The following is a 112,059-nucleotide window of genomic DNA, read 5'->3' as shown; positions in this document are numbered from 1 at the left end:
TGTCCAAGAGAACTTTCTTCAGTGATGGGAATGTTTTATGTCTTTTAAAACAGAAATTCTTTAAGATTCAATACAAGTTGCTTGGTAGCTCCAGCCACATTTCAAGTGCTCAGCAGCCACACATGGTTAGTGGTGACTTGGGTAAGACATGGGTGTCTTAGAAGGGCAGCCACGTGGAGCCCAGAGAGGCCATCCTAGTTGGGAGGTGACCCCTGGAGTATCAGAGCCAAAAGGGACCTTATCACAAGATTCGTTCACTGAAGCAGGCACCGCGATGACGTTTACTGCAGAATGGGCCCTGGCCTCGGTTGGGGTCACAGACCCCCCCGGGCTGCCAATCCCCCCGCCCCTGTCTCCCTCATTACATAGCAGTTCCCTGTGAACTTCATATCCAAGGGCCACCAGCACAGACGTGCACAAAGCCTCAATGTGTCACAGTTCTGGTAACTTAGAGCAATAACCTAACCAGGGCAGTGGATGGGGCAGTGTGAGTCTAGGAAAATGTTCACAGTGAAAAAGACAGAAAAGACCCTCGTGGACGGAAAGCCTGCCCCTCAGATGTACAGCGTTTGCCCACGCTGGACACGGTTGTGTGTGTCAAGTGTCTAGTTGTCTGAAAGTGGACCTCTCCTCCTCCTTAGCTTCCCTTTAACGGATTTATTTTACTTTCCCATGCTGCCTATCTGACCACGTTTCAGAGTTCGTTCCATATCCGAGCGTGTGGAGCTGCCTCTTTTTTGGGACCACTTCATCTTTATCCATTGCACCAGGAGTGTCGCATTGATTCAAACAGTAGAAAACTCAAAATTTACATTTGGCCTGTGGTGAAAAGTCGAGTCCCCTCCCTCAGGACCACTGTAGACAAGCCATGGCATTAGAAAATTTTTCCTTTTTTAAAAAATGGTTTTTGTGCATCCTCCCAGAGAGAGTCTGCTTATATAAGCATAAGCATAATTTCTAAATTTTCAGTTTCAATTTTTGGCTGTGTAATCGCAGTACCAAATTTACAAGGGCACATAGAGTTAAAAATTCTCCCTCCCACCCTGCTTTTGAGTCCACCCCCAGTGAATGTTCCCAGTGTCTCCTGTGCATTTCCTTCTGAGATGCTGTGCGAATATATTTTTCTTTTTTTGTACAAGTGGTACATACTGTATGCTATGTGTGTTTTTTCTTTTTCTTCCTCACATGTCATGGAAGTAGCTTCCTCACTTCTGTCTTTCTACACATTGATTCTGCCAGGCCTGCTCAGGTGGGTGTGAAGATCTAGTTCAATGTTTGATGGGCCCTACCTCTCCTCTATCATTGCTCCCGCCTCTAGGTTTGAATCTCAGCTCAATCACTTTCTAGCTGTGTGACCTTGAGCAAGTGACCTAACCTCTCTGTGCCTCAAGTGTAAAATAGGCATAATAATAGTACTTCTAGGGTTGTAAGGGTTTTCAGGTATAGATATATAAGCACACAATGGGGCCTGGCAGAGAACAAGCACTGTGTGTCAGTTATCTTTGTATCCCAATGTGAAAGTTTCTCAGCCCACAACTGGTAACTCCAAAGACTGAGGTGAGCCCAAGGTCTTCTGGATCAGTGCTCTCGGCTCAGGTCCAGGAACCAAATCCCCAGGCAAGCCCCTGAGACCCACAGCTCCACCCCAGTCCTCACCCAATTTGAGGAAACTGTACCTAAAGTAGGCTCACTCCCATGCTGTCTTGTCACCACCCGCTCACTTGACAGCAGCAGCGGGGCACCAGGCTCTAGGACTGAGCAGCCCTGGGTTTGATTCCCAGCTCTGCCACTCTGCAGCTGTGTGTTCTTGGGCAAGTGACTTCACTTCTCTGAGTCTCAGTGGCCTCCTTTAAAAACAGGGCTAATGAAGGTACAGACTTGATAGAGGTGTGAAAACTGGGCAAGGTAGGGCATTGGGGAGGCAAAAGAACGTGGTATTAAGAACTTGGCTTCTGGAGAGTGTGCTGAGTTCAAATTCTGATCACTGCATTCCCCTGGACAAATTACAAACCTCTCAGAGCCTCAGTTTCCTCCCATGTGAAACAGGACTAATCATAGCCACTCCCAACTTTCTCACTCCCCCAGAGCCAGAACTCAGACAGCTAACCCCTGAGAAGAACTTCACACAGGCCTGGCGTGGAGCAAGTGTGCAATTAACACAAACATATTTCTAAGGCAGTTAGGGTAAACCTGCCCCGGGTCTCCGTAAATATTAGTTATTCTCATTAGTTGTTAATCATCGAAGGACCCACCATAGTGCCTGATCCATAATAAGCATTGTCCATACAGTAAATATTTATTGAATACCTACAGTGTGCCCAGTCCTGTTCTTGATGCTGGGGACACAGCAGTGAACAAAACTTGCAAAAACTCCTGCCTTTGCAGACCTGACAGTCTGGTGAGTAGAGTGAGAAAGAAAAAAATTAAGGATAAAAAATTAATCATATAATATGCTAGATTGTGATGAGAGTGATGGAGAAATATAAAACAAGTGGGTAGAGAGTGTCGGGTGCAGTTTTAAGTAACATGGTCAGTGAATGCCTCACGGGGAAGGTGTCATTTGAACAAAGAGTTGAAGGAGGTAAGGGGAGAGCCATGTAAATACTGAGGGAAGGAGCTTCCAGGCCGAAGGAACAGCCTGTGAAAAGGCCCTGAAACAGGAGCGTGCTTGAGTTTAAGGAACAGCCAGGAGAGCAAGGGGTGAGTGGGAGGTGACGGCTGGGCAGATGGTGCAGGGCCTGCTGGGCCACTGGAGAACTTTGGCTTTTCCTGAGTGAGGCAGGAGCTTGCAAAGGTTTTGGTTTTTGCTTTGTCTTAATTTTCCTTTGTTTAGGGGGTGGGTGGGGAAGGGGGAGACTGTCATTTGATTGTATAACTTCAAGTACCTGAGCTATATCATCAGTCTCTTGAAATTTCCACGCACCAAGCTTCCATTTCCAAATAGCACAAAGCAAACAATAAGCATCTATTTTCTATTAAAATCTAGTCCTTAAAGTACAGAAATTCATGCTCCCTCCCACGAACCTGAGAATGCTTTCACGGCCTGCTGATTCCATGCTTGGTTTGCGGAGGGGGACGTGGTGGTGTCTGATTTCTTCTGAGTTCTCAAACTCTATGATTATCCAGTGAGGCGACTCCCCTCTTTGTGATGAAGAGAGGAGCGATAGCCTTGGGAACACTCCAGAAGGCCCTCCTTCTGAGCAACCTGAGTTTCCATGAGCTCACCAACCCTGCCTTAATAATCTCTGCATCACCGACAGCCAGGGCTGCCCTTGGCCCAGAACTGACACTCTGAGGGTTTGCTGAATGAGTAATTGTGTGACAAAGTGATTCAGACAAGAGGACCTGCAACACTTGCCGTATCACTGCTCATGTCAGGGAGTGTGCAGAGGAACACACCCAGCCCTGAGGTCTGCTGGTGGGTACCCCCAGCAAGGGGTCCCCCATACCCTACTGCTTCCAGTTCCCACCTGGAAGAAGTGGATATTCTGTCTGTCTCCAGGAAAGCCCCTATTTCCTAGGATCCTGTTTCTACTTCAGGATTCATGTATTAGTCATTGGGCACAGTTCCTGAAGGCCAGCTCAACACTAGGCCCCAGGGGACCCAGTGAGAGGCAAACAAAGCCATCAGGGAGGCGGGGAGTGGGGGATGGCTGGGTGGGGGGGGAGGGGAGATCGTGGAGCTCACAGTCTTCCAGGAAACACAGACCTCTGTTTTAGTTTCCTGCGGCTGCTGTAACAAAGTACAACAAACTGGGTGGCCTGAAGCAGCAGGAATTTATTCTCTTGCAGTTCAGGCAGCCAGAAGGCCAAAACTAGGATTTCAACAGGATTGGTTCCTTCTGGAGGCTCCAAAGGAGAATCTGTTCCATGCACCTCTCCTGGCTTCTGGTGGTTGCTATCAATCCTTGGCTAATTACTCCAAACCTCTGTCTTCACGAGGCCATCTCCCCTTCCTGTCTCTGTGTCTTCTTTTCTGTCTCTTATAAGGACACGTTGGATTCAGGGCCCATTTAAATCCAGGATGATCTCACCTTGAGATCCTTAATTTAATTACTTCTGCAAGACCCTCATGCCAAATAAGGTCACATTCACAGGTTCAGGAACACTGGCATGTATCTTCTGGGGGTCCACCATTCAGCCTGTGATAGCAGGCAAAGTAAATACTTCCCATGACCGGAGAGCTTGGAGAGAGGATGCACGGTGGGCCCCGGGCACACAGACCAAGGGATAGGAGCTTGTCAGGGTGCAGAGATGGGCCATTGGAACTGCGGCCCTGTGGATGAGGCTCTTAGATAGACCCGGGGCGTGGACCAAGCAAGGCTGAGCTGAGAAGCACGAGGTCCTTGAGGCCTGGTGTGGGCGAAGCAGAGAGAGCAGGAGAGAGTAAAGTGGGGCGTGCCCAGGACTGAGACAGGCCCAGAGTCAGGGCCCTTCTGAGACTGGCCCCCATGCTTGAGGTAGAGGAGAAGCCAGTTGAAAGAGCTTGAGTCAGGAGGGACACGGCATGATTTGCTTTTGCCTGGAAGTTGGAGTTGACGTCTGGGTGGTTTGTCTCAATGGGGGCTCAACTTTCCTTGGGAGGATTATGCTGGACATCAATGTGGCCAGGCCCGACTCCAGATGTAATAGTTCATCAAAGTATTTTAAGGGCACATGGCTTTTTTGTGGGGGTCATCGGCAGAGGAAGGATGGGAACTGACTTAGGTGCTCACAGGTGCCTTCTGGGTGCTGTGGGGCTGGGGGTGAGGGGGAATGGACCTGGGGATGATCCAGGGTGGAGCTGGGAGATCAGGGAGAAATTGGCTGTGGGAGGTGATAGGGCTGGACCAGGTGGTGACCAAGGAGGTGGTAGGAAATGACTGGAGATGTATTTTGAAAGGAGATCTACCCATTGGCCCTTCAGAAAGCAGCAGCACTATTGTTGGGTTTTATGGTGACTTCCTGAAATCCAGCAGCCAAAGGCAGCTGCTGGCACCGGGGCTGAGACTTGGGGCCACAGGACCTAGCCCGGTCAAGCCCACCTCCTCTGCTTCCCCTCAAGGCCCATCCCGCTGAGTCAGTCCAAGCCTGCCAAGCTAATAGGGGGAGTCAAACCACAGGCCACAGAGAGCCAGGCAATCAAACTCTGAGATCACTCTGGCCAAGGCAACGTCCCTCAGCAATGTCCCTCCTGGGTCTAACCTGTCCCTCACATCTCGGAAGCAGGCCTCACATGCAACCTACACCTCCAGAGGAATGTCACAAGTGCTGGGGGAGGAGCTAAATCATCACACCCATGAGTTGCTGTGCAACTCTGAACCCAGTGGCTCCCCTTCTTTGAGCCTCAGTCACCTCCTCTGTAGAATGGGGGAGATATCCAGTGGAAATACTCCCGAAAAGCAGCCAGCACGTGGTCTGGCACACGGTAAGGGATTAATAAATGTATCTATCTCTATCATGTTTCTGTTATGAATACTGTGTTATTCACCACAACAGTTTAATAATAGCAGCTGATGTTCACTGAGCACTTACTATCCGCCCAGCACCATTGTAGGTATTTGACACAGAATAGTTCATTTATCCTAGTATAATCGTAATGACTTTAGGAAGTGGGTCCTGTTATGATCACCATTTTACAGATGAGGCGACTGGGTATACGGGGGAAGGGGCTCACCCTGGGTCACACAGCTGGTGAGCAGTGCAGGTTATGGAGAAATATGTACCCCACAACCTGAGATGAACTAGAGGTGGAAAAAAGACAAAGGAAAAGAAATACCATAGAATGGGTTAAAAAAAAAACTTTGTGATTTAAGGGTGCAAAAGTCCTCCTTAATGAAATGTAGCAGGCACAAACCACAAAATGTATATACTCTATTATAGTGAAATTTAAAATTTCTTTCCAACGGGACTTCCCTTTTGGTCCAGTGGCTAAGACTCCCCGCTCCCAATGCAGGGGGCCTGGGTTCGATCCCTGGTCAGGGAACTAGATCTCACATGCTGCGGCTAAAAGATCCCTCATGCCACTGCTGAAGATCCCGCACGCTGCAACGAAGATCCCAGATGCGGCAACGAAAATCCCGCGTGCCGCAACTAAGACTCAGCACAGCCAAATAAATAAATGAATATTTTTTTAAAAAATTTCTTTCCAACGGAGGATAACATGGACAAAGTGAATTGTCACATGACACAGTGGTACACCACATCTGCAATGTCTAACACTGTATCCACCTCACATGGTTGTTAGGAGACTTAAATGGTTTAATAAATATGAAGTTCTTAGATCAGTGCCTGGCACAGAGGAAGCTCTGCCTAAACAGTATCTATCATTATTGAAACTGACAAGGGTTCAATAACCCAGTGCTATCCAACAGAACTATGCAAGCCCATATGTGACTTTAAATTTTCTAGTAGCCACATTAACATAGTGAAAAGAAACAGGTAAAAATAATTTTAATAATACTCTTTATTTATCCCAGTATACCCCAATTATTGTCATCTTGACATGTAATCGGTACAGAAACTAATTAACGAGATGCACTATTTTTTTACATCCTCTTTTCATTCTACTAAGTCTTAGAAATCCAGAGTGCATTTTACACTTACATCACATCTCCATTGGTATTAACCGTATTTCAAGTGCTCAATAACCACATGTGGAGAGCAGAGTGTCACATTAGACAGATCATTTTGGACAGTGCAGATCTAGACTCTGTGAGGAACACGTGCAAATCAACAAGAAAAAGATAGCAACCCAAAGTGCAAAATGGGCAAAGAGTATGAACAGGCAATTTACAGAAGAGGAGAACCTGAAGGCCATCATGCAAATAAGACGCTCGAAGTGATTAGAAATCAGAGAAATGTAAAATAAAGCAATGGTGATGTCACTTGACAGTGAGTCAGAGTGGCAAGAATTAGAAGTTGAGTAATGCCAACGGCTGGTGGAGATGTGGGGACATGGGACGCTCCTGCAAAGCCAGTGGATGTGATGGGGCTACCTCGTCCAGAAGGCCACGTAGAAAAACTGAGTATGCCCGGAGACCCAGTATCTCTGCATCCAGTACTCTCCCCTAGGGAGATTCTCACCAGGTCCCTGAGGGGGCGTGTCCAAGGCTGTTCATTGTGGTGTGGGGAGATGGGGGCTGCCTGGTTTCCATTCTTGGGGGACAGAGGAGTAAGATGTGAGGGATGCACCCCCTGAGACACCAAGCAGAAGTTAGAAGAAAAGAGATTCAAGAGATTAGCAATACAGATGGATCTTCAAGGCAGAATGCAAAACAAACAAACAAGCAGTACAGTACTGAGTGGGTGAAAAAAGTAAAGAAACAAATATAATAGAACACCCATATAAAACAATGCACATTTCCAAGGAAAGACACAAGAAAGGGTGCCTATTAAACCTACTGGAGGGTTGCCGCTGGGGATGGGAGGGGAATAGGGGTATTTTTTTTCAGGTGTTTATTTTAAAAACTTCAAAGCTATAGAAAACTTAAAAGAATAGTAAAATGAGAGACTTCCCTGGTGGTCCAGTGGGTAAGACTCTGAGCTCCCAATGCAGGGGGCCAGGGTTCGATCCCTGGTCAGGGAACTAGATCCCCACATGCATGCCGCAACTAAGAAGTCCTCAAACCGCAACTAAAGATTCCCACAGGCTGCAATGAAGATCCCACATGCAGCAACTAAGACCAGGTGCAACCTAAATAAATATTTTTTTTAAAAAAAGAATAGTAAAATGAATACCCATATACCACTCTCCTGGATTCAGTGGCAGTTGTTACTGTTTTGCCGTATTTGCTTTCTCTATCTCCCTATATGTTAATAGGAATGTATACCATCTAATAATATTGTATCTAAAATGTATATATAATTTTTCTCTGAAACATGTGACAGTTGCAGGCATCATGAATTTAACACTAAATAATTCAGTGAGTATGTGCTAAGAATAAGAACATTCTCTTATCTAACCACAGCACAACACTCACACTCAGGAAATTTTTTTTTTTTCTTTTTTTTTTTTGCGGTACGCGGGCCTCTCACTGTTGTGGCCTCTCCCGTTGCGGAGCACAGGCTCCGGATGCGCAGGCTCAGCGGCCATGGCTCACGGGCCCAGCCGCTCCACGGCATGTGGGATCTTCCCGGATCGGAGCACGAAGCCGTGTCCCCTGCATCGGCAGGCAGACTCTCAACCACTGCGCCACCAGGGAAGCCCACACTCAGGAAATTTAACATGGATATGATATTATCTATTGGGTTTGCCAAAAATTTCGTTCGGTTTTTTCCGTAAGATGGCTCTAGTAGCACTTAGTTGTCTTTAACTTCATTCGAAACAATTTTTTCAGATCGTATTGTGACAGCTGTCATATCAGCGTGCATTAAAAAAAAACCATGAAAATTGGTGAATTTTTGTTTAGTAGCCATTTTAATCTTGAAGATGGAAGGAAAAAAAGCAACATTTTCAGCATATTATGCTTCGTTATTTCAAGAAAGGTAAAAATGCAACTGAAATGCAAAAAAAAAGATTTGTGCTGTGTATGGAGAAGATGCTGTGACTGATCGAATGTGTCAAAAGTGGTTTGAGAAGTTTCGTGCAAGAGATTTCTCGCTGGACGTTGCTCCATGGTTGGGTAGACCAGTTGAAGTTGACAGAGGTCAAATCGAGACATTAATTGAGAGCAATCAACGTTATACCAGATAGCAGGCATACTCAAAATATTCAAATCAAGCACTGAAAATCATTTGCACCAGCTTGATGTTTGGGTTCCATGTAAGTTAAGCGAAAAAAACCTTCTTGACCCTATTTCTGCATGTGATTCTCTACTGAAAAGTAACAAAAACATTCCACTTTTAAAACAAATTGTGACGGGTGATGAAAAGTGGATACTGTACATTAACGTGGAACAGAAGAGATCCTGGGGCAAGCAAAATGAACCACCACAAACCACACCAAAGGCCGGTCTTCATCCAAAGAAGGTGATGTTGTGTATATTGTGGGATTAGAAGGGAGTCCTCTATTATGAGCTCCTTCCAGAAAACCAAATGATTAATTCCAACAAGTACCACTCCCAAGTAGACCAACTGAAAGCAGCACTAGACAAAAGAGCGTCTGGAATTAGTCAACAGAAAACACATAATCTTCCATCAGGATAATGCAAGACTGCATGTTTCTTTGATGACCAGGCAAAAACTGTTACACCTTGGCTGGGAAGTTCTGATTCATCTGCTGTATTCACCAGACATTGCACCTTCAGATTTCCATTTATTTCGGTCTTCACAAAATTCTCTTAATGAGAAAATTTCCATTCCCTTGAAGACTGTAAAAGGTACCTGTTATCAGTTCTTTGCTCAAAAAGATAAAAAGTTTTGAGAAGATGGAATTATGAAGTTGCCTGAAAAATGGCAGAAGGTAGTGGAACAAAACTGTGAATACGTTGTTCAATAAAGTTCTTGGTGAAAATGAAAAATGTGTATTTTTAACTTAAAAGCCGAAGGAACTTTTTGGCCAACCCAATAATGTCCAGTTAACATTCAAATATCCTAGGTTATCCCTAGAATATCCTTCATTGCTGTTTTACCTTTTTTTTGAAATTTTTATCAAGGACCCAACCAAGGATCAAACATTGATTTTGGTTGTCTACTCTCTCTCTCTCACTTTTTTAAAAAAATATTTATTTATTTGGCTGCATTGAGACTTAGTTGCGGCACGTAGGATCTTCGGTGCAGCATGAAGGATCTTTCACTGCAGCACACAGGCTTCTTTCTCTAGTTGTGGCACGCGGGCTCTAGAGAACATGGGCTCAGTTAGTTGAGGCGCTCGGGCTTAGGTGTCCCACAGCATGCAGGATCTTAATTCCCCGACCAGGGATCGAACCCACGTCCCCTGCATTGGAAGGCAGATTCTTAACCACGGGACCACCAGGGAAGTCCCTGTCTTCTCTCTTTTGTCTCCTTCAATCTAGAACTGTTTCCCAGTCATTCATTTGTTTAATTAATGGATTGATTTTGCATTTCATGACATAGATCTGTTTGAAGAGTCCAGACCATTTTGTTTTTGTTTGTGTTTTTGTTTTTTGAAGAATGGCCCTCCATCAGGATGTGTCTGGGTTTTTCCTAGTTATTAGATTCAGGTTAAACACTTTGGGCAGGACCAAGTTCTTTGAAAGTGATGTTGTGCCCTTCTCAGTAATACATCACAGCAGGGAACACAGTGAGGACAGCCTGTTCCACATGGTGAAGTTTTTTGATCACTTGGTTGAGGTGGTGACTGCCAGCTTTCTCTGCTGTGCCTTTTCCAAGGTACCTTTTTGCCATTGAAATTAACAAGTAATCTGTGGGCTGGTTCTTTGAGACTGAATATCCACTTCCCCATTGACAAAGCACTGCCTGAATCAATCATTCATCTGGTGGCTGCATAATGGTGCTTTTCTAACTCACACTTTCCTTCTGTATGTATTAGTTGGCATTCCAGAACTCTCTCCCTCCATCCCCCAAAAGGGACAGAGGTAGCACTAAAATCTGAGCTCCTCACCAGCTGAGGCTTCCATCCTCTTGAGCTATAAAATCAAGTAGGAAGGAGACGTCCGGTGTTGCTCTGTGCTCTTGGGCAACCCCTCCCCCTCCCTGGGCACTTCCTCATCAGTCAACAGGTGGATTCAGGTGGATTCTGCTCAGGACTCTTCTGTCCCCATGTCCCACATACTGTCCTCTTCAGGTGTGTAGGAGGCAGCTCAGACGCCAGGCACAAGCAGGGCAGTGGACACAGTCCCACAGAGGGCACTGGCCTAGCCAGAGGCAACCGATCACTCAGTGGGGGTGGCAGAGGTCAGCAGAACAGGAAGAGAAGGACAATAGCTGTGCCTGTTGCCACAGCAGTTTCACTATTTGCCAGCTGGGTGGGGCCGGCTGGGCAGCCCTCAGCAACTAAGCCCAGGGCCCACTCTCTCCTCTCACTTTGTCCCTCTGCAAGCCCTAGCGAGGCCTGGAAAACGCAGCAGCTCACCCAGAGAACTGCAAAGACCCAATCGTTCATTGAGGTTTGAACAGTTAGAGGTCTCCAAGAACTACAATTCCCAGAACACACAGCGAACTCCTGGTCCGGCCCCAGCTGTCTGAGTGGCTGGCTTGTTCCTAGAACAAGGAAATCTCACCTGTCCTAGGAACTGAGCCTCCCCGCCTGGGCAAGGTGCATCTGGGTCTTTGTTTCCTGGACCTCCTCCTGCCGGAGAAATCCTGGTTTCAAGCCAAACCTGGAGATGGTGAGATTACCTAGTTCTTTCATTCACACATGTGTACTGAGACCCTGCTCTGTGCCAGTCTCGGAAGTGGGACGGGAGAAGGGAGGTTGCGGGAAGCGGGAACAGAGATGTAGTAGACAGACTCATGAAAGTCGGCTCCGTGAGGGCAGAGGCTTGGGTTGGCTGAGTACCCTTTGTAATCTAGCACTTAGTATGTGCTCAATAAATATTCGCTGGTCAGCCAGCAAACGAACAGGCTATCTTGCCCTTGTTTTCCGTTCCATTGCACCCGAAAGGTGCTTTGCTAGTTCCTACGATATTGTACTCTCCTAAAGTGTGCTGTATTTCTCTGTTCGACCTCCAAGCCTTTAAACGCCCTGTTCCCTTTACCAGGAGCACATTTATTCAGCTTATTCGTCGATGTGTCTGTAGAGATAGGACAGAGCCTGGCACGGAGCAGGGGCACATTAAATATTTGATGAGCGAATGAATGAATGAATGTCCTTGTCCATTGTCCATCCAGGACGCAGGGACACTCGGGACCCTCCCTATTCATCTCAGTCCCCCGCCCGCCCAGAATGAATGCATCTTTTTACCCGCCCCGAGGACGGCCAGACTGGGGCATGTGCAGGCCAGGCAGAGGACTGGATTGTGGGCTGCCCTTGGCCCCCTCCAGGGTCTCCTAAAGGGTCCGTTTTTCTGGACTTTGGGAGTTTGCATACTCTCCCCGAAACTCAGCCTCGGTCAGCTGACTCCCACGACCAGCCCCCCGCCCTCTTACTACCCAGGGCACCCCACACAGACACTCAGCCAACAGCACGTGGTCAAGGGGCCCCAGCTTCCCATTGGCCGCTGGCCTGCTTCCTTCCCCGAGATTGGCCCGGCCCCAGCCGCAGCTCCCCCCTCCGCTGCCTTGCGGTGGTACAGCCCGCCGCGGCTTAGGAGGGGCGGGAAGGTCCAACGCCCCGCGGCGCGGGGGAGGTGTCGCGAAAAGCAGGGATCCCTCTGGAATGTTTCCTTCGGGTCCCCCGGGGCGGGGCGGCGCGGCGTGGAGCGGATTGGCCGCGAGCGCCGGGCGGCCGCTCCTGATTGACCGGACGCGAGCCCTGGCCCCGCCCCCCTGGTCGTGGCTGAGGGAGAGGCCCCGGCCTGAGTTTGCTGAGGGCCGAACCCGGCGCGCACAGGGCGGCAGCGGCGGCGCCGCAGGTGAGTGTCACCCGCGGGCGGGGCGCATCGCGGCCGCTTGGGGGATCCTGGCGCAGACCCGCGGGATCGCGGACCCGCGGGGATCCGGCCGATTCTGCAGTATGGGGGACGCGGCTGGACGTCTAGGCTGAGCGGGGGGGATGCCCGAGTCCCCTTCCCAGAGGACCGCCTGCCTTCCCGCTGGGGGCAGGGGTAAACGCCTCCCGCCACCGGGATGGGGTTTTCAGCCGCACCCCAGCTCCCCGCTCCTGGGATGGGGTCTCCAGCCGCACCCTAGCCCCCTGCACCTCTGGACAGTTCCCATCCCGACGGGGACAGGCGCAGGATCGGTATTTCTGAGCCCTGCCCGGGCAGCTCCCCGAAGCTGGCCCAGTCCCAATAATCCAGGGCCTAGGGGGACCTTGGGAGGACCGAGGTTCTGAAGATAATAATGAAAAAAATCACCCCGGCTAGCATTTACTGAACACTTCCGTGTCAGGTATTTACCACATATTTCTCATTGATTCTCAATACCTCATGGAAGGTGCTGTTACTTCTTTCAGAGCTGAAGCAGCAGACCCAGAGAGGTGGAGTGACTTGTCCAAGGTCCCACAGCGAGTAAGTGGCAGATCTGGGACTCAAACCCATGCCTCAGAGTCCAGAACTGGAGTCTCCACCACTATACGAGATACCCGGTGGCTCCAAAGCTCAGGTGTTTCTAACCAGCTCCTTCCACCCCACTCGCTCCAGCCAGACACACCATCTGGGGGCACACCTGCTGGTCTTTGCTTTCACCAGCTGCTCAAACAGGAAGCTGTCGCATGGCCCTTGTCCTCTGAGCTGGAAAGGCAAGGCCAGAATACCTGGATCCTGAGAAGAGAGTGACATCTGCGGGAGAGATAGGCAGGGGTCCAGCACCGCTGGGGTTCTGTGTCTGTTGGGCCCCCCTGGTAAGCCTGGGCCCAGGACGGTAGGCGTTCTCCCTGGAAACACCCAGGAGCCGGTTTTTCAAGACTGATTCAGAGGCCCTCACACCCTCCTCTCTCAAGAAATACCCTGCTGAAAATACCCTGGGTGTGGTGTCTGCCCCCCCCCCCAGCTTTTGTGTGCTCCCAGGAACCCCCTTCTCCACTTTCTGCTCCCCTCACTGCAACTCTGTGTGGCTGTGAGCTTGTTGAGTTTCAGGCCCTTCCCAGGGAAGAGAGGGTGGGGATGCTGGGATTGCAGCCAACCTGCTCGATGCCCGGGGTTGGAACTCCTTTTCTCCGTACCTGTGTTCAGGTTTGAGGGGAGACTGGGAATGTGGTGGGGAGGTGGCAGTTAGCAGGTCTACAGTGGGCATGTTCTGAGGATAGGGGAACTCAGAGAGTAGTCAGAATGAGGGCATAAGACACATTCATTCATTCTACACATATTTATTAAGCACCAACTGTGTGTCAGGTACTGTTCTTGGCACAGAGGATGCAATAGTGAACACAACAAAAATCGCTGCTCTTGGGGGAGCTGCCATTCTAATGGGGGGGAAAACAGGCAACAAACAAGTTAACAAGTAAATAAAGAAAATACTTGCAGAGCGTGATAAATGTTATGAATAAAATATGAGGGAGTGGCATGGTAGAATCTGTGGGCAAAGGGGGAATCTCAGAGGAGGTAACTTTGGAGCCGAGGTCTGAATGACAAAAAGAAGCCAGCCTTGTAAAGATCAGGCAGGGGGCACAGCCAGGGCAAAGGCTCTGAAGCTGGACCAATCTTGGCATGGTGTGCCTGGGGCAGGAGAGGACCCAAAGCGGTGATTCTGCAGGGGTCTGGGGGTCACATTAAGGAATTTAGAGCTTTTCCTCCATCAGGTGGGAAACCGTTGTAAGATTTGAGGCTGGGGAGTGATGCCAACTGGTTTATGTTTTAAAATAGAGACATGAAGTTAAATAACAACCTAAGACTGGAGGACAAGAGTTCTGCCAGGGCAACATGTAATTAAGTTCATGGGCCTGAGTAGTTTGGACCACAGGGCTGGTTCCAACAGGCTGGGGCAAGCTGGGGAGGCTTCCTGGTTGAGGTGGCCTGGAGTAGGCCTTGGCAGGCAGAGAGGACTGGGATGTTCCTGGGCAGGGCAAGGGAAGAAGCAATAATGACAATAATAATAACAACTTCCTTAGATTGATGTCAGGCAAAGTGATAATTGAGTTACTTGCATAATCTCTTTGGATTCGCATAAGCACTCTGAGAGACAGGAATTCTGCCCGTTTTTCAGATGAGGAAACTGAGGCCCCATCAAGTGAAGTGACTTTCCCACAGCCACACAGCTGGTAAGTAACAGGGGTGGGAGTTGAACCCACACCACTGTGCCTCTTCTGGCCTGGAAAGCAAATTCATTAATCACCCACTTTCTTCACCACCATTATTACCCTCTCCCGGGTGAGGACACGAAGCCAGCCTGAACCAGGGCATCAAGTGTAGGCAGAGTAAGGATGTTGGGAATTGGTGATCAGGATGTAGGGACCCTGGGAAAAGGAGGGAGTTTGAATCTGGGCAACTGACTGAAAGATGATACAGATGGAAATAGTAGTAATTGTCACCAGCATTTATGGAATTCCTATTGTGTGCCAGGAACTGTTCCAAGCACATGTATGATTTCCTTGGAACTCAGAGAGGTTAAGACACTAGCCCAAGGTCACACAGCTAGTAAGTGGCGAATCCAGGTTTCAGATTTATGTTCTTAGCATTCTGCTAAGATGTATGGGGGGTGGTTGGAGGGGAACCAGGGGAGGTGCTGATGTGGGGGAGTTTTTTTGTGTGTTTTTGTTTTCGTTTTGGTAGCGTCATTGAGTGTAGAGCAGTACTGGTTTATTCATTCAGAATTTGTTTTATTTCTAGTATCTAGAACATATAGATTTGATTGCAATTAAAAACAATTCAGTCCCTGATCGGAGAACTAAGATTCCACAAGCCATGCAACGTGGCAAAACAAAACAAAACAAAACAAAAACAAAAACAAATAAAACCGCAGTTTTAAAAAATGAGCAAAGACTTAAACAGGCAGTTCACAAAACAGCAAATCCAAATGGCTAATAAATGTATTAAAAGTCATTTAGCATCGTTGATTAGGAGGGGAGTGAAAAACAAAATGACAATATCTTCGTTGCTAAATGAAGCACTTATTCTGTCCAGAATTATGCTGGGAAGCAAAGGATAAGGAACCACAGAGGTAGGACTCATACTTTTGCCAGGGAGACAAGACCCTACTGAGGGCAGGTGCTACAGCCTGTGCTTCTCTGGCTCCCCAGAGCTTCAGAGAAGCTGGGCACAGAGACTGGTGGGCTGGTGAATATTAGGATCATTCATTCATTCATTCCACAAATATTTATTAAGCAGCTGCTATATGCCAAGCACTGTTCTCTGCACTAAGAGAGGAATGAATAAGACAGGCAAAGTTCCCTGCCCTTTCAGAAAACAGACAATGAACAGCTAAATGAATGAAATATGTTTTCCACCTGAAAGAGGTGAGAGAGTGAGTTGTGTGGATACCAGAGGGCACAGCCAGTGCAAAGGCTCTGAGGCTGAACTTCGCCTAGTGTGTTGAAGGAACAGGGAGGAGGCCCATGTGGCTGGAGGGAATGAGCTAGGGGGAAAGTGGGAGGAGATGAGGGCACGCAGGTAATGTGGGCAGGTCATTTGGGGCCTGTGGGACAAGGGGAGGACATTGACTTTTACTCCAGGTGAGGTAGGAGCCCTGGGAAGTGTTGGAGCAGAGGACAGATGTGATATGAGTTATGTTTTACAGTATCACTCTGGCTGCTGGATTGACAAGAGACTGTTGGGGGCGAGGGTGGAAGCTGGGAGACACAGAGAAGGCAACTGCACTGATCTAGGTGAGTGCTGATGGGGCTGGACCAGTGATATTAGAGGAGGTGTTGGAGAACAGATGAATGAATGAATAAATGAATGAGGATGGTGCAGCCCAGGGGCTCAACTGAATCCAGGACGGCCCCCTGGAAGAGGAGCAGAAAGTCCCCTTTACACAGAAAAATATAATTTGGCATAATTTGATCCTCACCACAACCAGGCAGATGGAACGTCCCCATTTGCAGACCAGGCATCTGACGCCCAGAGAGATTGAGTCACTTAGGGGACAGTATCACAGTGATGGACTTGGGCTTGGGAATCAGACCTGAGGGTGCAGCCAGCTTCTGTGACTTTGGACATGTGACTTAAAAATTGAATCTGAACTCTGTCCCAGCCTACAAGGCCCCCCGCCCAGTCACCTCTTTCACCTGCCGTCTTTGTGTTCTCCCATTGCTCACTTCACTCCAATCAACCATACTGGTCTCCAGCTGATCTGTGAGTCTGCTCAGAACGCCCACTGACTGCCACCTCACTCAGACCAAAAGCCCAAGTTCTCCCTCTGGCCTACAGGGCCCTGCACAGTCTGCCTGTTACTTCTCTGCCCTCACCTTTTCCTGTTATCCCCCTTACTCTGATCCAACCACATATGCCTCCTTGCTGTTCCTCAAACATGCCAAGCACATCCCCACCTCAGGGCCTTTGCACTGGCTGTTCTCTCTGCCCTAATGTTCTTGCCTCCTATCCTCCTATGGATATTTCTTCCTGTCTTTCAAGTCTCAGATTCAGCCTCACCTTCTCAGGGAGGCCCTCCCTGACCTTGTCTGTAGAACTTGTCTTGTTTTATTGTCTTCATAGCGTTCTTAGAAATTATATTAGATATTTACACGTTTGCTTGCTCACTGTATATCTTCTCCTCTGGACTATGCTTCTGGACAGCATGGAGAGAGCCCCAGCTAGCTAGCCTTCTGCAGCACCTTAGGCATGAATTAGAAAAATGCAACCCTTCCTCCCATCAGACACATCACCAGACCAGGGTCTGGTGCTTTTGCACAGTCAACAACCAGTGTAACTTCTCATGGTGGCCCTAGTCAGGGACCTTGTTGCTTGTCTTTTTTCTTTTTCTTTTTTTAGATAATAGAAGTTGTTTTAATATTGCCAGCATACATTTTGTGCAGTGGTTCAGTAATGAGCTCGAGTTATTCACAGAGATTTTTTTCTCACCTTCATAGGTACATTTTGTAGCAAACTTTTATGAAATTATTAGTTACAGCTTTGAATTATAATTTTTTTAATTAATTGATTATTTATTTTTGGCTGTGTTGGGTCTTCATTGCTGCGCGTGGGCTTTCTCTAGCTGTGGCAAGCAGGGCCTACTCTTCGTTACAGTGTGCAGGCTTCTCATTGTGGTGGCTTCTCTTTTTGTGGAGCATGGGCTCTAGGTGTGCAGGCTTCAGTAGTTGTAGCTCATGGGCTCTAGAGTACAGGCTTAGTAGTTGTGGTGCACGGGCTTAGCTGCTCCGCAGGATGTGGGATCTTCCCAGCCCAGGGCTCGAATCCATGATGTCCCCTGCATTGGCAGGCAGATTCTTAACCACTGTGCCATCAGGGAAGTCTGAATTATAATTAATTAAAGATTTTTTGGCTGTGCCATGCAGCTTGCAGGATCTTAGTTCCCCAACCAGGGATTAAACCCAGGCCTGGCAGTGAAAGGGCTGAGTCCTAACCACTGGACAGCCAGGGAATTCCCTAATTAAAGCTTTTTAAAACATATACACATACGTGTATGTATCTCCTTAAACACATTCACATATTATATATATATACACATACGTATGTATGTGTATTTGTAAACTCTCAGGATTTATCCATATAGGGTTTTCCTCATCCATTAACCGTTCATCAGAGGCTCCTTATTTACTCCGGGTAAGGAAATGTGGAACCTTGCTTGTCTTATTGAAGGCAATATCCACATTGGTTCATGGAATATAGTAAAGTGCCCAAAACATTTGTTTGAAGGGAGGGGGAGGGAGAAAGAGAAAAAGTAGAGGGAGAGGAAAGAGAAAAGTGTGTCAGTCAGGACAGGTTTTGCTGCAATAACAAACATCTCCAAAATCTTAATGGCCAAACTCAACAAAGGTTTATTTTTTGTTCCTGCTACATGTCCATTGCAGCTCGGTGGGGGGTTCCATTCTTTGTCGTCACTCAGAGCCTGGCCTGATGGGGCCACCACCACATTAAATGAGGCTGGTCACCCTACCAGGAGAAAGGGACTTCTGGAGGCTCTTGCTCCAGTGATTAAATGCTTCAGCCCAGAAATGTCATGTGTCACTTCCTCTCACAACTCACTGGCCAGTACTGGTCACATGCCTGTCCAGTCACAAGGAGGCCAGTAAGTGCTATCTGCCTACATGCTTTGAAGGGGGGAGTCAGAAATTTTTAGCGCACAGCATTAATGACTGTGACCAGTAGAAAAAAAAAGAGAAAATGTAGGCTGTGAGTTTCCATTTTCTCATCTGTTAAATGGGCATAATCACATATTATGGTATATCACATAATCACATCGTGGGGGTGATAATATGGTCCCCATGATGTGGTGTGAGGGTTAAGATACAGAGCAGTTAGCATGGGGTTATGATAGATGTTAGCTGATATTATTACTTCTGTGCAAGTGTGTACATGCTGGGACCAGATTTTTTTTTTTTTTTTTTTTTTTTTGTGGTACACGGGCCTCTCACTGCTGTGGCCTCTCCCGCCGCGGAGCACAGGCTCCGGACGCGCAGGCGCAGCGGCCATGGCTCACGGGCCCAGCCGCTCCGCGGCACGTGGGATCCTCCCGGACCCGGGCACGAACCCGTGTCTCCTGCATCGGCAGGCGAACTCTCAACCACTGCGCCACCAGGGAAGCCCCAGATTTTTTTTTTTTAAGTGAAACAAGTAAAGTGTTTATTAGGAGGAAAAAGAGTACATGTAAATAGGCACACACGGGCGGACTCAGAGAGTCGTGCCTTCGTGGTAGTTTGAGTCGCTTATATGGGGCATTCCTTCCGGGTTTCCTTTGGCCAATCATCTTGCTTTGCCTGGCTCTGAGCTGGGACCGGATTTCGAACTGAGGCCAGTCTGTTCTCTAAATAGTTCATTGGACCTGTAGGGGCGAGGCAGCCCGAGGCCACTGCCCAGGCCCTGAGCCCCTTTCCCTGTCCTGCAGATCTCCTGGGCGTGCCCCCTCTTCTCGCTGCTCATGCCGCTGGGACTGGGGCGGCGGAAAAAGGCGCCACCTCTGGTGGAAAATGAGGAGGCGGAGCCAGGCCGTGGTGGGCTGGGTGTGGGGGAGCCGGGGCCCCTGGGCGGAGGTGGGGCAGGGGCCCCCCAAATGGGCTTGCCCCCCCCTCCCCCTGCCCTGCGGCCCCGCCTTGTGTTCCACACCCAGCTGGCCCATGGCAGTCCCACTGGCCGCATCGAGGGCTTCACCAACGTCAAGGAGCTGTACGGCAAGATTGCTGAGGCCTTCCGCCTGCCAGCTGCTGAGGTACCCACTGGGGAGCCGGGCACCAGGGTCCCTGATGGTGAGCTAGAGAGAGGCCTGAGCGTGCATCCTGTTTGTGAGCTGTGGCTCAGGTGGTGAAGCTGCAGATACTGAGGCCTTACCCCAGTGAATTATGGGGAACTGGAGGCCAGGGCTGGATGCTGAATGTCATCAGGCATTGGGAGGCCTGCACCCCATTAGTTTGTGGCAAACTGGAGGCCACAGGCGGAGGCGGCATTCCCATCAGGCATTGAGAGGCCTGTGCCTCAGGGGATTGTGGGGGCGGGTGGCCACAGCTGGATGCTGAGTTCCTATCAGGCATTAGGAGACCTGCATCCCAATGTATTGTGGGGAACTGGAGATCAGGACTGGGTGCTGAGTCCCCATCAGGCACTGGGAGGCCTCTGCCCCAGTGGATTGTGAGACTGGATGGCCAGGGCTGGATGCTACATTCCCATCATACATTGAGAGGTTTGCAGCCCAGCGGATTGTGGGGACTGGAGGTCAGATGCAACATTTACTTCTCCATGATTCACTGGGAGGTCCCACCCCAAGGACTTTGGGATCCAAAGGAAGGGAAGCAAGGAAGGTGACAGTGGGACTGAGCAGGAAGTAGATGCAGGGGTCTCAGTAGGCAGGATGGGTATCTGTGCCCCTTCATTCATTCCACAAGCATTTTCTGAGCGCCCACTGTGTGCCAGGCTCTGTACCCCGGAAACAGCAGGGAGTTTTTTCTAGGACAGAAACCCAGCCCTAGTGGGGCCCAGCCCTGGCTCTGGGGGTGGTCAGGCACTGTGATGGGGACCCCCAGGCCTTTCCCAACTCTCCTTGCTTCCCTCTCAGGTGGCGATTAGCAAAGGGCACAGGAAGGAGGTGAGGGTTGAATATCTCCCACCCCTGTAGGTGATGTTCTGCACCCTCAACACCCACAAAGTGGACATGGACAAGCTCCTGGGGGGCCAGATCGGGCTGGAGGACTTCATCTTTGCCCACGTCAAGGGGCAGCGCAAGGAAGTGGAGGTGTTCAAGTCGGAGGAAGCGTTGGGGCTCACCATCACTGACAACGGGGCTGGCTATGCCTTCATCAAGGTGCCTGGGGGTGGGGCACCCAGAGTCCTGAGGGTAAAGCCTACCCATAGGACCCAACGGCAGAGCCACAGGGGCTGACAGCTCCTTTCCCCACAGCGCATTAAGGAGGGCAGCGTGATTGACCACATCCAGCTCATCAGCGTGGGTGACATGATCGAGGCCATCAACGGACAGAGCCTGCTGGGCTGCCGGCACTACGAGGTGGCCCGGCTGCTCAAGGAGCTGCCCCGAGGCCGCACCTTCACGCTGAAGCTCACAGAGCCCCGAAAGGCCTTTGGTGAGGGGCTGCCTCTTGCAGCCTGGATGGTCCCCTTCACTTGGGCCCTGGCTGCAGTGCCAAGGGCCACCAGCAGGTGGTGCCCAAGCCCAGCAGGTCACAGTGGAAAGTGGGTGGGGGCAGCTCCACCCTGCCCTGGGGAGGGGCTGCTGGCTCTCCGCCCGGCCTGGGAGGAGGATGGAGGCAAGGAGGAAGCTGCCCCCACACCCAGCTTCCAGGAGCCATTAGCCCAGCCAAGCGCCCCCAACCCTGGCCAGTTCCCCATCCCCCAAGAAGCCAGGCTTGGCTGCCCCGTGCCAGCACCCCCACTTTTTTGTCTGGCTTCATTAACTCTCAGGAATGGGCCCAAGGCCCCTGGGGTGGGGGTGGGGCACTCTGACACACTTCCCCAGGCAGGTAGGGCTGGTCTGTAGCCCAGCAGCTATACCCCCTTGGCCTTGGGGAAAGCAGCTGGGGACCCAGGACCCACCCCATCCCTGTCCCTCGGGCCCTGGGAACAGAAGTGGCCCCCTCCAGTCTCCCCTCCAGCGTTTTCCATTCCTAGCCCCTGGCTGCACCTCCTACACCCATGCCAAGCCTGAGTCAGGAGTCCTGCCCTCCTGGGGTCACCTCAGCCTCCAATTCCCCCAAAGCCTACAGAAGCTTGGAGAAGGTGGAGGGTTGTCTGAGGCCGGGATGCCTGGGTTCCTGCCCAGAACATGCTGGAATTGGGCTTCTCCAGCCCTCACCCCTTCCCTGTCTCCCACAGACATGATCAGTGTGCGTTCAGGGGGTGGCCGCCCAGGCTCCGGTCCCCAGCTGGGCACTGGCCGAGGGACCCTCCGGCTCCGATCCCGGGGTCCTGCTACAGTAGAGGATCTGGTGAGTGTTCCAGCCGGGCCCCAGCCCCCCTTCCCTGTGAAATTCATAGGCGGCAGCATCACCTCTTAGTTGAGGGGCTCTGGGCACTGGATGCAAACCCACCTCTGCCACCTCCCAGCTCTGGGACCTTTCTTGGGCAAGTGGACCTCAGTTTCCTAATCTGTAAAATGGGGATAATGATACTGACACTTTCACGGCTGTCATGAGGATGAACTGTGTGTTTCTATACCGAAAGTGGTAAAAATTGTACACGGCACTTAGTAAGTACAATTACAATTACATTCACATTACTATGATGTTGTTGTCCCTCTTCCTGCCCCCCAGCCTTCAGCCTTTGAGGAGAAGGCCATTGAGAAGGTGGATGACCTGCTGGAGAGCTACATGGGCATCAGGGACACAGAGCTGGGTGAGTGGGGGGCGCCTGGGTCTGGGGATGGGTGGGAGTTTAGGGGAAGGAGCTTCTAGGTGCTATGGGGCTGGGTCCACCCTGAGCACCTCTGTCATCTGTGCCTCCATTCTGCTGCACCACCCCCGCCCCCCCCCCCCACAACAGCGGCCACCATGGTAGAGCTTGGAAAGGACAAAAGGAACCCGGATGAGCTGGCTGAGGCCCTGGATGAACGGCTTGGTGACTTCGCCTTCCCGGATGAGTTTGTCTTTGACGTCTGGGGAGCCATTGGGGATGCCAAGGTTGGCCGTTACTAGGCCTCCCGCCGGACCTTGAGATGACTTGGGCCAGGCCTGCTGGGAGCCTCTGGGGTGGAGACACCATGGGCTGGACCCCAGCGTCCAGCTCAGGCCCAGCTCAGTAGCCCGAAGATGATGCGGAGCGGAAGTGGGGCCCGGCCTCTGCCCGCCTCCAATCGGTACCACCCCCTCAACAGTTCCCAGCCTGGCTGGGGTCCCCAGCCCCCCACCCCACCCCCACCCTGTTCCCCACCTACCTCAGCCGGGTCAGGCGCAGGAAGGGACCAGCCAGATTGGGCGGCCATCCCCGCCCCCAGTACTTTCCGCCTCAGCTGCCAAACTGGTCCCTCTATCTCCCTGGGGCCTTGGGTTCTGTTTGGGGGTCGTGACCTCCCTAGTTTCCTGACGCAGGGCATGCAGAAGGGGGTGTTCCCCTCAGCAAATGCAATAATACCCTCCCCCTGCGCCACCTCCATCCCCCCAGAGGAGCCCCCACTGTGGAGTCCGTTACCTCTGCATTTGAAACATGAGTCTGCTGTGAAGCCCCCAGACGCCTTCCCTCTCCTGCCCCCCTGTGTCTCCCTCAACTCAGCCCCAGACAGAGGGGCAGGAGGAATGATGGTGGTGGATTTTCATATCTGAATTTGCCAGCTGGAAGATAAAGAATCTGCTGTTGGACCTGTGTGGCAGCTTCGGGGTGGGAGAGGAGGGTGGGCTGGGGCTGGGAAAGAATGCAACAGCTGAAATCCATCCTCTTCGGGCTCCAAATTGAATTAGGAGCTGGCCCCAGCCGCCCGCCCCCTCCAACCCGTTCCGCCTGAGGAAGCTCTTGGCTGCAAGCCACCAGGCTTCCAGGCAAGGCCGGAGCTTCTCGGCCTACTGAGTGTGCAAAGCTTGCTCCCTCTCGAACAAGGCTCTTGCCACCCCTGGCCTGATGCGAACGGCGGGCAGGAGGCTGTGGGTCCTTGCCAACTCCAACCCAGGGCCATGGAGAGCCCCAGGGCCAGGAGGCATGGAGAAAGAAAGATGGGATGGCCTTAAGATGGAGTCTCAGGCCTGCCCCACTGAGTGCTGATGGAGAGGAACCCCACCCCAAGGCTGGGGCGGGGAGAGTCATGATGCACCCCGACCTCAGCTGACTCTGGACCTGTGGGGTCTGCCAGCGTCCACGGAGTGCCATACTTTAAGCTGGATGTGCTTGTTTTGACAACCCACTTCATCCTTAAGGATTGAGGCGCGGATCAGGGAAGGGCGGCGGGTAGCGTCCTGGCCAGGCCTGGACGGAAGAGCAAGGACTGAAGTGGGGGAACCAGGCCAGAGGTCCCTGCAGGAATGTTTGGGGGCAAGTTGAGAGGGGAGGTCTAAGCCCGCCTGCTCCGCATTTCCAACATGCAGGCGATAGGCCCTGGGAGGGGGCAGTGGGGAGGACCAGCTGGACGGGGGCGGGGACGGGTTACTCTGGGCATCGCTGGGCACCTGTGGGCACTTTGTGTGTCTGTGCTAATATTACAGCTCCGGTTGTGCAGGGGTGAGGCTGTGTGGGTCTGGGTGTTGAGCAGGTAGGACTGTCTCTCAGAGTGTTGGTGGCTTGTGACTGTTGAGGGAACAGGGTGTGATGACTGTCTTCGCGTTCCAGGGTGTTTGTGGATGTCACTGGCAGGGCTTGTGTGTGGAGTGTGGCCGTGTGGCAGCATGTGTGTCTCTGGGTGTTGCTGTTGGCTAGGGTGGGGGGGCGACCGGCTAGATCTTGGGGTGCCCAGGGGGTGCCCCTGCTTGTGTCTTGGGTGTATGTGGTGTGTACCTGTGGGGCCTGTCTTGGACCGTTAGGGGGCGTCTCTGGGTGATACTGGGGTGTGGCTGGGGGCTGTGTCAGTGCTAACAGTTGTGTGCACTGCGCAAGGTGCTGAGGCTACGTTTGGCAGCACTAAGGGGTGTGATGGTCTCTTCCACAGGGGGCTGTACTTCCGGGTGTTAGCGTCGGTAACTGTGGGCCCATCTCCGGTGCTAGAGGCGAGACTGCCAGTGTGATGATGGCCCGTGACGGTGGGGGGTCTCAGGGTGTTAAGGGATACGATTGTGTATCTTCGAGTGTGTGACCGTGTGTGCACGCGCGCGCGTCCCTCGGGGATGTGATCCTGCTTCTCAGGCCAGGAGGTGAGGATGCAGCTGTGTGCCCACAGGTGTGGCTGTCCGTGGCTTGGGACGATCTAGGAGATAGTCCACGGGTCACCGATCTTCCTGGTTCCCCTGCGCGCCTTCAGCCTCCTCTCTCTTCCCTCCCAGAGTCTGACTTGCTGCAGCCCTTGCCTAGGCTTTAAGCCCCTGTGTAAATAACGGGCGTGTCTCCTGGTCAGGCTGGGCATGACCCAAGCTGGTCCACCCAGGGCACTGCCCACCGCCACCCACCCAACACCCATGAAGGCTCTGGCAGGGCAAGGGGGTGCTGCTGTCCCCACGCAGGGCTAGCCCTCCAACCTTGCAGCCCCGGTGGGGGTAGTGGCACCACGAAGCCGCCCCAGCCTGCCCTGGGCGACACTCAAGTTTTCCAGTGTTTAGATTTTATCCGCTTTATTAATGAGGCAGGCGAGAGGCCCACGCCCGGGAGGGAATGGGGCTGCTCCCGCCCCACCAGGGGGAGCGGGTCACGGGGGGCAGGCCAGCTTCCCAGAGCCCCCCTGACTCATGAGGGGAGCTGGGGCCTGGAGCGGCCCATGACCATTGCCAGGAGTACAAAAAGGGGGTCTCTGTCACCGCAGGTCCCCTGAAGGCGTGTGCTGGGTGGAACGGCCCCTGGAGGCTGGAGCGGGCAACGGGAGGAGGCTGGGAGCGCGGAGCCGCCCGGGGAGGGAGGGAGGGAGGGAGGGAGCGGCCTGTCGGAGAGCTCAGGCGCAGCAGGCTAGGGCGCAGCAAGGCAGCCGGTGCAGCGGGGCAGCAGGGACCAAGCGGCAGGCGATGGGGACCCTGCGTCCCAGGCAGCTCCGGGTAAGAAGGCTGGGGCACGAGGATCCCCAGTGGGGGAAAAAGGCATGAAAGGATGGGGTCATGGTTCCCCCAGCCTGTCCTTCCTGTGTTCCTTGACTCTCAGCCCATCTCTCTGTCCCTGTTGATCTTACTGTCTGTCCAGCCTCCCTTCCCATCTGACCTAGCAGGCAGTTCTGACCTCTCAGCCCTCACCAGGGGCTATCAAGGAATGGGCGGTGACGGGTCAGCCTTGAGGCCTCTGGGGCAGGGACATGGAGCTGGCAGAAGCGGAACTGTAGGCATCCAGGGTGAGGCAGCAGTGGGCAGAGGTAGGGCGTGGGTGAGAGACAGCGATGGGGCTCAGAGATGGGAGTGTGGGGGGCAAGGATGGGGCTCTGGAGACAGGGACAGGGCTGTGTGGACAGACATGTGGCCAAGGGGACAGAGATGGGTTTATGGGAACAGGGATGGAGCTGTGGGGACAGGGATGTGGCCCTGGGGAAAGAGACAGTGTGGTGGCAAGAGATGTGCCCAAGGTGGCAGAGGTGGGGCTGAGAACATCGAGGGTGGGGCTGGAGTAAAGGTGACATAGTGATGGTCAAAGATGGGGCAGTGGGGTCAGATGGTGCCCTGGGATCGGAAATGGGTCAGTGGTTATCAGATGGGGCCGGGGGCCAGAAACTGGCTGTCAAAATGGGAGGTGGGTGTCAGAAGTGGGTGGGTAAGGCCCAGAGGTGGGGTCACAGACAGGTGAGGCTGAAGCCAGGTGACCCTGGTGGACAGGGCAATGAGGGCACACTGAGGCCTGGAGCAAGAGATGGGCTGGGAAGAGGGAGAGGAGAAGGAGTGGATCAGGAATGGGGCAGCCAGAGTCATTTGGAGTTGCCCTGGACAGAGGATCCATAGAAGAACTCCATGGGGTCAAATGGGTCCTGATGATCTGAGATGGGACCACCAGCTGGTCCCAGGCTAATGGTGGAACCTCACCTTCCCCTCCTCTACTCTCCCCAGCCCCACCCCCGGCACCTGGCATGAGCCCTTTCGGGCACCTCAACCTGAGCCTGGTGGGCGAGGCGACCACGTGTACAGCACCCGGGGCCTCCAACGCGTCCGCCGGACCGCTGTCGGACCTGGCGGGCGCGTCGCCCGCGCTGCCCATCTTCTCCATGACGCTGGGCGCCGTGTCCAACGTGCTGGCGCTGGCACTGCTGGCGCAGGCCGCGGGCCGTCTGCGGCGCCGCCGCTCGGCAGCCACCTTCCTGCTGTTCGTCGCCAGCCTGCTGGTCACCGACCTGGCGGGCCACGTGATCCCGGGTGCGCTGGTGCTGCGCCTGTACGCGGCGGGGCGCCCGCCGGCCGGCGGCGCCTGCCACTTCCTGGGCGGATGCATGGTCTTTTTCGGCCTGTGCCCGCTGTTGCTGGGCTGCGGCATGGCAGTGGAGCGCTGCGTGGGCGTCACGCGGCCGCTGCTGCACGCAGCCGGCGTCTCGGTGGCCCGCGCGCGGTTGGCATTGGCCGCGCTGGCCGCCGTGGCCTTGACCGTGGCGCTGCTGCCAGTGGCGCGCGTGGGCCGCTACGAGCTGCAGTACCCGGGTACGTGGTGCTTCATAGGTCTGGGCCCGGCGGGAGGCTGGCGCCAGTCGTTGCTCGCCGGCCTTTTCGCCGGCCTCGGCTTGGCCTCGCTGCTCGCCGCGCTCGTGTGCAACACTCTCAGCGGCCTTGCCCTGCTGCGCGCCCGCTGGCGCCGAAGCTCTCGACGGCACTTCCCGGCTGGAGGCCCCGACAGCCGCCGTCACTGGGGAAGGCGCGGACCCCGCCCGGCCTCCGCCTCGTCCGCCTCGTCCGCCTCGTCCGTCGCTTCGGCCTCCGCCGCCCCTGGCGGCTCCCTGGGCCGTGGCTCTGCGCGGCGAGCCCGTGCCCACGATGTGGAGATGGTGGGCCAGCTCGTAGGCATCATGGTGGTGTCGTGCATCTGCTGGAGCCCCCTGCTGGTGAGGGGCGCACATGCCCCTCCAACCCTGCTCCTTCCCACGCCCTCTGTGACCTCTCCCACCCTTCTCCATCCTGGGATACCTGGGTCCTCTCTCCCTGACCCAGCCAGGGCACTGCCCCCTCGATGCCCCACCTGCCAGAGTCCACCCTTTGCCCTCTCCCTCTGACGTCCCACTCCTCCTCCCAGTCCCCTTATCTTACTCCTTCCTGGGGTCTTTGTAGTTCACCCGACCCAGGCAAGGTTCCCCTCCAACCCCACCCACCTAAGTGCTTTCATTCCCTAGCTTCCTTCCACCATCACCACCCCTTTTCTCTTCTCCCTTTCAGTCCCCTGTCCTTTGGGATACCTGGGACTTCTTTCTTGCCCAAGCACACACCCACTGAAGGCCTTTGCTTCTGCCACGCTCTCTAAGGCCCCCACATCTTCTCCCCTCTCTCCACAGCTCCTTCCCAATTAGATTCCCATTTACCCTCCCCGTGACGTTCCGTCCATCCTCACAGCCTCCTTACCTTCCAGACACTCTCCCATCCATCTCGGCCCTACCCTTCGCCGGTTCCCTTTTCTTAGACCACCCACCGCTCACACTGTCTTCTCCCACAGGTGTTGGTGGTGCTGGCCATCGCAGGCTGGGGCTCCAGCTCCCTGCAGCAGCCGCTGTTTTTGGCCGTGCGCCTCGCCTCGTGGAACCAGATTCTGGACCCCTGGGTGTACATCTTGCTGCGCCGGGCTGTGCTTCACCAACTGCTTCGCCTCCTGCCTTCAAGGGCAGATGCCAAGGGCAGCCCCAGGGAGCTGGGCCTAATGAGGAGCGCTTGGGAGGCCAACTCGCTGCGCAGCTCCCGGCAGAGTGGCCTCAGTCACTTCTAGGCGCGCCCGGCGGCTAAGCCAGACCACCCGGGGCCGGCCTCTGGTCCGCAGCTCGGAGACTTCGGGGAATAAAACTTTTTTGCGGACCAGCCCAGGGCGGTGCGTCCCGTCGGGGCTGCAGCACCCTCGCGGCCGCGCGGGGGCGGCAGAGGTGCTGTGTACGCTTCCGGGGTGTGCAGTTCCGGGACTAGCCACGCGGGGGCGCAGAGACGCACAACCGGAGTCGCAAGAGCATGCGCACAACGCCGCGGCCGCGGTCTTGGGGCGGGGACGGAGCAGGGTGGGAGGGTTGGGGGCCGCTTTTCGCCCCTGCTGCCGTTATGAGTGACACCGGCAACCATTTGCTCACTGTGGCCCTGAGCTCCCCCATACAACCCCAAGTCCCTACCCCCCAAACTACGCCCCATCACCAGCCTCTAACCCCTGAAGTCCCTCAACACAGCTCCGAGCCCCCTCCCATGGCGGCCTGCCCATGCTCCCCACCATAACAGCCCCGAGCCTCCACCATCCCTTGGCCCCCTTCAAACGATCCCCTACCATAATCCAGGGTCTCTCCCCATCACTCCCTACGCCGCCGGCCACCCATCACATCCCCTCCCAAATCTCCCCACCTCCAAGCACGCCCCCCAACCCCATTACTGTGCACAAGAACGAACAACGGAGGATGCACGGATAGAGCAAATCCCAAAGGCCTTTTTAAAAACTGACAGCTCGATGGGGGCAGAAGTGGGGGAGGGGGCTAGCAGCCCCCGGCCACAAAGTCGAAGTCCCGGAAAGCCGCCTGCTCTGTGGCCGTGAGGGGCCGAGCGTCGCGGGGAGGGCTCAGCGTGGGGGCCTCCCCTGTGAATTCCTCGTCGAAGTTGCTGACATCAGTGCGGCCGGCCAGCGTGGGTACGAAAGGCGGCGGTAGGCGCCGGGCCAGCAGGGCATCCCAGCCCAGTGTCTGCAGGGCAGAGAAGGGAGAGGTCAGCAGGGGAGGCTCAGAGCAGAGCGCAGGAGGGGTTTGCTCCTTGCACCCTGTCTGGCCTTGGATCTGTGGGGATCAACACAGAGTCACAAGATAGAGGGAGGGAAAGTGGCGGGCCTGGGGGCTCAGGAAGGATCACCGTATGAGTGGGGGGAAGGGCCTGGGCTCATACACAGGGCAGTGCTCCCCTCCAGGCCAGCCTGGAGTGGATATGGGTGTAGGAGGGCCAGTGAGGGTAAGGGAGGGGGAAGGAAAGGAAGGCAGGTGTCAAGGGGAGGTGACAGTGTTGGAGGTGAAGCCACTAGGTCTTGGGTGGGGGGGGGATGACTGGGTCCTGGGAGTGGGGGACTTCACCCTGAAGAAAGGCTGTTTTTTCACATCCTCTGCATCCCTCTCGCTGGATCCCAGCCTCCGCTCTGGATTCCTCCGCAGCAGCTGGGGGGAGGGAGTTCTGTGTCAGTGTTCCCCTTCCTAGTCCCAGAGCCACTCCCCTGGCCCACCCTAAGTTGGGGGGGGTCCTCACCCTGCGCATGATGCCGATGGCTTCAGCTGACAGGAAGCGGGGGTAGCGAACCTCATCGTTGACGATGCTGTCAAATACCTCCTCCTCGTCGTCCCCTGGGAACGGGGACTGGGGACAAGAAGAGCCAGGGTGAATTAGGCCCCTCTGGCCACACCACACCCAGCTCCACCCTGGGCTCCCCTTGCACTTTTACAAGGCTCACTTGGGAGGGTAAGTACCCCAATTTACAGATGCAGAAACCGAGGCTAGGGAGGCAAAGCCACCTGTCCTCAATCAGACAGCACATAGTGGAGGCCAATTCTGACCCCCCTCTCCGCCACCGGGCATACACAGGTTACCAGGGACAGGCAGGGCAGAGCGGCCTGGGGCCTCACCTCACCAACCAGCATCTCATACAGCAGCACGCCCAGCCCCCACCAGTCCACCGCCCGAGTGTACGATGTGTCTGTCAGCACCTCAGGTGCCAGGAACTCCGGGGTCCCGCAGAAAGTGCTGGTCCGGTCCCCATAGCCCATCCCTGGGGGCAGCAGGGCCATGTGAGGTTATGGGGGAGGTCACAGCTCTAGCCCAGCCCAGCATGGGGTGGTCCAGACAGCCAGCCCTGTCCCAGGACCAGGGTCGGGGATAACCCAGGTAGGGCTGAGGACTCCACTCCCTCCCCTCTCTGTCTAAACCCCAGAGGCCAGCCCCTCAGACCCCAGTCCCGCCCCTCATCACCCTCCTTGCAGAGGCCAAAGTCTGCAATCTTGACATAGCCCTCGGTGTCCAGGAGCAAATTGTCCAACTTCAGGTCCCTGTGGCGGAGGGGATGGGAGGACGTAAAGAGGGATGAGTGGGACTCCGGGTCCTGCCTGAAGCCTCAGGGTCCCCCAGTGGGCAGAGCACGCATGCACGGGTATACGCGCGCGCGCGCACACACACACCTGTAGACAATCTTGTGTTCATGGAGAAACTGCAGCCCCAGCACCACACAGGCCGAATAAAAGCTGCAGAGAGAGGCTGGTGTGAGGGAGCTGGGCTTCCAGGAAAGGTAAAGGGTCACATAAGGCTCCCACATCCTCAAAAGCCCCCCATTACCCCATAACTCCAGGAGCTGGGGGGAGGCAGGGCCTGTGGGTGGAGGTGTGGGGAGGGGCACTAGGCTCACACAGCGCGGGGCTCCGAGAACACATCACTGTGGATGTGCAGCATCAGGTCCCCGCCAGCCGAGTACTCCATCACGAAGCACACGTGCTCTGGCGTCTGGAAACAGCCAAACAGGTTCACCAGAAAGGGGTGTCCCGCGCTGGTCACAGCCGCCAAGATCCGCTTCTCACACATCAGGCTGGGCAGGATGGGGGTGGGGCAGGGGTCAGAGACCACAGCAGCTCCCTACCACCGACTCACCCACCCCCTAGAGTCCTCAATCATCAGATGTTTGTCAAGGGCCTTGCACGGCTGTGCACACTTGGGCAGGTTGCTTGATGCTTCGGAACATGCTAACCAGGCACCCAGCATCCATCCACGGTCCTAGTAACAACTTCCCTTTGGGAAACCACCAGAGGGACTGTTACTTCCCTTTGGAGCACGCCATCTCCCTGGCCAGGAATTGGCTCACAAAAGGGCAAGCCAAGCCAACGGGGCTCAATCTCAGGAGTTCTGCTGGAATTATTAAGGAAGAAGAGGGCTTCCCTGGTGGCGCAGTGGTTGAGAATCTGCCTGCCGATGCAGGGGACACGGGTTCGTGCCCTGGTCCGGGAAGATCCCACATGCCGCGGAGCAACTAAGCCCGTGAGCCATGGCCGCTGAGCCTGCGCGTCCGGAGCCTGTGCTCCGCAACGGGAGAGGCCACAACAGTGAGAGGCCCGCATACCGCAAAACAAAAAATGGAAGAAGAGCTGAAGTTTGCAGATGAGCCTTAAACCGCTAGGGTTGGGGGCAGCTCTGTCCCTGTGAGGGGACTGCAAGCAAAGCCCACACAGACAGAAACAGAAGTGAGAGATATCAATTGAGCACCTATGCCTGAAGGTAGGCCACCCCTGGACTCTTCTGATGCAGAGCAATAAACTCCTGTATTTGCTTAAGCCTAAATTGGGTTCCCGGTTAATGAAAGGATGTCAAGAAGATTGGGGACAATCTCAGGTATCTACAGGGGGCCAGGCACGGTGCAGAATGCTCTAGTCCTCCTCTCACTCGTTCCACCCGGCAACCCTGCAAGAAAGGCATCATTACTCCCCTTTTCTAGCAGGGGAGCCTGAGGTTCAGAAGGGGGAAATGAACTCCCTAAGGTTTCTAGGCACACCTGTAGCAGAGGTAGGATCTGAACTCAGGGTCCTGACCCCAAAGCAGAGGCAGTACAATGGCACCAATAATAGCACAGGCTTCAGAACTCGAGTCCCGAAGTTCAAATCCCAGACCTGCTGCTTACTGGCTATGTGACCCGGGGCAATTTGCTCAACCTCTCTGTGCCATCAGCAGAACGGGGACAGTAACAGTACTTACCTCTTAGAGCTGTTGTGAGGAATTCGTTACTAAATGTAAAGCACGCGGTGGGCGCCTTCCAGGCGTCGTTACTATTGTAAGTATTGGGGTGGCCCAAAAGTTCGTTCGGGTTTCTCTGTATTACAGAAAAGCCCGAACGAACTTTTTGGCCGGTCCAATACTAGTTCAATAAGTACAAGTGACTGTTATGAATCACTCTCACAGCAGCTCCAAGGAGGGGACTGCCCTGTCTCCCATTTTCCAGAAGACCAAAGTTCTCAGAGGGCCTGAGCAGGGTCCCCACCTCTCCACCTCGTCTCGGGCCACAATGTCCCCTTTCTTCAAAGCCTTGATGGCAAACAGCTCCCCGCTGGGCCGGAATTCGGAGAGCAGCACCTGGAACCACAGTGGGTAGGGGTGGCCTTAGTGGCCAGTCCAAGGACCTGGAGGTCTGGACCCCCCCCCAGACCCCCAACTCCTTGCCCCCCGCCTCACCTTCCCAAAGTGACCCCGGCCCAGCACCGCCAGGAACTGGAAATCCTCGAGGGTCAGGGGTGACTTCCTCAGAGGGCTGTGGAAAGAGAAGGCTGGTGGGGAAGGGACAGTGGGCAGGGGTGGTGGGTGGTGGCCAGGGGAGGGGTGTCACCTGCACAGGGTGGGGCCTGGGATCTCCTGGGTCTCCGAAGGCAGCTCAGGAGCAGTGGTGGTTTCCTGGATCAGAGACGTCTGTGGCAGACAGAGGAGGTCAGAGTACAATAACCCATAACCACAATAGCCACCAAGGTTCCCGTCACCAATCTGACCTCACCTCTCCCCCCCCTCCCCTCCTCACTCAATCCCCCTTCAGCCACACTGTTCCGTTCACTGTGCCCTGAACACACCAGGCCTGTTTCCACCCCAGGACCTTTGCACGGGGCTGTTCTCTCCACCAGGAACTCTCTTTTCCCAGCACCTGCACTGTTCCTCCCCTCACCTGCTTCAGGCCTTTATTCAAATGTCACCTCCGAAGGTGGCCAGCTGACCGCCATATTAAATAACTTAACAGAAGCTCCAACACTCCCTGTCCGCTTTCTCTGCTTTATTTTTCTTCCCAGCACATTCTATGCTGTATTTTATCATTTATCTACCTATTCCCTTTATTGGCATTAGTCCCATGGAGTGGCCTAATGCTTTACATCATATGCATACATAACTTTGAGAAGAATCAAAATTAATAACTTAAGTGGGAAAAGTTAACCTACTGGTCCATCATTCTCCACTATAGAGACAGTTCTAACGATTCAATCAGTGCAAACAGGTGCACAATAGGAAACACAGTCCTCTCCTGCCCCAGCTGCCCTCCCCAGAGCCAGCTGCTGTTAACGATTTCACGGGTACCTTTCTAGATGTGTTTTATGCCATTCAAGCATTTTGGTGGACGTGTGTGAATGTCCATCATAGATGTCCAGGAGTGGAACTTCTAGGTCAAGATAATGCCCATTTTTTAAACTCAGCCAGCTGTGCCCTCCAAAGGAGATGTAGTGATTCACGTGCTGTTTTCCTGCATCCTCCCCAGCATTCAATGTTATTCAACTTTTGTATTTTTTTTTTGACAAACTCATCTAATTTAATGAGGCATCTCGTTTTAATTTAATGCCATGAAGCATATATTATTGTTTCCATTTTTTTTAGAAAATGAGGTATAAAATGCACGCAACAAGGTGGGCAATGAAAAGAGCCCTTGCATACGTATCTACCCAGATGCCCGTCGCCTAGACCAAGGGCTGGTAAACTCGTTTTGTACAGTCTGTAAACTAAGAATGATTTTTACGTTTTTAAAGGGTTGGGGGGAAAAAAATCAAAAGAAGAATAACAGTTCATGATCCATGAAAGTGACAGACGTTCAGTAAGGCTTCCTGGCGCACAGAAACACCCCTTCACGTCTGCCTGTTATCAGGTGTGGCTGCTTTCTACGAGAGCTGTATTGACTAGTCATCACTGTGACCTTCTGGCCCACAAAGCTGAAAATACTGACTATATGGCCCTTTCCGGAAAAAGCGTGCTGACCTCTGACCTAGATCAAGATGCAGAACATTTTTATCCTCTTTGCCGGGCTCTCCTGTGTCCCCCCCTCCTATCAATAACCCCCCGCCCACAGAAAACCACTAACTGGACTTCTGTCATTGACATGAGTTTTAAATGTGATCGTTTTACAGGGCAGTGGACTAAACACAGAGAGGTGAAGCTGCTTGGCGTGAGTCACACAGGAGGCTGCCTAGGAGGCAGCAGGGCAGGGATGGGACCCAGGTGGCCTGGCTCCCAAGCTCATGTTTTTATCCGGGATAGAGAACAGGACCCCGGTTCTGGCAGAGGTGTGCTATGTGACCAGGGAAGCTCCTGGCGATCTCTGGGCCTTGAGTGGCAGTAGAGGTCCCCTAACACTGCCCACGCCAGGGGGGAAGCTCACCAGACTTGATGGGCTGGAGGGAGGACCCAGAGGGCTCTTCTGGGGTGAGCTGTCCAAGTCAACCCCGAGGTTCAGCTTCTCCACAGATATGTCGCTGCAGCAAAGGGAAGAGGGTGCATCTAAGACCTAGCATTCCGGGAAGCAACCAGAGGCAGCCGGAACCCCGGGGCCCTCCCTCCTTACCCTGTGGACCGAGCCTCGGGTCCTGGAGAAGCCCCGGGGCTGAAGGTGCCTGTGGCAGTGGCATTGGGGATGAGCCTGCGAAGCAGCCGCACCCAGGTGGCGACGTCGATGTTCATCTGCCTAGCGCGCTGAAATGCCTTCCCTGGGGAGACGGGGGCAGGTGTCACCCTCTGTGACACTCCTGGGACCCCTGGTCTCTCCCCTGCCCCAGCCCATCCCCTCACCTTGCTGCTTGGAGAAGATCTTCTTCTGCCGTCGGAGCCGCGGTATCCTCTCAATGACAGGGTTGCGGAAGGTGACCTGAGGGAGGGGCTGGCGTGAGGACCCTCACCCACCTCCAGGCAGCTTGGTGGGGAAGCCCTTAGGATCAGAGGTGTGCACGCCCATGTTTCGGGGGTTCTGATCGCTGTGGCATTGCGTCCAACCACAGAGTACTATGCATCGTATTAAGGGGTCATAAAGCCAATCCATCCTTCAACAGGACCACCTCCTGAAGTGCCATCTTGGAAAAGCAAGAAGGAGGCAAGCAGGCCCTCCTCCAGGGGCGCGGAGTGGGTCTGATCCAATGAGATGTACATACAACTCCAGCAAACAGGTCCCACACTTCACCTAGTGTCCCGATTCCCCAAGTGTGGTCCCAGACCAGCAGCAGAAGCGTCATCTGGGAACCTGCTGGAAATGCAGATTCTCAGCACCGCCACCCCAGCCTGGACCCACTGAATCAGAAACCCCGGTGGTGGAGCCCAGAAGTCTGTGTTTCAGCAAGCCCTCCAGGTGATGCTGGCACCCACCCATGTGGGGAAACCACTGGTCTAGTTGAATTCTCCCGACTCCAACGCATCTTCTAGAAGGTGCTGAAGTCACAGGACTGTGTGACTTTATGGGTTTCCAATCTGGTCACCTCTAGCCACATGTGGCTATTTCAATTAAGTAAAATGAAAATGTCAGTTCCTCAGTCACACTAGCCACACTTCAACTGGCTAGCGGCTACTCTATTGGATGACACAGATATAGAACATTTCTACCTACAACAGAACTCAACTATTGCAGGCTCACTGACAACAAAGCTGCAGAAAGTCCTACAGGCTGGTGCTTTGGGGAGAACAAAAGAGAATGTTGTAAGTAAACCTTGAAGGCAAGAAGCACTGCCTCAGAACTTGTCCCCGGGGCCAGCCACCTCTACTGTCCACTTGGGTTTTGGACAGTCTTCCTAATAGAAGAATAATTTCGTGGCCCTACCATCTGAAGTCTGCCCTTCTCTGCTCCTTTCCTTCAGGAGTCCTCGATTATGAGATCACATAAGAATTTCCACCTGGATAGTAAAATAGCCCTTGAATATTCTAAGAATTTTTCTAGATACTTTTTCAAGAAAAAACATGTTGCGAATTAGTGAAAATTTACTAATGTTTTTTAATTTTGAAAGCACTTTTTAGTGAAAACTTAGAGTAATATATATTTGGTCTCTGGCAACCAAGGAAAAGCTTCTTTCAGGTTAATCTTTAAACTCACTTGAACCCAATGACTCACTTGATATTTATCCCACTCCCGAAAACAGAATTAATTATACAGCGGTTTTTTATACTGTGCATTGTGAACTCTGTTTCTCTTTCACATTTCTGATCTCTTTCACATGGTCTGATCTTGCAAAGAGAAGTGGTATTTAAAAATCTAAGCAAGTAGCAAAAAAAACCCAAATTTCCTCCTGGGCTTAAGGACATGGGGAGACACACACATACACACACACGTATACATATATACAAAAAACAGGACACACGTGTATGTTAGGGGGCAAATTTAAAGAATTTTTGAGGATGATTCTGGTTAAATGAGGGCGCCAGTGACTTTCTTTCTCTGTGCCTCATTTCCTCCTCTATCAGATGTGACTAATAATGGTCCTGTTTGCATTGGGTTATTGTGAGGATTAACAAGTCAATGCCAGCACAGCCCTTTGAACAGGGCCCAGCCATACTACAAGGGATCAGCTAGGAATGTTATTTAGACTATGGGCTCTTAATCAGGGGACCCTGGCCATGTCTGGAGACACTTTTGGTTGTCACAACCTGCAGCGGGGGGTTGCTACCGGCATCCTGTGGGTGGAGGCAGGGGGTGTTGCTCAGCACCCTACAGTGCACAGGACGGCCCCTGCAACCAAGAACGATCCAGCCCAAATGCCCGCCGTGCCAAGGGTGGGCTACCCTGATTTGGACCCTAACCCTGACATCACTGCGGAAGGAATCTCTCTGCTCAGCTGTGGCTCTGATAGCAATCTCCGTAGTATGTTGCCAGGTTTTGCTTTTCTTTTCTAGCTTGACAAAATTTTGGTGTGGTTTTTTTTTTTTTCCTTTTTTGAATATCTTGTTTCAGAACAAAACCAATCCCAGCTTAAGTCATGCGTTGATGTGACTAATTATATGTACTTTTCTAACGAGATTCAGAGACCAATGGAAAACACGTCTTCCCCTTCCAGAAAACCGAGAGCAGGAGATGCCAAAGCATTTTCTCAGGGTCGGGGTCAGGCTGTACCTCAGCCACCAGGCAGCCCTGAGGTTCCATGTCCAGCTGCACTTCATGCCTCTCGTTGTCCAAGAAATCCTCCAGCTTCAGGAATTTGAGGGCACACAGGCCCCGCTGGTCCCGCCAGAACACAGCCAACTCCAGCTCCCGTGCCTCAAGGGAGAGAAAGAGGGCCGTCATTTGGGGTGCCCGAGGCCTCAAACTCCTCCTCCTCCAAGCCCTGTCATCCCCTAACCGAACTCACCCTCTCCAGCTCCAGGGTGAAGCTCTGGTCCCAGGCATTGGGACCACACGGCTTCCAGGACGTCTGTCCCACCACTGTGTTATCCAGCTTGAGCACGGTGCTCACCTCACCTGGAACAGGGGTTGGGGTTAGGGTGGCGGGAGATTCCTGCAGGGGGAGGGGGTTCTCTAGTATCTTATTAAGGAAACCCTCTCCTCCCCCCACAATACTCTGCTGTGCTATCTGACAAAGCTTTACAGTTCTGCCTTTCACATTAAGGCCTTTAATCCATCTCCAGTTGATTTTTGCGTGTGGTGTGAGGCGGGGATCCAAATTCACTCTTAGGCTGTGTACAAGCTCCAGCAATATATTCCTAAGTATTGACTCTAGAAAAATGCAAGCCAAGTATACATCGGGAGATGCACAAATATAATGCTTATATAACAGCCCTAAATTAGAAACATCTCACCGTCCATGAATTAATATATAAATTGTAATATAGTCTTATTAGCTAAACCAGGAAATGGCTGATAGTCAACTATTTTTTTTACCTAAAAAAAGACAGCAATTTGACATGCCTCAGTCTAAGACAATTAAACAGGGGTAAAATGAATGAACTATAGTTGCATGAAACGATAGGGATAAGTCTCCCAAACAATGTTGACTAAAAGAAGCCATTACCATGAAATACATTCTGTATGATTCCACATATGTGAAGTTCAAACATAGGCAAATTAAACTACATTGTTTTGAGATGGTACATGGGGGCTAAAACTACAAAGCGAAACAAGGAAATGATAACCACGAGAGAGTCTGGAGAGTAGCTACCTCTAGGACAGAGGAAGGGGCTGGAATTGAGGATGGGGCATGAAGGGGCTCAGAGAATTCTACTTCTTGACCTGGGTGGTGGTAACACAGGTGGTTACTCTATTGTTATTCTTCTTTTATTCATACTTTTAAACATGTACGTATTCGGTGTTTTGGGTTTTTTTTTTTTTTTTTTTATGCGGTACGCGGGCCTCTCACCGCTGTGGCCTCTCCCGTTGCGGAGCACAGGCTCCAGACGCGCAGGCCTAGCGGCCATGGCTCACGGGCCCAGCCGCTCCGCGGCACGTGGGATCTTCCCGGACCGGGGCACGAACCCGTGTCCCCTGCATCGGCAGGCGGACTCTCAACCACTGCGCCACCAGGGAAGCCCATACGTATTCATTTATTTCACATTGTGGTAAAATTCACATAACATAAAATTTACCACCATAATCATTTTTAAGTGTACGGCTCAGGGGTATCAAGTACGTCCACACTGCTGTGCAACCTTCACCACCATCCATCTCCAGAACTCGTTTCATCTTCCCAGACTGAAACTCTGTCCCCACTAAACAATAACTCTCCGTTCCCCCCTCACCCTCAACCATTCTCCCTATGAATCTGACCACCCTAGATCATATAAGTGGAATCCTAAACCACTTGTCTTTTTATAACTGGCTTATTTCACTTAGCGTAATGTCCTCAAGTTCATCCATGTTGCAGTATGTTTCAGAATGTCCTTCCTTTTCAAGGCAGAAAAATATTCCATTGCATGGATGGACCACATTTTGTTTACCCATCCATCCATCAACAGACACTGGGTTGCTTCTACCTTTGACCGTTGTGAATAATGCTGCTATGAACATGGGTATACCAATATGTCTTCGAGACCCTGCTTTCAACTCGTTTGTGTATTTACTCAGAAGCGGGATTGCTGGATCATATTATAATTCCATGTTTAATCATCTGAGGACCTGCCACACTGTTTTCCACAGTGGCTGCACCATCTTACATTTCCAGCAACAGTGCAGAAGGGTTCCGATTTCTCCACATCCTCCTTAACAGCTGTTGTTTGTTTTGTTTTGTTTTGCGGTATCCATCCTAACGGGTGTGATGTACTAGTTTTTAAGAATGTTACAAATGTGGGAAATCCAGGACCCCCCACCCCACCTCATCCCTCCAGACCCTCAATGCCCACTCACTGGTGTTCTCGGATTCCGCTTTGAGACTGCTCCGGCCACTGAGGCTTCCACTTCGGCTGTAAAGGCCCCGGGCTGGGCGGCTCAGGAAGGGGGTGCGGCTCTCAGGGGTCCCAGGCACCCCCACTGAAGGTGAGGGGTTCCAAGGGATGGTCTCTGGAAGGTCTCTGCAGCCCACTACACGCACCTCCAGGGTCCCTGAGAGAGGGGCAGGCTCATGACGGGGGAAGGGGGGGGGTCACATCTGGGGCAGGACGAGGGGAAGGGCCTGCAGGTAAAGTGGGCATGTGCAGAAGTGGCCAGCATGCAAGTGGGAGGTGGCGAGGGACAATCAGGGTGAGGCAGGGGGTCTGATGCAGGGATGGCTGTGTCAGGAAGTGAGAAACATGGGACAAGGGGAGGGGTGGGTCAATCTGGGAAGGGGGTCTGGATGCCGGGGTTTAGTGACAGAAGAGAGGTTCAGGGTGTAGGCTGAAGGTCCAGGGGGTGATGAGCCAAGTAGGACTAGGAGTCCGGGCTTAGATTCGGCAGGCTGATCTGAGGTCTGACACTAGGGCTGGGGTCTATGGTAGGGCTACTCTGGGGAGGTAGTGGCTGAGGGATCTAAGGAGGGAGGGGCTGGCTAGCCTGGGGGTGGGGGGACAGAGGTTCAGGGCTGAGGGTTCTGAGAGCAAGGGACTGTGAGTCTGGACTGGGGGACTCTGGCTGGAGAAAAAAGGCAGGGCCATTCGGGGAGGGGTGGCAAAAGTGAGGATGGGGATGGGGGCAAAGGTCCCTCAGAGGGCAAGGCAGGGTGGGAAGTCCAGGGTGCATGCGGCTGTCTGACATGGGAAATGGGGTCCAGGTCTAGAGGGTTGGGGTGAATGGAGAAGGGAGGGAACAGTGGGATGGGAGTCCAGGGTTGGGGAGAGTGGAGATCCCGGTTGGGGGTCTCGGGGCTGGGGGACTCGGAGGGGTCAGGAGTCCAGGGCTGCAGGAGGTAGGGTCCGGATTGCGCGGGGACGTCGGGACGCACCTGTGAGCGGCGCGGGCTTGCACAGGGTGCTATAATGCATGGCGGGGAAGGGCCCGGCCAGTCGGGCACTGAAGGTTGAGGATGAGGCCGCAGCAAGCTCCTCGCGCAGCAGCCGCCCCTTCGGGTGGTCAGCGGGCAGCTCCCCGAGGCGCCGCTCCAGCGCCTCCCGAAGCAACCCCAGCTTCTGGTTGGACTCGGTCAGCTTCTCCTGCGCCTGCGGTGGGAGGAGCCTGGCCGGGCTGGGGGCGGGATCTGGCATGCCCCTCCCCAAGTGCAGACCCAGGCCCCTCCCCCAGACTGGCTAAGTCCTACCTGGAGCTCCTCCCTGGACTCCCAAGCCCTCAGCCATTTGGGTCCTACCCCTAGGCTCCCTGAAAATGAGGTCCCACCCCTCGCTGAAGCCCCACCCCTCTGTGTCGACACCGCGTCCCTCACCTCGCTGACGGCCTTGCGGTCTGGGGCTTTGGCAGCGCTGAGGAGGCGCAGCACGTTCTTGGCGCCCTCCGCCACCGCGTGCTCGACTCGGAAGTGGTGCCGCAGCTCCTCGATGCGCAGCTCCACGGCCCCCAGGTCCGGACTCCCTGTGGGTGTGGGACACGAGGCACTGAGGCTAGCCTGGGCCCAGGTCCAACCAGCCCGGTCCCAGACACGCAGCCATCTGCAGGAACAAGCACTGGCCACAGACAGACGGCCATCAATATGCATCACTTTCTCCCAAGGTGGGGGGTCATGGTGACACAGTCACACTGTCACCCACAGGCAGACGGCCACACTTCCACCCAGATGCTGTCCCTCTTTTATCCAGACACTGTCACACCCACATGGACGGTCCCAGGGATGTAGTTAAGCTGTCACCCGGGGACAGTCATATATACAGGCACACCATTAACAAAGTCTTAGGAACAGATACATTGTCAGGGTCCCACTTCATCCCCAGGGACTGTCGCAGGGATACCATGGCAACTGGATAGGATATAGTCACATAGACACAGGGACACTTAAAAAAAAAATAGTAACTTTTATTCATTGCTTATGGGAATACAAGTGGCTTTCCAATGGAGGCAGTTTGGCCATTTCTATCAGAATCACAAATGTATTTACCCTTTGATTCAGCAATCCCAGTTCGGGACTTTATCCCATAAAAAACACCTCTGCAGTGACTTCCCTGGAGGTGCAGTGGTTAAGAATCCGCCTGCCAATGCAGGAGACACGGGTTCGAGCCCTGGTGCGGGAAGATCCCACACGCCGCAGAGCAATTAAGCCCGTGCGCCACAACTACTGAGCCTGCGCTCTAGAGCCCACGAGCCACAACTGCTGAAGCCCGCGTGCCTAGAGCCCATGCTCCGCAAAAAGAGAAGCCACCGCAATGAGAAGCCCGCACACCACAATGGAGAGTAGCCCCCGCTCACCACAACTAGAGAAAGCCCATGCGCAGCAACGAAGACCCAATGCAGCCAAAAATAAATAAATAAATAAATTTATTAAAAAAAAAAAAAAAAAAAAAAAAAACACCTCTACACGGTTATTCACAGCCTTCCTTCTAAGAGCAAAAGATTGGAAACAACCTCATTTCCTCCAGCAGGGGTCTGGATAAATGCATAGTGACCACCCACCCCACGAAATACAATGTAGTTGGGAGAACAGGAACAGTGTCACACAGACATCGTCACACCGTCACTCACAGGGTGACAGTGGCATTATCACTTTGTCACCAGTGTAGGCACTGGAACACACACACCCACACGCTGAGGAACACACACTCTCACAAAGATGCCATCACACCGCCACAGAGGGACATTGTCACAGCGGTGAGGCTATTACATAGATATATGCCTTGTCAACCCCCAGCAAAGGGACACAGTCACAGGGGCAGAGGGAAATGGTCACAAAACATAAATACCCTTATAGGACACAGTCACAGAGTGGCAAAACTCCCAGGGCTCTATCTCCAGCCCAGTGAGAATCAGAGGAACACAATTACACTGCCACATGGATAAGGCACAGGGGACAAGTAAAGAAATGCCGTCATACTGTCACATAGGCAGGGCAGCATCACTGACACCCAGAGACACAGAGACCCAATGGCACAGGGACAGGCACAAGGATACACTGTCACCCAGGTGCAGGAAACCTGTCACTCAGAGAAACAAGGTCACGGTCACCCTTATCCAAGGCTGTAGATTCCAAGGACGGTCTCGCTGTCCTGCACAACGACCTAGACTCAGACCCGGGCACTCAGACAGTCACAGTCACCCACAGCTGTGTGGCACCCACCAGGACTGCTGTCACATGTGCCCAAACGGTCATCAAGGCTTTTACACTTATGGGGACAAAATCAGGCTGTCACCAGAAGTTACGATGTCACCCAAAAGCTCAGGGACGTGATCATACCATCACACACTGGCACTGAGAAGCCCACGTAGGCATTCAGAGTACGGACAAACAGTCACGCTGACACCTCCCTGCTACAAAGACACACACACTGTCGTCCGAGTTCCAAGCCCTATTGCTATGGACTATATGTTAGTGTCCCTGCAAAATTCATACGTTGAAACCCAACCGCCAGTATGATGGTATTAGTTGGTGGGGTCGCTGGGAGGTGATTAGGTCATAAGGGCAGAGCCCTCATGCATGGGATCAGTGTCCTTATAAAAGGGACCCCAAAAGGGCTTCCCTGTGGCGCAGTGGTTGAGAGTCCGCCTGCCGATGCATGGGACACGGGTTCGTGCCCCGGTCTGGGAAGATCCCATGTGCCGCGGAGCGGCTGGGCCCGTGAGCCATGGCCACTGCGCCTGCGCGTCCGGAGCCTGGAGGCCACAGCGGTGAGAGGCCCGCGTACCGCAAAAAAAAAAAAAAAAAAAAAAAAAGGGACCCCAGAGAGCTCCCTTGCCCCCTCTACCAGTGAGGACACAGTAAGAAAGCAGCTGTCTATGGATCTGGAAGAGGGCTCTCACCAGACGCTGGATCTGCCAGCGCCTTGATCTTGGACTTCCCAGCCCCCAGAACAGTGAGAAATAAATGTCTGTTGTTTACATGCCCCCACCCCCAGTCTGTGGTATTGTGGTACAGCAGCCCAAATGCACTAACACCCACCAACAGCTGACACTTACCTCTCATGGTGACACGGCAACTACCATTGTTACAGGGGATGCATACAACCTCTGTCCCCATGGTCAGCATCACTGACACACATCAGTAGCACAGATAATCTTCTCTGCACACAATACATCAAGACCCTGTCACAAACTCAGGCTAACAATGGGGCTGAGACACCCCCAGGCATTCATACACTGAGACACACAAAGAAGCACACACACACCGCAGACACCCACAGTTCTACGCCACAGGGGCCAACGTGACAAGGCGACCACCTAGTCCAGGGGTCCGCACATTATTTCCGTAAAGAGCCAAAGGGTAAATATTTTTGGCTTTGTAGACCACACAGGCTCTGTTGCCACTACTTGGCCCTGCTGTCGCAGTGCAAAAGCAGCCTTAAGTGATAGTAAATGAATGGGCATGGCTGGGTGCCAATAAAATTTTATTTGAAAAAAAAAAAAAAAAAAAAAAGGCGGCAGTAGCAGATTTGGTCCAAGAACCATAGTTTGCCAATACATGATCACATGCAAATCTAAAATGGGAAACTGAGGCCTGGCAAGGGTCACGAATGGGTTCCAGTCACACGGTGAGTCACAGCACCCACCTCCCTGCCTCAGAAAGGGACCCCTCGTGGGGCTGGGAGCTGAACTCTTCAAGGTGGAACGCAGGTGAGGCTTTTTCAGGGCAAGGGACTCACCTTGGGCCTCGTCGGGGGCCGCCTGGCTCTCCAGCTGGCAGGCCTGCAGCGCCCGGCGGAGCTGCATGCGGATGATGTCAATCTTGGTCTTACTGTCCTGCAGCATCTGCTGGGCCGTCAGCAGCAGCTTCCGGTCCTGGAGGCAGAGATGGGCCATGAGGGAAAGGCTTTGGCAGATGAGGGTCTGACCACCAGCCCTGCTGTCCACATCGTGCAGGCCCTGGGTGACCCTGTGACAGAGCATTCACGTGTGGGTGTGATAACACGTGCCTCCGTGTGTTCCTGGGTGTTAATGGGAGATGTAGCCCATGGCATTTGAATCCTGGCTCTGCCGCCTAACAGCTGTGTGACTTTGGGCAAGCCACTCAACTACTCTGGGCCTGTTTGCTCATCTGCAGGAAGGGGAGTACTAATAGCACCAACCAACACTGGGCTGAGGATTAAAGGAGCTAATCTGGGGATTCCCTGGTGGCGCGGTGATTTAGAATCCGCCTGCCGATGCAGGGGACGCGGGTTCGTGCCCCGGTCCGAGAAGATCCCACATGCCGCGGAGCGGCTGGGCCCGTGAGCCGTGGCCGCTGAGCCTGCGCGTCCGGAGCCTGTGCTCCGCAACGGGAGAGGCCACGACAGTGAGAGGCCCGCGTACCGCAAAAAAAAAAAAGGAGCTAATCTGTGTGTAGGGCTCAGAGCCGTGCCTTGCACCAGCAGGCACTGTATTTGTGTCAGCTGTCAGAATGGCGTACGTGTGTAAGTGTTTCCCGTGGTGGGTGTAGCCTTGACGGTAGCCATGTGGGTGAGTCCAAGGGTGACTGGATGTGAGACAGCTGCAGTAAGTGGAGTCCCGATGTTTGTGTGTGCAGGTCAAGGCACAGCGACGACTGGGCATAGCCAAGGACCCTGTGTTGTGTACAAGCACCGGACACTGGTTGTGGATTTTTCCATCTACTTGGTGCTGTGTTTCAAAACCAGGCACTGCTAACCTGTGGTGAAAGAAGCCTGTGTATTGACTGAAGGGGGCAAGAGGGAACCTTTTCTGGGTGATAGGAAGTGTTCTGTATTTCGATGTGGGTGATGTGTACCCAGAGAAAAATTCATCGGTCTGTACACTTAAGTTTTCTGCACTTTACGTCCATTTGTTACACATCAATAAAAGGTAAAAAAAAAAAAAAAAATTCTGCATGGCTTGTGCCCTCCCACATAATATCTGCATTTGTGTGCTCACACAGGCATGAGTGCTCTCCGGGTCTCTAGCTGTAGGTCTGACTGTGCTGTGGTGTATCTCTGGGTGTCGGTGCAAACCTGTGACTGTGCACTCAGTGTTGGTACAACTGGGGCAGCACCTGTGTGACAATTCTGGTCTCTGAGTGTGAATTTAATGATGTGTGTGTCTGTGTCTAGGTGTTCTGTTGGCCTGTGCTGTGTGTCTGGGCGTTATACGACGGTGTATGTCTCTCCGTATCTAGAGGCTGCTGTGGTGGTTATCCTCCACGTGTGTATGAGCATCGTTACTGATGTGACTCTAGATCTTACGACGGTGTATGTGTGTCTGTGTGTCTCTAGGTGTTGTCATGACCATGGCTGTGTCTCTAGATGTTAGGATGACGGCATGTGTGCACCTAGGTGTTGATATGTGTGTACAGGTGTCAGAGAGACACCACCAGCAGTGACAGGCTGCATCACTGACCTGTCCATCTCTGGGGGTAACTGAGTGTGGGGGGGACAGTCTCTGCCATGTGTCTGTCTGACATCACCCACAGTTACCCTGTTTTCCATATGCCCCCATGAGCTGCCCGCACCCCAGTCCTGCTACAAAGCCACCCATCAGCCCCTCTGTCCCCAACCCAGAGGACCCCAGACTCCCAGGGGAGCAGATGTAGGTGCCACCCTGCCCCCCCCAGACTGTGATGCACTTGCGGGTGTACATGCACGCCGGGGGGGGGGCACTCGCGCTGCCCCCACCTTAGTGCTGCCGTTGCTGTACGTCTGGATCATGTTTTCCGCGCCCTGCTTCACCTTCAGCTCGATGGCCAGCTGCTTCTCCAGGCCGGCCACGCGGCTCAGGTTGGTGGCTGAGCAGGCCGGGCCGCCCGCACAGGGGGACTGGGGGGCATCTGGAGGGGGTGGATGGGGCAGAGTCACCACGGCCCTCACCTCCATCTGCCCAGGTGGTTTTGCCCCAGCGGAGAGGATCCACCCCCGGGACCAGGGGGGAGGAAGAGCTGGGGACCAGGGTCCAGAGGGCCCAACCACCCCAGCCTTCATAGGGAAACCCCTTCGGGACTGGGGCAGGACCAGCATGAATGAGCACAGGCAAGTGTTGAGGTGTGCGTTGAGTCCTTGGTGCTGGTGTGACTGTATCTTCCTTCGTACGGAAGTCCCCAACTACTTACACAGCTGGAAGTGGGTGTGGCGGTGGTTAGGTCTGTGACCCGCAGGGTGTTGGCATAACTGGGCGAGTGTGTGTCTCCCCAGGTGCCAGTGTAACTGTGAGATTCGAGGTGTCAGAATGACCGTGTGAGATTCTGGGTGCTGGGGGTGACTCCAGGCATACGCTTCCGGCTGTTGGCACAACTGTGCTTTCTCATCTCCTGGCACCGGTACAACTGTGTCCATGTGTCTGGGCGCTGGTACAGCCGGACATGAGTGTCTCTGGATGCTGGCACGGCTCTGTGAGTCTCTAGCGAGTGGTGTGACCGTCTAGGTCACTCTGGGTGCAGCTGTGACCAGAGGAGGTTTTGGGTGTCGGCTGAACTGTATCTCTGAGGGTTGACATGACAATGTTGGTCTCTAGCTGTTGACACACCTAAGTGGTATATGGGTGTTGGGCTAAGTAGTGTTGAGTCTTCAGGCCTTGTCCGATTGTGCGTATAAGTCTCAGGCTGTTGATAGGTCGGTGGACGTCTGTAGGGGTTGGGCAGCTCTGCGTGTGTGTGAATCTCGGGGGGTCGGCGTGAGCATGTGCGAGTCTCTGGGTATTGTCTGTGTGACAATTGTCTGTGTGACACCGAGTCTGTGTGACTGTGTGTGCATTTCTCTGGGTGCTGGGTGCCAGTATGGAAGTCTCTGGGTATTCATATGATAGTGTGTATGCCCTTAAGAGTTGTCTGGGTGCTGGTGTGACCGTGTGTGAATGTCTCTGGCTACTGATGTGATGTGTGTTACATCTTTGTCTTTGGTTGCAAGATGAAAAAGTTCTGCAGATCCCTTCCATGATAATGTGAATCTACTCAACACCACTAAACTGTATACTTAAAAATGATGAATTTTAGGGCTTCCCTGGTGGCGCAGTGGTTGAGAGTCTGCCTGCCGATGCAGGGGACACGGGTTCGTGCCCCGGTCCGGGAAGATCCCACGTGCCGCGGAGCGGCTGGGCCCGTGAGCCATGGCCGCTGAGCTTGCACGTCCGGAGCCTGTGCTCCGCAACGGGAGAGGCCACAACAGTGAGAGGCCCGCGTACCGCAAAAAAAAAAAAATTAAAAAAAAAAAAAAATGATGAATTTTGTTATGTGTTTTTTGATCACAATTGAAAATTTTTTTAATCAAAAAATATTAAAGATATTTTAGAAAGAGTCTTTGGGTGTTGTCCGGGTGGTGGTATGACTCTGTGATTCTGGATATTCATGTGACCCCGTGTAAGCCCTTTGGTGTTGTCCAGGTGTGGGTGTGACCGCGTGCACCTTTCTCTAGGTGTTGCTTTTGGCCCTTGGTCTGCCTGTATTTTGAGGCTCGGTGCTGCTGTGACCGAGTGTGTCTCCCTGGAGGTCAGAGGCAATGGGCTGGCCTCGCTCTAGGACACAGCGAGTGAGCCCTGGGCGGCGGAACCCCCGGCTCTCCCGCATCCCCGGGGAAGCCTGGCTTACCTTGCACGCCAGCCGCGGGGTCGGGCAGCACCACATGGGCGTGCAGCTCCTGCAGCTGCTGGTGCAGCAGGTCGAGTCTGCGCGAGGAGCCGCGCAGCACCAGCTCCACGGGGCCGAGGTTGCGGCCCAGGTCGGTGGTGGCCCGCCGCAGGTTCTCGGCGCCCTCCTTCAGCTTCAGCTCCTTGCGGATCTCCCGCCGCAGCCGCTCCCGTTCCAGCTCCAGCTGCTGCTGCACCCCGGGGGCTGCCAGGTCGGCGCCCGCCAGGCCCAGCTGCTCCAGCAGGGACCAGCTGCGTGGCTCGCTCTGCGGAGGACGGGGCAGGCTCAGCGGGGCCAGGAGGACTACGGGGTGCAGACCGTGCTCAGCCGACCTGGCCTGGCCGCCTCCCAGACTGTAACTCCTGACACAGGGCCTGCTCCGTGTCCTCTGATCGGCACCCCCGCACATCCCGCCGCCAAAAGTGGGAGCTGAGGCAAGGCCCTGTCCCTGCTTTCAGACATCCCCAAACTACGAAGTCCCGAGGGCAGGGGATTCTTCCTTCCCTGTACCCTCAGACTAGGGGACCAGAAATACAGTTCAGTCTCCCTTCATCTGTCCTTATGCAGTGGGATTCTTCAGGTCAGATCCCATCACCCCACCACTCTGCCCCCCAAGCTAGGGGGTCCCCAAGGACAGGCCCTATCTCCCTTCCATTGTCCTCCCAAATTAGGGGGTCCCAAGAACAGGCCTTGTCTCCCTTCTGTTGCCCCCCCCAAATGACAAGGTCCTGAGGGCAGACCCCTTTCTCCCCTCTGCTGTCCCCCTAGACTAGGAGGTCCCAAGGGTAGGCCCCATCTCCACTCCCCTATCCCCCAAATTATGAGGTCCTGAGGACGGGTTTCATCTTCCCTTTGCTGCTCCCAAACAAGGAAGCATCAAGGGCAGACCTCTGATGCCCCCCAAACCATAAGGTTGGGGTCCCAGGCCCCTTCTCCTCACTGCTGTGCCCTCAAACCAGGAGGTACTGAGGGCAGGCCTCACCTTCCCTCTGCTATACCCCCAAACGAGGAGGACAAGGGACAAGGCCTCATCTATCCCCTGCTGTACCCCCAAAATAGATCCCGGGGACAGGCCCCATCTCCCCTCCTTTCATCCTCTACAACCGGTACCCTAAAGAGCAGAGCCCGCTCCCTTTCCTCCTCTATCTCCCCAGCCTGGAAGCCCGAAGGGCCCCAAACAGTTTCATCTCTCAAACAGAAAACTCCAAGTCCGACACCTCATCTCCTCCCTTCAGTCCAAAACCGAGAGGTACCGAGGGCAGGGCTTCTGGCCTGTGCCACTTGGGGTCCTCTTCTGCTGGCCCCCCACAAGGACCCCAGCCCGCACCTCCAGCTCCCGGTCCAAAGGGGGATTGGCCTCCGCCATCCTGGGTCCCGGCTGAGGGCCCCGCCCTCTTCCTGAACCTCAGCCTTGCCAGGGCCTCTCGCCTGCTACTTCCTCTTTCCTGCTAGCTCCCAGCAACCCCTGCAAAAGGCCAGCTCTGGGCCTCTGGGGCATCTAGAGGGCCTTCCTCTCAGCCCCCACTCCAGGCCTGAGCCGGCTTCTCTGGAGGCACCTCAGGGACGGCCCCCGCTCCCTGTCCCAAGAGAATGCCCAAGGTGTACACAGCGTGCACACGTTCACAGGCCCACTAGTGTGGACATGAAGAGCAGCCTCCCCCGTGTATACAGGCTCCAGGGGCTGGCTTGGGTGTGCACACACTCTCATACACCTATAGCCGTGTGCACGCATCGCAGGCTAGCAAGTGTGTGCACACCCCCTGCGTCTACCCCTGTGCACACTTATATATGTGCAAACACCCATGAGTGCTTATATGGCTGGCCCAGCCCCCTTCCTGCAGATGCAGCCTGTCCCAGCTTCCGGATTCTTCTCAGCTCGGTCTCTCGCTGCTGCTGACCACAGCTTGGAGGCCTAAGGGGCCTGGCCAGCCCAGCGGCACCTCCTTGAGGCCCACATTGTGAGGAGGCAGCGCTGGAGGGTTGGGGTGAGAGTGTCTCTATTAAAGCTCAAGTATGATAGTAGTTACTACAAGCTGCACCCAGGTCAACTAATGCAACTCCAGAAGGTGCTATTATCACCCCATTTTCTTTCTTCTTTTTTTGGCCATGCCGCATGGCATGCCGGATCTTAGGTCCCTGACCAGGGATCAAACCCATGCCCCCTGCAGTGGAAGCACAGAGTCTTAACCACTGGACTGCCAGGGAAGTCCCTATTATCACCCTATTTTCGAGAAGAGGAAAGTGAGGCCTGGAGCGGTGACATAACTTGCCCAAAGTCCTACAGCCAGCAGAAGGCAGAACTAGGATTTCAAACAGGAATGCCCAGAATCTGAGCTAGGTGTCAGCGTGGCAGGAAGAGCCCCACATACATTATCTGCCGCCGCCATGAGAACCCATTTCAGAGATGAAGAAAGTCATGGTTGGCTCTCGACCAACCTCAAGGGCAGCTGCCCCCAGGGAGGATCTACTTCAGGCCAGAAGCGTCACTCCCATGATCCTACTGACCCCTCACATTTATCCTGAGCAACTGCCATAATTCTCCCCCACTTTACAGGTGAGGAAACTGAGGCTCAGAGAGGTGGCAGCAGCAGTTCTCCATGGGGGAGGGGATCGCCTCCACTACCACCCCACTTCTGGGGGCATTTGGCAATATCCAGAGACAGTTTTGGTTGGTTGTCACAACTGGGGGTGCTACTGGCATCTACTGGGTTGACTCCATGGACGCTGGTCAACATTCTACAGTACAGAGGACGGCCCCCGTCTCAAAGAATGATTCAGCCCTAAATGTCAAGAGTGCTGAGGCTTAGAAACCCTGGATTAAAGGACACAGATGCACATGCTGAGCTGCTGACCATGACCCAGGAAGGATTTCACAGCAGCCCCACCTGCAAGGTGCTGGCCTGGTCTACGTCTTTCCCCACCATGAAAACCCTCCAGCTACATTTTTTTGACAGCAGAACCAAGGCTCAGAGAGGGAAAGGCACTGGGCCTAGGACACACCGTGAGGAAGTGACAGCTCTGGAATTTAAACCCAGGCTCACCTAATACCACCTGCTACCAACCAGGCCCCACCTGCCACCCAGCCCCACCCTACCCCCAGCAGGCAGAGCAGGGGTACAGCCAGGAGCAGGGCCAGGTCAAATGAGGGAAGGCCAGGCAGAGAGGAGGAGCAGGCTCCCTCAGCCCCACCTCCTCCAGCAGCTGAGGCCTGAGAATATGCAGAGGATATGCAGGGAGGGAGGGAGGGAGGAAGGGAGGCACGCCCTCCTGGGTTCTCCTCTCTTGGGTGACTCACTCCTACCTAGGGCAGGGGTCACCTGAGGGCCAGCATGATGAACCCATGAATCAGGAACCTGGCCTGGTCTTGGAGAATCCCTGCTCCCCCAACTCCCACCATGAAGCAGGAGACCCCAGGTCCAGAGGGTCCACCTTCCAGAATTCCCCTCTTCCCAGAGCAGCCAGGGACCTAGACCCCATGTCCGGAGATTTCAATGCTTTGGGCGTTTCCGGAATCTGGACAGGACATCCGTTTGCTGGACACAGAACAGACAGGCACACACTGGGACAGACAGAGGGACAGGTTAGCAGACCCAAGCAGCCACGAGAAAGGAATGACCAGGACAGGGGAAGAGAGCAGGAAGGAGAATGGGAAAGGGGACCAGGGTACAGGTCCAGCCTCGTTCCAGGAATCACAGCCTCCGTCCGGGTCATGTTTGCTACACGCCAAGCGCATGCATGCGCCAGGGGATTCCTACACAGCCCTCCCAGGGCTGAGGTGTACAGGCAGAGACCCCAGCCCTCCCCAGCCCCCAAGGTCTGACCTTGTGTGATCGGCAACACCAGATACGCCCAGCTCCTCGGCAAGGCTGACAGGCCATCAGCAGGACTGGGATGGGGGATGGGGGTCATGGGACAGACACAAAGGGGATGTGGGGGCAGGTGCAGAAGGAGACGAGAACCCAGTTACACAGCAACCACAGGACGACAGAAGGATGATGAGGCACTAATGGGGGCACCAGAGGTACAGGACATGTCTCAGATTTGGGTAACTGAACGAAGGAAGTTTCAGAAGTCACCCTGGCCCTGCTAGCCACAAATAGGGAAGGTGAGTCCAGGGCTGTGATGTCCACAAGGTGGCACAGAAAGAACCTGGCTGGGCAGCAGGTTGGGGTCAGTCAGCTGTGCCTCTGCGTGTGTGTGTGCATGTGTGCGTGTGTGCATGTGTGTGTGTGTATGTTGTGGGGTGACCCAGCCCATGCCCAGGTGGGATTCCAGGTATAAGAGAATCCCCAGTCTGTTGACATGGACAGTCCCCAACTGGGATAAGGTTCCACCTGGCAGCCGGGTGGCCGTGTGGGTCCCTCGTCCCCGACCTAATGAGGTGACTCTGGCACTTCCGGCAACAGGTGACAAACTGGGTGGCGTCCGAAGGTGGGGGCGGCTGGAGCTTTGTTGTGCGGGGAAGAGGAACGGGCCGGGCGGCCTCCTCCCCTCCCGGGGCACCGCGCCAGGCACCTGCTCAGGTGGAGCTGCACCTGCCCGGAACCGAACGCTGGGAGGGAGAAGGAGTGGCAGGGGCGACAGGCACCGGACGCACAGCCAGCCACAGACACCTGAATTCTAGCCTCCGCCGCGCCCCCTCTAATTCTCGGGGAAGGGCGGAGCTTGGGGGTGCTGCAGGACCTCCCCGCTCCCCCCTTGTGCGTACCTCCACCTGCCGAGAAGGGGACTGTGATGGCTCCACGGTGCCGGCCCAGGGAGGGGGTGCCCAGTGCTCGGGGGAGGGGGGACCCGCCCTGGCCGCCCCGATCCCGGGGGCTCCGGCAGCGCGCGGGCGGGGGTCCCCAAAGCCGGCTGGCCGCCAGGGGGCTGAGGACGCAGGTGCGCCTACCTGCAAAGCATCGCTGGCCATGTCCACGCGCCGTCCGCCAGGGGTCCCCGCGCGGAGAGAGGGGCCGTGAGAGGAGCGTGCGTACGCCCCACGCGGGGCGGGGAGGGGGCGGGCGCTGCGCGACCCCCCCGCCCCGGGCGCACGGCCCTCTCCGGCCTGCTCGGCTCTAGCCCCGCCTGGCCTGGCCGCCGTGTCAGCGCGCCTCGCCCTCCGGCCCCAGCTGCCGCCTGGCTCGGTCACGTGACCGCCTAGGTCGGCGCCCGAGGAGGGGGCGGGGCCGAGGGGGCGCGGCTCCCGGCGGCCCCCGGGGCTGCGGGGTCCTGCCTGCCGGACGCCCCCCTCCCTGGCCGAAAGCGCCTCGTCTTCTTCCCTAGCTTTTTCCTCGTTCTGAATCCTCCCTCTGCCCACGGGTGCCCCATTTGAGCGCGCAGGAACCCGAAGAAAAGAGTGAGCCACGTTAAAGCGGGGAGCTGTGGAGGCCTTTGGGCCTCCCGGGACCTCTGAAAAAACAAAACCAATTCATCCCCGCCTGTGTTTGCAATTTCAGGCCTCTTGGAACCGTCCGTCATTCTAGGGCACCGGAGCTTCCCCATAGGCTGGAGACAAACTCTGAGCAGACTTGTGTTCAAATCCCAGCGCTCCATGCCTTGGGGGTGTCCCCAAACCCTAAAAGCCTCTCATCTGTAAAACGGGAAGGATTTACCTACCCACCCTTTAGGTGTTGGCAAAATTAAATGAGACAGTACATGCCAAGTGCTGTGAAGACACAGCTCAATAAAGGTTAGCTGCTGTGATTTTTAGTGTTTTTGCCGTTATTATGAAAAGGGATTTGAACCCTAAATCCGTCACGGACTCGCTGCGGGCCCTGTGGCCTCTGAGCCCTCAGTTTTTCCCTGCTGTAAAATGGGGGCCCGCCTCTTCTTCGGGGCTGCTGCATGCAGGTGGCGCTCCAAAATGCAGACCGCTGCCCTATCGGAGGCAGAAGGTGGAGACCTTTAAGGAGCTTCTCAGGGTCTCCGGAGTCTCTGGAGCATGCAGCCGGGCTCGTGGCCGACCCCGCACTCCCTTTCAAATCCGGTGACTGTGGGCCAAGCCGCGGTCCCTGGGGCACGCGGCGGGGAAAGTTCCCTGGCGGCGCCGCCTCAATTGGCGGCCTCCTGGGACCCGCCAGAGCGTGGAGGGCTGCGGGTACCTTGGTTACCCGCAGCTGTGAGTGGTTTGCACCGTCCCAGAGTCCGGGTCGGGATGTTTTCTTCCTTTTTCCTTTGGGCGACACTTTGGGGCTGGTTGTTGTTGGTGGTGGTGGTTAACAGAGAAAGAAAGAGGAGGGGGAGGAGGAGAAATTATACCAATCCAGAATCCACCCACTTCTCACCCTTCCACTATCTCCACCGGGTCCAGTCTTCATCATCGTTCTCGTGGACCAGTGCAGTCGCCTCCTCCCAGGTCTTTCGGCTCTTCCCTCGACCTCATAGTCTCTTTTCCCCACAACACCCCCAAGGACTCCTAGGAACACCTGAGTCAGGGCATGTCCCTCCTCTGCCTAGAATCCCTCTTTGGCTCCCACTTTCCTCAGAGTAAAAGCCAAAGTCTTACCCGCAGCCCACAAGGCTCTGCACGATCTGCCCCCTTCACTTTCCCTCTCTCCTCTTCTCCCACCTCTTTCCCTTGCTCACTCCCTCCAGCTACACCTGCTTCCTGGCAGTTCCTCGAATATTCATCCATTGAATTAAATAAACCTTTGAGCTAGTTCTTTTTCTCTTGATTTAAATATGAGGAAACTGAGGCTCAGAGAGAAGCTCCTCACCCCAATTATAAAGTCAGGATGTTTATAGTCCTTGCCCTGTCTTCCTCTAATTCTCCAACCCACCCATTTTACAGCCGGGGATGAGGGGGCAAAGCAAGGCTGAGAGCCAGCCCAGGAACTGGGTCACCTTATCCAGGGATGGGCCCTCGGCTGCCTGCCAGGTTTCCAGGCTGCCTCCCCGGATGGAGCTGGGGAACCCTGCCAAATTCTCTCTCCAAGCTTCCGGCATTCATTTACTCAGTGAATATTTATCGGCACCCACTGGGGACTTTGGTAGCACTGGAAACAGAGTCGCACTCTGGGCTTGAAACAGGGAGACCAAGGACTTATTGTATAATCTCAGCCAAATATGATAACTGCACCAGCACCTCCCTGTAGCTCCTCTGGCCTCTCTCCAATCCTCTCTGGGGCCTTGGAAACCCTAAATCACACCCACCCCCACACCTCTGCCTACTGAAAAACCTGTTTCTGGCTCTCTGGAGCTCTTAGGAAAAACACCACTCCTCACCTGGCCTACAGGGTGGTCCTGTCAGGCTTCTGCCCACCTGTCCGGCCACATCCCCCTCCACTCTCCTCATCCCCATCTAGCAAAACTGACCTTCTCTCTGTTCCTCAACTATTCTTACCTTATTTCCGACCACAGGGCCTTTGCACTGGCTGTTCCCTAGTCTGTAATGTCCTTCCCTCACATCTCCCCAAGGTTGGCCTCTTCTGATCATTTAGATCTCTGTTTAAATGTCACCTCCTCTGGGAGACCTTCCCAGAGCACCTCCACGCCCTGTCATCTCTGGCCCATGGCTCTGTTTTATTTATTTTAAATATCACTCCTCTCTGAAATTTCCCAGTAACTGGCCTAAGCTCACTCAGTCTTTGTGGAATGAGTGAATGCATACACTGTGAGCTGTCAGGAGAAAGGTTTCCCAGCCCAGTGAATGCCTTGAGGACATAGGTGCCCCACTATAGAGGAGGCAGAAGGGCTGGCACTAAGGGACAAATTAGGAAATTACAAAATAGATAAAGAGGAAAAGGGTGTCTGGTGGAAGGAACAGTCAGGGCAAAGTCCTAGAGGTGGGTGAGGTAGAACTCGGTAGTTCCTCTGCCTTCATCTCCCACCCCAACTCCCTCACTCACACTCTGGCTGCATGACCTCCTCACTGCTCCTCACACATGCTGATTCCTACCTCAGGGCCTTTGCTCTGGCTGTTCTCACTGCCTGCAGTGCTTTTCCTTCTCATCTTGGCATTCTATCTTTCTTACTTTATTTCCATCTTCACTTAAATGTCACCTTCTTAGAGAAGTTTTCCCTGACTGCATCTCCACTTAAAAAAAGCCCACCCCATCCCAACCAAACTCTATTCCTCACATAGTTTGATTTTTCCTCTTTGCAAATTTTAATACATTTGACTTTACTGTTTTCTTTCTTGTCTGACTTCACCAGGAAGATGTCAGCTCCCAGAGGGCAGGGATCATTGTCTTGTTCACTGTTGGGTCCCTGGCTCCTAGAACAGGGTCTAGCACACAGAGGGTACTCAAAAAATAGCTGCTGGATGAGTAGATGCATGGCTGGATTTCTTTTTTTTTTTTTTTTACTGCTGATGAACCTGGAGTAGAGGGAAGGCTGCAGATACTGCAGATGGTGGGAGTGAAATTCAGACTTGACCTTGAGGACTGTGTGAATCGCTGGTGGATTCTCAGCAGGGGAGGAACTGAGTGAGGGTTATCTCTCAAACGATAAGGTTATTTGCAAACCAAGTCTCCACTAGTCAAGGCCAGAGAAAAGAAATGGGAGTAGATTCATCTGACACCAGAAGAACTAAATGTATCAACAAGGCTAAACTCAAAAACACCATGTGTGTGTGGGGGGGGCAAGGAGGGGGTGATAAAAAAGCAAGTTAAAAAAATGATACAGTTTGATATTGTTTATATCAATTACTAAAAAACAGAAAGTGAAACTGTGTATTAAGTTTGTGGAATGTTCATAGTAGCAGGCTTGCAGTATGCCCGGCATCCTGGCTGAGGCCCGCCAGGCTACCTGGGTTCAAATCCTGACACCACTGCCTATGAACAGTGAGACCCTGAGCAAGTTACTTCACTGCTCTGTGCCTCAGTTTCTTCATCTGTAAAAGAGGATGATAATAGTGGCACCTACCTCATAGGTTGCTGGGAAGCTTAAATGAATTAATTCTTGTAAAGCACAGAGTAGGCGTGAAGTAATTGTTCATTATCATTATTTTTATTGAGGATGTTTCTGTAGTGGGGGAGGGGAGTGGAGTGGGGGAAGTGAACAGAAGTGACTTCCACTTTAACGATAAGGTGTCATGTCTTTTATTTTATTTTGATCGAGGTACAACTTACATATGGTAAAGTACACAAATCTTTTGGTGTGCAGCTCCGTGAATTTGTATATACATACACACCCCTGTGGCACCACCCAGGCCACTTGCCTGCTACATAAGTTTTACTTGTGTTCTTTCCCAGGCAACCTCCTCATGTAGATTCTATCACCTAGACTAATTTTGCCTGTTCTCGAACTTCATACCTAATGGAATCATTTTATGATTTTTTTAAATGTCTAGATTCTTTCACTCAATATATTTGTTTTGTTTTCTATTAGAATAAAATTCACACACCATAAAATTCACCCTTTTTAAGGGTACAGTCCAGTGATTTTTAGTATGTTTGCTATATATATATATATATATATATTTTTTTTTTTTTTTTTTTTTTTTTTTTTTTTTTTTTTTTTGCGGTATGCGGGCCTCTCACTGTTGTGGCCTCTCCCGTTGCAGAGCACAGGCTCCGGACGCGCAGGCTCAGCGGCCATGGCTCACGGGCGCAGCCGCTCTGCGGCACGTGGGATCCTCCCGGACCAGGGCACGAACCCGTGTCTCCTGCATCGGCAGGCGGATTCTCAACCACTGCGCCACCAGGGAAGCCCTGTTTGCTATATTTTTGGTATTCATCCATATTGTTGTGTATATCAATAGTTTATTCCTTTTTTTTTTTTTTTTTTTTTTTTTTTTTTTTTTATAGCGGTACGCGGGCCTCTCACTGTTGTGGCCTCTCCCGTTGCGGAGCACAGGCTCCGGACGCGCAGGCTCAGCGGCCATGGCTCACGAGTCCAGCCGCTCCGCGGCATGTGGGATCTTCCCCGACCGGGGCATGAACCCGTGTCCCCTGCATCGGCAGGCGGACTCTCAACCACTGCGCCACCAGGGAAGACCAGTTTATTCCTTTTTATTTCTAGTGTTATTCCATGGTGTGGATGGAGCACAGTTTCTTTATCCATTCAGTTGTCGATGGACATTTCGGTTGTTTCCAGTTTGGAGCTCTTATGCATAGAGAATGTTCACTGTTCGTATCTTTTTGTGGACAAAAAGTGTTTCATTGATTGTTAAGTCTATGCCTAGGGGGACTGCTTAGTGATGACATAGGTGCCTGTTCAATCCAATGGATCTGATCTGGGATGATCCCCTCCCCTGCCAGAGGCAGGGACATTACCAATGTCAGGAGGCATTTTTGGTTTGGAGACATTGAGGCATGGGTACTACTGGCATTGAGAGGCCAAAGATGCTGCTAAACATCCCATAGTGCACAGAATGGCTCCCACCACAAAGAAGGATCCAGCCCAAATGTCAAGAGTGCTGGGGTTGAGACACCCTGCTTAACCCTATTACAAACTGCCAAATCGTTTTCCAAAGTGGTTTTCTCATTTTACAAGCCTGCTAGCAGTGAGAATTCTGGTTTCTCCACAGCCTCTCCTCCAGCCTCAGTACTGTGAGTCTTTTCCTTTTTAGCCATTTGGGTGGGTGTTTTCAAATTTTCTATACCTTAAAATAATTCTGAAGTGAATCAAGCCAACGTGACAAATGTTACTATTTGTTCATCTTGGGTGGTGGAGGTACTTTAGCAGGCTCTGATCTTTTCTGGATTTAAAGTTTGTGGGGGTTTTTGTTTCTTGTGTTCGTTGTTATTGTTTGTTTGTTTGTTTTGAAGCATAGAAACCCACCCTCCTGCCCTGTCCACGGCTGCATGGATGGTGGGTGTGCTGGGCTTTTTTTTTTTTTTTCCTGTTTTCCCAGACTTTTTTTTTTTTTTTAAGACTTCTTTACTGGACTCAACTAGCTTCGGTATCCTCCTCCTCCTGCATCATCTGAGATGATCTAATTACTCCAAGCTCACCTCCCACCTGCTTTCCTGGAGCACCTCCTCTCTCCCTGAGGACTGGTTTTCTCCAGGCTTCCAACTTACCTGGCTTTGGCCTCTACCTCCACCTGTAGAGGTTTTGGCCATGTCTAATAATGAGAGATGGCCTGGGCTTGAATCCCTGCCAGCTGTGTGACTTTGGGACTGAGATTAATCGTCTCTGGAGCTCCTGTTAACCACCCGACAATGGATATGGACAATGGGTGTGCTAATACACGCACCTCATCTGCTCCAGGTGGCGATTAGTCTGTTCATATAATTAGATTTCTCAGAACAAGGCTGAACACCAGGATAGGGACTGGGGTGAGGAGGGGAAGCACTTGCCTCAGATACAGAATTTAAGGAGGCACCCCCAAATTCAAGATACACATGTTTTAGCACAATGTTTTAAAAATGTATTTATTTTTGGTTGTGTTGGGTCTTTGTTGCTGCACACGGGCATTCTCTAGTTGCAGCGAGCAGGGGCTACTCTTGGTTGCGGTGCGTGGGCTTCTCATCGCGGTGGCTTCTCTTGCTGCCTAGCACAGGCGCTAGGCGCACAGGCTTCAGGAGTTGTGGCACGTGGGCTCAGTAGTTGTGGCACACGGCCTTAGTTACTCCACGGCATGTGGGATCTTCCCGGACCAGGGCTCGAACCCATGTCCCTTGCATTGGCAGGCGGATTCTTAACCACTGAGCTACCAGGGAAGTCCTAGCACAATTCTTAAAAAACAAAATAATGCAGAAAATCCAAAGAAAGACAGGATCAGTAGATCTGATTGTTTCCTTTTGCCTCAGGTGCCAATATGGCTCGGCTTCACGCAGCACTGTTACTGACCCTGTGTTTATTCAAAAATTTTGATATTTTGTTAATCATAGATTTTAGATATATTTTTTAAATTAATTTTGATTTTTAAAAATTTATTTATCTTTTAAAATTAATTTTGATTTTAAAATAGTGCATTCAGGGCTTCCCTGGTGGCGCAGTGGTTGAGAATCCGCCTGCCGATGCAGGGGACACGGGTTGGTGCCCCGGTCCGGGAAGATCCCACGTGCCGCGGAGCGGCTGGGCCCGTGAGCCATGGCCGCTGAGCCTGTGCGTCCGGAGCCTGTGCTCCGCAACGGGAGAGGCCACAACAGTGAGAGGCCCGCGTACCACAAAAACCAAAAAAATAAAAAATAAAAAATAAATAAAATAAAATAGTGCATTCAAATATAATTTATCTTGATGACTGAGTTTTGGGTTTTTTTTTGTTTGTTTGGTTTGGTGTTTGGTGTCCCCCCCCTTTAAAAAATTTATTTAGTTATTTTATTTTTGGCTGCATTGGGTCTTCGTTGCTGCACGCAGGCTTTCTCTAGTTGCGGCGAGCAGGGGCTACTCTTCGTTGTGGTGCTCCAGCTTCTCATTGCGGTGGCTTCTCTTGTTGTGGAGCACAGGTCTTACGCGCGGGGGCTTCAGTAGTTGTGGCACGTGGGCTCAGTAGTTGTGGCTCATGGCTTAATTGCTCTGCAGCATGTGGGATCTTCCCGGACCAGGGCTTGAACCCGTGTCCCCTGCACTGGCAGGTGGATTCTTAACCACTGTGTCACCCAGGAAGTCCCTGGTGCCCCCTTAAATTTCGCATGTGTCACCCTCATCCTGGCCCTGTTGGGTACACAGGAAGTGCTCTATAAGTGTTAGGATGTAATTATTATTGTACATACAATATTTACCTTATATTATGTAAAGCCTCCCTCTGGATTGACTGGTTTCTCTTCATTGGGCTTTTTGGCTGAAGTTACATACCTCTGATTACTTTAGCTCTGAATTTGTCTAGAACATGGACCCTGAGATAGCTTATACTAAATGAAAATGAAATGCTTGAACCTCTTTGGAAAACTGTGGAGGAAGATTTAATTATGTCAGGGGCTTAGGGAGACTGGAATGCTGGAGCAGGCTTATTGAGTTTGTCCTACTTACTTTCCCTCCTTGCCTCCCCCCCCAACAAATCCCCCAATCCTAACATAGCTAAGAAAAGACTGAGGTATGGGCAAGAACTGGGAGTAACTGGAAGTTTCACAGGGTGCTAGTGAGAGTGTAAAGTGGAACAACCACTCAGGAAAACTGTCAGGATCTACTAAAGCTGAACACCCACATGATCTTCCACCCACCATTCCACTCCTAGGTATTTCCCCTAGAGAAGTAAATTTGTGTTCACAAAAATACTTGTACAAGCTTTATTAATAATGGCCAAACACTGGGAAAAAAAACAAATGTCCATCTATAGGTGAGTGGAGAAACTATACTGGCTATATTGTAGTATAGCCACACAGTGGAATACTACTCAGGAATGAAAAAGAAGGAATATTGCTATGTGCAGTGATGTGGAAAATCTCAAAACATTTTGTTGAGCAAAAGAAGATAGACACAAAAGACAATCTGCTGTATGATTCTATTTATATGAAATTCAAGAACAGACAAAACTATAGTGATAGAAATCCACATACTTGGTTGCCTGGTGGGGGCAGGAGGAAAGGGGTGTGGTTGACTTCAGAGGGACACAACAGAACTTTCTGGGGTGACGGAAATGTTCCATATCCCCACGCCCTCCACGCTCCCCACGCCCCCCATGTTTCTCACACCCTTCACACCCCGTCATGCCCTTCACGCCCTTCACGCTCTTCACGCTAAAAAAAAAAAAAGGAAATGTTCCATATCTTCACCAGGCAATTGTCACTCGGGTGTCAATCGTCAAAACTCATGGACCTGTTCCTTTTACTATACACTTTAGCTCAACTCAGTAAAGTACTGGAGGAGGGGGTGGTTAGAAAAAGGTTGGGGAAATTTAATACAAGGAAAAGTAAAATTAACAAAAAACAAAAAAGTTTTATGACGAAAACATCTGGTTTTGGTTTTTTGGCCTGAACCTGCGTGGTCACTGGCACAGTGTCTGACCCAGGAAATGACTCTCAGCAAACGGGAATTGTGGCCTAGGACCATTTCTCTCACTCCCACGCCCTGAGGGGCCCCTTTCCCACTGCTGGTGCTAAATGTCCTCTCCACGCTGGAGTCATTCCAAGCTCCCAAGCTTTCTCAGAATCCTTTCAGAGCCTCCACTCTGCAGGACCAGGAGTTCGCGGATGGACATCCACTTCGAAAACGGAGTTCTGAGCCCAGAATAGAGGCCATATTTCATAAGGGCGAGACGCTCACCCTGGGCCCACATCCAGGCTTCAGTTGCCCGTACCAAATATGGCGGCACTGACCGGGGTCACAACCCCGATCACATGACAGCGCGCTGGCCGACGCCCGCCTCAGTCAGCCCACTCGGGCGCCAACTTTTAGTTTGACCAATGAATCCGAGGCATGAGGCTCGCCCTCTTTCCACTCTCCACCAATAGCTTCCAGACGCCTCTCGCAGAATCCAATCATCGCTTCCGCCTCTTTTGAATGAAAAGCGAGCGGTCCAGTGAGCCGAGGCGCAGTCGGACGCACGAGACAGGAAGCGCGATAGCTCGTGTCAGGGCGCGCGACCGGTAACAGGAGGCGGGTGGCGCACCTCGCAGCACGCGGAGGCGAACGAGGAATCAGGTGAGCGGCGGAGCCGCGGTGTGGAGACGTTGGGCCTGCGGCCGAGCGGGCGATGGTAGACTCCAGGGGTTGAGGGAAGGACGAAGACTGGGCGCGAGACGAGGGAAGGCGGGGCGGTTGTGGTGTCCGGCGCGCGCGTTGGCGGCCGTTGGGCGCTGGGACGCACGCGCAAGGGGTGGGCCGGCCTTTGGCGCGCGGGGTGCGGAGACCGCTTCTATCAGGGTCTGTCATGGCCGCCCGTGGGTTGAACCCGATTCTGGGGGAGGTCTGCCTGTTCGAGGAGGCCCGAGGCGATTCGGGGAGAGCGTCAGGGGGCGACGCCTGGCCGCGGTGGGAGAAGCCAGAGCTTGTAGACCTGACGGTCTTCTCCGAGTTCGAGAGACTCTCCCCTCCCCCACTCCCGCGTTTAGGGGGTGGATTCGTGGTTCCAGAGATTTCGAGCAAAAAAGATGTTCAGTAAGGAACAAACTCTTAGGTAGAAATTCTCTCTGGGGGCACTTCAGGGTGAAAGGGTACGCGTGCGAGTCAGAGTTGTTACTTATTCTGGTGTCAGCTTTCAAGTTTATCAGCTCTTGGGGCCTCAGCTGTCTCGGCCACTGTCTCTGGGTGGAAAAAACACCGCCAAATCCTTTCTTGATCTCATTTGTTTTGAGCTTTAGATCTTGTCCATCACTTAGTCTAGAAAATTTTGTTTATCAAACTTAGTCTGTCCCCAAATTTGTCTCCCCATCAAAACAAAGAGACTTTGAATTCCTAATTTTTTTTTTTTTAATACACCATCTATTCCCAGATTTGAAGCCCAGAGTAGATGACTCTGTTTCTTTTCTGTCCGAGGTTCTCCCAGGGGGTGGTCCCACCCTGTAGGGTATTCCACCATCTTTTTCCCTAGTTAACAGTGCCCCCACTGTAGTTAATTTGGTGTCTGGTTTTCCTTGCTGCTGGTTACCCTACTCCATCTTCTCTGGAGTAACTTGCTCTTGGGAAAATCCTGATTGAGCCACAACTCAGAAACTTACTCAGCGATTCTTTATTGCTTAGTAAACTAAGCATGAATGTCCTGGGCTTGACCAGCTCTTCCAGCTCTGTCTTCTGCCTCTACTTCAAGCAGCCAGTCCTTTCCATTCCCTGAAAGGGTCTGGTGGTTTCTGCTCTGGCCTTTGCTGGCTCCTGTTCTTCTCTCTGATGCCTGGGGACTGACTCCTTCCTGTCTTTGCCAGTGTTGGTATCAGATTGTTTCTTTCAAGAATCAGATAAGGATACATGCTTAACTTTAGCCCCTAAACTCTGCGTTGAGGCCCTGATTCTAATTCCATTCATTCAGCCATTGCTGAATTGAGTGTTTAGTGTTGAGTGTTTAGGCAATGTATGTCAGGCCCTGTACTAGGTGCTGGGCTGACATGACTGGAGGGGGTTCTTTTTTAGTTGGGCCAACGGGAAATACCTTTTTAGAGCAACAGAGGTCTGAAAGAAGTGGGAACAGCAAGTGCAAAGGCGCTGAGGCATGTTTGAGGCACAGCAGCAAGGCCAGTGAGTGAGGGTGATGGGGGAGATAAGGTCTGAGTGTAAAGGGAGTCAGGTTGTGTGGGGCTTGATAGGCCGTGGTGAGGGCTGTTTTATTCTGAACACAGCGTGAACCTGTAGAGGGTTTTGAGCAGAGGAGTGACATTCTCTGGCTTAGCTTTTATAGGCTCCCTCCAGCTGCTGAGGGGCATGGAAGGGGGAGTTGGGGATGGAAAGCAGGGAGACCAACAAGGAGGCTATTGGGATAATCCAGACAGGAGATGATGGTGCCCAAATGTCCATCAGCTGACAATGGATAAAATAACTGGTATCACAGTACTAAGGAATATTATCCAACCCTGAAAAGGAATTATATACTGATACACAGCTACAATGTAGACGAACCTTGAAAACGTGAGTGAAAGAAGTCAAACCATCACATGTTGTATAATTCCATTATACGAAATGTCCAAAATCTGCAAATTCATAAAAAGAAAATAGATTAGTGGTTGCCAAAGGGAGTTGGTGGCATAGGATGGTAGCTAAAGGATATAGTCTTTTTGAGGAAATGTGTGCTAAAGCTGATAGTGGCAGTGATTGCACGTGTATATGACTGTACGAGAAACCGTTGAATTGTACCTTTTAATTGGTGCCTTGTATGGCATGTGAATATCCCCACAAAGCTATTCTAATCTAAAAAGAAAGATGGCAGCCTGAGACTGGCAAGGTAGCAGGGGTGAGAAGTGGCCTGATTGACCTGGCGGGCTTTGTTGGGTGATAGGACAGGGAAAGAGAGAGAAAAGACAGAACAGTTTAGAGAACGGAATTGCCTTTTTTGAGATGGGGGAAACGGGCCTCAATTTCCAAGGGGAGAGATGAAAGAGGCAGCTAGGTAACTGAGTATGGAGTCTGTGTCTCCATAGAGACACAGTTTGGGAGGCTGCACAGAGGTGGTTAAAGCGCTAGGGCTGATGGTCACAGAGAATGAGTGGCAGAAGGGCCAGAAATTGGGCTCGGGACCCTCAGCATCCAGCTCAGGAAGAAGAGGGACTGCTTTAGTACTTCCACCCCCTAGGCTGGGGCTGGGTTGCAGCAGGGAGGACAAAAGACAGTATTCTCATGTTTGGGTCCCTTGCCGCCTGCACCCAGTAGGCGCTCTGTATGTATTGGATTAAACGAAGCCAGGAGGTGAGTGTGCTTTGTATTAATTCCATTTACCATCTCAGCTGTATTCTTATTGGCTCTGGGCCCAATGGGAGGTCTTTTCATGAGAGCACTTAATTGTTCCCCTGTGCAGACCACTAATAGCAGGAGTAGCTGGGCCTGGGCAGACACTGCTTCCTCACAAACTCCTGTCTCTCTAGCATCCTGGCAGCCACATATCCTGGTCGGGAGTGGGAAAGTGGGGTCGGGGTGGGGGTCCTTCCCCGTGTAGGCTGGGTAGGGTCCTTGAAGCTAGCTGGTCTGAGGCCATTCATTAGAGCTGAGACCTTGACCTTGATGCTGAGAAGGAGGCATTTGTGCAGAAACCTGGAAGCAGTGCAGCAGTGTGTTCCCAGGGGTGGGGGTGGGCGGCCCGAGCTGGAGTAGGGGCTCAACGAGTATCAGCAGCCAAATAAGGCTGGGGGTGGTTTGAAAGGGGTGGCGTGGAACGAGGTGGGCAGGGGCCAGTGGGGAGGGTTGTGAGTGGAGAGGAATTGGGGTTTCGCTTAGAGCAGTGGGAAGCCCTTGGAGGTGGAGGGTGTGGGTGCACACGTGGGCGTGGCTGGCAGGGTGCAGGGAGAGGTGAGGTGGCTTGGCGGGGGCGTGGTGAAGATGTGGCCACAACAGGCAGAAGCTGGGAGGTGCTGCACAGATGGAGTGGTGGGACCTGCTGTTGGAGTCAGCATCGGGGGTGAGCTAAAGAGGGATCGGAGAACGATGTCCGGTCTTCAGTGGCTGGGTGGCTTTCTGTGCCAGCTCACGAGCTGACACCAGCACCTCGCCCCTCTCGGACCTGTGTCAACAACCTGCAGCTTCTGTGCAGCCATCTCCCTCTTCTCCCATGCTGGGTGCGTTTACCTGCATGCATCAGGCACCTTAGTTGCTTCCCTTGGCCCTTCCCTCCCTCCTCTGTTCTCAGCACCATGGCAGAACAGGATGTGGAAAACGAGCTTCTGGATTATGAGGAAGATGAAGAGCCCCAGGCTCCTCCAGAGAGCACTCCAGCTGCCCCCAAGAAAGATGTCAAGGGTTCCTACGTTTCCATCCACAGCTCTGGCTTCCGGGACTTTCTGCTGAAGCCTGAGCTCCTGAGGGCCATAGTGGACTGTGGCTTCGAGCATCCATCTGAGGGTATGCCTCCCTGGTCCTTCCTGCCGAGGCCCGCCTCTGACCGCCTCAGTGTGGTCCCCTCAGCCACCCGGTGAGGGGCCTACGCAGAGGGAACATCTGGTTTCTGATAGCTCATGTGCTCTCTCCCCCTCAGTCCAGCACGAGTGTATTCCACAAGCCATCCTGGGCATGGACATCCTGTGCCAGGCCAAGTCAGGGATGGGCAAGACAGCGGTTTTTGTGTTGGCCACCCTGCAGCAGATTGAGCCCGTCAACGGACAGGTGGGTGGGCACCCTCCTTCCTAGGCCCAAGCTACCCGAGGCAGCAGGAGTCATGGCTCCTCTTTTTAAAAATCCCTGTTCCCGCAACTTCTTTCAGGACTTTTAAAATTAAACGCAGTACTTAGTTGTAACAAAATTGCCCCAAAAACGACAAGCCAAGAGGAAAAACTGAAAAGGGCCCACAGTTTGACCATCCAGCAAGATGGTTGTTATTTCCATATGTGCTTTTCTAGATTGTACACACTTACGAAGGTGGGATTACACTGAACACGGTTTTGTTCTTGTTGGTATTGCTGACAGGCCATAGCTGTACTTCTCATGTCATGAACATTGTAGTCCCCTGTTTTGGGGGATAATTGAGGTGCATGCTGGTGTTCATTCTTGACATACTGGGGCGCACATCCTTGGGCTGTGTATGGGTGTGTGAGCCCTTGTTACCGACCTTAGGGTGGATGGTCAAGGAGAGGAGGATTTTTTTTTTTTTTTTTGCGGTACGCGGGCCTCTCACTGCTGTGGCCTCTCCCACCGCAGAGCACAGGCTCTGGACGCGCAGGCCCAGTGGCCATGGCTCACGGGCCCAGCCGCTCCGGGGCATGTGGGATCTTCCCGGACCGGGGCACGAACCCGCGTCCCCTGCATCGGCAGGCAGATCCCCAACCACTGCGCCACCAGGGAAGCCCGGAAAGGAGGATTTTGATTGAGGCCACGGTGTGGTCTCAGTGCTTGGTGTTGTGGGCCAAGGGGCAGGGGCAGCCTTCCCCTTGGTGGTCACAGGGCAGCCCGAGGGCAGGCTCAGGAAGCTGTTAGCATGGGGCGTGTCACCAGCTAGGCTGGGTCTAACTCTTACTGAGGCCTCAGTGCAGGACCTGGCGTAGGGAGACCTGGCGTAGGGAGGCACAGCTGAGTAGCTGTGAGAAGACACAGAGAATGAGCACCAGGTGACTGGCTCTGAGAAGATGGAGGCATCTGGACTGGACCTTCCAATGGCCCGAGGGCTGGGGGCCGCCAAGGGACGAGCACCGGTGTGGGCTGTGGCCGGGGCAGGACTTCGGGGACTGTCTTGAGTGTCTCTCCCCGACCGGCCCCACAGGTGACGGTCCTGGTTATGTGCCACACTCGAGAGCTGGCCTTCCAGATCAGCAAGGAGTATGAGCGCTTCTGCAAATACATGCCCAGCGTCAAGGTGAGCCCCCTCAGGCCAGGTTGTGTGCTGTGTGGTCCTCTGCAGCCTTGCTGGCCTCAGCTCTAGCCCAGCCAGCATTAACCAAGCTTGGCTGCAGTGGCTGCCTTTGAGGTTTGTGGTGGTTTATGCTCCTTAAAAGCTTGATGAATTATGCATGGCCCCCAGAGGCCTGTGCCGGTCCCAGCCCTGGGGCTGCTTTTTGGTGAAGCTGGCTGGGGCCAGACTCTCAGGCCTCCACTGTCTCCAGGCACCAGGCCTGGGGGGCTGGGGGGCTGCTGGTGGGGCAGTTAGCTGAGAGACCGTAGGCACAGAGTGGGGTGTGAGCTTTCGGCCGCCAGATGGTTGAAAGCAACTTTCCGCCTGCATAGGTGTCTGTATTCTTCGGGGGCCTCTCCATCAAGAAGGATGAGGAGGTGTTGAAGAAGAACTGTCCCCATGTCGTGGTGGGGACGCCGGGCCGGACCCTGGCGCTTGTGCGGAACAGGAGCCTCAACCTGAAGAATGTGAAGCACTTTGTGTTGGACGAGTGTGACAAGATGCTGGAGCAGTTGGGTGAGTGTCCTCGCTGGGTCTGGGGGCTGTGGAGGCCCACGCAGCCGCACCCTCCTTGCCCTCGCAGCCCCCCAGACATCAGAGCTAGGCGGGTCCTGACAGGGCAGGCCGGAGGTTTCCCCAAAGTGGGATCCCGTGGGTGGCCAGCACTCAGGTCTCCTGTAAGCGATTTTAGGGAGAGTTCTGGTGTTGGCAGAGTGACCTGCTGCTTCTGAGCTTAAGCTTGAGTGGGACCATGGCTCCCCACATGAGCCGTATCCAGGCACATGTCCACGTTAGCCCTCAGAGTACCGTGGCCTCGCTGCCTGTTGGGTTAGTTCTAGGCCCCTGCCTGCCCTCAGTGAGCCCTGACAGGGCCGTTGGGAGATGGGGCTTGTGTCCTGGGAGGCGGCTGCAGCTCTCACCCCAGCGGCTGTCTCTGCCTCAGGCTCCCTTCCCTGAAGCGTGGCTCGAGGCGCGCTGGCACGGCTGCTCCGCTCTGGCAGCGTGTAAGTGGATTGCCGCTCCTCCCGCGCCTGTGCTCACCCCGAGTCCGGGCCTTCAGGCACCTGGGACTCTCCCCTCCAGCCAGTCCTCGCTCACACCGCCCTCATCATGGTGCCAACGGCTCCCTGGCACAGGTTGGGAGGGGCTGCATCTGGTCTCGGGTGGGGGTCGTGGTCTGGCAGGCGCTCACGCCCACTTGTTTCTTGCTCTCCCCACCCAGACATGCGGCGGGACGTGCAGGAGATCTTCCGCCTGACACCCCACGAGAAGCAGTGCATGATGTTCAGCGCTACCCTGAGCAAGGAGATCCGGCCCGTCTGCAGGAAATTCATGCAAGACGTGAGTAGAGGCCAAGACCTCGGTGCAGTAGCTTTGGCCTCCTAGAGTCCAGGCCCTGGCTGCTCCCCCACTCCCACACTGCCCTCATGGTGCACGAATGCTGGGAGGCCAGCAGAGCTTTCTTCCTCGCTTGTCACACTGGGAGCTGAGAGCTTGGTCTACACTAGAGCCAGACCAGACCTTAGATGCAGCTGCTGAGAGAGAAGTATTTACTGGGGTACAGCAGGCTCTCTGGAAGCATTGCAGCAAAGGAGTCGCTCCTGGAAGGTTCTCGGCAGGCAGGATGCCCAGAAGTAAGCCCTGCCTGCCCCTTCCTCCTCTTCCTCTGGCACAGCCCATGGAGGTGTTTGTGGACGATGAGACCAAGCTCACGCTGCATGGGCTGCAGCAGTACTATGTCAAACTTAAGGACAGTGAGAAGAACCGCAAGCTCTTTGACCTCCTGGATGTGTTGGAGTTTAACCAGGTGATGCTTCCACACTCCTGTGGCCTGTCGTGGGGCTCTAAGCCTTTGGGAGGGATTCTGGCCCTGACTGCCACCCCCCTCCCTCACAGGTGGTGATATTTGTGAAGTCGGTGCAGCGCTGCATGGCCTTGGCCCAGCTCCTCGTGGAGCAGAACTTCCCAGCCATTGCCATCCACAGGGGCATGGCCCAGGAGGAGCGGTGAGTGCACGCCGCCCTCAAAGCCCCAGGCAGGCCCCTTGGAGGGGAACGCCGCCCAGGATCCCTGTACCTGATGGCCGCCCCTTGTTCCTCCTGCGCCCAGCCTGTCACGTTATCAGCAGTTTAAGGATTTCCAGCGGCGGATCCTGGTGGCCACCAATCTGTTTGGCCGAGGAATGGACATTGAGCGTGTCAACATTGTCTTCAATTATGACATGCCCGAGGACTCAGACACCTACCTCCACCGCGTGAGTGGCCCCCCAGAGGTGTCCCCTCCCTGGTGCACCCTTCCGAGGATTGGTGTTGGATGAGGACCTCTCCCTGCTTGTTCTCAGATCCCCAGCTTGTGTCTTGTGGCCTGACCCCTGCTCCTGTCTCCCTGCAGGTGGCCCGTGCGGGTCGCTTTGGTACCAAAGGCCTGGCCATTACTTTCGTATCTGATGAGAATGATGCCAAAATCCTCAATGATGTCCAGGACCGGTTTGAAGTGAATGTGGCAGAGCTTCCAGAAGAAATAGACATCTCCACATACAGTAAGTGGCTCAGACAGGGCTGGGGGGCCACGGCGGTGGGGCCCTTTCTTCCCCCCACCCCCTCCTCACTGCCTTTCCCTGTATGTGTCCTACAGTTGAGCAGAGCCGGTAACCACGTGCCTGGATGCCCCGGAGCCCCCCTGCTTCCCACGTGTTGCTTCAAGTCCTCTTCCTAGGTGACAGTGGGCCTTTCTTTTTACTGTTTAAAAGCTGTAGATTTGTGTAAGAATAAATTTTTATTATGGAAGCCTGGTCCCACCCTGTTTCTGTCAGCTCTCGGCACTTTGTGGACATCATGGGCCTGGTCTGCGAGCCCTTAGCCAGGAAGAAATGCCACTTTCTATGTCAACGTGATGTTTAATTTTAAGTGTCAACACTGAAAGGTTTATACAGATAAAAAACATTATACAGTATCCACAGCCTTCACATCAGTGAGAACCCTCTGCCCTGGGGGCAGATGGGCCTCTGTACCATAAGCCTTCTGCCCTTCCCTTCTCCCACCCCTGACCTCAGTCTTAGCTTAGCTTAACTGGTGCTGAGTCCCAGCACCCTGGCCTCTTGTTCTGTAGGAAAGACAGATGAGCGGGGAGGGCCAGGCTGGGCACAGGAGCCCTCAGTCTGTCTGGGCCTTGTGTACCAGGGCAAGGGGCTGCAGTCCTGGGCCAGCTTCTGCCCCTACCCTGGGTCCTGGCTGGGGTGGAGCTGAGAGGCAGCCAGAAGCAGGCCCAGTAGGTCCGACTCTCCACCCTGGCTGGGTATTCTGGAGTTCGGTGCCAGATGGCAGTTGTCACCCTCCTCTCCATGGTGCGTATGGGGACCAAGGCAGGAGGGAGCAGAGCAGTGGGAGAGGAGAGGAGAGGAGGTCTTCAGCATGCGCAGGAGCTGCGGAGGCCACGGGAGCCGCTGGCCCGGCCAGAACCGTGCCTTCACATGCCAGACTTTGAGGGCCTGAGGGCCTGGAGAGAAAGGAGCCCCGTGAGAACTGATCCCAGGCCCAGGTGCCTTATGGCCTGCACCCCCACTCCAGGCTGAGCCCTTACCTGAGTCTGACTCTGGCTGGAGCCAGACCCAGAGGTGGATGTGGCGAACTCGGAGTACTTGTTCCTGGTGACCATGCAGGCCCACCTCCGGTATTCCTCCCTCACCTGTGGGGCACAGGGTACCAGGTCAGGGGAGGAGGGGACCCCAGGACTAGGGTCCCAGCCCCGCCCACAGCCCGGCCTGCAGCCCACCTTCTTGTTGAGGAGGCAGTACAGCACAAAGAGGAAGAGGCCCTGCAGGCAGTTGAGGATGCTGAAGGTATAGCACAGCACCCAGCTACGTTGGTCAAAGAGGAACAGGCCGAAGACCCAGGTGCAGCCCAACACAAAGAGCTGGGCGATGGCAGTGATGGTCAGCACCCTGTGGGGAGGTGGGCAGTTGCCGCGTAAAGGTCCTCGCCTCACACACTCCTGCCAGGCCCCCTCCCTGCCCCTGCTCTCACCTGGCCTTCTTTAGTTTCTTTATGTCTGGGTTGATTTCAGAAAACTTCTGAGCGAGCTTCCAGACAGTAATCACGAAGATGACAGCATTGCACTGGGTGGGGAGTACAGAATTCGGATTAGGGGGTGTCCTTGGAACTCACAGGGAGAAAGCCGGTATAGCCGGCTTTCTTTCTCAGTGTGGAGCCAAGCACCTCAGGTTTCCACAGGTGTGGGGTGGGGAGTGAGGCAGTTACCAAAACGATGAAGGTCACAGGTCCCAGGAAGCTCCAGAGGAAGCCGTTGGCGTGGTCCAACCAGCAGCTGGGCGAGAAGGGAGGGGTCTGGTCAGCACCCGGTAAGCCCAGAGGGGAGCCACAGGGGAGCAGGGGTACTGTGTTTGGGTGCAGCCTCCACGCCCTGGTCCTCTCCCACCACCTCGCACTCACTACTGGGGGCGGCCGTAGCCCTGGCTCTTGATGGCTGCCGAGACGGCCACGATGAACAGCGGCACGCCGTAGCCGATGAGGCACAGCCAGCGCTTTCTCAGGCCTTGGCCTTGGAACACGCGCACCACGAGGAAGTAGAGCTCCACGCCCTCGAGGCTCATCCAGCAGAAGGCGGCCAGGAAGCAGTAGTGCAGCAGCCCGGCCACCAGGCGGCAGCGCAGCCCAATCTGCGGGGCGGGGGTGGGGCGGAGGGACAGAGGGGCGGGTGACGTCAGCGATGGGCGGGCCCGAGGCTGGTTGGCAGGCGGAGTCAGGGCGTGGCCGTGCGGGGTTAAAGCGGGCGAATGGGCGGGGCCCTGGGCTTCCCGGGCCGACCACCGGACCCAGCTGGGAGTGGGCGGGGCTATTCCACTCTAGGCCCTCGCAGGTAGGTCTAGTGCTCAGGCGAGAGTGGGGCCTTCCACGGGGTGGGGCCTCACCTGGCCGCCTTCGTTCTCAATGCCCACCAGGAAGATGGTAGAGCCCACGAAGAGGCAGATGCAGAGGTGCAGGTGCACCGTGGTGCGCGAGCCCTGGATGGGCCTCACCAGCAGGAAGGTGAGAATGCACAGCAGCAGGCAGACCAGTGACAAAGCCAGTCCCACCTTCGTGATCAGGGCCAGCTTCCAGTCCTGGATGCAGGACAGGGTGGGCGGGACTCGATTAGCACTCTGAGGCCTTCCTGCCCTCCTTGTGGGCCCCACCACCAACAGGCACCTGGGACCTGGCCTGTTGGACTCTGATCAGGTGGCTCATCTCCCCCGCACCTCCTCTGCTATCAACATCTGAGTAAACCTTCTGTGTCTCATCCTAAATACCGCCACCGCCACCCCCACCCCCATGGGTACAGCAGGGATCCCTAGTTCTTCCGGATGGGCTTCCCCACTACACACCCAGACAGCTCTCCTGAGAAGGTCCCCAGTGAGGCCTCAATGGCTGCAACCTTCTTTCCCAACACTGATGAGCCCACCTCTCTGACCCTCATCTCTTGCCCCTCCTACACCTGGCCACACCTATGAGCTCCTCAAAACCCACATTTTTGTCCTTCCTGGGCCTTGGGCCTGGACCACCAGCCTCCCCTACTCTGCCTGGCCCATTCCAGCTATTCACATGGCCCAGCGTACCTATGGATCCCTCTGAGGCCACCTACAGAAAGTTGTGCTCCCTCGGGAGCTTTTAGGGATATTTAACAACTTGTTAGGGGTTAGCGGTCAGAGGGGCACCGGCTGGAGCAGGGCCTGCAGTGCCAGGCCACTCTGTTTAGTTGCTGGGTCATGTGGAGGTCTGGGGGGGGGTCCCAGGGAAGGGGCTGGGAGGTGTGGTGTAGGGCCACCTGGGCTGTGCAACCATACAGAACCAGGTGGACCGTACCCCCAAGAACCAGCTGTCTGTCTCACCGAAGCCAATCATGCCACCTGTGGGTTTTTGAGGATGGCCCCTGGTCTGCTCACCTCCACATCGTAGTGGGCCACGAGGATGGCAAAGCTGCTCAGGTGATTGCATTGGCAGGTGGTGCTACCATTCCTGCTGCCCAGCGTCTGGCAGCCTGAGGTGGCCCAGTACCCTCTCCTGTTGCTGTCACTCTTCCAGAAGGCACAGATCAGCTCCTGCCGTGTCCCGGGCATCTCCCACTGTGAGCAGGTAGGGGCGGTGGTAGAGGTTAGCCTGGAACCCACTCTTGGGTACTGGGCTTGGGTTGAACCCAAAGAGGGCTGTTTTTCATTTGGCTTTTGTCTACTGAGCACCTACTGTGTGTGTCAGGCCAGGGGACACGGGAGTAAACAGGGCAGACACAAGTCCCTGTCCTTCTGGGGCTGACATACGAGTGGGGGAGACAGACAGAAAATAATAAACCTAATAAATATTCAATAAGTAAACTAGATAGTGTGTTAGAAGGTGCTGAGTGCAAAAGAAAGAAAGAAAAGAGCAAAGGGGAAAGGTGGGGCGTGATTACAGATTGTAATTTAAAATAAGTAGGTCAGGGAAGGCCTAGAAAAGGAGGTGACATTTGAACAAAGACTGGAGACAGGTAAAGGACTGAGTCACGTGGAGGAAAGGTGTGTCCCAGGCAGAGGGCACAGCAAGTGCAAAGGTCCTGCGATACCTGTAAGGAAGGAGCAGAGTGGGTGGAGGTGGGGAAACAAAGGCTGCAGAGGGACCACGGTGACCTTGGCCATGGGGTGAGCAGTAGGGCTGAACCCCCCTCCCCACTCAAGGACTCACAGGGTGGGAGAAGGCGAAGGTGACCTTGGAGCTGAGTTTATCTGTGTTCGTGTTGCTCAGAAAGACCAAGTTGACGGCTGAAAGAAGCCTGAGCTGGGCGCCGCGGACAGGACTTTCGTAGATCTCTTCCAGCTCGGTCTGCTTCTCCAAGTCCAGGTCCAAAGAGGCGTTGGCCAGCAATTTCTGCATGTTCGGGCTGGAGAGGATTCCTACCACGGTGGGGCCTGGGGGACAGACACACTGGCTACCTTCTGCTCTGCTTCCTTTCTGTGCCCCGTCCTCCCTCCTAAGATGTCTAATTCAGGCTCACCAGTCCACTGTGATGCCTGGAGTCCCTCCCCATGGGTCAGTTTTCAGCTGCTGCATATTCTGAATCTCACCCCTAGCCATATCCCAGCTTCTCCATCCCTCTCCCTCAGGTGCCCACTTCAGATCCTGCCATTACCGGACTTCTCGGCTCCAGCTGCCACGGCCCAGTCCAGCAGCATCTGTGCATGGCTCTGGCCCACAGTGATGTTTCCACTCCCCTGCTCCTGGACCACCAGGGACAGCTCTGAGGGGACAGGGGGCAGTGATCAGGGGCTCTGGGTGTATGAGGGGGGCCCGGGGCTGAGGTGGGGCAGGACAGGGTCTCACCTGTGTCCCCAGGCGAATGGTAGATGAAGGAGCCTCCAGACATGGCTTTGGCCAGGGTCCTCAGGATTTGTTCGAGGCCTGAGAACAGGTAGGTGGCTGTGTGGTGCCTGGAAGACAGGTCCAAGGCCTCCAGGTCCCCTGGGGTTTTCAACAGGTCATCCACTGACATGATGAGGTACTGTGGGTGTTGGGTGACAGCTGCTGGGTCATTGCACCACAGGGGCTGCCTGAAGGACCCTGATCTCACCTCCCCTCACCCTGCCCCCACAACTGGGGTACACACTGGAGAACCACCTGGGTTGCCCGGGGGACAGACACAGGGGAATCTTCAAGACACTGCAGTAGCCAGAAGACAAGTAAGGGGACTGAGTATATGCCTGTGTGCACGTATTATAACAACAACAGCACTTAACATTTATCAGGCACAGGCTTTATGTCAGGCCCTTTTCTAAGTCTGCACTGCCCCAGAACAGTTGCCACAAGCCACAGGTGTCGCTTGAAATATGGCTCCACGTTGAAATGGTAATAGTTTGAGTCTACTGGGTTATATGCAATTTTCACATTAATTTCACTTGTTTACTTTTACTCTTAAATTTATTCTTTACTTTTATATTTTTAAAATGTGGCTACTGGGGCTTCCCTGGTGACGCAGTGGTTGAGAGTCCGCCTGCTGATGCAGGGGACACGGGTTCGTACCCCGGTCCGGGAAGATCCCATGTGCCGCGGAGCGGCTGGGCCCGTGAGCCATAGCCGCTGAGCCTGCATGTCTGGAGCCTGTGCTCCGCAACAGGAGAGGCCACAACAGTGAGAGGCCCGCGTACTGCAAAAAAAAAAAAAAAAAAAAAGTAGCTACTGGAAAATTTTAAATGATACAAGGGGCTCACATGTTTCTCTCTCTTTTTTAAATATTTATTTATTTATTTATTTTGGCTGTGCCGTGTCTTGGTTGCAGCACGTGGGATCTTTGTACGGCACGCGGCATCTTTAGTTGGGGCATGAGGACTCTTAACTACTTGCGGCATGCGTGCGGGATCTAGTTCCCCAACCAGGGAACCCAGGCCCCCTGCATTGGGAGTGTGGAGTGTTACCCACTGGACCACCAGGGAAGTTCCTTACATATTTCTCTTTTTTAAAGTTATTATTATTATTTTTTAGGGGCTCAATATTTCTACCAGGCTAAGGACATATGCCAAAACTTACGTATACTGCTTATACTGTGTGCCAGGCACTATTCTTTGAGCCTTACTTCTATTAGTTCATTTAAATCTTTTCATCAACTGTATGAAGCAGGCACCATTTATGAAGTGAGGAGACAGGCCCAGAGAGGGGAAGTCACTTGCCTGAGGTCACACAGCAGGAAGTGGCAGCGGGTAGGATGGGGTGTATTTGAACCTTGAGGCCTGGCTCCAGAGGTGAAATTCTCAATTGCTTCATTCTATTGCCATTATATCCCTCTCAAATGTGTGTGTGTGTGTGTGTGTGTGTGTGTGTGTGTGTGTGTGTGTACATTTTGGGGTGTGTATGTATGTCTGTGTTTGTACAATGTATATATATGGTGTGTGTGTATATTTTGCAGACAGACACAGAGGCCCCTGCTTGGGTATCTCCACTCACAGTGAAGCATCCTCCAGCCACCCCACACTGTCCTGGGGCTCCCCCCAGGGCCTGCCCTTACCTGCATGGTTTCCTGGGTCAAGGCTGACTTGAAGTCTATCCTCATTTTCTGGACTCTTTCAAAGAAGCCAGAGAGACTCTGGAGAGAGGGGAGAGAAGGGGGGTCAGAGAACCTCATCCTGGATGGGGGAGCTTGGGGAAAATGGGTGGACAGGGTGAGCTGGGTGGAGGGAATTCCTGCCTCCTGCTCCCTGCTGGGGCCACTCACCTGGCTCTTGATTTCAGGGGGTGCGGTCCAGGTGGGGAAGGAGATCTCTGCAGGAGACAGGACAGCAGTTCATTAGGTGTGACAGTGTCTGTGCTTGTTGTAGGAGGGGTCTGGGGTCAGGTCAGGACAGGTTACCTTCGCAGGAGATGGTGCCCATTTGCTCATCCTGGAATCCGGGTTTGGGCACCCAGCCTGGGCGGCAGTGACACGTGTATGAACCCACGGTGTTGAGGCAGATGGTGGAGTTGTGACACTGATGCTGCCCGGAGCTGCACTCATCCATATCTGGGGACACGAAGGAGGAGGCGGTCTGGCTCTGTCCCAGCCCTGATGAGGCCCCTCTCCTCTCTGTGCCCCTCTTTTTCCCATATTAGTGCCCCCTCCCACCCCCGGAGGCGATGCCACCCGGTGACTGCACATCCTTGAACGGTGGACACTGAGGTTATTTATGGGAAGTGTGCAGAGTTCTGACACATAGCAGGTGAGCCCCACACAGACAGGCAGGTTGTGATAATATTGAAGTATCTTCGTCTCAGTTAGTAATTAGCTGCTGCCTGGAGTCCCTGGGAGCTTTCCTCTTGGCACCCCAGCTCCTTCTCCAGGACCCCCAGGTGTTTTGACATTTAGCCTCAAAAGAATTCATGCCAGGCCCAGCAGGGCTCCCCCAGCATCCTTTCTGTTTGGTGTGTGTAGGTGCCACTGAATATGTGATCAGATGTTTTGAGTGGGGGTCTCCAAGAGCATAGCATCTGAGCTCTGAACCTTCGCAGACAGTGTTGTTTGGGCCGCTGGGGGCCCCAGGAATTGGCTTCCAGCCTGGACGGCAGTGGCACTTATAGGTGCCCACGAGGTTGAAGCAGTGGCTGGAGGCGTGGCATGGGTTTCTCCCCGAGGTACATTCCTTCACATCTGAGGACAAAGCCAGAGGGTCAGGTGCTCCCCACTTCCACTTCTCACTGTACCCGCTTGTCACTGCCCAGCACCAAGGACCCCACTGTGATTGCACGTGCCATCACCTGCTGACCTTCAACTTCACCCTCAAAGCACCTTAGGGTAGCCTCCTTGCAAGATGGGCATGGCAGGGGCCATGGTCCCCACTTTATAGTAAAACCAGGAGGGAGACTGAGTCATGGGGTCTGGAAGTCCAGCCCTGGACTGAGGTTCCCCTGCTGGGAACAGGAAGTGACAGCTTCCTCTGCTCGAATGTGACAGATGAGGAAGGGGCGAGGTCTGGGGGATGTTCACAGGGGCAGGGAACTCCGCAAGGGAACCCCAGGCCCAGAAGGCTCTGCCGCCTCCCTGTCCTGTGGTGGGACCTTTCGGGGAGGTGAATCCTTGGGCAGGGACCCGGCAGGCCCTTGGCACTGCAGGAACCTGAGGCTCTTCTCCCTCCTCCGCAGGCTCCAGGGACCACCTTGACTCCTTCTCCAGCTCCAGGCCAGCCTCACACTGTCTTCCCAGGGTCTTTACGTGTGCATAGTCTTGGGTCCTTCAGGTTGAGCTCCAAGCCGGGTGGGCACTGGCAGGTGTAGTTGCCCTGGGTATTGATGCAGATGCTGTGGCCTTTACAGACTTTGGGTTTCTGCTGACATTCATCCACATCTACAAGGAGGAGAGGATGATGGATGCCTGCAGCTGTGGACAGCCTTCTGGGCTGGGGTTTGGCCACATTTCCTGGCATAGAAGCATCCAGAAGGGCCCACTCTCTCTTCCCCGGTGAGTGGGTCTTTTCCAATTCACACGGAGGCATCCTATGGGTGAGCATGGCGGCCCAGAGGTTCTGTTGTCCAGACGTGGCCAGGAGTGACCCAAGTCCTGCCGGCTCTGGCTCTCTCAGCCTCTCTGGGAAGCTTCCAGCTGTGGTGGGGACGTCACAGCTGCTTGTGTCCCAGCCTAAGGATTTGGACAAAGGCCTGGGTGTGCCTTCCTGGGAACCGAGTGCAGGAGAAATGCTGTGTTCCCTGAGCAGGGAGGCCCCATCTGGGCTCCCGGTGATGGATTTTGTCCTGACTCCCCCAGAGTGAGTGCTGCCAGCTGAGTCCTCCTTGGATCCTGGTGACCCTGGCGGGACAGCACTCTCCTGTCCACGCTAACTCTGAGACTCCAGCTCCATGGAGATGGGCCAAGACCCACCCCTGAGCCACGCCCCTCAAGGACGAGGCTTTTGGGCAGCGGCACAGAAAATGAGGGTGATGCTGGAAAGGTCAGCGCCACCTGGACAGTGGGGCTGATGTCTGGCCAGGCAGCCTTGGGCCTGTGAAGGTGCCTTTTTCTGATTCCCACGAAGGCATCGCCGAGATTGGCAGGAAGTGGTGAGAATCCACATCTGGGCAAGGCCTGCAGCGGGCAGTGGCTGGAGCAGAGAGCAGGCAGGGGCTCACGCATGAAGGGTGGCAGGTGCTTCTGTCATCTTGGCCCTTGGCCTCTCACCAGGGATGCAGACCCGCGGACTCTGCTGAGTGGGGCTCAGCCTCCATCTTCTGTCCCCAGGTGGTCTGGGTCATCGTGGGGCCTGGGTTGATCTCTTCAGTAGAGGGTCAGGCCAGGGGCAATGGTCCCTGATGACCACCTCTCCTGTCATCTGGTCCAGATGGGAGCCTCTTTGTTCATCTGATGCTTCCAGTATGTTGGGGGCTCGATGTCACCCCGCCCACCCCTGACACAACATCCTCCCAGGCCCCAGTCATCAGAGCTGCCTCAGGTCCGTGAACTGGAATTACTGGGGAGGGTCAGGGTGGAGCCTTGCGTGGGGAAATAGATGGGAGCTGAGCGGCTGAGAATTGAGGTCAGGGTGCCACGAGGCATCTTTTCCAGGCAGGTTGCTGAGCCAGGGCAGGGCTGGCCAGGGACGGTGGACCTGTCCTTGAACCTCCCTCCTCCCGCATTTCTGGACAGGGTCCCAGGGTCCACCATGGCCCAGGGTGTCTGAGAGGGCCCCAGAGGGGCAGGTCTCCTCTCAGCAGTCACTAACAGCGGCGAAGAGGGCAGATATTGTGCTGGAACACACGGTGCTGTGACCTCATTGAGTATCTTGAATGCCAGCCCCTCTTTTGTTTCATGCAAATAAGATGCCAGGTGGCCAGGGGGGATGTTCCAAACATCTGGAAGTGACCCTCTGCAAAGGATTCTGAGCCTTGGGGTTCAGAGAGGGCTGGGAGATGAGGTAGGTGCACAGGATGGCCCTCTGATGCCTGGAGAAAGTGGGATGAGGAACCCAGGGAGCAGCCCGTGTCTCCTGCCCATAGCAGACCCCATGGCCAGGACATGGGTGGACACATCCTCAGGTGCGGCAAAGGTTGGAATGCTGAGGAAGGGGTGCACAGACAGTCCAGCTGAGCCAGTCACAGAGCTAGGTCTTCAAGCAGCAAGCTCTGGTCCACACCAGCAGGCTGCTCTCTCGCAGTCACCCTCCTTGAGGTCCGTAGAGGTCCCTCTCACACCTCCCTCTTGTTCATCCGTGTCTCTGCAGGGGCTCACAACAATGGGTGGGTGGCACCCCCAGTCAAGGCACACTGAGTGGGCTCCATGACCACCATGTGCAGTTGTGCAGGTTGCTGACTGCACAAGGGTGTCCAGCCAAGGAGGCAAGTGGGAGAGGAAAACCAGCTCACTCTCCATTCCCTAAACACACAGTATTCACCTGGAGACGAGGGACATTTTTCCAATTCACGTGAAGGCTCTGGCCAGGCCACATGTTTCAAGCACAGCATACCCCCACAGGGGCCCCTGTGGACCAGCAGCACCTCCACACAGATGCACGTCCTCTCTTCCCTCCCACGAGGGAGGCTCTGCTGCCCTCCCTCTGCAGGGCAGGAGGGAAGGCGCTGGGACCAAGGTAGCAGCAGGGTGGGCCTATGGACCCTGGGCTCAGCCTCCTCCTCACCTCCCACCTTCCCCTCCCCATCCTCAGTATTCGTGTCTAATCCCCTCTCTGGACCCCTCTGTGGAGTCGTGGCTCCTGTCTGTCCACTGCTGGCCCCATCTGCCCCTTTCCCTGCCTGCCTTCCCCCTCTGGAAAGGGGGCAAAACCTGGTGATGTGTGGAGACCAGGCTCCTCCTGGGTCCCTGGTAAGGGGATGGACTGGGACAACTGCTCCTGAGCACCCACCGTGGGGCACGAACCACAGGGATGCCCATCCTGGAAAGGATGCATTAAATCATAATCATTATAATTTAAACATCCAACAGCCGTCACTGTTTTGTGTTTTCTGATCTCCTATACCTTCCTGGCAATTCTATGAGGTAATAAGCGCCCTTGGTCACCCCCTTTTTACAGATGGGTAAACTGAGGCACAGAGAGGTGAAGTAACTTGTCCAAAATCACACAGTTAGTAAAAGGCAAAGCTACTTTTGTTTTTATCTGTAGAAGATAGAGACTCTAAAAAAACAAAACAAAAAGATACACTCACAATAGTACTATCACATCTCACATGTTAACAGTGATTTCTGAATAAGTATCCTGGCCAGCGTCTCACACACACAGCTATCAGGTGGCAAAGCCAGGATTTGGGTCCCTGGCTCATGCCGCCCTGCCTCTCTGTGCAGGTGGGAAAGGCACAGGTACATCTGTCCCAACTCAGACCTGGGTGCTACTACACCTGTAACCAAAGCCCTGACCCCTGGATGCTACAGGAATGACTCAGTATTTGGGTGACCCCAAACCTCATGGATGGAGAAGTGGAAGATGCAGGGTCATTCTTACCTTGACACGTGTTCTCATTCCCATTCTTGAACATTGCTGCCCCAGAAATAAGCTCATATCCTGGGCTGCACATGCAGTGATAGCCCCCTTCCGTGTTCTGGCAGTCTGCTAATTTTCCACAGGACACTGCCATGGGTGGTCCGCACTCATTGATGTCTGGAACACAGCAGGGCAAAGGGTCACCTCCCAAAGGCGTGAGTTTGGTCAGGGCAGAGATCCCCATCCCCTACCTGGCTCCCCAGCACTGGCCCTGATGGTTAATCAGTGTCTTTTTAGAAAGAATTAGACTCTCAGGCAATACTGCTGCGGCTGGGCTGCGGCTGGAGCAAGCCATTCCTGAAGCTTGTGCAATGAGCTCGGCTCTGCTTGGCCCTCTGGCTGGCACCCCAGATTGGGACACAGTGGGAAGTGATGAAGTGGGGGGTGGGTGGAAGCTCTGCATCCCCCTCCTCAGTCCTGAAAGGGCAAACTGAGGCACAGACTCCAGGCTCCTGGAGACCCAGCTCCTCTCTCCCCAGGAAGCCTTGTTTATTCATGTCTCATCTCTCCACCTCTCTCATAGCTTTTTCTCTCTCTTTTTTCTGTCCTTGATGATGGTCCTGAGGAGAAAGGCTGAAGCCCCCAACCAACACCCATGTCCCCCCACGGGCATTGGACTGTACCCCACAATCTCTGCATGTCCCTCCATCACCCCCAAGCCTCTGTACCATCACAGCTCTCCGAGGGGTTGGTGAAGTTCTCCCCAGATGAAGAAATGAATCCCGGAGTGCAGCGGCAGGTGGTGTCATTGATACATGAGGAGTTCTCAGGGCACCACGGAGCACAGGCTGTGGGGATGGAGACCTTGGTTAGAACATGAGGGCTGAGTCAGGGGCTGGGGAGTGGGGGCAGAATCATCTCCATAAGAAGGGGTGTTGGGGAGGCATGACCCTGGCCTTCCCCCTGCAACAGGCCTCTCTCCTGTTTGGGCTGAGGGGGGTGGGTGAGGGTCTAGGGCCCCTTCCCCAGGCTCCGGCTGTGGACTGAGTTGCTCCCAGCAGACTCACCCATGGTGTTCTGGGACCCAGCTTCTGACAGAGTCAGCAAGACACACAGCACTGCAACAGAGAAGGGGAAGGTCAAGGGGGGGTCACCAGAGCAGGGAAGGGCAGATGCAATGCTAAGAGAGAAGCAACTGTGGGAAGGGGGCTGTTGGCCCCTCCCAGGCTTGGGCTCTGTCCGTTGCTCAAGGAGAGAGTGAGCACATGGCACCGCCCAGAGACTGGACGCCCGTGGCCAGAGGGTCTGCCACCTCTCACCTGGAGGTGGGTTTCAGAAACTGAGGGATGGAGAAGGGGCCCAAGCACCCGAGGGGGGCCTGGCTCCCACGGACCTGTGGGCTCTGTGAACAGCAGTTCAGTAACCAGACTGGAGCCTGGCAGCCACGGTTCAAATTCCGGACTGTGGTCAGGTTACCTCATCTCTCAGAGCCTCAGCTTCCCCTTTTGTAGAATGGGGGTGGTGACGGGACCCGTTTCCTAGAACAGTGTGAGAAGTAAGCCTGCGGATATCGCCTGGTGTGTCGAAGTGTTTACTGTCATCAATGTTTCTTTTCTTTTTTAGAAAAAATTATATGGGATTATAGTTGATTTACAATGTTGCGTTAATTTCAGGTGTACAGCAAAGCGATTCAGTTATACATATACGTATATTCTTTTTTTTTTTTTTTTTTTTTTTTTTTCTGGCCGCGCCGCGAAGAATGTGGAATCTTAGTCCCCGGACCAGGGATCGAACCCGTGCCCCCTGAAGTGGAGGCTCAGAATCTTAACCACCGGACCGCCCGGGAAGTCCCACATGTATTCATTCTTTTTCAGATTCTTTTCTCATAGAGGTTATCACAGAATATCGAGTCGAGTTCCCCGTGCAACGTTTCTCTGTGTAAGAATGAGGGGGTTGGAGGAAAAGGACTGGATGTTTTCTAAGATCCTCCCCGCCCCCGAATCTAAGATCCTCCAGCCCGCACACCCGTCCTCCGGGACGCAGGTGCATGCACACCACGCCCACAACATCTGTCAGCCCTGATGGCTGTCTTGAGACCTAGTGGTGACATTTCACCCCAGCCTCCCCTGCGCACAGGAAGATGCTGTGGGCTCATGTTGGGGGTGGTGCTGGACGAGCACCTCCTCCCCGGCTGTACCTGCTGCTCAGGGGCACCCCACTCTCGGGGCCTCCTCAAGTCATCAGGGGCTTTAGAGATGGGGATCTCCTCACGGTTCCCCAGAGAGAGACAGACAAGAAGACAGAGATGGAGAGAAGACAGAGATGAGAGAGAGGGAGAAAGAAACAGAGACAGAGAGATGAGGAGAGACAGATGGAGAGAAACAGAAGTTAAGACAGTGACAGAGAGGGACAGAGAAACAAGACACTCAGAGAGAGACAGAAATGGCAGAGATTGGACAGAGAGACACAGATATGGAGATTGAGAGCGAGATAGAGAAGAACAGTTAGAAAGGGGGTGGGATGGAAACAGAGGGAAACGGAGGTGGGGGGGAGGGCAGCTCAGCAGCAGGTGGAGGCATGGGGAGGGCTTGGGGGAGGCGTCCAGTCCCTGCCCACGTGGGAATGCCAGGGAGGCAGCGCAGACCCCAACAATCCAGGGAGACCCAAAAGGGGCCGTGGGTGGAGGGATGGGGGCCCGGAGGAAGGGCAGGCATGAGTCACTTCCTGGGCCAAGGGAAGGGATGACTCATAGCCCGTTGCCTTTGGAGGGAGCTCCCAGGGGAATTCTGGGCTCCGTCATCATGAGCAGAGCTTGCGGGGCTGTCAAGGGCTGAAAGGTCCTGTGTTAATTTCAGGTGTACAGCAAAGTGATTCAGTTATACATATACATATATTCATTCTTTTTTTTTTTTTTTTTTGGCCGCACGGCGAAGAATGTGGAATCTTAGTCCCCGGACCAGGGGTCGAACCCGTGCCCCCTGAAGTGGAGGCTCAGAATCTGATGGTCCCCTGACCACTCAGCCCCTAGGTCCAAACTTGATACCCCTCAGGATGGCGGCGGGCAAGAGTCCCTCCCAGAAGCACTCCCAGCTAGGGTAAACTGAGTCTGGAATGTCCTTCCCCTCCCTCGTGTGAGGATTTCTCTCGTCCTCCTCTCCCGCCACCGGGAGAGGGGCTAGTTTGCCCCTCGGCTGGGGCTCAGTTCCTCTTTGCATGACACACCACAAAATGACCTTCCCCGGTAGGATGGGACCTGGGCTGATTTGTCCCCAGCTCCCAAAGTCCCCAGTAGCAACTTTCACGTTCACAACTGCCCTGTTTGTGTCCATTCTGCAGATGGACACACTGAGGCTTGGAGCCCAGAAAAAGATTCAGGAAGAATCTGGTGAACAGAGGAGCTTGGAAAAGGTGGAACTGATGGGGTCAAGGTCCCCAGATACTGCAGGGGGATGGGACGGTTGTTTCGTGCCCTGTGACCTCTGCCTCAGCTGGGCACTGCTCCCGCACCACGGAGGCTCTTGGGCCAGGACTTCTCCATCTGGGTGCCTGGAAGTCACCCAAACAGGAGCTGGGAGTGGAGCCGCTGGTCATTTGCTTCCAGTCTCATCTGGTCTACATCCCCCCTGCCGAGCCCTGAGCCGTAAGATTCCTGGGGTGGGGACGGGTCAGTCATCCTCTCCTTGCTCCTCCTGCTAAGGACCCCCCAGTCTACCCCCCAGACCAGCCAGTGAAATAATAATAATAATAATAATAATAAAAAATACCATTTACTTAATACTTAATTCTGTGAACCAGGAATAGTTTGCATACGAACTCAGTTAACCTTCAACACAGTCCTATAAAGTGACGACCAGTCTTGCCCCATTTTACAGATGTGGAAAGTGAGACTCAGGGGCTGCGAGATCTGGCTCCGGTGACACACCGCCCCCCATCAGGTGTGCCCCACACAGATTCCAGTTTCTTGCTTCCCAGTCTGGGAGCTACTGGGCTCAAGCCTGCCATCCCGGGCCAGCACGGGGAAGCCCGTCCCTGTGGCCTGGGGAAGCTCTGGTTGGTACCCCAAATGCCATTTCTTCATTCTCTTTGTTGCTTGGTTGCTCTGGCAACCAGCTGCCCAGGATAACCGGTAGAGCCACCCTGGGTGGGGCTGGAGGGAGGCCCTGGGGAAGTGGCAGCAAAAGTCAAGTTCAAACCCTCCACTGGCAAAGTCCTTTCCACCCACAGCTGAGTCCAAGCTGGGCCCAGGGGAGCCAGAATGAGGGTCTCTGGGGCTGCCCCTTGCCACTGAGACAGTGGGGGACAGGTTGGGGGTACCCCCTCAGTGGGGACCTCCAGCCCCGGAGCGCTCCCCTATGCCCGGCTGTCTTCAGGAGTCCCAGCACTAGCTTTTTGCCCCTCTCCTTCCCCAAACCTGTTTCCCCGCTTTGGGAGCAGCCTCCAGAGTGGCTCCAGTAGAGAGCTCAGAGATTTCTCTGCGAGAGGGGGCAGGCTCTTAGAGCACCCTGAGGGATCCTGCCACGGCTTGGGGGTGCTGGGCACTACCAGCCCCTCTCCCCATGTGCCCTCAACGCCTGCCTGACCATATCGCTTCCTCCGAGGCTGGCCCCAGAGCTGCCAACCGCGCTTCGCGTTTCTCCCCTGGGAAGAGGGGGCCGGGGCGCCACACGGTGCTGTCAGGGGCTCCCTTGCTGCCTGTCCCCGCCCCACGGGGCCCCAAAATGCTCACCCTGAAAGACGAACAAGGCAACGCTGTGGAGGCCTCCCATGGTCTAAGCTGCCCGCGGGGGAAGCGGAAAATAGGGCAGGGCTTCTCTGTGTCTCCAGGCTGGGCAGCTGTGCAGGCTTCCCCAAGGCCCGCCAGCCGTTTATGAAGGCGGGGGCAGCCACTGGCCCAGGGCCCTCCCTGGAACTGGCGGGGCAGCTGAAAGCCAACAGGAAAGTGCAGTGAAAACACAGACCCAGGGACGCTGTGTGTGCGCGCGCACCCCCCCCCCACCCCCCCACCCCCCCTACCCCCCCTACCCTCACATGCACCCACGCACACACACTCTCAAACGTGGCATAGAGGTGCGACCTGCCCCTTGAGTGTCTGAACTCTGTGGCCCCTGCGTACTCGGGTTGGCTGATCCCAGGGGCAAGGAGGAAGTCTTGCCTTGTCTGGCATTGAGGCTGGGGAGGAGCCACGTGCGAAATAACAGCTCAGGGCACCCACGTTGGGGGACCACCCTGTCCTCGCTGCCTCGTCGTGCTGAGTCTCCAGGGCCAGCCTCTGAGCTAACAGGACCTTCCTCCTCTGTTTTCCAGATGAAGAAACTGAGGCACAGAGAGGCCAGGGTCCAAAGAAAGGCTGGGGGAGGGGCACAAAGGGGCCCTCATGGATGGCAGGCTGGTGCCAAGAAGAGAAACTGCTGGACCTCGGGGCCACCATGCTCCTGGAGCTGGCCTTTCTGGGTCAGCGTTTCACCGGGTAGGAAACTTATATTTTGGGCATTCCTGGGCACTGCACTAATCAACAGAGAATCACATGACGGGAGAGTTGTTTCCTTTTCAAATAAGTCATATGACTGGTTTATCTTGAGCATTTTTTTTAAAAAAAAACACTATTATTAAACAAAACAAAACACTATTATTTAGAAAGCACTTAACCTGAGCCAGGCCTGATTTGCTAGAGTTATCTCTTTTATCTATTTTAACTCATTTATTCCTCGAAATACCTTCGAGGCAGGTGTTGCTATGATTCCCATTTTGCAGAAGGGGGAAACTGAGGTGCAGGTAACAAATGGCTACGCAGAGATCCACAGGTAGGCAGCTCAGTCCCCAGGTCCCTGCAATGAACCCAAGGTCCATGAGAAAGTCTCTATCAGGTGCTAACACCTTGGTGGCCCTGAGGTTTATCCAGCTAGAATCCACGGTTTTATGTTCCTTGTGTTCTTATTTATTTTTAAATTTACAGACTATTTGAGGCAATGAGAAGGGTTTCCCAATCAGGACATCAATATAAAGATTCTTTTTTAAATGAATGGATTCAAGGATGCAACAGCTTAGAAAATTAAATAAAATATTAAGTACATAATAGTTTAAAAGGGGAGGATTGCAGTCATGGAAAAAAAAGGTCACTCATGGCCAAAGGCAGAGAAGCATCATCCCAGGGATGGTGGAACACCCCCAGTCCTAAAATTAACCCCTTCCTGCTCTTGCTGTCCCTTTGACCTGGACAGGGCATGGAAAGGGGTGCCATCAGGGTAACTGAGGTCTCTCTGTGCCTCAGTTTCCTCAGGGGGAGGGGAGTGGACATGAGAGGAGACTGGGAGGGGAGGGGGCCAGACCAGGCCCAAGGTGGATTTTTGGCTTTTTTTCCCTTAAAGCTGGAAATTCCAGGGCTGGACATGCCCCCACCTCCCCCCAACAGGCCCACAGGTCTGACAGCTGGTGCTTGAAAAAGCTGGAGGGCAGGGGTTCCAGCCTGGGGGATCCTCTGCCCAAGGGTTGCAATCATGCCTTCTCCTCCACCAGGGATGTGTCTTGGGCCCTTGGAACAGGTCTAACCATTCTGGGACTCAGTTTTCCTTTCTGGTGAATTGGATTCTAATCCCTGCCTACTGGCCTCACAGAACAGGGTAAGGAAGGAACCAGTGACATAGGAGAGAAGGATTGGGGAAGGCACGAAGAGGGACATTCCCACCACCACCCCCACACTCCTTTCCCCTCCAAGTGGCCCAAGGGTGCCTGGGAATACCCGAGTCAGATCTCATCCCTCCTCTACTCAAGCACCCTCCATGGCTCCCACCTCACTCAGAGTAAAACCCCAAGTCCTTCCTCGGCCCATAAGGCCTGGCCTGCTCTGCTATGTGTCACCTCCCTGCCCTCACCTCCTCCCATTCTCTCCTCGGTAGCTTGGCTACAGTTTTCCTTAGGGAAAACACCAAGCATGGAGTGAACTCAGGGCCTTTGCACAGGCTGTTGCCTCTGCCTGGAGCACTCTTACCCAGAGAACTAGATAACCTCATGGTTCGCTCCCTCCTCTCCTTCATGTTTTTGCCCAAACATTCCCTGACCAACCCCCCACCCCCCGTCCCCATGTCATAAATGTAATCCTCTGAATATTCCCTACTTCCTCAGTTCTCTGTAGCCCTTCACCATCCCCCCCATCACGAAATTTACCTACTTAATTTGTTTACTGTCTGCCCCCCACACCCCCTAGACTGTCAGCCTGGAGGGCAGGACTTTGGTCCATCTGTGTCTCTGTAGAACCAGAGCAAAGCCTGCACCCAGTAGGGCTGCATAATTAGTAATACTACCCTCCACTGAAGGAAGCCCACTACAGGCTTCATGATCTTGCCCCTGCTGAGGTGTCACAGTGTTTCTCCCCCTTTCCTCTGCCCTGAAGTTCCAGCCCCAAAGCCCTGGACAATCTCGAGACCTCTGTTCCACAACGGTGTGAGGTAGGGACATGCATCCCTGTTTTTCAGATGGGAAACCAGCACCTGGGGGGTTGGGCCACTGGCCTGAGATTCCTCAGCTAGGAAGTAGCAGATCCAGGACTAGTCAGCCGATCATAATGATAGTACTATTTATTATATTATATTTTTATTTTTATTATTATAGCTGCCATGGTAACACATCATCACAGTGGATGACAGTATTCATCCAGCGCCTACTGTATGCCTGGCTGCTCTCTAATCACTTTGCAGGGATTGAACTCACTTATCTTCCCAGTAGCCTAGAAGGCAGGTGCTGTGATTTCCATTTGGCAGATGGGGAAACTGAGGCACGGAGTCGTAAAATGACACGCACAGTCACAGGGCACCACTATCTCATATCAGCGGTCCTGGGCAAACCAGCCTCTTCCTCTTTTTATTTTTTTAAAATCTATTTAGTAATAAGTGAGAGTGGTGCTGTGGGAGATCATGTACCTTTTTTTTTTTTTTTTTTTTGGCCACGCTGCATGGCTTGTGGGACCTTAGTTCCCTGACCAAGGATCGAACCCATGCCCCCTGCAGTGGAAGGATGGAGTCCTAACCACTGGACTGCCAGGGAATTCCCCATGTTTTGGACCATGTGGTCTTGGGCAGGTGATGTGGCCTATCTGGGCCTCAGTTTCCCCATCTATGAAATGGTCAGAACCTCGCAGCAGGGCTGGTGAAAATCATAAAAGAGTAAGTGGATTGCAGGGATGTAGCTGAGAGTAGACAGACACTCAGTGAACTTCGGCAGTGGCTGTTAGGATGATACCCTTTTCTTTGCTGCCCTCTGCGGTGGGGAGGGAGATGAGGGGACCCCAGTGTCCCGCCTCCTGGCTTCTTGTGCCATCAGCCCATGCCCAGCACCCTCGCAAGCCCAGGCTGAGAGAGGGGGTCAGATGGGGTCTTCGGGTAGAGGGGGCATAACAGGAAGCCCCCTGGAAGGGAGACAATGGCAGAGGAAGGGGCCGGGCCAGCCCCCATGCGGATGAGCCCAGCTGCTGGCTCCAGGAGGACGGCACAGCTATTGTGAGGCCAGACAGCTGTCCCTGCGCCAGGAAACCCCATGGAGTGAGGGAAGGGGGTGGGAGGCCAGAGGCTGATGGCCTTCAACCGGGGGAAAGGCCCAACAATGGGCCCATTGTCTCCTCCTGCAGGCTGGACACCTGGGTTCCCTTGAGGCCAGGCCTCCAGAATCCACCTGAGCAGGGACTCCTGGTGCAGACTCAGCCCTGCCCCAGCTTGCATCCTCCTAAGCCCTGGCCTCCACCTGGCCCGGCCCAGCCTAGGGAGTTGGGAGGCAGCAGCAGAGCTGGGCTGTATTTATAGTTCCCTGGCACTGCTGAGCAAACTCCTAAATATAGAAGCTGAGCTATTTGGGGCCACGGCCCTGGGGCAGAGTGGGGGGTGGGGCACTGCACATGTGCCTATTTAGCCCGGGTCCCCAAGACTGCTCAGGTCTCTGAGTCTCCCGGGGCTGGGGCTATGGGAGTCTCAGGGGCACTTTGTACCCCATTTGAATGGGGAATAGAAGAAGATGTGGAGGAGGAGCCCAAAGCCAATGAGAGGTGAAGCAAGAAGCTGTGATGCCTTAGAGGGCTGCGTTTAGGGCCAAGGAAGGGGCACGGGGTCCCAGCGCCTTGTTCCACCTCCTCCCTCACCCCGAACTGACTGAGGTAAGAAAAGAAGGTTGAGCTATCACCTCAGTGTTCTCAGCTTATAGGAAATGAAGGCCTTCAGGAAATTGTAAGGGCACCCACAAACCCTAAACACACCCCAGCACCTAGCAACCCACTTCCCCTTCCCCATCAGCATTGAGCTCACTGGTGGCCCCAAGGAAGTGGGCAGTGACATGGGCTGGGGGTGGGGTGGGGCTATAAATAGCTGGTTTATAAGCAGCTGCAGGGCCAACAGGGCAGCCGATGGCCTCGGCTCAGAAAGGGCTCCTCAGTGGTAGCCGGACCACAGTGTCCCAACTTCAACCCCCTCCCAGCGATCCCCAAGATTTGGGGAAGTAAGAGGGGACAGAGAGGTGAGTTGCTTAAAAGCAGCAACACCAATAATTCTTTAAAGGCAGCACATTAACAAGATGGCTGTTAAGACTTTAACAGAACGTTAATGTTTCCTCAGTAGCAACTGGAGAAACAGTGGAATATTACACTGCTGTGAAAAAGAACCCCGGGGGACAGCTGCCAAATGGCTGGGTCCTAGCAACACACTCCTTTCTTCATTTTAAAAATTGGATGCAGTGCAAAAATCTTAATTTGCAGCTGGACAGGTTTGGTAGTAGAATCTTTACCCACCCCCCCAGCTTTATTGAGGTACAACTGACAAAATAAAATTGTAATATATTTAAAGCCTGTGACATGATGATTTGATCATAGTCGAATCTTGAGCAAAAAAGAAGTCCCCAAAGCCCATCTGAAAGCCACCCAAGTCATAAAGCTCAGACAGAGAAATTGATACAAGATAAGTTTTCGGCATACCAACTTGTCTAAGAAAACTTAAAAAAATTAAGGAGTGGGACTTCCCTGGAGGCATAGTGGATAAGACTTTGCTCTCCCAATGCAGGGGATCCAGGTTCGATCCCTGGTCAGGGAACTAGATCCCACATGCATGCCACAACTGAGAGTTCACATGCAACCAGTAAGAAGCTGGCAAGCCGCAACTAAGGAGCCCACCTGCCGCAACTAAGACCCGGTGCAACCAAATAAATAAATATTAAAAATAAATAAATAAAAATACAAGTGATTATTATTTAAAAAAATAAAGAAGTGAGAAAATAAGAAACAGAATTCAGGGTGGTGGAGGGAGAGGGCAGGGCCATCTCCCACTTCTTGTTGAGGGCTTGTGGGTATACCTTATGGAATTTTAAAAAATTAACGAGTAAAGTAAAGTGGGTCATGGGTAGACCCACGGTCGTGAGAATGACATTTCATCAATTCTGTGAACCAGGCCCTGCAAACAATATTTTGAAATTTTAAAATATTTAAAGGCTTTAATAACGAGAAGCATTTAGAGGAAGCAAAAGAAAGAAAGACAGCCGGAGGTGGCCAGAGGTGAGGAGGCACAGCTGGGGAAGGGGGCAGCTGGGGGGTGGTGGGCAGTAGGGGTGGGAGAGGGGGGAACTGGCAGCCGCCCACAGGAAGGTCTGCAGTCCCGAGCTGGGAACAGTGTGCAAGTCTCACTGCCGTTTCCACCTCTTCCTCACAGCTCTTGGCTTCTTCCCCATTCTGCAAGGGCTTCTGGGAGCCGCAGGCTGGGAGCCGACAATGCCCAGTGAGGGTGGACTCCGGCCTCCCAGGGCCACTGCAAGGGGGTCCTGGAATGTGGGGTGATGCGGGGAAGGAAGGGGGTTTAGGCTAAGTGCCCTCGTCAGTTTCTCCCCATGACTCATTTTCCCCATCTGCGCCCCCACCTCACGGGTTTCCAGGGTTATGGACTGTGAGATCACAGACGCTGCCAATGGTCATGAGCAGTCCTGGAAAGAAGTGCTGTGTTCTGGGCAGGGGCTTTGGGAGGAATAAACCCATCTCCAGTCTTCTATCAGATGGGGCTCTGCTTTCAACAGTTCTGGCAAACAGCCTGGCACTTCCTCAAAAAGTCATGAGCTAGCAATTCCACTTTTAGGTCGATACCTGATAACGTTGAAAACAGGAACTCCAACACACACTTGGACACCCACATTCATAGTAGTGTGTTTAGAAACTGCCAAAGGGTGGAAACAACCCAAGGGTCCATGGATGGATGAATGAATAAACAAAATGTGGTCCAGGGACTTCCCTGATGGTGCAGTGGTTAAGACTCCGCATTCCCAAGGCAGGGGGCTGGGGTTCGATCCCTGGTCAGGGAACTAGATCCCACATGCGTGCCACAACTAAGAGTTCACATGCCACATCTAAGGAGCCTGCGTGCTGCAACTAAGACCTGGAGCAACCAAATAAATAAATAAATAAATAAATAAATAATGTGGTGCATCCACACGATGGAACATTATTCAGCCATAAAGAAGAATGAAGTTCTGATACATGCTACAAGATGGATAGAGGTGGAAGTTGCACAACATTGTTGAATGTACTGAATGCCACTGGGTTGTTCACTTTCAAATGGTTAATTTCACATCACGTGAACCTCACCCCAATTTCAAAAAATCCTGAGCCGGTCACGGCAGTGTTCCCCCAACCCCACCATGGGTATCTCTCCTGTCACAAATTCTCCTTTGTGACTCATAGGTCTCCCCTCATTTCATCTTTTCACTGCCCTGAGATGAATTAGGCATTACGTTCCTCCTTTTACAGATCTGACAGTCATGCATTCACTCAACAAACATAGCATACCAGGCTATGTTATCGCATTCTGTTCTAGGTACTGGGAGCGTGCAGGTGTGAACAAGCCAAACCCAAATCTCTGCCTTGTGGGACTGATGTTTCATCACAGGAGAGGACTGTGAACATGATAAATAAGAAATTACGGAGAATGTTAGGAATGGGAACATTAAGCATGTTAATGAAAGTGGGGTGTGCTGGGGGGTTGCTGAACTAAATACGGCGGTCAGGGAAGGCCTCTTGGAGATGATAATTGAGGAAACACCTGAAGGAGGTGAGGAGGGAGGAGCCACGGGAGATGTGGGGAAGAGCCTTCCGGACAGAGGGAACAGCCTGTGCAAAGGCCCTGAGGCTGGTGTGGAAGAGCAAGGAGGTTTGTATGGCTGAAGCCAAGTGAATAGAGGGGAGAGAAATAGGAGAGAAGGCCAGGGAGATCATGGGGTGATATTGTGTGCAGCAGTTATAAAGCCAGAGTTTCCATTTAAAATATTTTTAACACCTAGCAAGGTGTGGAAGCTGACCAGCGAGAAAAGTGTTAGCCCTATGTGGGTTTTCTCCTATTCCCCTAATCTCTGAGGGCCTCCTCTGAGGGCCTGCAGGGACCAGAATCCTCCACTTGTTTTATCCATTATTCATTGTCCGCATCACTCCAGTGCACCTGCTATGGTCAAGGCTGTGTCCCCTGTACCTTTAACAGCACCTGGTCCACAGCTGTGCTCAATAATGATTGCGTGGGACTTCCTTGGTGGCACAGTGGTTAAGAATCCGTCTGCCAATGCAGGGCACACGGGTTCGATCCCTGGTCGGGGAAGATCCCCATGCCACAGAGCAACTAAGCCTGTGCACCACAACTACTGAGCCTGCGCTCTAGAGCCCGTGAGCCACAACTACTGAAGCCGACGCCTTCTAGGGCCCATGCTCCGCAACAAGAGAAGCCACAGCAATGAGAAGCCCATGCAGTGCAACGAAGACCCAAGGCAGCCAAAAATAAATTTTAAAAAAAATAATGGTTGCATGGATGAAAGTCAAAGTCTGAGTTTACTGTAGTTATATCTTTGACACTTTTCTTTTTTTTAAAAAAAGTGAAGTATAGTTGATTTACAATGTTGTGTTAGTTTCAGGTGTACAGCAAAGGGATTCAGATATATATATATATATTTATTCTTTTTCAGATTCTTTTCCTTTATAGGTTATTATAAAATATTGAGTATAGTTCTCTGTGCTATACAGTAGGTCCTGTTGTTTACCTGTTTTACATATAGTAGTGGGTATATGTTAATCCCAAACTCCTAATTTATCTCTCTCTCCCCCTTTCCCCTTTGGTAACCATAACCTGTTTTCTATGTCAGTGGGTCTATTTCTGTTTTGTAAAAAAGTTCATTTTTATCATTTTTTTTAGATTCTACATATAAGCGATATCATATGATATTTGCCTTTCTCTGTCTGCCTTATTTCTCTTAGTATGATCATCTCTAGGTCTGTCCATGTTGCTGCACATGGCATTATTTTATTCTTTTTTTATGGCTGAGTAATAGTCCATTGTATATATATACACACCACATCTTCTTTATCCATTCATCTGTCAATGGACATTTGGGTTGCTTCCATGTCCTGGCTATTGTAAATAGTGCTGCCTGTATCCTTTTGGATTATGGTTTTCTCTGGATATATGCCCAGGAGTGGGATCGCTGGATCATACGGTAACTCTATTTTTAGTTTTTTGAGGAACCTCCATACTGTTCTCTATAATGGCTGCATCAATTTACATTCCCACCAACAGTGTGGGAGGGCCCCCTTTTCTTCACACTGTCTCTTGCATTTATTATTTGTAGACTTTTTGGTGATGGCCATTCTGACTGGTGTGAGGTGACACTTCACTGTAGTTTTGATTTGCTTTTCCCCAATAATTAGCGATGCTGAGCATCTTTTCATGTGCCTGTTGGCCATCTGTGTATCTTCTCTGGGGAAATGTCTATTTAGATCTTCCGCCCATTTTTGGATTGGGTTGTTTTTTTTTTTTTTTGATATTGAGCTGCATGAGCTGTTTTTGACACCTTTCAACACCTCAGTAATCTCTTTCCATTTTCATTTATTTTCTTTTTTGTCTTTCTTTTTTTAAGGAATGGAGCAGTCTTTGATCCATGGCTGGACTAGAGGGCAAGGCCATGGCTCTCAGGTCCCTGGGAGTGAGGCCCAGCCCTGAGAGCCAGCAACCCCCTAAATTTTGCTCCTGAGTGCCTCACTCTCCACACCCTAGTCCCAGCTCTGAGTCTTATGAAGGCAGCAGCATTAACCGACTTTAATCACCTCTCCACTGCCCCCGCCAATGTAGTTCTTTTTCCTGCTGCCCTCCACTTATGGAAATGGTCTTGTTTTCCTTTTGTGGCAGTGGCCTAAAAGTTCCTTTTTTAAAAAAATTAATTTTTATTAAAGTATATTTGATTTACAATCTTGTGTTAGTTTCAGCTATACAGCAAAAGGTTCCTTTCAAAATAAATTCGTTTAAGAATTTTAAAAGGGGGGACTTCCCTGGTGGTCCAGTGGGTAAGACCCCCTGCTCCCAGTGCAGGGGGCCTGGGTTCGATCGCTGGTCAGGGAACTAGATCCCACACGCATGTTGCAACTAAGAGCTCGTGTGGGCAACTAGGAGTCCAAATGCCGCAACTAAGAAGCCCGTATGCCGCAACTAAAAAAGATCCCACATGCCCCCAACAAAGATCCCGCATGCCACAACTAAGACGCAGCATGGCCAAAATAAATAAACATAATAAATAAATAAAAATAAATATTAAAAAACATCTTTAAAAAAAGGAAAAGTTGCTTGAAGGAACAACCTGTGGTCGATGGAGAGAGGAATGAATGACGCTTGTGAGCTGTCAATCAACTCCATGCTGCAGGAGGTGAGGATGGGGCAGCAGACCTGTGTCCTGTGTGCAGCAGTGGTGCCGCCTCAGCCAAGAGTGTCTTGTAGGTGAAGCCACTGGGATCCAGGGTGAGGGAAGGGGAAAGGGCCCCTCTGGGCAGACAGCACTGTCTTTTCTGCGTGGTCGGAGAAATGACTTTTCTGAAATCATTTCCTGTCGGCATCCCCATATCTGGGGATGAGGGTGTCACTGAGATTTTCCGTGGCCTTTGGCGTAGGTCTTGGTGCCAAGTGACGAAGTTCAGCAGTAATCTCTTTGTGAATATGCCACCACCATGCCTGCCTCTCGCCCCCAGTTTCTGCCTGGCTCAAGGGTCCAGCCCTGGGCACCCCACAGGCTACCTGATGCCCAGGAGGCCAGGAGGCCCTGGCATTGACAAAGAGACTGGCACCCATACCCTCGGCTTTCTTCGAAACCAAGTTGTTAAAATCCCTGGTGGAACAAATGACCAATAAGCACGTGAGAAGATGCTCAACATCACTAATCATCAGGGAAATGTGAATCAAAACCGCAATGAGATACCACCTCCCACCCATTAGGATGGCTACTATCAAGAAAACAGAAAATAGCAAGTGTGGTCAAGGATGTGGGGAAATTGGAGCCCTTGTGCACCATCAGTGGGAATGTAAAATAGTGCAGACGCCGTGGAAAAGAGTATGACAGTTCCTTAAAAAAATTAAACATAGAATTAGCATCCCACTTCTGGGATGTTCTATATACTCCCCACTCCCCCAAATTTGAAAGCAAGGTCTTAAAGAGATATTTGTACACCCATGTTCATAACAGCATTATTCACAATAGCCCCAAAGTGGAAGCAACCCAGTTTCCATCAGTGGATCAATGAATAAACAAAACATGGTACATCTACACAATGGAATATTACCCAAGCTTTCAAAGGAAGGAATTTATAACACATGGTACAACATGGATGAAGACATAACACGAAGTGAAATGAGCCCGTCACAAAAGGACAAATATTGCATGATTCCACTCACGTGAGGTAACTAAAGTAGTCAGATTCGTAAAAGAAGGAAGTAGTGGTTGCCAAGGGCTGAGAGGAGGGCCGGGGAGGGGAGTTGTTTAGTGGGTATAGAGTGCGTCTTTTGCAAAAGATGTATAAGTTCTAGAGGCTGATTGCACCACTGTGAATATACTTAACACCGCTGAACTGTACCCTTAAAATGGTTACGATGGTAAATTTTATGTTATGTGTTTTTTTACTACTTAAAAATAAAAAAGGGCTTCCCTGGTGGCGCAGTGGTTGACGGTCCGCCTGCCGACGCAGGGAACACGGGTTCGTGCCCCGGTCCGGGAAGGTCCCACGTGCCGCGGAGCGGCTGGGCCCGTGAGCCATGGCCGCTGGGCCTGTGCGTCCGGAGCCTGTGCTCCGCAACGGGAGAGGCCACAACAGTGAGAGGCCCGCGTAACGCAAACCACCCCCCCAAAACAAAACAAAACAAAAACCCTTGCATCCTTGGGGCTTACCTGGTGCCACAGTGGTTGAGGGTCCCCCTGCTTATGCAGGGGACACGAGTTCGTGCCCCGGTCCGAGAAGATCCCACATGCCGCGGAGCGGCTGGGCCGGTGAGTCATGGCCGCTGAGCATGCGCGCCCGGAGCCTGTGCTCCGCAACGGGAGAGGCCGCGAGAGTGAGAGGCCGCGAGAGTGACAGGCCCGCGTACCGCAAAAATAAATAAATAAATAAATAAATAAATATTTTTTAAAAGGAAGGACATTCAGACACATGGTACAGCTTGGATGTAACTTAAGGACATTAAGCTGAGTGGAATAAGCCCGTCACAAAAAGACAAATACTGTAAGACTCCACTTACATGAGGCACATAGAGTGGTCAGAATCATACAGACAGAAAGCAGAATGGTGGTCGCCAGGGGTCGGGGGAGGGAGGAATGGGGACTTACTGTTTAACAGGGACAGAATCCGTTTGAGATGATGCAAAGAATTCTGGAGATGGATGGTGGTGATGGTTGTACAACATTATGAATGCGCTTAATGCCACTGAACTGGACACCAAAAATGGTTAAGATGGTAAATTTTGTTATGTGTATTTCATTACATTGAATAAAAATCCAGGCCGGAAGGTTGGGACGGAGGCTGAACCCACCAGCCCCATGAGTCTGTCAGATGACAAAGCCTGGGACAGGCCCTCCAGGGTGTCCAATACCAATTATATCCTGAAGCCTCATATGTTTCCATCCCCATCTGGACCTTCCCACCTAGTTTCAGACACCCAGCTCCTCCTCAGTCTCACCCAGTGCTGCTACAGTGGTCACCAGGCTCTGTCACTACCATCCCAGCCCTCTCTACTTCCAAGCAGGACGGCACTGCCCCGCCTACTTGTGTGGCCATGTGATTTGCTTTGGCCAATTAAAAGTGAGCAGTTCTGACACTTCCGGTGGAAGCTTTAAGAACTGGTGCTGGCCCTGCTGTGTTCCTTTTCCTTCGGCAGTGGGCAACCTGCAATATGCCAGACAGTGGCTGAGTGAGAAGTAAAACTCTCTGATGTTCTAAGCCCCTGAGATGTGGGGCTCACATGTTACAGCAGCAGAACTGAGGCTGCCTTGACTCTGATACGGCAACAGGCATCTGAGTCCTCTCCTGTGGGTGCTGCTGGCCTCAGACCATGAACCCCAGGGCTGGAACTAGGGTGAGAAGTGAGGCCTTCATCACAGAGAGCAAAATGTAAGGGGGCAACAAAGAACTCAATAGTCAAGATGAATATTATTTGAATGCAATGTTTTAAATAATCAAAATGGGGACTTCCCTGGCAGTCCACTGGTTAAGACTCTGTGCTTCCACTGCAAGGGGTGTAGGTTCGATCCCTGGTCAGGATCCCACATGCTGCATGGCATGGCCAATAAATAAATAAATAAATAAATAAAAATTAAATAATCAAAATGAATGCAAAACCTCCAGGGTGAATAAAAAGGCAAAATTTTAAATGAAGACGGGATCTGTCAAAATGATGTACCAAGACATATTGGAGCCTGAGGCAGAGGGAAAAATCAGTCTGTGCACCTCACTCACCTCAGTCTAGTCCCAGCCCTGGTAAACACCCAAGATGCTCTGCCTGGGAGCTTTCTATGGACCACATGGCCACAGGTCTGAATTGATAGGAAGCTAACATGCCTGGGAATAACCCTTCATCATTTTTGGTGGATCAATACCCCAGCTCCCTCACTCCTCATATGGGATAACTGAGGTGTGTGTCCTATACACTCTGTCAGAGGTGCCCCACAGGGACTGAGTCTCAGATGTTCACAGCAAAAACGTGCTCATTCAGACTCTCAGTATTTGCTGCCCACCCCTCCCTATCTCACTTCCCCTCTTCTCCACTCATGCTTTCTAGAATCCCCTTCGAAGGAAGCACCTATACTCAAATCCCTGTCTCAGGATCTGCAACTGGGGGAAGTAAAGTCAAGGCAGAGGCCTATTACAATTTTTTTCAACATGACAAACACTAAAATATCTGGTTCCCCTCCTAACTTCTGGCCAAACCTGCTGCATTAGTGATTTCTTGCTGTTATCCCAAATGTAGGGGCTTAAAATAATAGCAAAGAGATACATCTTACAGTTTTTGTGGGCCAGGAATTAGATGTGACTTCACTGAGTTCTCCGATTTAGGGTCTTTCATGGGCTGCCATCTACATGTCGGCTGGGTCTGCAGTGTCATCTGAAGGCTTGATAAGGGAAGGATCTGCTCCCTTTGTTGGAAGGACTCAGTTTCTCACGGGCTTTTGAGGAGGTGGCTCCCAGAGCCTTGCCATGTGGGCCTCTTTATGGGGCAGCTCACAATACAATTTCATCAGAGGCAGGGAGAGAGAGAGACTTGGAAGTCTCAATCTTTTGTAACCAAAGTTTGGAAATGACACCCCATCACCTTTGTTTTATTCTACTGTTAGAAGTAAGTCACAAGGTCCTGCCTGCACTCAAGGAGGGGGGATTACACAGGGTGTGGATACCGAGAGATGAGGATCACAGGGGCTGTCCTGGAGTCTGTCCACTGACTTTCCCCTTCTTAGTGTATGACTCAGTTGTTCAAGCTCCAAGTGGGGGTGTCCTTCTGGACTCCCCTCTTTCTGTCATTCTGTCCATGAGGCCTTCTGTTCTCACCTCCTTTGCACCGACAGACTAGGTGGGTTTGAGGTGTTCCAACTCTGCACATTTCAAAGAAAAGACAGACTGCAGCACTGGCCCTTGCCCTGCTCCTGGAAGTCATCTTTAAGCCCCTAGAGTGTCCTGCTGGATAAGAGTGTCTGTATACCTAGGATGCTACCCATGCCAGATAAATCACAATGTGATTTATGGTGGGGTCCTTGGGCTACCATTCAGTATCAGCTTGGCCTGTGGAGGAGCTGGTGTCTAAGATTGGCTACCCGGTGGTCAGCTGTACCTAAGTGACTGGCTCCCAGTAAAACCCTGGACACCAAGGTTGGAGTGAGTTTCCCTGGTTGGCAATACTCCGATACTCCATGCTTATTGTCATACATCATTACTGGGAGAACTGAGAGCTGTCTGCATGACAGGGAAGGGACAACTGGAAATTTGTGCCTGGTCTCTTGGGACTCTGACCCATGTGCCATTATCCTTTGCTGATTTTAATCTGTATCCTTTTCCTGTAATAAACTGCAACTGTGAGTATAACAGCTTTTCTGAGTTCTGTGAGTCTTAGTGAATCACCTACCCCGAGGGTGATCTTGGGGGCCTCAAACCCTTGTCGCTGAATGGTATTTTTCTTCATTTGCCATTTCCTGTCTCTCTCCCCTGGATCGGGAACTCTGGAAGGTCAAGACCTCATCTGTCTCTCTCACGAGAAGCAGGTGAGTAGAGCGGTCAGGGATTTGTCCCAGCTCGGCCGCTTTCTGGTACCGTGACCCCGGACAAGCGACATCTCCTCTCTGTCTGTAAATGGAAACAGGAACCCATATTTCTCCTTCACAGAGTAGTCAGGAGATGATTGGGCTGATTTATTAATGACCAGAAAGGACTCTACGAGTATTGGGCTGGCCAGAAAGTTCATTCGGGAACGTTTTATGGAAAAAACCTGAATGAACTTTTTGGCCAACCCAATATTAGCTTTCAAGCATCGGTCAGTCTGTCTCCCCAATAGTGAGAGCATGGTCTGGTGGGTCAGTGGTCAGCAAAGAGCAGACGAATTAAGGAGACCCCTCTGAAGCCTTTGACATGGAAAGGCAGGAGGGGACCAGAGATGCCCAGGTGGTGGGGAGGAGGAGGGAACACAGAGCCCAGAGGATGGGGAGGTGCCAAGGAAGGTGGAATGCCTAGCTTGTGGCTCTGGCCACACACAGGCCCTACCATGGCTATTTGGGACTGGCTGGGGAGCCAGGCCCACCGTGGCCGCCAGGGAGGTGGCCTGAGGGAGAGACAGAGTTGGGAAGAGAAGGAGAGGGTGGGGGAAACCAAATCCCACAGTCGTGGCTCCTAAGAGAAAATGCGTGGGAGGCCTGGTTGGGATGGGGGTGGGGGGGCGGTCAGGACAGCTGGAACCTGGACTGTGGGTGGGTGACTGCCGGGCCCAAAGAAAGCCTATGCTGGGTGGCAGCCGGTCTGGCCTGGCCTGGGAATATGCCTCCCTTGCTGCTGGATGTCCTGGAGATGCTGCTGTGCTGCTGGACACAGCCCCGGCCCCCTGGGAGGAATGTGCCCCCCTCTTCCTTCTCTGCCTTTACGCTCTTCCACATAAGGCTTTCAGGGGGTGCTCCTGCCATATGAGTTCAGGACAAAGGAATCAGAGGCACATGGGCTGGATTGCCCAGGGAGGAGAAATTCTGGAAAGAAGACTAAAATGAATGAGAACAGAGCCAGAGGGGGTACTAGGAGGAGGATTTGGGAGGCGCCTGGCTCTGAGCAGTCTCTGCCCTTAGTGATACCCACACCCCCAGAACTCTCAAATCAGGGCCATGCCTCAGCTGGGGACAAGGGTCACGGTGGACCCATGTGCAACCTGGCACCTCCCCTACCTCTCTGAGCCTTAGTTTCCTTCCTCATGGCCCAGACGCTCAGGTCAAAATACTTGGAGTCACCTGTGTCTCTCCTGGCTCTGTCCTCTTTCTTTCTCTCCTGCATCAGCAAACCCTGAAGACTCTACTTTCAAAATCTATCCAGAATCCAACCACTTTTCATCTCCTTCCTGATCTCCACCCTGGACCATCCCCATCATCTCCCAGTTGGACCAGTGGGAGATGATGGACCAGTCACCTCTGCCCTGATCTTCCAGCTTCTACTCTTGCCCCCTCTACAGGCTGTTCCCCCAACAGTGGCCAGAGGACACCCTTGAATGCCCTCCTCTACTCAAGAGCCCTCCTTGGCTCCCACCTCACTCATAGCAAAAGTCAAAGTCCATGACCACAAGTCTCTGCACACTCTGCCCTGTCCCCTCCCTGCCCTCTCCTCCTCCCACTTCCCCCGTTACTATTTCCTCTGCCCTGCTGGCTTCCTCACTGATCCTGGCATGCTCCTACCACAGGGCCTTTGCACCTGCCATTTCCTCTGCCTGGTACCCTCCTTCCCTAGATCTCTACATGTCTCTCTCTTCACCTTCTTCAGGTCTTTCCTCAAACATCACCTCCTCAGAGAGTCTTCCCTGATCCCCCGACTTAAAATTCCACTCTCCCCATCCCTGCTTAATATTTTGTAACAATCACCATCTGACACCCGTATAGATTTTTGTTTCTCGTCTTGCTTCCTGTCGGTCTCCTCATGAGAACATCAGTTCCACGAGGCCACGTCCGTTTTACTCCCTGTGCGAAGAATAGGTACTTATTGATCTAATCAACTGAATGGTGACAATCTCATCTGAAGATTGTTGGGGCAACGTGGGGGTTTTTAGCTTTATTGAGATGTAATTTACATATCGTTTAATTCACCGGGTGTGCGTGTACAGTCCGATGATTTTTAGTGAATTCACCGAGTTGTGCAACCATCACAACAGTCTGGTGTTTGGGAACACTTTCAACAGCTCAAAATTTCCCTCATTGCCCTTTGTAGTCTGTTTCCACTGCCTCCTGGCTCAGGCAACCACTGGTCTGCTTTCAGTTTCTCTAGCTTTGCCTTCTCTAGAAATTTCACATAACTGGAATCATATAAGATGCAGTATTTTTATTGATTTATTGATTTATGTTTGGCTGCGTTGGGTCTTCACTGCTACGTGCCGGTTTTCCCTAGTTGCGGCGAGCGGGGGCTACTCTTCGTTGCGGTGCGCGGGCTTCTCATTGCAGTGGCTTCTCTCGTTGTGGAGCATGCGCTCTAGGCGCGCGGGCTTCAGTAGTTGTGGCACGCGGGCTCAGTAGTTACGGCTCGTGGGTTCTAGAGCGCAGGCTCAGCAGTTGTGGCACATGGGCTTAGTTGCTCCGGGGCACGTGGGATCTTCCCGGACCAGGGCTCAAACCCGTGTCCCCTGCACTGGCAGGTGGACTCTTAACCACGGCGCCACCAGGGAAGCCCCAGATGTAGTATTTTGTATCTGGCTTCTTTCACTTGGTGTAATGTTGTTGGGGTCCATCCACGTTGGTGTGTTTATCGAGTCTTTGTTCTTTTTCATTGCTGAGTAGTATTCCATTGTATGGATATACCACATTCTGTTTATCCATTCCTCTGTAGCTAGACATTTGGGTTGTTGCCACATTTTGGCTATTATGAATATGGCTGATGTGAACACTCGTGTGCAAGTTTTTTGTCTAGAGTTTACTTTCATTTCTGGATCACAGGGGACATGTACGTTTAACTTTTTAAGAAACTGCCAGATTGTTTTCCAAAGTGATGGTACCATTTTATAGATCCACCAGGAGTGGTTGAGGGTTCCAGTACCTTCACATCCTAACACTAGGTATTATCAGTCTTTTTTGCTTTACCTCTTCCAAAAGGTGTGTGTAGTGGTATCTCATGGTGGTTTTAATTTGCATTTCTGTAACCACTGATGATCTTGAGTATCTTTTCCTATCCTTATTTGCCATTCAAATATCATCTTTGCTGAAGTATCTGTTTAAAACCTTTTTAGATTGGGTTTTAAATGTTCTTTTATTGAGTTTTTTTGTTTTTTGTGTTTTTTTTTTTGTTTATTTGTTTGGCTGCACCACGTGGCTTGTGGGATCTTAGTTCACCAACCAGGGATTGAACCAGGCCATGGCAATAAAAGTGCCGAGTCCTAACCGCTGGACCACTGGGAAATTCTCTGTTTTTGTTTTTTATTGAAGTATAGTTGCTGTACAATATTATATAAGTTATAGGTGTAGTGATTCACAATTTTTAAAGGTTATACTCCATTCATAGTTAAATTAGTTATTAAAAAATATTGGCTATATTCCCCATGTTGTACAGTATCTTATTCCTGAGTTTTTTTAAAAAATTATTTTTCAACAACTTGTTGCTGGTATACAGAAATAGAATTTATTGACTTTGTACTCCAATAGAAATTAATTATTAAAAGAATATTGACCTTGGGACTTCCTTGGTGGTCCAGTGGCTAAAACTCTGCACTCCCGATGTAGGGGGCCCGGGTTCAATCTCTGGTCAGAGAACTAGGTCCCACATACATGCCTCAAATAAGAGTTTGCATGCTGCAACTAAGACCCGGTGCAGCCAAATAAATAAATTAATTAAAAAATATATATTGACCTTGTATCCAGGGATTTTGCTTACTTCATTCAGTTCTATTAGTTTAGCAGTAGATTTTATTACATATACTACTTACATAATAGTGTCATTCACTAATAGTGAAGGTTTTAGTTACTGCATTTCAATCTTTAAATCTTCTATTGTCTTTTCTTTTCTACGGCAATGCTGAAGACAAGTGGTGATAGCGGCCATCCTTTTCTTGTTCTAATCTCAGAGGGAATTCTTTCTCTATTTCACAATTAAGTTTGATATTTGCTGTGGGTTTTTTGGTAGGTGCCTTATATCAGAGTTTAGAAGTTCCCATCTATTTCTGCCTTGCTTAGAGTTTTAAACATGAGTGAATGTTGAGACTTATTATTGAGTTTTTGGGTTTTTTTTTTTTTTTTTTTTTTGTGGTACGCGGGCCTCTCACTGCTGTGGCCTCTCCCGTTGTGGGGCACAGGCTCCGGTCGCGCAGGCTCAGCGGCCATGGCTCACGGGCCCAGCCACTCCGCGGCACGTGGGATCTTCCCGGACCGGGGCACGAACCCGTGTCCCCTGCATCGGCAGGCGGACTCTCAACCCCTGCCCCACCAGGGAAGCCCTATTATTGAGTTTTGAAAGCTTTTTACATATTATGGATCCAAGTCCTTTATCAGATATATAATTTGCCCATATTTTCCCCTGGTCTGTGGCTTGTCTTTTCCTTTTCTGAACATTTCATTTAGATGAAGTCCAAGTTACCTATGTTTTCTTTTACAGGTCATGCTTTTGGAGGCATGTCTAAGAAATTTTTGCCTAAGCCAAGGTCACAAAAATTGCCTCATAGGTTTTCTCCCAGAAGTTTTATAGTTTTAGAGGTTTTTATTTTGTTTTGTTTTTTGTTTTCTTTTGGCCTTGCTGTGCAGCTTGCGGGATCTTAGTTCTGCAACCAGGGACTGAACCCAGGCCCCGGTAGTGCAAGTGCCAAGTCCTAACCCACTGGAACTCCCCGGGATTCCCTATAGTTTTAGCTTGTATATTTAGGTCTGCAATCTGTTTAGAGTGACGTTTTGTGTAGAATGTGAAATAGTGTATAAGTACTTCCTCTCTTCCCCTTCTTTTTCTCCTCCCTCTTCCTTTTACACGTGTATAGTCTATTCCTAGGAAAATTCGTAGGGGAGTTTATTTCTGTTTCTGGTTGAGTGGGTACTTGGCTCTTGTTTCCCTGTCTGTAATTCCCCCACCAGGGTCACGGCAGGGCTGCGGGAGAGAAAGCCATAGGAGCCTGCCCAAACAGGATGTTTCCCAACGTCTCAGGGCTGAAATCCAACCTCAAGGGTCCTTATTGGCACTTGCATTGGCAACCCAACCACAGAGCCTGCCACCCCATCCCTGCTCCTTCCTACAGCCCCGGGCTTGAGACTCAAACAGAGCAAGGTGCCAGAGAGGCCCAAACTGACCTCCGGACCCCTGTGCCTTCTCTGAGGGAGCAGCCCCTGTCTCCATAGGGCTTCCTGGGCTGTGTTGACCTCTCTGTGACCCAGCTTCCTTCCCTTCAGCCTTGCCCCGGCCAAGCTTGGTCATGTCTCTCTGTGCCTCCAGCCATGCCTGTTCCCACAAGGCTGGAGAGGGCAAAAAGCAAACATTGCCCAGCAGTCCTGCCCAAGTGTATGCTGGATCAGGGTGGGGCTGGATTCTCCTGGGAAGGGGAAGCCCGAGGTACCTTGTCCTCCCAGACCTTCACCCTACCTGTGCCTCTCCCGGTGGGTCGTGGGAAAAGGTAGCATACCAAACCTCAGGGAGACACAGGGGAGAGGATGGCAGTGGGGAGATCAGCGGAGATCAGGATGGGTAGAGACCCAGCCTCTCTCTCTGTGTATATATGATGGCTACTTTGTGGGTCTAACAATCTACTCTTCCCGTGAACACCTGAGTCCGCTCAGGTCCTGTCTCTCTTCTGCTCAGAACACTCAGTGGCTCCCACCTCACTCAGGGTAAAGTCTAAAGTCCTCCCCATGGCCCACAAGGCCTTGCACAATTTGCCCCGTCACCTCCCAGCTCCCCCTCACTCATTCCCTCCAGCCAGACAGGCTTCCTCGCTGTTCCCCAAACACACCAGACACAGTCCAGCCTCAGGGCCTTTGCACGGGCTTTTCCCTCTGCCTGGAATATCCTTTCCCAGATATTTTCACTCCTTCTGCCTCAAGTCTTTACTCACATACCACCTCCTGTTTAAAAATCTCAGCTCCCTTTCCCCAGCAGTCTCTATCCTCTTCCCCTGCCTTAATTTTCTCTATACCACACCTAATATCACTGGAATTCATGTCTTTACCAGCCCCAAGAGAGCAGGGGTGTTTCTGCTGTATTTCTAGCACCTAAACCAGAACCAGGCACACAGTAGGTGCTCAATAAATGTTTGTTAATGAGTTGTCTTCTTCTCTTTCACCTTTTGTCCTCTTAGGTCTGATGGGGCCAGGCCCACCCCCATCACCAGGAGTGATCACATGACCAGGCCTGGCCAATGGACACATTCCACTCTTTCTGGCTACAGTGACTGATTCCTAAATGACATAGATCTCGGTCTGTCCAGGGAGAGGTAGCTCCAGGACTTTTGCCAGAGCTACTGGCAAAGTGGCCATCTTCCCTGGAGTTTCTGGGCTGATTAGATATAAGGCAGGGATTGCTGAGGCCATTTAATCCCCATGGGAAATGGCTGCCTGAGAATGAAGTTCCCTAGAGGAGAGCTCAGTTGAGAGGGAGAGATTACTTTGTTTAAGCCCCTGGATCCAGCTGTGCCTGAAGCCAACTTATCCTAGATTTTTCAGTTACGTGAACCAATAAATTATTATTATATTTTTAATTCTCAAGTCAGTTTGGGTTTGGATTTTTACTTGAAACTGAAATAGTCCTGACCAATTCTTCCTTCCTCTCTCCCTCTTTCCTTTCCTCCCTCCCTCCCTCCCTCTTTCTTTCTCTATTTCTTTTTTTTTGTGGTCACTGTTGTGGCCTCTCCCGTTGCAGAGCACAGGCTCGGGACGCGCAGGCTCAGCGGCCATGTATCACAGGCCCAGCCACTCTGCAGCATGTGGGATCTTCCCGGATAGGGGCACGAACCCGCGTCCCCTGCATCAGCAGGCGGACTCTCAACCACTGCACCACCAAGGAACCCTTTCTTTCTTTCTTTCCTTCTTTCCTTCCTTCTTTCTTTCTTTCTTTCTTTCTTTCTTTCTTTCTTTCTTTCTTTCTTTCTTTCTTTCTTTCTTTCTTTCTTTCTTTCTTTCTTTCTTTCCTTCCTTTCTTTCTTTCTTTCCTTCTCTCTCTCTCCCCCTTCCTCCCTCCCTCCCTCCCCCCCCTCTCTTTCTTTCTTTCTTTTCTTTCTCCCTCCTCCCTCCTTCCCTCCCTCCTTTCTTCCCTTCTATCTCTAATTGAATCATTACCCAATCCTGGCCTAAACCACCATTCTTGCCCCCCCCCCAACCCCAATACAGCCAACACAGCCGAGTCAAACTGCACTTTTTACCTTCCCTGAAACAAACCTCCTCCCATCACTGCCTCCCCGGGCCCACCCCTCCTTAAGTCAGTGTCTGTGGGACCTGCCAAATGTGGGTGTGAATACCAGCTCTCTCACTAGACAGCTTTGTGTCCTGGGTAAGTGACTTCACCTCTTTGAGCCTCAAGTTCCCCATCTATAAAACAAGGGCAAACAGCCTGACCACTGTTCCCAGGTCAGCCTCCTTTCTAACCTCTTCTCATGAACTGCTCACCTGAACCTCACTCTTACCTGCCCTCGGCTCACTGCCGAGCTGTGCTGTTCTGAGCTGTGCTCAGAACCTCCACGTCTAACCCATGGGACCCTGCAGAAGAAGGTCCCAACTCACCCTGACCCCTGGGGTCACCAGAGTCACGGCCCAGGACTCCGATGGGACTGCTGACATCACCCCCACTTTACAGACAAGGAAACAGAGTCCTCGGTCACCCAGTCCACATATAAACAAGGCAATTTAGCAGAGGGGTTAAAGCATGATAGGCTGGAGAACTCCCAGGAAGGGTGCCTGGGGAATCAGTGGTCAGGGAGGGCTCCCTGGAGGAGAGGACATTTTAGGGCCAGAGCTTCCCAGACACAGCACCATGGGGGAAAAAGTAAGCCAGGTAGGGGGACCTGCAAGGGCAAAGGGCCTGAGGTGGGAAGCAGTGGGTGTATCTAGGGCCCAAGGAGGGGGTCAGGAGAAGAGCAGGGAGGTGGGCAGGTCCTGATACTCATGTCACCGGGAGCCCAGGCAGAGGGCTCTTGGGAGGAACAGAGTGGCCCCAGGTGCTGAGTGAGCTCCCGCTGAGCGAGCCACCTCTGGGCCCACCTGGGTCTCCTCTCTGCCCGGAAAGTGGATTCTCTGTCAGCAGACTGGTGGTTTCAGATCCGCACGCCCGCCCCCTGCCCCCACTCTCCCTAGCCCATCACACACCTCCGAGCCGGGAAACTGAAAAGATTCCAAGTAGTGGGGGGGTCTGGGAGGGGAAATATTTTGGTTCTCAGAAGGCAGGAGAATAGTCTGATTCCCAGCCTATGGGGTAATTAACCCTTCACAAGGCAGTAATTAAGTCTGTGCCTCTGAAACCATAATTAGAAGCTCCGGGAGGCTCCGCCCCCTCCCCAAGCTGCAGTCAGTCCCCAAAGCTGAGGCCATCTGGGACTCGGGACAGGGCTCTGTTCCCCTCCCGAGGCTGAGGGGGACCCACAGCCTCCCTCAGGGCGCCCACCCCTCAAAGCAGGGACCCCGGGAACAGTGCTCATGGGACCCGGGCATTTCCCTGCACAGTCCCTTTTGGGGTTTTCCGGCCACACTAAGGGACTTTGCTTTTGGGGGGCATGAAGACAGGGAGATGGGGCTGGGCAGGGGTCTGGGGTGTGGGGCTGGGGACAACCCTTAAGGGTTTTTCTCTCTGGCTGAGGCGAGCGGAAGCAGAGAACCGAGCCTCAAAGGGGGTGAGGACGCCAGGGACAGGGGCCGGGCACAGGGCAGATAGGGGCAGTCCTGGGGGTGCTCAGGTGGGGGATGCCCTCTGGTGGGGGCACTCACCACAGCCGAGAGGCATTTGTCTCAGGAGTCAGACTGGCTGTATGGTTCCCGGGTCCCCCAGGGAGGCAGCCAGGGAGCAAGGAGCGGGCTTTGCCAGCAGAGACGAACCCCTGCCCCAGTGCCCGCCTGGCATGGGGCAGCGGGTACACAAGGAGCCCTGGGACATGCAGGTCCACATAGACCCCCTCGTTTTGTTCCTGCCCCAACAATCTAGCCCCTGGCATCCTCCAAGGAGCCTTCTGAGGCCAACTCTAGGTCTCCCCGCCCCTAGGTCAGTCACCGAGTCCCATTTCTCTCCACTGCACGTGCCCTTTGGTGGCACACTGGAGCCAATATCGTCAGACGCAAAGGCCTGGGAGGGGAGGCAGGACACATGGCCTGGGGCTTTTCTCTGTGGGGAACACTTGCTCTCAGGTCTTCATGGTGGGTGGGGAGGATGGTATCTGTGTGGAGCTGAGTGGTGATAGAGGGCTTTTGGTTCAGTCTGAGGTTTATTCTTTTCCTCTCAGGCTTTTAGGAGACAACTCCTCAGGGGGGAGGGAGTATAGGGTCGGGTTTGTCTCCAAACGGGGCCTTGACATCCCACCCGACCTCTCCCTCCACCTCTCAGCTCTGGCCACCCTGACCCTTTCTTGTAACACACCCCAAGCTCCTTTCTGCCCCAGTGCCTTTGCACTTGCTGTGCCCTCCACAGGACGCCTTACCCTAGTCTTGGTATGGCTGGGGACCTATCCGTCTCAGACCTCAGTGCAAATATTGCCTCCTCGGAGAACCCGCTCTACTCCCCTTATCCAGAGAAGGCTCCCTGTCCTGTTACATCCCTCTGTTTATTTTCCCCTTCAGAACACTTATCTCAACCAGCAATGGCCTCCTTGGTTGTTGTCCCTTTCCTCGTCTGTCTTTCCCCCAGACTATAGGCTCCAGAATGCCAGGGAGTTTTACCTACTATGTTCCTTCTGTGTCCTCTGAACCCAGAACAGAGCCCAGTACAAAGCAGGTGCTCAGTAACTAGTGGTGCATCCGGCGACAAGATTACAACGTGGAAACAGCGGCTGGGAAAAGCGGAACGTGGAGGAGAATTTTGTAGGCGGGGGAGTCGCATCCAAAATTGCTGAGCAACCCTCCCCACCCCCTCCGCGGGTGTCCTGGGTTAGGAGAGATGGGAGGGGCGACTCACTTTCCGGGGAGTCGCATGCACCTCCCTCCGGTGGCCCACAGGTGGCGCTCGCTCCGCGTGCTTTTAGTAGCGGGAAACAGGTGGGAAAACCCAAGCGTTTGTTTGGTGGCAGGGGAGGCACCTGCAGCTACCCCTCCCCTGTCCTCCACCTGGGGTCAGCCCCTGCCCCCAATCTGGATGCCTCCTCGGGTCCCAACTTCTGGGGCTCTGAGAGGCACGAGGATGGTGGGCTTAGGGGTGGAAGGAGCTGAGGGCTCCGCCCCTCCACCCCTCTGCCCTACA

The 112,059-nt window shown here is 53.2% G+C and overlaps 5 protein-coding genes across 21 annotated transcripts; 3 read left to right on the top strand and 2 right to left on the bottom strand.

The window, feature by feature from the left end:
• Positions 1 to 11,068: 11,068 nt before the first annotated feature.
• GIPC1 (GIPC PDZ domain containing family member 1) lies at positions 11,069 to 23,353 on the top strand. 11 transcript variants are annotated; one of them, XM_067032692.1, is made up of 10 exons: positions 11,114 to 11,231; positions 12,959 to 13,013; positions 14,647 to 14,701; positions 16,177 to 16,264; positions 19,444 to 19,764; positions 20,665 to 20,850; positions 20,947 to 21,127; positions 21,876 to 21,988; positions 22,313 to 22,394; positions 22,542 to 23,353. In XM_067032692.1, exons 5-10 carry the CDS (start codon positions 19,477 to 19,479, stop codon positions 22,691 to 22,693), a joined length of 1,002 nt encoding a protein of 333 aa, XP_066888793.1. In that variant the 5' UTR covers positions 11,114 to 11,231; positions 12,959 to 13,013; positions 14,647 to 14,701; positions 16,177 to 16,264; positions 19,444 to 19,476; the 3' UTR covers positions 22,694 to 23,353. The 11 variants fall into 11 exon arrangements, with proteins under 11 accessions (XP_066888795.1, XP_066888797.1, XP_066888796.1 ...); XM_067032691.1 differs by lacking the exon at positions 11,114 to 11,231 and adding an exon at positions 12,180 to 12,416; XM_067032697.1 differs by lacking the exon at positions 11,114 to 11,231 and adding an exon at positions 12,325 to 12,416 and having other exon boundaries at positions 19,666 to 19,764.
• Positions 23,354 to 25,547: 2,194 nt separating this feature from the next.
• PTGER1 (prostaglandin E receptor 1) lies at positions 25,548 to 29,841 on the top strand. 2 transcript variants are annotated; one of them, XM_067032689.1, is made up of 3 exons: positions 25,548 to 25,657; positions 26,648 to 27,627; positions 28,230 to 29,841. In XM_067032689.1, exons 2-3 carry the CDS (start codon positions 26,668 to 26,670, stop codon positions 28,494 to 28,496), a joined length of 1,227 nt encoding a protein of 408 aa, XP_066888790.1. In that variant the 5' UTR covers positions 25,548 to 25,657; positions 26,648 to 26,667; the 3' UTR covers positions 28,497 to 29,841. The 2 variants fall into 2 exon arrangements, with proteins under 2 accessions (XP_066888790.1, XP_066888791.1); XM_067032690.1 differs by lacking the exon at positions 25,548 to 25,657 and having other exon boundaries at positions 26,642 to 27,627.
• Positions 29,170 to 53,613, bottom strand: PKN1 (protein kinase N1). 2 transcript variants are annotated; one of them, XM_059059749.2, is made up of 22 exons: positions 53,417 to 53,613; positions 48,487 to 48,790; positions 46,586 to 46,737; positions 44,627 to 44,762; positions 41,269 to 41,414; positions 40,834 to 41,047; positions 39,822 to 40,016; positions 37,834 to 37,943; positions 37,599 to 37,742; positions 35,300 to 35,375; positions 35,076 to 35,217; positions 34,893 to 34,986; positions 33,093 to 33,172; positions 32,942 to 33,017; positions 32,751 to 32,842; positions 31,134 to 31,310; positions 30,910 to 30,972; positions 30,704 to 30,780; positions 30,361 to 30,503; positions 29,987 to 30,094; positions 29,818 to 29,898; positions 29,170 to 29,439 (listed from the first exon to the last, which is right to left on the bottom strand). In XM_059059749.2, the coding sequence occupies exons 1-22, from the start codon at positions 53,435 to 53,437 to the stop codon at positions 29,236 to 29,238; spliced, it is 2,835 nt and encodes a 944-aa protein (XP_058915732.1). In that variant the 5' UTR covers positions 53,438 to 53,613; the 3' UTR covers positions 29,170 to 29,235. The 2 variants fall into 2 exon arrangements, with proteins under 2 accessions (XP_058915732.1, XP_066888789.1); XM_067032688.1 differs by lacking the exon at positions 53,417 to 53,613 and adding an exon at positions 49,853 to 49,958.
• A 9,247-nt stretch (positions 53,614 to 62,860) lies between these two features.
• DDX39A (DExD-box helicase 39A) lies at positions 62,861 to 71,079 on the top strand. The gene is made up of 11 exons (XM_059059755.2): positions 62,861 to 62,979; positions 66,602 to 66,813; positions 66,947 to 67,074; positions 68,165 to 68,257; positions 68,626 to 68,809; positions 69,516 to 69,634; positions 69,969 to 70,100; positions 70,190 to 70,299; positions 70,403 to 70,547; positions 70,685 to 70,832; positions 70,928 to 71,079. Exons 2-11 carry the CDS (start codon positions 66,606 to 66,608, stop codon positions 70,942 to 70,944), a joined length of 1,284 nt encoding a protein of 427 aa, XP_058915738.1. The 5' UTR covers positions 62,861 to 62,979; positions 66,602 to 66,605; the 3' UTR covers positions 70,945 to 71,079.
• A 90-nt stretch (positions 71,080 to 71,169) lies between these two features.
• Positions 71,170 to 87,344, bottom strand: ADGRE5 (adhesion G protein-coupled receptor E5). Of its 5 annotated transcripts, XM_059059753.2 has the most exons (20): positions 86,929 to 87,145; positions 83,270 to 83,320; positions 82,931 to 83,050; positions 82,224 to 82,379; positions 78,992 to 79,123; positions 78,284 to 78,430; positions 77,657 to 77,806; positions 77,522 to 77,568; positions 77,315 to 77,392; positions 75,640 to 75,817; positions 75,449 to 75,556; positions 75,004 to 75,227; positions 74,232 to 74,411; positions 73,221 to 73,412; positions 72,742 to 72,968; positions 72,550 to 72,616; positions 72,316 to 72,407; positions 72,065 to 72,233; positions 71,873 to 71,977; positions 71,173 to 71,788 (listed from the first exon to the last, which is right to left on the bottom strand). In XM_059059753.2, exons 1-20 carry the CDS (start codon positions 86,966 to 86,968, stop codon positions 71,759 to 71,761), a joined length of 2,493 nt encoding a protein of 830 aa, XP_058915736.1. In that variant the 5' UTR covers positions 86,969 to 87,145; the 3' UTR covers positions 71,173 to 71,758. The 5 variants fall into 5 exon arrangements, with proteins under 5 accessions (XP_058915737.1, XP_066888788.1, XP_058915735.1 ...); XM_059059754.2 differs by lacking the exons at positions 78,284 to 78,430; positions 78,992 to 79,123 and adding an exon at positions 87,245 to 87,344 and having other exon boundaries at positions 71,170 to 71,788; positions 86,929 to 87,123; XM_067032687.1 differs by lacking the exons at positions 78,284 to 78,430; positions 78,992 to 79,123 and adding an exon at positions 87,249 to 87,316 and having other exon boundaries at positions 71,170 to 71,788; positions 86,929 to 87,123.
• Between the last annotated feature and the right edge of the window lie 24,715 nt (positions 87,345 to 112,059).

The sequence above is a fragment of the Kogia breviceps genome, chromosome 4 (assembly GCF_026419965.1).
Source record: "Kogia breviceps isolate mKogBre1 chromosome 4, mKogBre1 haplotype 1, whole genome shotgun sequence".
NCBI classification, from domain to species: Eukaryota; Metazoa; Chordata; class Mammalia; order Artiodactyla; family Physeteridae; genus Kogia; species Kogia breviceps.
This window is presented reverse-complemented; position numbering and strand designations above follow the sequence as displayed.

What these genes read in the sequence shown, in the direction of transcription:
- DDX39A (XM_059059755.2), top strand. Translation starts at nt 66,606, where the DNA reads ATGGCAGAACAGGATGTGGAAAACGAGCTTCTGGATTATGAGGAAGAT. An exon ending in CAAGATGCTGGAGCAGTTGG is followed by an intron (nt 68,810 to 69,515) that starts GTGAGTGTCCTC and finishes CTCCCCACCCAG; the next exon opens with ACATGCGGCGGGACGTGCAG. An exon ending in CAGACACCTACCTCCACCGC is followed by an intron (nt 70,548 to 70,684) that starts GTGAGTGGCCCC and finishes GTCTCCCTGCAG; the next exon opens with GTGGCCCGTGCGGGTCGCTT.
- GIPC1 (XM_067032696.1), top strand. Translation starts at nt 19,477, where the DNA reads ATGCCGCTGGGACTGGGGCGGCGGAAAAAGGCGCCACCTCTGGTGGAA. An exon ending in AGAGCCCCGAAAGGCCTTTG is followed by an intron (nt 21,128 to 21,875) that starts GTGAGGGGCTGC and finishes TGTCTCCCACAG; the next exon opens with ACATGATCAGTGTGCGTTCA. An exon ending in CTGCTACAGTAGAGGATCTG is followed by an intron (nt 21,989 to 22,312) that starts GTGAGTGTTCCA and finishes CCTGCCCCCCAG; the next exon opens with CCTTCAGCCTTTGAGGAGAA.
- PKN1 (XM_067032688.1), bottom strand. Translation starts at nt 49,891, where the DNA reads ATGGCGGAGGCCAATCCCCCTTTGGACCGGGAGCTGGAG. An exon ending in CCCCGCGGCTGGCGTGCAAG is followed by an intron (nt 46,738 to 48,486) that starts GTAAGCCAGGCT and finishes CACCCCCTCCAG; the next exon opens with ATGCCCCCCAGTCCCCCTGT. An exon ending in GAACACAAGATTGTCTACAG is followed by an intron (nt 30,781 to 30,909) that starts GTGTGTGTGTGC and finishes CCTCCGCCACAG; the next exon opens with GGACCTGAAGTTGGACAATT.
- PTGER1 (XM_067032689.1), top strand. Translation starts at nt 26,668, where the DNA reads ATGAGCCCTTTCGGGCACCTCAACCTGAGCCTGGTGGGCGAGGCGACC. An exon ending in TCTGCTGGAGCCCCCTGCTG is followed by an intron (nt 27,628 to 28,229) that starts GTGAGGGGCGCA and finishes CTTCTCCCACAG; the next exon opens with GTGTTGGTGGTGCTGGCCAT.
- ADGRE5 (XM_059059753.2), bottom strand. Translation starts at nt 86,968, where the DNA reads ATGGGAGGCCTCCACAGCGTTGCCTTGTTCGTCTTTCAGG. An exon ending in CCCCTGAAATCAAGAGCCAG is followed by an intron (nt 77,393 to 77,521) that starts GTGAGTGGCCCC and finishes CCCTCTCTCCAG; the next exon opens with AGTCTCTCTGGCTTCTTTGA. An exon ending in TGGCCCACTACGATGTGGAG is followed by an intron (nt 73,413 to 74,231) that starts GTGAGCAGACCA and finishes TCCTGCATCCAG; the next exon opens with GACTGGAAGCTGGCCCTGAT.